This window comes from Rhinichthys klamathensis, unplaced genomic scaffold (assembly GCF_029890125.1).
Source record: "Rhinichthys klamathensis goyatoka isolate OS25496 unplaced genomic scaffold, OSU_Roscu_1.1 h1tg000281l_1, whole genome shotgun sequence".
NCBI classification, from domain to species: domain Eukaryota; kingdom Metazoa; phylum Chordata; class Actinopteri; order Cypriniformes; family Leuciscidae; genus Rhinichthys; species Rhinichthys klamathensis.
Genome location: NW_026606800.1, coordinates 7,230,991 through 7,375,169, shown reverse-complemented (window position 1 = coordinate 7,375,169; position 144,179 = coordinate 7,230,991). Strand labels below are relative to the sequence as shown.

The window sequence follows — 144,179 nt, the reverse complement described above, 5'->3', positions numbered from 1 at the left end:
AAAGTGTAAGTGTGTTAAGAAACAGTCATGAAAGCGTTCTCTCTTTAAGTACACTTTACTTCATTAATATTATTACAAGTAATTTAAAAAATATATATTTACTTTTAAGTTTTGAAGTAGCCTACACTACAAGCACATTCAATACAATTAAGTGCATTTCTTTTTGATTATTGAAGGTCTGGCCAATCATTGTTCTGCTGCTTTAGTAATACAACATTAAAAGCAACCAGTTTATAAAGGATTCTGTTGCATTACAACAATTAAATTCCTAGCTAGTTTCCTACAGTAATTTGTACATTAGTTGTGTAAACTTTTTCTATATTGTACCTTATTTCAGTGAGCAGGAAACTAAATGTAGCAAAATTGTGCTGCAGAGTTATTTTTAGTTAAACTTTTAGTTTGTTTTAAAATGAACATTTTTAATCTAAAATTCTGATTGTCACCATCGTTGAGTTAATGAGTTTGGTTTCCACTGTTTATATCTGTGTACTAAACACCTGTGATGGTAACCAAAGAGCTCACAATGACTTTTTATGAAAGATTATATGATTTCTGTTCTGTAACATATACTATTGGCACATATTTAGATTGCAGGTTATGATCAGACTAGAATCAATCCCTAAAATTAGATTATTTTATCCATGTAACACAGTGCAATCATTTGTGTTCCGTAACAGTATTACACAGACTGGGAGGAAAGTAATTGAATTAAAAGTAAATATGGTCCAAGTTCCCAGACAAAGTGAACACTAATCACCGTAATGGTCACTTTAAATGAAAAACGATTTAAGCTTTAATGCATTGGGATAAGGTTATTTTTGTACAGTAATTTGTTGTGTTTTAGCAGAAAATGACCTAGACTGGATTGATTTCACAGTAAATACAATATTCTATCCTACTGTAATTTTACTGAATACAATATTCTACTCTACTTAGTATAAGTATATATAGGCCTATATAATTAGTTAGGCTACATCTTGTAAAATCGTGGATATTTCTTTTTACAATTAAGTTGTAAGGCATCTGCTTTAAACCAATAGTCAGACAGGACAGTGAAATCATACCGGATAGATTGTGGTCAATATTGAAAACTCTGTGCTCTAATTATCCTCATCACCCTGCAGTGGGTTTGTTGTGCTTCTCTTTCTCTTTGGGAATTTTAATCGTCTCCCTGAGCAACTCTCTGAGCAGAGTGTAGGCTCCAACTTTCAAATCCTCTCAGACAGGAGCAGGACCTTGAGGTCTCAGTGAACGGATTACTGTTGTACTGATGTTGTGTTTCCGTGCATTATTGAACAAGGGCAAGGTCAGATGTGAAGTTTTTCTTCTTTTGTAGTTTTCATCTGTGAGGAAAAGACTCGAGCTTTCAAACCATGTGTTTGGTTTCTGGTCTGAAAAGGTGTGATAGCAGGAGGAGGTTGTCATTACACTCACACTGTAACGTTTACTTTTCTGAGATACTGTACTGTGTTTGCATTTTGCCTTGTGCACAAATGGAGTTTGAGTAATATTTAAAGCAAATATGTTTTCCTTTGTCAAAATGTATTTTGAGGTTTTAGTAGGAAAAAAGAACTGAAATGAATACATCATAATGAATTAATACAGAATAAGCATAATACTAATTGATACTATCGATCCCATTGAATATTCATCTCCAATAGAAAGACATGCAAATTGGAAAGGTTGTTTTAATGCAATAAGGTCTTACAGAATGTGGGAAGACCTAACCAGAGGCCCCCTGCAGTTTTTTTTTAAATTATTATTAAAAAAATTCTGGTGAAAGAAATACTAAAGGAGAAAATCCAAAATATTAAATTCACTGTTGAGGGAGGGGGGAAATGACAATTTTCACCCGAGATTTGGAGCCCAATTACAGCGGGGTATAAATAACATTAGAAAGATGGCAGCATCATTATTTTATTTTTACACAGATTGGTAGGTCTATTTGTAAAATCTGTTGACTTTAGCAATCTTTATTTCATTATATGCCAACGGTGACAGTTACAAAATGGGAAAAAGCACTTCTTGTGTTTTTTGCTCCAAGTTTGCATGCCTGTAACTCAAGAAGTATTAAAGATATGTTAATATTCTTTTAGATGGTTCTTAGCAAACCTTTTTTTGGCATCTTAATTTTAAAGGTCATATTCTACTTCAGTCCCAAAGATATGTAGCCTAGGTCTTAATGCAGCTCCATGAATAAATTGGTCAGTTGTACACATTTTTAGTGGTCGAAAACCAATTGTGGGTCACTTTGCATAGTGCATACAGCTGATATTTTTTTAACAACATATAATGATGAAACCTGAAATGTATCTCGTTTTTTTCTATTCAACACAATTGCATAGAACATACCTGTCTGAGTGCCTTAAAAAGGTTTGCAACTCTAAAACTCTAAAAGTATTACAGATATCCAAAAATCCTTCTAGATTATAATTCTTAATTAACTTTTCTTTTGGAATCTTCATTTTTTTAAGGGGTCCTTTATGGTTCAATCGCATAGATATGGGGATAATTTTTTACCCCTCCCCAAGTAATTTTTTTTTACCCCCCTGTAATTTGGCTCCTAATTTGTCATTTTAACCCCAGTTAACTCCAAATAGTAGATTTATCTGTCAATATACAACCATTACATTTTAATATTTTGACTTTCATCACTATTTATATCTGTCTGTCTTTAGAAAAAAATATTAACAAAATAAAAAATTTGAGCTGGGGAAGTTTCTGAAATTTGGTTTATTTGACATGGAATGACCCAAAAGCCTTAAATTAAATAGTTCAGGACTCTAAACCGAGTAGGCTACCATTTTCATTTAAATAAAAGCATAGCAAAATATGAACATCATGTGGCAATTGTCATCAATAACAAAACAATAGCAAAGATGAAAGATCCCATAATAAATTATATCAAAAGCCATGTTGAAGAACTCCAAACGCAAATAATGAACAGCAGATTTCTAATAAGGGGAATTTTCCAGTAAAACATGAAAGCTTCCACACCATACTTTCTTTTTGGAACATTTTGTAGTCTTTCCTTTTAAGATCTAAAGGTCCATCTAGGAGGCAATTACAGTGGCACGCTGAAATGTCCTAAAGCACTAAACTAAAAAAAGGATTTTAAAATCAATCCTAAATGAGAAGGTGCCAAGACATGGGTTATATTATATGCACTTACTCCACTTTTTTCCTAGGATTATCATTTTGTTCAAGGCAGCACTGTCTCTGGATAGTTTGAATAAAAGCTGCATTAACTTGCTCTAGTCAAGAAAATGGCATGACCTCAAATTTTAAATCTTGTAGTGTGAGCTAAGCCCTGGCATTTATGAGCTGCATTTATAGTTTCCAGGTTTATTTAATAATTACTCTTTTTTCCAATAGATCTAGATATATTTGTTGCTTTGCAAAATAATTTCTTAATTTGTCTTCAAAAAAATCCTAATTGAGCAAAAACTCAATCAGTTATGTTCTAAGATGTTATAGTCAGACTGGCTATAACATAGTCACTTGCTTGACTAGAGCAAGTTAACAGAAGAAAAATAATGATGTTCAGAGGCCTAAATATGGAACTGGAATCATATCAGTATGATAGACATAGAAAACAGGAGTAAATAAAAGGGCTCTGGGAAATAGAGCAAGTTCTATAAAAAGCAAAGTATCCTGAGAGATGACCATCAAATAATTGTTTGTGGGTTATTTTGTGTCTGCAGACTAAGGGAAACCTTGTTTTGCCATGAGCGCCCTGCCCAAATAATTCAGAGAATGTCAGAGAGCAATAAGGGAAGAGAGGGGGAGACGCTGACTCGTGTGCACGGTCTGTTTCTTTGACCCTGACAAACGCTGGATGATTGGCCCCTGGCCTCCACAGAGAAAGGGCTTTGCCATCTGGGCCTTTTTTATCCAGTGTTTACTTCAGACTCTGTAGTAGGTTTGGAGTAGGGCTGCAGCTATCGGTTATTTTAGTAAGCGAGTATTCTACCGATTATTCCATCGATTAATCGAGTATTCTGATAAAAAAAATGGGGTAATAAAAATAGATCCAAGTGAATAAAAGCCTTTAAAATGACTAACAATACAAATATATAATAGCAAGCAATAATAATTATAATTATCAAAGTAATCATATGGGTTTTATTGAACAACACTGTTAAAATACACCATGTAAAATAAATACATAAACTAATAAACATGTACATTACGTATAAAAACAAATGCCTGCAGAGGGCGCCAACGGCCTGGTGTTTGTTGTTGTTACACTACGCGCGGCATGATCAAACCCTTATGTCATATGTCAAACAACATTTAATTCCAATGTCACTTAATCTTTAATGTTTGGTCACTTCTGTTCGATAGAAATGCAACGGACGCTGTAATTTCTTGAACAAGAACATGTGCACATCAAAACATGCAAACTCAGAGCAAGGGTTTAAACCATAGACTGTAAAAAAAGGTTAAACTTTAAACTCTTATTTTGAAATCACGATGTGCAACAATTCGCATATTTAGAAACATATATATTCTCCTGTGTTGGTGTAGATTTACAAAATAAGTTTCGTTACAAATCTTGTGAAATGGCGCACACTGCATTCCCCAGATGAATATAAGAATCCGGCATCCTGGCCAAATTTGCCCAGTGGCCTCTGTCCATCATGGCCTCCTAATAATCCCCATATATATATATACACTGATTGGCTTCATCACTCGGTCTCCTCTCCACCAATAAGCTGGTGTGTGGTGAGCGTTCTGGCGCACTATGGCTGCCGTCGCATCATCCAAGTGGATGCTGCACATTGGTGGTGGTAACGAGGAGATTCCCCCTTCCATGTGAAGCGCTTTGAGTGCCTAGAAAAGCGCTATATAAATGTAATGAATTATTATTATTATAAGCAACCACACTCAAATCATGCAGAGATGGAGTTTTAGAAACCCGAGACGCGCTCCACGCATGTAAATGATAACACTGCAACTATGAAATACAAACCGCGTCCGACTTTTAGCTTTGCCAAACTGCATGTTATTGTTGGCAACCTAAACACACAGCACATGCAGAGACTGAGTTTGAGGGAGGCAGCGTTTACTGTGAACGTAGCTGAGGTACTGTTAAAATGTAATCTGCACGCATGTAAATAATTAATGCGTCGTGCTTCTCTGTGAAAAAAAAAAAAAAACCAGCGCATATATTTATTTAACTGAATCGCAGCCTTTGTGATTTCAAAATAGCACAATGCAATATTGTGATTTTAAATATCGCCCAGCCTTAGAAAACGGTGTAATAATTGTCGTCCGTGGAACGCACTTCAGGTATTTTGCTGGTTTTGGGTGGTTGAAAACTGTTTTTGTGGAAACATACTACATACACAAACTTCATAAACACCCCCCCCCCCCCCCCCATATTTTGTATAAATGCACATTTGTTCAGTCCATTTGTTTCCATTTTCCTTAATACCCATCTAAAAAAAGAGAGAGAGAGAATGATAATGATTTAAAATTTTATGGAGCATAGTCCATTAGAGAGTGTTGTCCATCTTTGTGAAAAACCCAGAGCCTCAGGACCTTCCGAAGCCCATAACTCAAGCACCCAAACAAGACCCAGAGATCAATGAGTGTCCAGCCAGTCAACCAATCAGCTTTCACCCTGCCAGCAATCAATATCTCATCATGATCCCAGAATATCTCCAGGATCTGGAAAACTGCCCTGCCACTGCGTCCCTTTCTATTTCAGTCATTCAGCAGCTCCATAGAATCTTATTTAATGAGCCGTATAGTCAGTGCTTTTAGTGGCTTCCAGTGCACAGCCTGAAAATAATACAAACACTACAGGCTTCCCGCAAACGCTATGTATAGTAAAGTACACTGAGATGATCAAATTATTGTTTGTGGGGATGGTGCAGAGCTGTCTTGTGAGTATTGACGTTTGCTGGTGTAATTTAAAGCTACATAGAAACAAGAATACTCGTGTGTGTCTTATTGCAATGCCCTATATTATTACTTCTTTTTTTGGAAATGTAGTTCCTTTATTTACTTGAAACAAAACAATAGTAGGCTACCCAGGGAAAAGAAAATGAATATGTCTGTTGCTCTGCTGGTGTTTAGAGATGCAACACTTTGCTTTTGACACATTACACCTTAGGGTTTGACACATTAACACCAAGGGTTGCTTTTTTATGTTATGCATAGGTATCATAAACTAACAATGAACAACAGTTCTTTTTACAGCATTGGTTAATCTGGCTTAAATTAATTTTTAAATAAAATAAAATACAATTGATTTGTATTTTCTACGTTTTATTTATAGCAGCTTGAAAGAACACATAGCCTATTGAAGGAGTAAACTATAGCCCAAAATCTCAAAACTGACCACTGCATGAAAAATCAATGTTTTTGCCTGCCGTGTCTCGCCTTAATTAATGCAACTTGCTAAAATGTATTTAGTAAAAGAGCATGTTATTATTATTATACTATGGATTGTTAATTCGTGATTTTGATGAATAAACTGTAAATGTAATGTTACTGAAAATGCTTTAATGCCATTTGGCTTATGTACCTAATAGGCCTATACTACCTAATTTTATAGACCTTCTCTCTAATGGTGGAGCTTAAATAAACCCTGTAATGGATCCTGAAGGCGAAATTAAACTAGAATTACAAACACCTTTCGTGAACCCGAGAGTTTAACAATCCAAACCAGTAGAGCAATAGATTAGGTTGAGCCAAAAAATAATTTGCAAGAATCAAGCTTTAAAGTAAAGAACAAATATTTTGCTTAGACTCATTGTGGGAACCATAGAAAGAACGGATGACTTGTGCTCACTGATATTTATTTGCACTCATTGTCTGTATTGTTTTAGCAGCACCCTGTTCTTTTGCAAAAAAGAAATTATGCAAATCAGGCAATGGTGCAAATATGCTCAAAAAGTTATTACTGAATACAGTTTGGATAGCGGGCGCTCTGCATATGTCATCTCCTTCATCGCTCTGATTGGTTTTAGGTCTATCCGCGACATCCGTTGGTGACGCCCCTCTGGAAATGATTTGTCTATGACGCTTTGCCAGACCATAACTCAGTTACAACTGAGAATGGTCTGGTTTTAACCAGGCTAAATATCCAGGGGCATCATCAAAACTCACTGCAGACAAATAAAAAAAACCCTCCTCTTTATATACAATTCAAAGACATAGACTTCAGATTGATGAGGAACATGCAGACACATTCAATCTTATAAGAGAGATCATTGATTAGTTACAGCCACATGAAAATTTACAGAAGATGTTATGTCTCTTAGGTTTATATTCTTGTAATTGGGCCATTTCTATACACGATGCACAAGGTATGTGTGTGTGTGCGTGCGTGTGTGCGCGCTCATTATTTGTACTCTGTCTTGATAAATTCTCTAAAATGCAGCCTCATTAAAAAAAAAAACTAAGTTCCTGCTCATCTCTCCTTTGATCCGCTTTTTGCTCCTTTCAACCCCCAATCTAAAAAATGACTGCAAATCTAAAGTAGGATCAAACAGTTCACTTTTAGACATATGAACAGGAGAAATTGTAATGCTCAATGTGGTGGCTATAGTAATAGAAGTCTTTCAGTAAAAAGAGCAGATCTTTTTTAATAGGGTTTGTTTGTGCATTAACTGGACCAGGCTGAGAAACATTTTTTTTAAGCTTGATTTGAGCCAAAGAAGCTACATTTATGATGGCAAATGTATTATTTATAAATTTTTTATATATATTGTCACAACCTGGCTCAAGGGTCATGACAAAAGAGGGAACGAGACAGCATAAATGGTCAAAAGTGATTTATTTAACAAAAGAGTAACTAAACATAACTACTTAAATGTGGAAAGTATAACTCTGTAACATAAATAAACTCAAAACAAGATGTGGCAGTCGAGATGATCAGGCCAGGGTTGACGTCTAGATTGCAGAGGGAAGAGAGTGTAGTTTGACCAAGTGGAGCTTTATCTCCCCTGGCTCATAGGTTCCAGGTGCACCCAATCAGCAATCACCTCAATAGAACAAAGATAATTAACAACCACACAGGTATCACTCCCACAGAGAGACCTCACTGGATCACACAGGGCCCGTCACAATATTTTTTAATTTGCATAAATGCTTACTGTCAGAAACAAATGCAAAAACTGTACCTTTAGCTTGTCACTGATAGCGCTAGATGCACCTTAGTACATCATCTAGCCTTTAAGGTGCAAAAAAAATTCTGACAGGGTTGACTTGAAAGAGGCTTTGATGACATGCAAGCCAATAAAACATGTATTTTTCACAGAATGCCTGCCCTCTCAGACCACAGATACTGCATCCACACATGCTCACATGAGGAGAGCGAGAGCAGAGTTCACGTTAACCTCCTCTGCCCTGGAGTGCTCAACATATAGCTCAGGTTTTTTTACATAGCACCTTAAAAAGTTCAGTGCTTCATGAATTGCCAGGGCAGAAATGAAATCATAGTAATAATTTTCCAAAACACACTGACCATGAACTCCATCATTTAACGCATGTAACGCATAATATAATATAACTTACCTGTAAATATTTTAATTTACAATTATCCTGAGCTGTGTAAAATTGACATATAATCCTATTAAAATAACATATTTTGGAGGAAAACTGTGATTGTGTGGAAAGCTTATTAATTAACATTCAATCTCCACACATTGCTGGCTTATTTCAGTGGGCTTTCCCATACCAAAGATTATCTACAGATATGTGATTGCTCAAGATTCAAAGGGAATGTATGCTCTTTCATTTGCATATCCTTAGCAGCAAAAACTGCGAGGCAAAGAGAGAACATTAGGACAGAGAAGAACAAAAAGACAAATCGCAGCTAGCCAAATGTAAAATGAGAATTATTGTAGGACTTGCAATAGCGCTCAGAGGGTATTGTCATCCCATAATAATGACCAGGGCCACGGCCGCACAGCTGTGGAATCGAATAGTGGGCTTTGCATAGATATTATTAGAGCTCTTCCTCAATACCATTTGGCTGTGATATTGCCAAGTGAATTGAACCCAGTCGCCTTTCACACAATAGCTGTGCTAAAATGCTATGATGCATTCCAGGTCATCTTTATGTGACAACGATGGAAACCGATCTTTAGTTATCGCATAATTTAAAAAAATAAAAGAAAATAAGATAAAATACTTGGCAAAAACATTTTATTATTCAGCATTTTATGTTGTTTTCCAATACAGAAGCAAAACTGGGGATAGTCTGTTGGAATTAGGAAATATAGTATATGTTGAGTTCTTTTTGTTCCTTATTTATTTTTTATGCATTTTGTTTAATTTAAAGAATTATTTAAAAATTAGTTTTATGCTTACGATTTGAGCAGTCAATTTTGGGTATTCTGTTAAAGACCTGATGATGAATTGAAACATTTCTACCTACAGTGTGTTTATATATTCATTTGTATTGCAATTTTGATGTTGATAAATGTTGAGAAGTACTTTATTCCACTCGAGCCAGAATCAAGTTGCAGCACTTTATTCCAATAAGAAGCTCATATATCCGTAGTTCCAAATGATTGATTTGTGCTTTGAAGGTCATGTTCTTTTCAACAGGGTAGCAGAGTGCTTTCCTTTATTAAAGTGTGAAAGGACTCTTTAAAGCTCAGATCGAGACGCTGAATATTCCTGTAGCTTTCAGTTATTCATGTAATTGTTGCAACTTTGTGTAAACAACATAATTGCAATGCAGTGATGGATTATGAGCATATTGTAATGCTTTAAGACTGTTACTGTTGTTCACAATTTTTACAAGTTAAAAAAAGTCACTTAAAGCAGATGTTTGCTGTTAAAATCCTTTTATTTTACAGCTTAATATGCAGGAAGCCCTGTGGCAATATCAAAACATTACTCATCACGCTTTGCTTGAGAATCTTTTAATCTGTTTAGTATTTAGTACTCAGTATTTAGGGTTTTCTGTCACAATGTATTGCTATACAAAAATGCAACAATAGTTCATCCAAAATAAAAATGACTGTGTGAGGAAAAAATTCAAGTTTTCAGAGTTTTAGTGTCATTACTTAATATAATGTTGAATATAATAATGCAATGGCGGAATATTTGTGGACCCTGATAATACCAAATGTCTTATGTTACCAGTAAAAAGTGACAGAGTGCAAAAGCATATTCGTCTAAAATAATTCTGTATTTTTTCAGCTTCAGAATCATGAATATTTTTATTCTGGTGTCACCAAGCCTTTTCATTTTCACCCCCAATGTAAGACCAAATTTAGCATTTTAATCAACAGTAATTTTTTTGTTAACCTTTTACCATATGTATTTGAGTATTGCACTAATATCGCATCGTGAGTTCAGTATCGTGATATCGAATCGTGACATGAAATCGTATTTTTTAGGAAACCTGTATTTGAGATGCTGTGTGATTGAAAAGAAGTATAGTATAGCTTATATTTTAGGGATGCATTTTGGTGATGTGACCTTTATGGGATATAATGTGTGAACTTGCCTGTGAACTTCACTTCAGTCTTCCATTTAATGAAAGAATTAACCTCCCTATTGACACCAGCCTCACAAAGTATCCTAATAGTCGCGTTAATGTTGTGGGAGCCATCCTAGTCATCCTGGGGTGCGTTTCCCGAAAGCATCGTTAGCCAACTATGGTCGCAAGTTCCGTCGTTACCAATAGAGTTCAATGGGATTTGCGACCAACTTGCGACCATAGTTGGCTAACGATGCTTTCGGGAAACGCACCCCTGGATAGTTGAATGGCATTTGACAGCCTCTCTTGGCATTTGAAATTACCATACATAACTGCAAGTGTTTTGTTGCCATGGCTACAGTGGATCATATAAGGGACTGCCCCTAGTTTGTCCTTGTGGAAGACTCCATATATGTCATGTTTAGTTCAAGGCTGTTGGTTGTGGGCTGATTGCATTGCCATTTGGTTGATAAATGCCACAGAATGGACAATGATTGGACATATTTTAATGCCATCAGAACAGCCATGCTGTTAGCATTTATAGGGCCAGAGAAATGCAAAACACAGATAAAATCATCTTTTTTTTCAGTGGAGTTATGTAGTTTTTATCTAAAATATTGCATGAGACACAAAAGGGTGCTAAAACACTTTTCAGCTCCTTTAAGAGTGGGCAGATATATATGTTCTTTAAAGGGCTCTGCTGACGTGTGTTGGCTGTAGGGAAAGAATCTGCATGTTTAATAATGAAACAAGGAATTTGACAGGCGAGATGGAGCGTTTGCATTTATGCTGCTAATATGGATTGAACCAGGCACCCTTAGAGTTTAAAAGATTGGCATAAGTTGGATTAATTCATCTTTTTATGGAGAAAGAGTTTTGTTACACTTGTCACCTCAGATGTGTTGTGTGAATTTTTAATGAATTCAGGACTGATTAATGATTCAAGTCTTTGAAATAAATAGCTCTTATTTAGCTTTGGAGGTCCACAAAAATCTTGCAATGAGATAAAAATGGCACAAGTGCGCTGACAGAATACATTTGGTCCTACACTGTAACAATGATAAGAGACTCGAGGCACCATTTGAGGTTGAAACCCTCTGGAGAATATTTAGGCTTCCTGTCGGAAAGGTCAGTTCTCTGAGGAGCTTACAAAATGAGTTACTGCAAAAGCTCTAAAAACTGTCAGCTTTTCCTCCAATAAATACAGAATATATACAGAGAGAGATACAGAGATATATATTGAGAGATGATCGTGCTTTTGCCGTTGCTACACCGGAAAAACAGGAAGGCTGTTCCAAAGTTATTACAACTGCTCCTACACTAACAAAGCTTAAAAATATATAAAAAATCACAATTGATTTATTGTGTACAATGTGTAGTTGTTGGTCTTGTTTTAGATTTATATTTGTAATCTGTTATTTTGTATATGATTTAGTTATTGATTGTCCTTTCACATTTTACAGCACATTGTTAAAATTAATTATAAAAATGATAAAATTATAAAAATTAATTATAAATTAATGGTTGTTAGTTATAAATTAATTGTCGCACATTATAAAAATGAATTGTTGTTTTTATAATGGTGTCAATTATAGTCTCAATGGTCTCAAACAGCAAAAAAGAAACACAATAGTGTTTTCACAACTTTCAAAAAGAGTAGTCAGAAGAGAGAAAGATAGCTATTTTATCGTCACTCCCACAGCCGCTGTATTAGAAACACCCTCACAGCAGCGTTAACTAGTTTTTTTTTAAATTTGATGCAAAGGTAATATAATACTAAGTATAGTGTTATAAATGTAAATAAAATAAAAAAATGAAAAGGATTTACGATGCTGATGACCGTTAAAAGGGTCCATCGACATACAGTAGTGTCAATTGAAGTTCCTTTAGTACATTTCTGAGGCACCCTGAAAAGGTGCCAGAGGTTCCTGCCACATGAGAAACTAAAATTGAGCTTTAAGTATCTTCTCATTTTTTACAGTGTACTTCTGTAATCATTTTAAGTCCAGAAAGCTCTTAAGTGATGAATGAACAGTCTCAGACTTGGCTTCTGCTCACAAAATTGATTGGCATTAAGTGTAAACCTCTGTCCTCCACATCCAGTATATTAAAAAAAGCTTTGAAAAGATAATCGGTGTCAGGGAGAGTTTCTGTGACAGAGTTGATGTTGTTGAGCTTCAGAACACGTTCCCACAGGAGACTTTTCTTACTGGACACTCATCTCGCCCAATATCTCCCAGCATGAATCTGAGATGGGAATGAGCTAAAAGTGAGCAATGAGCTGAAGGTTTAATGCTCTGCATGATGATGCGTATCCTCCAGGGCTGTGAAGATGAAGATTAACTGAGGGTGTTTTTCCTTGAGTCTGTGTAAGTGTGCCACAACTGTCACTCATCACCAGAAAGGGTAAGAACATTCGTGTACGGTACTACATATCCTTCTGAAGCACTAACTCACCAGTTTTGTTTCAGCACCCAGAAGTTCTTCTAGAGGAGAGGCTCAAAATTAACTAATAATATCATGTACCGTCATAGATGAGATTAAAAGAGGAACAGATTCTCTATTTGGATTTCTTTCCCGACTCCTTGCTATGGTAAAATGCTCTTACATCTGCCTGGATTTTAATCTACTCCATATTTATATATATATATATATGCACATCAAGTGCTCCTGCTTAATTACTGCAGTAAAAGGTAAAGCAAGAACCCCTTCTTTGGCCTCGCTGTGACAGATTTTTGGTCTCTCTGTCAGTCATGTTTGTTGCGAGGGGAGAGATGATGCTAATTATGAGCGTGATGTATCCACAGGATATTGCAGCCATGGTGCTTAGTTGGCGGTGTGGACAGGTGGCATCTCATGCATATTCAAGGGGCAGGCCTCGTTCCCTGACAGCACCGGTGTGACCGTGCAAGGGAAGTAAGCAAATGGTTCCAGAGAATGTAATGCATGGTCTGTTACCATAGCAATAGTCAGCCCACACTAGGTAATTTGATACAATTTTCCTGTGTGTGTGTGTGATATGTGGTCTAATATTCCACTCAGTCATCCTTGACTATCTTGCTCAGGAGCTTATGCTTATCAAATATACCCCTAATTCTCTAAGGCTCAAACCCCAACAAACCTGTTTTAGAAGTGATCACTGATTTATGAAAGAAGGACATAATCGAGTAATTTCACTAGAATGTAATAAAAATGATTCTGTATGTAACAAATTGTTTTTGCTTCAAGCTAAATCGAGTTTTTAAGAGATTTTTAAGGTTGATGAGCTGCCCACCATGATGAACCTGTGTTTTTATCTTCGTCCCCAGATGGTTGCTGGCATACAAAAAGAAAGAGCAGAAAGCATTGACTATGCAGCGTGCATCAACGATTTGACCCCAACCCACTGAGGTCAGCGAACAAGCCAATGCTTTCCTGCTCCGGCTGTTTCCCGATGCCAGAAATGTTCCATTTGCGTCGACTGCTTTAGAGAGAAACATTGCAGAACTCTGGGTTTAACAAACATGCTAACAGTGCATGCATGTTCAGTATTCAAATATAGGATGCACTTCCTTTATTAGGCAGAGTGGTATAGACAGAGAAGGGGCCCATAGGGGACAGCATTGTCCTCAGTTAGTTTTTCCTAGTGGTTAAAGGTGCTTTGTGGATTTTTTTTTTTACTGTACTAAAGCATACAAATATTATAAAATATTTGGAAACCATGCCAAGTTCACATACTAATTTCTCTAAAAAACAATGCTACAGCCAGTTATTCTACTCTGAAATGTACGTTCCGGAATGTCGGAATGTCTGTTTTTGTTTTGGTCTGTGGGATTCTGCCCACTGCCAATTTATTCACCCAATAGTATTTCGACACCCGGGGTTGCCGGTTGGCAGAAAATACAGCATATTGCAGCGATGGAAGCCAGCAAACAAACTGGGTCATAGATCGTAGATTCTACCCGACTTAAAAAGCCTCAGCATCCATCTAAAAATCTCTATGAACTGGGGCATATTACAGTTTTTTACAATAACTTTGTTACTATTTTCAGAACCTTGATGTCATTTTTCACAACTCTAGACACAAAACTCACAACCAATTATCAAAATGCACATTTTTCAAAACTCTAACCATTTTCTCAATTGTTTGGATACAATACACATAAAACTTAGATCATTTGTTCATTCAACAAAAATCACTTGTTCAATATGACACAACTTAACATCAAAGTACTACTATTTCAAAAGGCAATTCACACATTACATTTCAAATGAATGTCTATTCATTTCCTTACACTGATCTAACTATCAATTGATACAACTGCTCAAAATGATAAGTAACTGTTGCGTTACTCTTAATGCATAGTTGTATGGAAACAGACAAACAATCTTCCATGTTTACAGTAAATCATGAAAGTTTCAAGATAACGAGATTCATTGTCACCAATTAGCGTGGAGCATGAACCAATTAGACTACAATATCCATGGATGTAGCCTAATATTTTATATCATACTGTAATGCTTCATCAGACACTGTGTCTATGGTCCCAAATACTGTACCACCTTTTCAGACTATTTAAAGTATTGACAGTACTGCACTGTAGAGATGCAGGCCCTTGGAATTGCTTGTCCAATTCTGCCAACTCGTTACTGATGATTGAGGGCACATGGTGGAATAAGTATATAAAGAGTTGATTGGGATCCAATTGCAAGAGCATAGTGATACGTAACATGGAGCCAGCAGGTGATCCAGGTCACAATGGAGGTCAAGCAGTGGTGGGAGGAAGACGAGGAAGACGAGGAAGACGTGTTGGTCAAAGGAATGGTAGGGGACAGGCAGCCCTTCTGAGAGGTGGTCGTGGGCCTCGTTTGAGAGGTGTGGGGGAACGTGGTAGAGGACAAGGCCACGGACCAAGACAGCGGCAGCAACAGCATAGAGTGTCCAATGAAATTCGGGCAATAGTTGTAGACCATGTCATAAACCATGGCATGACAATGACTGAGGCGGCTACAATGATACAACCAAACCTGAGAAGGTCAACCGTGGCCTCAATAATCAGAACTTTCCGCAATGAGAACCGGTAAGTTATCAGCATGCACTAAACATTATGCTACTCTCAATTGTCAAATGACTGCATACCAATGTGTATCACAGAATAGGTGATGTGACCAAGTGTCTTCTTACTCTAATGTTCCCTGTAGAATTGTGACTAGGCCAAATAGTGGAGGCAGAGGCAAAATTCTAACTGACCAGCAAGAGCAGGCTGTGGTCGATTTGGTTCGGGCCAGAAATGATATTCGCCTTACAGAAATTCGCCAGCATATCTTGGACAATGAAGACATGTTCAACAATGTGGGATCCATAAGTTTGCCGACTATTGCACGCATACTGAAAAGGCACCAGGTATCTATAAAACAACTATACCATGTGCCTTTCGAAAGAAATGCAGACAGAGTGAAACAAATGAGGACTGAGTATGTTCAGGTAAGTTCAGTTTCAAGACGGCTGTTGTAAAAACATTCCCAAAAATTCTACATTGTACGGTAATCTCTAAATCTCTTTCCAAAATGTATTTTTAGAGGGTGATGGAGCTGGATGCTGATGACGACCATCACAAATTCATATATTTGGATGAGGCAGGTTTTAATCTGGCCAAGACAAGCAGGAGAGGTCGGAATTTCATTGGCCAGCGGGCAACCATCCAAGTACCTGGACAACGTGGGGCCAACATTACCATGTGTGCGGCTATATCAGAAGATGGTGTGGTGGGACGCAGACCTCATATTGGACCATATAATGCAGCTCTCCTTGTCACCTTTCTTGATGAGCTCGAACAGGTTTGTAGAGCTGAAGGTGTGACCTATGTCATTGTCTGGGACAATGTCAGGTTCCATCATGCTCATGTGGTGCAAGCATGGTTTCAGGCCCATGCACAATTTACCACCCTGTATTTACCCCCATACTCCCCCTTCCTTAACCCGATTGAGGAATTTTTCTCCGCATGGAGATGGAAGGTTCATGATAGGCACCCTCATGAACAAGTCACTCTTCTCCAGGCCATGGATGACGCCTGCAATGACATCACAGCAGACCAGTGTCAGGCCTGGATTCGCCATGCCCGAAGGTTTTTTCCAAGATGTTTGGCTAATGAAAACATCCATTGTGATGTAGATGAGAACCTGTGGCCAAATCCACAACACAGAGTTGATGACAATGTAGAAGTACAGTAATCACTGCTGTTTTATTTCTTACAGTGCAAGCAAGTTGAGGAACACTGCATTTGATGGTTTACAGTACTGTCTTTTCTCTTCTATTTCATTGCATTTGATGGTTTACAGTACTGTCTTTTCTTTTCTATTTCATAGCTAATTACTGTATTTTTGCTTTGATTAAAATAAACCAATGTTGTGATTGTACTGTAGTGTTTTGCATCAATATATTACAAACTTTGTTCAATGATTCCACTTTGTCTGTATTCTCTCTACTACTGCAGTACTTTACAGTAACAGAGGTATTTACTGTACATGTAGTACCATAATGAAACCTGTATCACCTATTTTGTTCTACAATAGTTAATGATTGTACGAACAATGACAGAGTGAAACTATCGGTTGCTTGTGTGTGGGTGATCTATAGTTGTGTTTCAATGGTATTTCACAGTAAATTTGTTTTTTGAACCAATGATTGTGCAAGTGCAAGATTTCTTTAAAGATGTGAATGCACAATGCAATGTTTTGAACATTAGACAACCTGTGTTACAAGTGATAACCGTTTTGAGTTTTGTGTCTAGAGTTTTGAAAAATGACATCAAGGTTCTGAAAATAGTAGCAAAGTGATTGTAAAAAACTGTAAAATGCAGATAAATCAACTCATCAAATTACAGTGTGCAAGTCCTCGTCGCTTTCCATTTTTAATTGTGATCGCTCCTGTTGCATGTCCGGTGTCCTCAATCTGGCAACCACATGAATTAAACAAAACAACTCTCCAATATTTTGAATTTGGACTGCAGTACCCATTTCAACCGCTAGCTATCAAATTTATATATTGCACGTTTAAATTCGGTGTTTTGTCCCCATCCCTTGCTACTTTTCCAATTTAGCTTAAAGACTTATTTTAATTTTTTAGTAAATAACTAAACTAAACTAAATATAAAGATCTGGGGCCTGTACCATGATGGTAGTTGAACAAACTCCGGGTTACAGGATTAGTTTTGAGTTGACAAAACCAAACCAATCCAACCAGGCTTTGTTGGTACCATGATGCTGATCATCAACTTTCTCTATCAACTCAGGCTTTTTAGAGTTTAGGATTTTAGATGTGACATTAGTAGCGAACAGCCAATCACATGCTGAGAAAGAGTGAAACTGCTATTCATTTCTCGCGAGAGAAGCAGCGCGATTCACTTCTCTCTTCTGCAGAATATTATGAGATAAAAAAAATATTAGGAATTTAAACAAATGTACACAGCAAGAACAAAATATCTGTCTATGAAAGAGGACAACTAAAAGAAAAAGTCTTGCAATATCAGTGCAAGTAAAAGTTGTGAAGTTAGTTTATACGGTTGATAAAGGTTTAGAGAGAATTGAACTTTTAAGCTCACATGTAGTCATTTTATAGCGTCATCTGTTGATTCTAAAGCCTATTTATATTACCTTTATATATTTATTCCTTTAAACTGTGCGTAAAAATAATTGATAAACTAAAATTGTACGTGTGATCAATTAATAATTCCATAAATAATATCTAAATCATACAAAATTATTATTCTAAATAAGTGTTACTAAAAGCCAGACGATTTTGTCTTTAAAAATCATTTGCTATGTAGTGACCTTTAATTTGGAGTAGAAACAGGTGGAGTGACTTTATCCTTTGCTCACAGCTGATTGGTCCAATTTCGGTTTGAGATCTCTTACCTGGAAGGAACATAACCTGCCCCGGACCAGGTTAGCCGTGTAGCGTAAGTTACTATGGCGATGAACACTTCTAAAAGCTGTAACAAATTAGCTCTATGAAATATTAATAATCAATAGTAACTTATGATTAATTATGAATATTTGGGTCAGTTGATTGGATTAACTTGATGTGGCTAAATTAATATTACAATCAATTAATCAGTTCGTCCAACGAACTCTTTTGATTATTCATTTATTCTAAGAAAAGGGTATCTGGGTATCTTCCATGGCCACAGAAAAATAATTATTTCTTAGCATGTACAGGGCTTTGAGCATGTAACAAGATCAATATTGTAAAAGAGACTTTGTTTGCAAGCAGTGAATCAGAACCAAATACATATTGTGCACAAGTTTTATTAACTAAATCACAAACTAAACTAAACAAACATACATACATAAATACATACATACATGTTTAGGTATAAGGGTGAATGATAGAATGGAACTGGAAGCCGGAAATGAAACTATGGAGGAGATTCATTTAACTGTGAAAAGAACCATCAGCGTATCTATTTTCAGAGCACTTCATTTAAATTGATACCTTGCATAGCTTTGTAGTGTGGAGACAATTCTTGAAGTTGTTGAAAATTGAAGTCGTTGATGGTTCCGTGAGTGTCAAATGTGGAAGTTGGTTGAAAGTTCTCTCTCTCTCCATGAGCGCAAGGCTGGTTGGGCGTCGAGGCCTGTTTGCCGGCCCTGGGCCGGAGAGGCCACGCAGAGCAAATGGTAGGAGTTGCGATGGACTTCTTCTGTGTTGAATGAAGATGTCGTGCCAAACTCCTGATGTTTTCCTTGATTTTGTTGTGGTTGAGAGAGAGTCCTCTCTCTCCTTAATGAGCACATGGCTTGTTGTGAGTCAAGGCCTGCTGCCCTGGGGTCTGGGTCCTGGTGCGGCCCGCAGGACAGCAACCCGCACGTAGGAGAGAAGGCCAAGAGAGAGGGAACGGGCTTCTGTGAATGCCCTTTTAAAGTCTGTGAAAGTTCCAACCCCTCCGGGTTTGCTTGACCAATGAGAAGGGTGGAGATTCAAGAGCGGGAAAGTTACTCTGTGGTTAATTTATGAGTCTTTGTCCTAAGCGTGCTCATTTGCATGTTCAGCTGGATTGGTCTCTGATGAAGACAACTAGGGAAGATTATTGTAATATTAATATGTTGGGCAGCTATCGGCATATCATGTACACAATCATTTCGATCTTCAAAGTACCAATTTATAGAGACCAAACGTGGTATAAGTGAGGTTACATTGACCCTTGGTTCTATAATAAAATACAACGTATCGAAGGGATAATAGTATCAACAGATAATAGTATTAACCCTTTCACATGTAAGTTTAAAATATTCTAACTGCCCCCCCCAGCATGAGTTTTTCAAGGCAACCGTTATTTAGAACCTGTCACTTTAATGTTTCCATGGTGACGCGTCATTTCTTGTCACATGACACAGCGCAATCACAACACAGAGCTGAATGAGTGATGATCTGCTTTTATGTCTTTTTTCCTTTTCTATTCAAAATATTCACAAATGTATTAGCTATAGCATGAAACACTGATATTCCGATTGTCAAATATGTGCAAGTGGATGTATTTTGTTAAACATCTTTATAACGATCGCGTTAGATGAGCTGTATGCGCGATGGGCGGTGCCATGTTAGTTTGTTTCACAGTTCAGAGAATCGGATCTGTTGTTTCTCACGAAATACATGAAAGTAAGTGGCCGGTGAACTAGGAGAAGAATTGGGTAAAATGTAAAGCTACAATGTGTATCTGATATGAATAAAACGTTTCGTCTTATTATAATGGAATTATTATTGTTGTCGTTTCCATAGACATCAGTGTCTATTTTACTAATTCAAAATCACTGTTTTGCTAGTACTTATGTGTATTTAAATGTCTGAAACCTAAAATAAACATTATGTGGTTTAAAATACTCAATAGTTGTGATTATGACAGCACTGAGTGCGTCCGTCTCTGGCTCAAGGCCAATTTATACTTCTGCGTCGGGTGCGCGCAGTAGTTACGGCGTAGCATACGCACAGACGCGTACCATACGCCGTACCCTTCGCCGTAACCTGGCGCGCACCTCCTCAAAAATGTAACTACACGTCGCGACGACGCGGACCGCAAGATCTGTGATTGGTCGGCTTGGTAGCATCGCGTTTCCTCCTATGCATTTCCGGCGTGTTCTTCTGCACCGCCCGCCATTTTTAAATTCTAAGTACAGCGAAACTGTTAAAAAACTAAAAATTTACCTTTTCCACCTCGATATGCTCCAACTCTAACATGATCTGCTCTCTTTCAGTCGCCATTGCTTGTAGTAACCTAAACTCAAAACAGCCGCGAGGAATCTTCTTCTTCTTGCCGCGAGGAATCTAAACACAGTGGAACATTAAAACCCTCCGCCGCCAACTAGCGTTTCGGCGCTGTACTGCAGAGCAACGCAGACCTAAACGCAGAAGTATAAATGCTCATGACGGCGTCGCCTACGTGCGTAGCCTACGCCGTACACTACGGCGTACACTCGACGCAGAAGTATAAATTGGCCTTCAGCGCCAGCCAACGCGCGAAAGCACGTTTGAATTTACCAGTTGATCAAGTGATGCACTGACCGTTCTAATCACACCGGTGTGATCGTACGCTCCAGGGACCAGCCAAGACTGATCACACCGGTGTGATCGTACGCGTGAAAGGGTTAAAGGACACAACATAAGACAGTAAAACATTCACAAAATGTTCTGGAATGCAGGTTAATTTCATGTTAATCAGTTCATCGATAAATGAATGCAGGAAAGTCTGTTTTAAAACCAACTTATCTGATCGTAGTCCTGGTAACGCAAAGACCGTTCTTGCACTGTTGGGGGATGTTGAGCTTTAAAGATTATTTGTTCACCATAACAAATAATTGTGTCTGATTGGTCTCAGTTGTTACAAAGCCAAGCCACTTTCATGGTGCCTAAAACCCAGGGTTGGTGCAAACTAAACTGAAACATACCTGGCTATCCATTTAAACCGGGTTCATGGTATAGGCCCCAGGGCTGGTAATTATAGATTGTAGTTCAAATAGGGCAAAGGGTGATACTCGCAATATCATCAGCGTGCAAACTTTTTGTTGCATCTGCCAATGGTAAATGAGTTTGTGAAAATATTAACTTAAAAAAAAAAAAAATTACTGGCAGTAACATGTTACAGTTTTTTTGGATTGCTTAAGCACGATTTTCAAAACAGGGCCCGTGTTTTCAAAACACTACACACAATTAGCCCAACCACACACCCAATTAGCAAAACACTACAGATCCTTTGCATAATTAAACACTCTTGTAAAAACTATACACTTCTGTTTAAAAACCACACTTACCACCATATGAAACACACACGTTTCACATTACTATACTCTGTTTGCACGAGTTACAATGGAGAGTATGGTGGAAGATATAGGACGGTGAAATATGGAGGTTGCTGAAACCAGTACTGAACCAGAGCAGAGCGGTGGAAAGACACATTGTCCCAGACAACAATGTATTGTATATGATCGATTTGATTTGCTGCTGCTATGTTGTGCAATTGGTCCAAGAATGTAAGTATGAGTGCTGTGTTGTAAGGGCCCATATGAGCATGGCGGTGGAGGACCCCATTCTGTGTAATGGCTGCACAGAGTGTTATATTACCCCCACGTTGCCCTGGGACATTGACTATAGCCCAGTGGCCAATGATGTTTCTTCCCCTCCTTCGTGTTCTCGTCAGGTTGAACCCAGCCTCATCTATGTAAATGAACTCGTGCTGGATCTCCTCTCCATCCATTCGTAAAACTCTCTGAAGAACAGTGTCAGGCAAAATTGTGTAGTTCAGTGTAGATCTAGTATACATATTACAGTACAGTAAAAGATTATGAGACAGTATGCAAGATCACACTGCTAAAGTGAATACATACCTCTGCATAATCATGCCGCAGTCGTTTCACCCTTTCGGAATTGGGCTCGAAAGGCACTCGATTTTTTTTTTAGGATGCGTGCCAGTGTTGATGTTGAGAACTGATGGATATCGTTGAAACTGGCGTGGTTATTGACAATGTTAGCTTGGAGATGATTGAGTGTTATAGCATTGTTGGCCAAAACCATGTTTACTATCTCCCTCTCTTGCTGTTCTGTGAACATAGGAGGCCATCCCCCTTGTCGTTCCTGACCCTCAATCCTATGTAGAAAAAAAACAAAACGGTATACAATAGTACAGTAATTTCACAGGAAAAGGTAACAGAAGTGCTGATAGTGCATAGAATACAGTACTGTAAGCAGTCACTGAAACCGTGCAGATGTTTTTGATATGATGATATTTTTACAATACCTATTTTCCAGTCGAAATGTTCTTATCACACTTGCCACTGTGTATCGGCTTAGATTTGGCTGTACTCGCAGTCCAGCCTCCCTCAGTGTCAGGCCGTGGTTGACAACATGGTCAACCAGTGTTGCGCGGATCTCATTTGTCAGATTCGGTCCTCTTTGAGCACCTTCTTGTCTTCCTCTTCCTCTACCTCCAGCATGGCCAGCATGGCCTCCTCCTCCTCCTCCTCCCTCCTCCTCCTCCTCCCTCCTCCTCCCTCCTCCTCCCTCCTCCTCCCTCCTCCTCCTCCTCCCTCCTCCTCCTCCTCCCTCCTCCTCCTCCCTCCTCCTCCTCCTCCCTCCTCCTCCTCCTCCCTCCTCCTCCTCCTCCTCCTCCTCCTCGTCTTACTCTTTCTCTGACTCTTTCCATTGTGGTTGAAGACCGATGAACTCACCTGCTGCTTTTTATAGTGCTTATACACCTGATTGGTGTGTCTACAATTAAGCAAACAAGTGTTTGCACACCTGATGACTGTGTTGAACCAATTGGTTGGACGGTGCGGTAATTTGACAGTCAGTGCTTTGGTATTGCAAGGAAGGTAAAAGTAAAAGTGACTTCATGATAGATTTTTGTGTGTAATGTATGTTAAGTGTGTTTAGTGTTTTGCAAATCACTGCGTGTAGAGTTTTGCAACAAGTGTGAGGTTGACAATGTGCTTATAGTTGTGCAAATATGGGCTGATGTTTTGCTTCTTGAGTAAGGTTTTGCTAATACAGGTCCTTCTCAAAAAATTAGCATATTGTGATAAAGTTCATTATTTTCCATAATGTAATGATAAAAATTAAACTTTCATATATTTTAGATTCATTGCACACCAACTGAAATATTTCAGGTCTTTTATTGTTTTAATACTGATGATTTTGGCATACAGCTCATGAAAACCCAAAATTCCTGTCTCAAAAAATTAGCATATCATGAAAAGGGTCTCTAAACGAGCTATTAACCTAATCATCTGAATCAACTGTGATAAAGTGTGGTGGTCTAGTGGTTACAGATGTGAGATTCTAAAACAGAGGTTGCTGGTTTGGTTCCTTGGATAGTTTACTCAGGAATAGGACAATTATTGAGATTGCATTCCTACACAACATTGTTTGTTGCAGTCGGACAATCAGACATTCAAAGCATTTGTTTTGCTGCATTGCAGTGCTCATTGCCTCCATGCCCATGACATGGAAGGGAGGGGAAATAATCTTACGCTTCAAGACTCTCTTTCAGTTCACAAAACAACCACAGCCCTCCAGAGCTGAAGCTCTCGCAGCTCACTGTAAGTCACTCATGATAAAAATTGCATAACTTTGTCACATCTACTGTGTGAACTGTTGATGTCAAGTTCCCTAAATTAATCTCGCTCTCTCACCCTAAGTAGAATTCCCTTTAAAATGAGGCTTTACATTAGCAAAATATATTAACCCTCAGAGGGTTAATATATAACACAATATTGAGTTAAGATATTTACATATTTAAATTCCTATCTTTTTACTAAGTATGTGTTAAAGCTACATACAACATTAATTTGCACTTCTAACAATTGTGTTGTATAACAACATATTGCCAGGAACGTGCACTGAACTGTTTTGGATCAAATTTAGCAAAAAAAGAAATGAAAAAGAAAGTATATCAAATTGCATAAATATAAGATGTTTTTAATGAATGTTGCAGGTGTTCCATAAAATGCAATTGTGGGCAGTATAGTGGTCAATGTTTTTTGTTTTGTTGTTGATGTAATTCACTCAAAAGAGCCTATTCAATAAATAATAGATAGATAAATATTCAAAATTATTTTAAGTGTTTTCTTATATACTGAAATGTATCTTTTTTTCCAAATGTATCTTTAAAAATAAATAAAAATAATATGCAGATAGAGTTTTATGACCAGTGGCTTCTTATAATGTATTCTTAACAATATATAAATATGTTCTTAACAATATATATATATATATAGTTAATATCAATAATTGGATATCTGAGGGTTAAAAATACATTTATACAAATATTAAAGATTATTTATGTATTCATTTAACTTACTATTATCTACGTCTAGGTTGCTGGGTTATAACCAGCTTAAACACAGATCACAAAGGTCGTATTTCTAGGCCATTTCATTTCAGATCCATCTTGTGCTGCTGACAGAAGAGTAAATCCTGAAGTCAGCGCTACACAGTGAAACAGGATTTGTGGGGAATTTGAATTACTTACAGATCAATATACATTCTCAGCAATCCCACCTGCCTTCAGGAATAAATACACCCGGTACACACCATGGCCTCAGAGACCCAACGTGCAAGTAGAAAACCACCAACTGGAGATGATTAATGTCCATAGATTTAAAAATATCAAAATTAGCGGTCAGTATCTGGTGTGACACCAGCTGCTTTAAGTATACTATACAGTGCATCTCATCTCCATGAACTACAGCAGAAACACATGGTTTGGCACTGCAAGGACAATCAGCTGTCCTTCGTGTCTCACTGTAGAATTATCTTAGGCGTCTTACATTTGGACATTGCAGTTTATTGCTCTGTTCACATCTGCAGTCCTCATGCAGCAGGACTATGGCATGTTCACGCAGGTGAGAGATCTATAGACATCTTTCTCCTGGTGTTTTTCAGAGTCAGTAGAAAGGTCTTTTAGTGTCCTAAGTTATTGTATGTGAACTTAATTGAACTTAAAGGTGCACTGTGTCATTTTGAGCTAAATCTAGGGGTGAGGTTGCGAATTGCAACCAACAGAAGTTACGGTGGCCGACAGGAAAAGATATCGTCGTCTGAGACAGCAGAGAGTAGGCAGTTAAGCAATGAGGTTTCTTTACTTATGTTTATTTGATTATTCAGTAAAACGACATGTTATTGCGAATATTATTTTTACTTGTTCATCGTGTCAGTGTTTTATTCGCTGACTTTAGCCAGCTTCTTTGCACGAAGAACAACATAGTGACGAAACGCGTTTGTCCGTTTAGGGCTACTGTAGAAACATTTAAATGTAAGTGGACCCGTGGTGTATGTAGATAGAAATGGCTCATTCTAAGGTAATACAAACATAACGGTTTATTATGTAAGGTCTTTATACGCCACTGAAAACATAGTTATGTGTATGATATTGCATCTCTGTCAACAGATCCTCCTAAATACAATGCACCTTTAAATCTACTGCATGTTAACTGTTAAAGTTAATATCAGAAAATAGACAGATTTTCACCTCCTTATCTGTAAAAGACCAGGGCTGCATTTCCCAAAAGCATTGTAAGTCTGAGTAGATCGTAGAACCATTAGCCCCAGTGGTCTCTACGATCACCTTAGCTCACAATGCTTTTGAGAAACGCAGCACCAGAGCTTTTTTTCTAGACATAGTTGCTAGGTCTTTGATGTTGATATGTTTAGCAATTTATATAATTTTGCCCACATCCTTTACAGTATTCATTCTCATAAATGAACATGCTCTTGTCTCAAAGCCAAATAAAAGCCGTTTTTATTTGACCCTCTGATGTATTCTTAGGCCTGACAACAAGGCAGTTTTTCATTTAATCAGTCTCGGTGCCTTTTATTAGATACAGCTAAAAATGTAACAGAGCAGGATGCATTAAAATGATCTATTACAATGTCTGATTGTTTTCAGAGAAATCCCTCCAGGTGGTTCAGCAGCTTAGAATTGCTTTCGAATCATTACTCCATCAATTTTTGATTGAATGAACGGTGTGTTTGAGAGGTGCTCCCCCTGGTAATGCCAGATGACACATCTGGGGTTTATGCGCAGAGCTGATATCATTCGCAGTTATTCACATGCTGCAAACAAATCAAACTTAAAATGAAAGAAATGCATGTAAAATAAAATGAGAATATATAAGCTTAAAATATAAAGGACGTTTAGTGCTGGTGATAGTTCATGTTTGTTGAAGGCATGGGTTAATGTCTCAGCCCTGAGGCCCATAGCCATAATTGACAGTTTTTTTTTTTAATGAGAAATGGCATGGACACATCTGGCTTATAGACACTCACATTAGCTATCCATTTCCTCTCTAAGAGAAAAGCCTGTACACATTCCTACAGAGAGGCTTGGCTATTGAGTGAAGACATTCATCACTCTCACCTATTTCAATATTCCACCAAACAGCAAAAACAAGAACACTGGCAAGTTACAAAGTACCTGTTATGGAAGTATTTTTACACTGTGTTCGTACATGTAATCCTAATTCAGCATTTAGAAGCTTCTGGGAAAATCTGTGGAACATTTTGCCTTTGGTAATTGCAGAGGTCTTGCAAAGTTGAAAATCTGTCATTTTCTGACTCCCACATATTGTGCATTAACAGCCTGTAGGTTGCACTCACAGAAGGTTTCATTAATACAAATTATGTTGTGTTATGAACCTCTTTTTTTAGCATTTAATAATTATTTTGTACAAAAACTCTAAACCACTCTCTTCCTCTCTGAGATCACTTTGCTTTGATTAAATTACTCATAATGTAGAATATCATAATAGTTGAAAGAGCCCAGAGAAGGTTAGGTTATTTTGGCCTCCATACAGCAGTGTTATTTTAGTAATATTTATATACTATTAAAGTTTTTATTAATATTTTGAATTATCTTTCATTTGTATTATTATTTATTTTTTTGGTTTCAATTTTAGCTTTTTACTCATTAGTTTATTTTATTCAATATTTCTAAGTTTTATTTTTGTTTTAGTTTTATTTCAATTAATTGCCAAGGCAATATTTCAAATTTTTCATTTGTTTTATTTCAATTAACAAAAAATATTTTTTGGGGTTTAGATTTATTCAGTTTTGTTTTATTTTAGTTATTTGCCAATTAAGGCGAAATTTCAAAATGTATTTTTTTTCTCCATAATATTTATATTTTATTTCAGCTTTTTTATGTTTTATAAAAAACAACGTTTTTAATAGTTTTAGTTGTAAAGGTAACTATAAAAATAACAATACTGTCTCAGATCATCGGTGCAACAAGCTGCAGTGACTGCAGTCAACACTTTCTCCCTCAATAAAGACTTGCTTGGAGCTTTTTTTCTCCAAATAGAAACCAACCAACTTCACTGATCTTCTATGCTGAATAACCACATTAAATAATTACTGGGCCTCATTATATCAGCAAATGAGAGACACAGAGAAGCATCTGCGTGGAGAACGGCTCATCATTTTTAAGAACTTCAAAAGGATGGGGTTACCTTCTGGCTCGGTGGGAAACTTTGATGTCTCCACGTCCCATCAGTGATGTGTCACTTTCATGATACAGACACAGTTCATTGATTTTTAGATAAACCAAATGAGACCATTAATGAAATCAGGGCGGCATACTCCCTGACATCTAGCAGGGGTTGCATCATTGAATATCACCAGCACACTGGCACTGTTATTCCTCTAATAATGAATGGGCTTTCTAAGTGAAAATGACATGAAATGCACCAGACTGTGTAATTTTAGGGTACATTATGCCTAAAACCTTGATCGCAAACCCAACAATGAAGCACGTATACATACTTGTCATTTGCATTGTCCCTTTTTTTTCAAATGTGAAGCAGCTATTATCATTAATAAGAGGGTTTGAATTGTATTTCCATAAGAACCGTCCAAAAGAGGCAATGGAGCTCTCCAACCCAGATGCAAATGATCTCAATTTGTTGAATGACATTATGCAAGCAGTTACCTTTCTGCAAATGTGAAGCAATCAAGAGACAAACCTTCACTGATGTTAAACCACTGTGTCTTGCAGTTGGCATGAAATTAATTGGTCCTTACTACTTAAATAGCATTGAAGTTTCATGTTCTTGCTCCTGTTTAATGAATGTTCTGCCAAATGCATTTGTTAGGCTTCTCTCCAATGATACACAACCACAGATGTATTTTCAATAGTTTGTGTAATCTATAAGCACTTAAAGCCAAAGTGAAGACCTGATTGTGACAGTTTTAAAGGGTTAGTTCACCTAAAAATGAAGATTCTGTCATTAATTACTCTCCCTTGTGTCGTTCCAAACCAGCAAAACCTTTGTTCATCTTCGGAACACAAATTAAGATATTTTTGATGAAATCCAAGAGGTTTCTGAACCATCCATAGGCAGCAACGTCATTGCAACTTTCAAGGCCCAGAAAGGTAGTAAAGAAATCGTTAAAATAGTCCATGTGACTACAGTGGTTCACTTTAATATTATGAAGTGACCAGAATACTTTTCGTGTGCAAAAAACAAACTAAAATGACTTTATTTAACAATTCTCTTCCATGTCAGTCTCATAAGCGGATCACATAGTAAACCCAGTGCAGCGCTTCTGGTTCTACGTCAGAATGCCGGCTCATTTTTGGCTGACGCTGTTCACGTGAGCACCACCACTACGTGTGAGGCTGACGCAGGAGCTGGCTAATGGTGAGCCGGCGTTCTGACGTAAAAGAGCTGTACTGTTTACACTACGTGATCAACTGCAAAACTGGACCAGTCAGCAGCTGAGAGTGGATGTTCTCTCCTGGTTCAGCACCAATGATTGTCACAATAAAAATCATTTTTATGAATTTCCCCCTCTGAATCATAATGTTGTGTAAGGATAGGGTCAGAGCTGTGGTCTTCTGATTCTGTTGATAAAGAAATGCAAATAGCTCTTCAAGTGCTTAAACAGTTTATGGTTGCTGAACGGCTGGTTCTGTGTTCTAAACTTACATCTTTGGTAAAGTCACTTTTTGGTGTTCAATCCCTATTTAAGCCTGAAAATAGATAAGAATAGAAACATAATAAAATAATAAGGGGATTTATTAGTGTCATGTTAAGGCAACGCGAAAGCGCATTAACCTTTTAGCGCTGCTTACTGAACATTTCTTTTCCAAACTGCTGCGATACAACAAACAACGCCATACAACGTTGCCAGATTCACATTAATCTGTTTCGGTAAAAACTTAACCTGCTTTTAGCACTTCTTACTGGACATTTTAATATGAAAGTGTCGTGCTAGAAGCAACGTAATATAATTTTGCAAAAATTTGTCGCCACTAGCACTTTTTTCAATGAGCCTGTATGGGATAGTTACATTTATAATGGAAAAATGAATGAAATGAGAAATAAATGGTAAATGTTATATATTATGTACCATAAGCATTTTACAAAAGAAACTAGTGGTAAACGAATTATAGTGACAGTCTGGAGCAACCTGAGATAAATTGGGTCTCAATAACCCTAAAGTTTATGGGTTTCCCTTTCTGTCAAAACTTTAACCTTTGACTTTAACCAATACACAAATAATACTCTCAATGGATGGTTGTTTTGCATTCAAAAGCTTTGTCCATTACTAATATTAAAAGCAACGTTTTGGACATCTTCAGTTTGTGTTTAATGAGGATGTTTTCAGGACTGTTTGTTCACTGTATTAGTAGCAATTTGTAAAAATGTAAATGAACTGTAAAAATCTCTTCTTTTCCTTTTATTAATTCAAATGCATTTCATTTTTTGTATTAATGTAGACCTGACCCGCATGGGTCGTTGTCCTCCGCCTCCACACCTGCTGGGTCTGGATTAGTCTGTGCCTCTCCACTAACGTCAAAACTCTCCACAGGCCTTAGGAGAATTCCATATGATGGATCGCCTCCGCTCTGCTTGAGTCAGCGGCCACCCTTGTGCCACCATGTTTTTTCCAGTAATAACAGAGCGTCATAATCGTCTACATGTTGAATTTTATTAAGGTAACCTGTAGTCTTAAGTCATGATTTCATGTGGTCTGCTTTACACAGTTGAATCCCATTTTGGAGCAAAATCCAACTTTAGCTAATTTTTTAATGTCAAATCTTAACCTCTCCAAACCATCGAGCCTTTGTTGTATCAGTGTTCTCTCTGTGACATCTTCACATTCACTAATCTTGCAACAGCTGTATTTGGAGACTATTACCCACTCGAGTGGCTGAATAGCAGGCGTCAGATTTGATCAAAGCTGACATATCGTCATCTTGATCTGATTTCTACCCTCAACAGGATTCAACGTGTATGAATCAAATTACTGTGAGGTCGTGTCGGTTGCCAATATGATAGTGTTAGTTTGCCATTGTCATATGACCAAGTTTGCACTGAATATCATTTGGCTGTAGCAATTAAAAACAGTGGAGTGACAAACTCTGAAATGTTTTTATGCCGTTATAAGAAATCTACCATAATAAAATATCATAACAATACCAGAACTAACTGTTGTATAAAACCCTGCAATTCATGAACCTTTCCTTTTGTGCCAACCATTGGCCGATTCCATTCAAAAGTTAACTCATGAATTGAAACGGAACCAATTCTGAATTTTGCATAGCCCTGCTTGCTGCAATTTCCATATTACTCTTCAGTCCTTATTAATGTCTTTGCTTCTCAATCCAAGGCTTAAGCATTTCTTTTCAAAACAACTAAACATTGCCTTTCTTTTTGGCAGCACTGTGCTTTTTCTCCCTGCCTGGGTGTGTATTCTGCTGTAGGATTAATATAAAAAAGACGTAATTTTGAGGCTGGCTGATCAGAAAGGTCTGGATAACCCCTTGATTCATTCCCACAGCTCAGATTCTGATTATAATAGACTAAATCCCCTCTTCATTCTTGCCATGACAAACCTTTGCACTTGCCAGGCTCTTCACTTGCACTGTAAGCTCTCAGCAGGAATTTTTCACAAGTGGAATCATGACTGATATGGAAGCTTTGAGATTTGCAGTGACCCAGCGGAGTTTGATGTGATTGACGAGAATGCTTTGGATGTCTGCATGTACTGATGTTCAAATGATGCACAAGGCCTATTTGTCTAGCTACTAGCAGAATGGAAGCGATTTGCACAGGGATTCTTTAGTAAACAGGCACTGCTCTTCATTTTCTGCCATGTGATACTGAATTTATTAGCATGGTGTTAGTAGTTTGCATTTTGCTTTAACACCCAGTAATATTCACTTGTATTTTATGAATTTTAAAGACAAGTAGGGCGATAAAATAACAGCACATTTTGGCAGGATGCAATGCATCAAAGAAAGTGATTTCAGTCTCTCTCGCTTTAATATAAAAATGTAAAACTACAAGAGGTGTAATAGAGTTATATGAGCATTCTGATTACACATAACTATCCATAAATTATTCATGAAATTTTGAAGACACCTCCATGGAAGTTAATGCATGAGTTTTGTGTACAAAACATTTGGTAACACTTTACAATAATGTTTCATTTGTTAACATTAGTAGTTAACATGAACTAACAATGAACAATACTTCTACAGCATTTATTAATCTTAGTTAATGTAAATCTCAGCATTTACTAACACACACATTTAAGATCAAAAGTTGCAGCTGTTAACATTAGTTAATGCATGTGAACTAATTTTAACATGAACATTTTTATTACCTAACATTATCAACAGTTATTAAATGTTGTAAATATAGTTTTCTTATTGGTAGATTATGTTAGTTAATCCATTAACTAATGTTAACTAATGATACCTTTATTGTAAAGTGTTACCAAACATTTGGCCAAAGATGGTCTCAAAACTGCCATTTTATTTCTGTCAGGCTTTCCATCATATAATAGCACACCACAGACCTAATTTTTCACTTTTCTCTTCTGACACTTTTATTCTCAGGTGGGTCACGAAACACTTTAGAATTGGTTAGTTTCAAAACAAGCTGCAGCTGAAAGAGTGGAAAGTCTGCAAATAACTTTAAAGGATAAACTGTCATGGGACACAACTGTCGAACCACAACAGTGTTGGTGCTTTAAGACCATATGCCACATATAATTTTAAAGAAACTGAGGGGCCGTTTACACAACACCGTTTTCTACTAAAAACTGAAAACTTTTTAAGTGCTTTTGGCCGTTCTTTTACACGACAATGCCGTTTTGGGGGCCTGAAGAATGTTATTGTAGGCTATATGTAGGGAATAATGGGGTTTGTTGTATAGGGGAATTACAGTTAGACCACATCAAGGATACAGAAACATTAGTACTTATAGTCATATGGATAATCAGTTCACACAGAGCACTGATACAAACTTCTACACATGATTCACTGTCATAGCTTAAAGGTAGGCAATTTCGGAGAGGCAAGCTTTGAAAACATGAGATCCCGCCTTCCCTTCAGAGCGTCTACAAAGCCAAGCCTCCTCCAAAACACATGATCGTAAACTATTTGCCTACCTTTAACATAAAGTGACCAACGGTGCAAAAAATCCTATAAAGAATTACACATGCTAAGTATGCATATGTGTTAGTGGATACATTATTGACCTTCATGACCTTAGACACAGTTGTCCTTACATGTCTCATACAGCTATCATAAGAATTAAGTTCAAACTGACAATTATCTTTCTACAAAATATGACTCTTGGTTAATTTGGTTGTATAAGCAAATTAACTACAAACCATGTAGGCATAGGACTACATATTTATTCTCTGGAAGCCTGGGCTAAGTGAGTAAACACTGTTACTGCATTCATGACATGGGTCAGACCCTCAGTCATCAGATAGGCTAAAAAATACAGACATTGCCTGTAACATAATTACCAGGTTAAGAAAACTATGATTTTCAATTCATTGTTGTAAATCCACCCCCTTCAGTTGGCACAATTTTCATTTTTTGTTAGATCTTTGTCTGTTTTACCAAATAACCTAAGCTTTCATTTGCACCAAATTGGAATTGGGTGGGTGTAGCTTCATTGGGAGTAAAACGTACTCGGTTACTAACGTAACCTCGGTTCTCTCTAGAAGAGGGAACGAGTACTGCGTAATATCTTACGCTAGGGGAAAACCTCTTTTCCACAAGATATTGAAGCCAAAAATTATCCTTAATTTTTAATTAATGTAAAACGCGTTGCGGCAGCATGCAAACATAGGCAAGGCGGCTCCTGTGCCTATTGGCTGTCCTGCGGCAACTCCAGCAGCCTATCGAGAGAGGCCCTTGTTGACGTCAGATCCAATGGGGGCGCTCCACGCCCACTACGTAACCTGCCGCCAAAGCGGGCGTGGCCTGGGCCTATAAATATAGCTCGATGGGCTGATATAATCTGGTTTTTCATCGCCGAAGCGAACCAGAGCGTGTTGAAGGCACGGCAAAGATACGCAGTACTCATTCCCTCTTCTAGAGAGAACCGAGGTTACGTTAGTAACCGAGTACGTTCTCTTATGAGAGGTTCTCTCGTACTACGTAATATCTTACGCTAGGGGAACACAGTGTAAAACGCCGTGCGTGCTGGGATCCAACACCAAAGTCCCAAAGGGCAGGTGCCCGGGGCTCAAATAGTGCATAATCACCAGGGACTCACAAAGAGTCTGAGAAGAGAGGCTAGAAGCGTCATTCCCAATAAGTTAGCGTCCTAAGGGAGCTAATCACATAAACAGTGTTCCACACAGTCAGGGTGAAATTGTTCGGCCTGAACTGTGTAACGGTATGGGTCTTACTTTTGCCCATGGAGTAATTTTATCGATCAGCGAGCGGTGCTCAAGCGGTTCTAGTATTCTGAGCCGAAGCAACGGGGCAGACAATACTGATTTTAGACCGAAAGTAGTTTAGCCTCTAAGGCGGGAACCTCTAGGTTATAAAACCTTATAAATGTAGACGGGGAGGCCCAGGCTGCCGCCATACAGATATCCTGCAAGGTAATCCCGCTAGACCAAGCCCACGACGAGGCCATGCCTCTTGTGGAGTGCGCTCTAACACCTAAAGGACACTTCAAGCCTTTAGACGTGTATGCCAGCGCTATGGCATCAACTATCCATCTGGATAGGCTCTGTTTCGATGCGGCTAGTCCCTTAGCACGTCCGCTGAACGAAATGAAGAGCTGCTCAGTTTGTCTGAAAACAGATGAGCGAGACACATAAGCTCTTAATGCCCTGACTGGGCAAAGGAAGCTCGCGTCCTTTTCCTCGTTGTAAATCAGCAGGGCAGACAGGGAAATAACCTGAGCCCTGAACGGTGTGTTGAGGGATTTAGGCACGTATCCGTGTCTTGGTTTGAGTATGAATTTCGAGTCATTTGGCCCAAATTCCATACACGTCGCGCTTACTGAGAGCGCTTGTGAATCCCCTATGCGCTTCACTGAAGCAAGAGCCATAAGAAACACTGTCTTGAATGACAGATGTTTCATGTCCGACAAATGGATTGCCTCGAACGGGGCACCTTTCATGGCTTCCAAAACGGTGGAAAGGTCCCACATGGTGACTGAGGGGGTGTCTGGGAGGATTCAGCCTCTTAGCTCCTTTAAGGAAGCAGATGACTAGATCGTTCTTACCCAGTGACTGGCCAGTCGCGGGTTTTGTAAACGCTGCTATGGCCGCCACATAAACTTTGAGCGTGGATGGGGTTCTGCCTTTATCCAGTAGCTCTTGAAGGAAGGAGAGAACTTCCGTAACCCCGCAGTCTAGGGGTGAAAAGCCTCGGGCTTTGCACCAGCCAGAAAACACAGAGCATTTTGAGGAATAGTCGTCTAGTAGACGCCGCTCTAGCCTGCGTGATCGTGTTTAACACTCCCTCCGGGAGGTTTGCGGGTACCCGTTGATGGCCCATGCGTGCAGGGACAACAGCTCTGGGCGAGGATGCAAAATCAAGCCCTTGGCCTGAGAGAGGAGGTCTTTCCTCGTTGGTATTGCCCATGGGGCAGTGCTTGTCAGCTGCATCAGAACTGGGAACCAAGCCTGGTTTTTCCAGAGCTGAGCCACAAGTAGTACTGAGCATCCGTTTTCCCTGATTCGTTCCAATACCTGAGGCAGGAGCGAGACGGGGGGGGAAAGCATAGAGTGGGCAGCGGGGCCAGACGTGGGCCAGTGCATCCCTGCTCTTGGAGAAAAACTTCGGACAGTGAGCGTTTTCTTGGGACGCAAACAGGTCTACCTGCGCTCTGCCGAATGTCTCCCACAGCAGTAGGACCGTCTGCGGGTGCAGAGACCATTCTCCTGCTGGAACATTGTTTCTGGACAGTCCCAAATTCAGGTGACCAGGCACATGTGCTGCTCTCAATGAGCGCAGATTGTGCTGAGACCAGGAGGCGTTCCGTCAGCCTGTAAAGGTTTCGGGACCTGACGCCACTCTGGCGATTTATGTAGGCCACCACTGACATGTTGTCTGAGCGGACCAAGACGTGGTGACCTTTTATTCGGGGACAAAAGCGCCTCAGCGCGTTGTCGACTGCCATCATTTCTAGACAGTTTATGTGCAGGAGCTTCTCCCGTTCTGACCACTGGCCAAAGAACGGTCTGCCCTCGAGCAGCGCTCCCCATCCCGAGGTGGAGGCATCCGTGGACACCACTTTCACACTCGAGGAAGTCCCCAGGTTTACACCTGACTGGTACCAGTCGATTGCTCTCCAAGGTTTCAGAGCTGTGATGCATTTCTGATCGACCTTCAGGCGAAACAGACCGGAGGCCCATGCCCGAGGTCGTACTCGCGCTTTTAGCCATAACTGCTGCGGGCGCATGCGAAGCAGACCCAACTGGAGAACTGATGATGCTGAGGCCATGAGACCCAGCATTTTCTGAAACCTTTTGAGCGGGACTATAGTGCCGCAGCGGAAGGATTTCGTGATGCGCTGAATGTTCAGTCTGCGCTCTGGCGACAGTCGCGCTGTCATAGACAGCTAGTTCAGGGACATGCCGAACGGTTGGACTGTATTGATATGCCTGGCCCTCGAAGGCGAATTTCAAGAATCGCCTGTGACGTGACGCTATTTGTATTTGGAAATACGTGTCCTTCAGATCTATTGACATAAACCAGTCCCCTTAGCAAATCTGCATGAGGATTTTCCTGGTTGTGAGCATTCTGAACTGGCGTTTCACAAACACTTTGTTCAGCTGTCTTAGATCTAGAATGGGTCTGAGACCCCCGTCTTTTTTCAGTACCAGAAAAGATCTGCTGTATAGGCCCCCTTCGCTCTGAGCTTGAGATAAAGGCTCTATTGCCCCTTTGCTCAATAGTTTCGCTATTTCAGCTCGAAGTAAATGGGCTACTTCGGTTTTTACTGTAGTTTCGACCCGCGCCGTGTAGCGGCGGGGACGTTGAGCGAACTGCAGCGAATAGCCTCTTTTTATAATGTTCAACACCCATTCTGATACCCCGGGAAGCTTTGCCCATGCATTTGCATGAATAGCTAGGGGTAGAATGAGATCTGGGCTCTGGCCGCAACATAGTGGCGACAGGAGAGCTTTGGTGTGCTGTAACGTAAACACTGTGCTTGCAGCGTTTGAGGCAGGGGGCGCGCCGATCGTGGCGAGCAGCCTGGTCGCGCTCGATTCCCTTATAGCAGTTTGCTGAGAGAGAGAGAGCGGGGCAAGCCCCGTGGGGCTTAACATGTCTGTGAGTGAATGTGGGCGCGGGACAGCAGGCACATTTACTGCACTGATAACACCGTCGGCCTGAGCTGACTGTATGTGTGTTGGTTTCGTTTTTACAGAAACCGTGGGACATGCAGTGTGTAGTGTTTTTGGGCACTGGGTTGTGGGCACATTCACTACATTTAATGCACAATCGACATGAGTGGATTTTATTTGTGCGAGCCCTGTACTGTGGCGGGCTGTGTTTGTGTGTAGAAATGAACACCGGGCTGTGAGCATTTTTATTGCACTCATAACACCATCAGCTGTGGCCGGAATACCAGAAATTACACTGCTTATGTGATTTATCTGGGTTGCCGTGGAAACGGCATTTGTGTGCAGGCAAGCGGGCCGTGGTACCGGCTTGTTTACTGCAAAATACACTGGAACAGTCGCATTTTCTGGAACTGAACGAGCGGAAAGTTTCGGTGAAAGTCTGGCCGTGGCGAGACTTAAACACCGTCGTTTTCCTAGGAGGGCTAGGAAGACTTTGAGGCCTCGGGCTTTATCTCAATCTTTTGCCGGGGCCCACGCGTCATTAATGCTGGAAGCGACGGCGGACGGCGGCCGTTGTCCGTCGGTGAGCGACTCGAGTGAAGCTGGTGAAGCTCGCGGGCGAACCGGTGAGCTTTCACGGGCTGGAGAAGGCTCGGGACCCGCTGAGTACGGCGCTTTTTATGATGCAGCACTATAGCGAGACGAAGTGCAGAGTCGGTGAAAAATGCCAGGCGAGTCCTCAGAGTCACCATGGCAATAGCTCGCAAGGATGGCAGCCGCCGTCAGCGAGTGCGAGAGCTGCATGATCCTTACCCAGGCAGGAAACGCAGATGAAATGGCGGTCCCCGTCGCTGAGTGTGGCTCGGCACGAGCCGCAGGAACGAGGCATCTTTAAAAAGACGCTGCTTTTAAAGAGATGAAAAATGAGATGAAAAATCTGATTATATCAGCCCATCGAGCTATATTTACAGGCCCAGGCTACGCCCGCTTTGGCGGGAGGTGACGTAGTGGGCACGAAGCGCCCCCATTGGATCTGACGTCACCAAGGGCCACTCTCGATAGGCTGCTGCAGTTGCCGCAGGACAGCCAATAGGCACGCGAGCCGCCTTGCCTATGTCTGCATGCTGCTGCAACGCGTTTTACATTAATTCAAAATTAAGGATAATTTTTGGCTTCAATATCTCGTGGAAAAGAGGTTTTCCCCTAGCGTAAGATATTACGCAGTTCGAGAGAACCTCTCGTAAGAGAACTGACACTTTTAATGCCTCATAATATAATTGTGTTACTGACTAAAGTTTTGTCACATCTAGGTAAAAGTAGCCTATATGCACAGTGAAACATTAATCATTTTCAAACTGAACACTACGCAACACATATGATACTTATTTTTATGATATATGATTAATTTTACAGTATTATAACACTATTTAAATCATTTAAATTAAGTTGACAAAAACAGGTAAGGCAAACTTTGTTTAGCCAATTTAGTAAAGGGTTGTTTACGCGAAATCAAAAAGCTGCTTTATTTGAAAATTGACCTCTCTGCGACATCGCTTATTGACAATCAGACAAAGCTTATTTTTTTACCCGCGAAATTTCGCAAATGTGACTGCCCTTTTACATTTACAATTCACAGGCCTAATACGAATTAGTCAAGTTGACGTTTGTGTATTCTTGTGATCATCATTTTTAAAAACGCACCCAAAGCCATTGTATAAGTCACACATAGCATAATTAACAAGATTCAAGAATGCTAAATAATAGAAACCACCAAGGAATGTGTGGATCTCGAAGACTTTCACATCTACTAGCTGACTTGCAGGTGCCATTTTCAATCATTGTTCTATTCGAGTTCGGTCAGAATTTGCACACACACACACACACACACACACACACACACACACACACACACACACACACCACAGAGCAGTGGACAAACACGAGATGGGTTGGTGTGGTGATGAACACAGACCGTCGCTGCCTGAGCTCTATTGTATCTCTATAGCGTTAGCGTAGTGTCACATCACCTCGAGCGCTGCGCGTGGACTGTCCTCGCTGCAGTAATCGCTGCGCCTCTCCTTTCACCCCAAAGAAACCTCACCGCAGCTGTCAGCAGATTAGTGAGCACTTCCATTGCGTTTACCTTTTACAGTCGCCCGAAGCAGGAATCGCCAGACCTTCTTTTGGCTCTCCTTTACGGTAAGCCCATCTATGACTATGTGTTTTCGCCGGAATAAGCAACCTTTAGAAAGTCGTTATGGATTGACGTGGCGATTGTTGAGCTGGCTCATTTAGGCTATCTGCAGCATTGCAATGCATTGATTCGTCACAGAGGATGTAATGTGCATGGTTTATGATATTTCAGAACACTTTTGCATAACTCCTCACCCTGGTAAACCACTTTCTTATGTTATAGGCTATAGCAAAATTTATATTAATCAGTGTCTGTTGATTTCACAAATGCCATGAGTTAAAACAACTAAAGGACACAGTAGTAAAGTTGAGGTAAAAAATGTGAACTTATGTCAAATAAAATGGACACTGGTTGACAATGGCCCCAGGTGTACATGTCTGAGACAGCTGTGTCATAGCTACAGTCATACTAGGGCTCTGTGAGAAATGTATTTGTCTGCACAGTTTGGTGAATGCATACCATTTTTCTTCTGGACAGTTAAAGAAAACCCCAAAGCCAACCGAGCATTAAAATTCAGAAAATGAATTTAAAATAAATTATTGATGTCCTACGGGGCAGTTTATCCTTTTGATAACCATAATTCTCCTATACTATTTGTTCTAAAATAACTAGTTTTTGTTTTGTTATGATGGATTCCCATTGTCATGACTTAGATTTGATTTCAAATTATGATAATGAAATTCCAACAAGATTACTTTAGGATTTTTGGACTAGGGGGGGGGTATCATAATACTGTGTTGTTGCTGTTTTTATAGATAAAAAAAAAGAAAAAAAAAAAGACTTTCCTCACTACTAAAACAGTTTCTTGTACACTGCAGGATCAATGCAGCTATAATGTACAAGGGCGATAAAAGCAAAGTGACATGTATTTCCTATAATCAGCTACCCACAATCTTACAGCCTCAAGGTGATGCTGTGAAATAATGAAATAAAGTAAATGTTTGTTATATAATGTGTCTTTCCAAATAAGCTGGATGTGCTAAATCACTTGGCTAGCTAAATTCACATGTGACATAATCTGTCAGGCTTGTGTGGATGTGAACACTGTTGTAATGAGTCGACTCAGGGTTTAAAACGCCTTTTGATCTCTGGACACGACTCAGTTTGCATAGTCATCATAACGCCTGCTAGTCAGTTCTTAGGTGACACGAATGCTTGTACAACATAACACAGCATCGTTGTGTTGATCATTCATAAAACAGCATTTTCTGTGGTACAAACAAGATGAGCTCAAGCACTATTTTAAATCAGAATATGGCGTGTGTTCTACCTCGTTGCTACTACTTTGAATACACCACTGCTAGTCTGTGTGTACGCCAAAGATCAGTTTCATCTATCTGCATTACAGCAGTGTCGCGTGAAAAGGGAAAATCATTTTAAAAGATCGATTCAACCTGAGCGTTATAGTCACAGGGGACAGAGTATTCTCTCTGGTCTCCTGTTGCAGCAGAAATAGCACTGATGCAGCCTAAATGGAAAATGGAGTGGACTATTGCTTTGTAGATAGACAGGCTCTTCGGTTCCTTTTATTGCCTGCAGTGACCAATTCTTTGCAACAGCATCAGTAGGTAGATCAGTGCTTCATGTACAGATGACGGACCTTATTGTTCAGACTTTTTTAATTCGCCTAGAATGATGCAACGAGTAGCAATATCTCATTTATGGATCTTATTATTATTTATACTGGGCAAATTAAATTCTAAAAGTTGAAGTCTTTTAAAGCTTTTGGAACTGAAACGAGTCTTAGTTTTGAGGACAACTTCTACAACCCTGAGACAAAAGATTCTCATGCAATTGTTAGAGGGCTCTTAAAAAGATTTAACAGTAGGAATTGGAAATAATTACTGCATTTGCAATTTCTCTATTTTTGATCATTGTGCCACATGGAGTTTATGGAAAGTAACCTCGAATTTGGACAGCTTAGACTGGTGAGTGTCTAAATTTAAAGGACAGTTCACCCATGAATGAATATTCATTTACTCACCCTCATGTTCCAGACCTGTATCACTTTCTTTCTTCGGTGTAGAAGATATTTTAAAGAATGTTAGTAATCAAACAGTTCCATTGTATGGACGAACACACACTAAATATCTTCTTAAATGTTCCACAGCAAAGAGAGAAAGTTATAGGGTTGGAACGACATGAGGGTGAGTAAATGATGACAGAATTTGCCATTTTGGGCCATCTATCCCTTTATTGAAACTATCCAGCCAAGAATGAACGTTCTGTCATCATTTACTCATGCCATTTCAAACCCATATGACTTCTTCTTTCATGAAGCTGCTCTTTTCTATACAGCGAAAATGGATTGTGACCAGGGGCTGTAAAACTCCAAAAAGGACAAACCCATATGATAGATTTGTGTGCGACTGAAATTTCAGAAGAAAGTCATATGGTGTTCACATGACATCAGGGTGAGTAAATGATGATTGAATTTTCATTTGCAAGCAGGAGAACAAACTTTTTTTTTTTTTGGAATTCCTATTAACCAATTATTGGATCATTTGAACCTTCAATTTTGCGGCTTGACAGAAATCATGTAAATCTTTGACAATGATGGGATCATCTCGAGGAGGATTCAACTAGGAACGATGCTGATTATCTAACTTGTTTGAAATCATAAATCACACTCACAAAGAGGGAACGAGCGGTACAACGATGCATTATCGCTGCTGATTCATAGTCAGTTTCAGGGCAGCTGTTTTTAGCACTCTTGAATCTGCTATGCTGTGCTTTTTCTCATGGGTGGATCCCTCATTAAGAATGGTATTCCCCAAGGAAAGTGGGCTTCCAATGCACTCTGCAGATCAGGGAGGGTTACGCTCCTGCCATTAAAAGCTCACCGACTCACAATCTGATGCTGTGCATGGGTTGGTGTTCTCATTTCTCATCTCATGGATAAACTGTAGTTTTGTAGTATTTTCTACATCCATGTCTTTAGAGAACAATCAAGATTTATGTCCTTTACTCAGCCATTTGCTCGAAAAATAAAATGCTGTTGTGTGGGAAACTAAATTAGCGCTCATTATCGTCAGCATCGCTGCTCGTTTGTCATTCTCAGACTGAAAATGAATTTTAATGAACTTTGAAGTGCAATGTTCTCATCTAGTATTTACGTGAGCCTCGATGAGTGTGATGAGAGCTCATCTCTATGATTTAGTAGTGGTGAACAAATTAAAAAGCGTCAGAATTACTCAGAATTTCATCCACAGCACTGCTGCCCTGCTTCTGTCTATCTCCGTCTGTCTCTCTGTGTTTTCATTGTATCCAATATTAATGTAGCAGAAGGAATCGGCTTTTTAGATTTGCAAAAAGAAGAAGAAGGAAATGTCACATTGAAGCTTAGGAAGTGATGACCTTTTGGTAATTATGCGAATGATGCTTTGTTTAATTATCTCATTTCCCTGACAGTTACGCACACATCTAGCCATCTAGGGGGAAAAGGGCTACGGGCCGCTCTTACAAGCAAATGTGTGCAGAATAAAATACTATACATCCTCTAAAGGCACAGGCAAATTTGTAAAAAATTATAATTATAAGCTGAAATTATGGATTTCAGTAACACTTTAGTTTAGGGTCCAATTCTCACTATTTAGTTGCTTATTAGCATGCATAGGATATTGGCTGTTTATTAGAACTTATAAAGCACATATTAATGCCTTATTCTGCGTGATATTCTAACATCCCTTAATCCTGCCCAATACCTAAACTTAACAACTACCTTACTAACTATAAATAAGCAGTAATTAGGAGTTTATTGAGGCAAAAGTTGTAGTTAGTTAACAGTGAGATTTTGACCCTAATCTGATAAAGGATGCTCTCATCCTTAGTGAGATATTATGCACTGACACAGTCTATTCTGTAACGTTTTCTAGGTTCTCTCTCACTTTCTCTAATGTGTTAACATCACCATGTTTTGACAAGATCTTTCAAGGAAAAAAAATCTGCAGCAAACATTTTCACTGGTGGTCTCAGACGTTTGGTCAGAGTGTGTTTGTTCCATTGATCTAAGCCTACTTTAAATGTATTCAGCCAGCATGAAATTATATAATCCACAATGAATCACTCAAGCCATCATATTTATTCAACTGCACGGCTTGCTTAGTCTTATTTTAGCCATGATATTAATTATGAAATGAGTATTTCCACCCATGTACATTTAGTATATTAGTGTGTGTGCGCTTAGCAAAATGACTTAATATCCCATTCAATTTGTATAGTCTCTCTCATCTACCATTCCAGCCGTATCCGACTCTATTCCATGCCATACGCGAGAGACCATGAATTTTCTTGGCAATGTTTTTGCCAAGGATAGGTTGCCAGGTCTTTTCCCAACTCTCCCCATTACATGGCCTTGGATTCACACACATGCATTCACACACATGCATTCACACCTACGGCTATTTTGGCATGTCCAATCCAACCAGAGCAACTGGAGGAAACCCACGCTGACACCGGGAAAACATGCAAACTCCACACAGAAAGGACTCCTGACTCAGCCGGGGCTTGAACCGGGGACCTTCTTGCTGTGACCCAGTGAGCCACCGTGCCGCCCTAGTTTGTACTTATATATATATATATATATATATAGCCTATATATAAAGAATTACCCCAGTGAGCAAGCCAAAGGCAACAATGGCAAGGAAAGACTCCAAAGTATGTTTGAAATGAAGAAGAAACCTTGGGAGGATCCAGACTCTTCTAGAAAAGACCACCTCCTTGTTCTGGCACTTATTGAAACTATTTTATGTTACATTCTATGAAACGTGCCTTTTAAGTTAGATTTTAATGGGGATTATGAAGGTGATCTTTTCTGAATTTTGTAAGGTTTTAAACATTCTGTCTTTCTATTTCAAATAAATGCTGTTATTTTGCAATATATATTCATCACAAAATCCTGAAAACAGTACCACTGTACTACACAAAAACATTAAGCAGCACAGCTGTTTTCAACATTGATAATAAGAAGAAATGTTTCTTGAGCACCAAATAAGCATATTAGAATGATTTTTATAGGATCATGTGACTGCTGAAAATTCTGCTTTGCCATAACAGGAATAAGTTACATTTTAAAATATATTAAATTATAAAACATAACACAGTATTACTGTTTTTACTGTATTTGATTAAATAAATGCAGCCTTGGTGAGCATAAGAGACTTCTTTCATTTTTACCAATCCCAACATTTTGAACGATATGTGAGGGACTTAAATGGCCTATAGTTTATGCAGTTAAAATGAATTACAGCTCAAAGTGAGATCACAGCTGTTTTTTTTCCTGCAGACACCATGGGGAAACAGAACAGCAAGCTGACCCCTGAGGTAATGGAGGACCTGGTGAAGAACACAGAATTTAATGAACACGAACTCAAACAGTGGTACAAAGGCTTCCTGAAGGATTGCCCAACTGGCCGACTCAACCTGGATGAGTTCCAGCAGCTGTATGTTAAGGTAGAGACCCCAGTCGCTCCCTAGTTGCTCTGTGATACATTTCTCTATGTGCCGGCTTTTTGTTGGTCTTGCTCCAGGCTGAAGAGTCATTGAGAAGTGCATCAGATGCGCCATGTGATTTACAAGCGAGTGGAAGAGCCCTCTGAGTCATTCAGTGGGATAGTCTGATGTATAACTGGCACCAAACTCAATTCAGATCTCATGGGCTACACTAGCTGGCTATTCATATGGGTGGCTTCTTTATGGCGTGTTAAGCACAAATAGTTGTTGTTGTGGCATGTTTTAGTAGTTTAGTCATTTAGATTTATGAGGTTATATATTTCAGTTTCGACTTTTTTTCAAGGAAACATTTTGCTGCACATAACACAATGTCTGCTGAGATTACCTACTGTACAACCTTGCAGCTCCAATTATAACATGACACTACCTCCTGCTTAATATGAATATGAATTATGTAAAGACTAAAGACATTATGCAAGATCATTTACATCATCTACTAACAGCCAGAGTAAATAACCACAGGTCTCACTGCTCTGCTCAGAAACCACAATGCTTTGAATTTGCTCGAAATGAAAAGAAAGAATGGAAACCTGCTGTAGGCCAAGCCTTTTAGTGATCAGGGATAGCGGTTTTCCGCAAAAGGCTATCAATGAGAGAGTTTTATTAAAATCCCAGGGAGAGGAAATGGATGACCTCGCTTTAGCAGGGCGCTGAGTTCCTGCGGACTGAGTGATTGTGTGTGTGTGTGTGTGTGTGTGTGTGTGGTAGGTTCAGGTATACCCTAAATTATGGGGGACAATGTCCCCACAAAGATCGCAATCCTTGTCCTTGTGGGGCCATTTTTTGGTCACCATGAGGAAAACAGCTTATAAATCATACAAAAATCTTTTTATTTCAAATAATTGCTGTTCTTTTGCTATTTCTATTCATTAAAAAATCCTGAAAAAAGTATCACAAAAATATTAAGCAGCACAGCTGTTTTCAACATTGATGATAATAAGAAACATTTCTTGAGCACCAAATCAGCATGTTTTAATGACTTCTAAAAGATCATGTGACTGCTGAAAATTCAGCTTTGCCATAACAGAAATAAATTACATTTTAAAGTATATTAAATTATAATTTTATTTTTTTGAAAACATTGATAAATGCGGCCTTGGTGAGCATAAGAGACTTCTTTCATCAGATTTTTTTAATCATTAAATCATTACATTTCAATACTGTATTACCATCAATTCAATTATAATAAAGAACAATAACATGATTTATATATATATACACTCACCGGCCACTTTATTAGGTACACCTGTCCAACTGCTCGTTAACACTTAATTTCTAAGCAGCCAATCACATGGCGGCAACTCAGTGTATTTAGGCATGTAGACATGGTCAAGACAATCTCCTGCAGTTCAAACCGAGCATCAGTATGGGGAAGAAAGGTGATTTGAGTGACTTTGAACGTGGCATGATTGTTGGTGCCAGAAGGGCTGGTCTGAGTATTTCAGAAACTGCTAATCTACTGGGATTTTCACGCACAACCATCTCTAGGGTTTACAGAGAATGGTCCGAAAAAGAAAAAACATCCAGTGAGCGGCAGTTCTGTGGGCGGAAATGCCTTGTTGATGCCAGAGGTCAGAGGAGAATGGCCAGACTGGTTCGAGCTGATAGAAGGGCAACAGTGACTGAAATAACCACTCGTTACAACCGAGGTATGCAGCAAAGCATTTGTGAAGCCACAACACGCACAACCTTGAGGCGGATGGGCTACAACAGCAGAAGACTCCACCGGGTACCACTCATCTCCACTACAAATAGGAAAAAGAGGCTACAATTTGCAAGAGCTCACCAAAATTGAACAGTTGAAGACTGGAAAAATGTTGCCTGGTCTGATGAGTCTCGATTTCTGTTGAGACATTCAGATGTTAGAGTCAGAATTTGGCGTAAACAGAATGAGAACATGGAACCATCATGCCTTGTTACCACTGTGCAGGCTGGTGGTGGTGGTGTAATGGTGTGGGGGATGTTTTCCTGGCACACTTTAGGCCCCTTAGTGCCAATTGGGCATCGTTTAAATGCCACGGCCTACCTGAGCATTGTTTCTGACCATGTCCATCCCTTTATGGCCACCATGTACCCATCCTCTGATGGCTACTTCCACCATGTCACAAAGCTCTAATCATTTCAAATTGGTTTCTTGAACATGACAATGAGTTCACTGTACTAAAATGGCCTCCACAGTCACCAGATCTCAACCCAATAGAGCATCTTTGGGATGTGGTGGAACGGGAGATTCGCATCATGGATGTGCAGCCGACAAATCTGCGGCAACTGTGTGATGCCATCATGTCAATATGGACCAAACTCCCTGAGGAATGCTTCCAGCACCTTTTTGAATCTATGCCACGAAGAATTGAGGCAGTTCTGAAGGCAAAAGGGGGTCCAACCCGTTACTAGCATGGGGTACCTAATAAAGTGGCCGGTGAGTGTATATATACAGGGGTTAAATTGGGATTTATTATGTGGGGGTGCTCTCTCTAGGGGGGTCGGGGGGCATGCCCCCCCGGGATTTTTTTTTTGAAAAATAAACCATTAAATAGCACTTTCTGGAGAGTTTTGTGCAAAGAAATGGAGAAATTGAGTATTACATGATATGTGAAAAACGGCAAGGTTAAGAGCATTTACTTTGCAACAGGTATTAGGACATTTAGCATTTACATTACTGTTAATCAGTCATCACTTGATTACACGTTGTATTACCTTGTTATGATATAGTGACCCATACAATGTCTCTGAAAGTTGGAGAATAAATGGTTGATTTAATTTTCATTAACCACAGAGCTTGGTAGCTAAAAGTAACTTAGTCTAGCAAGTCTTATATTTCTGTAATTCACACAGATCAAATACAAATATGCTGACTGAATAGATTGCTAGTTTATTTTAAGTAGCCAGCTAACGTTAAATTAGCAGTTCTCTTGGCAGTTTGCTGATAATCCGGTATCTGAAGTAAAATGCTCAAAACATCTCCTGAGAAAAATCACATGGTCAACCTAGTCCAGGTTATTTAATTTTGATTTAGTCTAAGGGGGCTTTCACACTGGCAGTTTAGTTCGGAACGGGGCGCGGTTCGCATGAAAAATCGCTAATGTGAACGCTGTCATGGGACCCGGGTGCGCACTGGGGTACCGAACCCGAGACTACCTGGAGGAGGTGGTCTGAGGTCGGTTGCTCCCGAACCGTGCCGCGGTTCGTGTGAATGTGAAAGCAGCACGGACTCGGGTGCGCACTGGTTCAGGAAGTAAACTAACCTGCGCATGCGTTTTAGCTTATTGTGATGTATTCAGTTAAATAAAACACTTGTAAGGGATGATAGTGTTGATGATTTTACCTTGGATACGAGCGAGAGTGAGCCTCCAGTGTATTCGTGCATTGCGCGTGAAATCAGGGCACCAAATTTGGAAATCCTCTGTCTCCTCAAAAGAGTCCGTTTGCAAGCAGCAGAAGGCCACCTTATGTGACACACGCACAGTAAACCTGTATTGTTCACTCAGCTGCGCATAATAGCAGCGAATTAATAAAAAAACACAATATTGCCCCACGTTCTGTTTTCTATCATGCGCCGTGCACGTTTGCGATGACGTAATATGCACGCAAACGCACTAGGGTTCGATAGAATCAAGTTGAGTGTGAAACCAGACCAACGCTGCGGGGGGAGCCGGGAACAAACGCGCTCGGTCTCGGAGCAAACGCAAACGAGCCCAGTGTAAAAGCCCCCTTATTTTCCTTACCTTGTCATTCAAGGCCAGGGCACTTTTTTGACATTTCTGGAACATCCACATCCCGCGCAACCACGGTCTCCCAGGAACATTCATTATTGCTGCGTACATTTATCCGTGTCAGATGCGCATGCGCGAGCGGTGCGCGATCATGGTCGACTGACAACGAGATTAAGCAGCTGAACAAAAATACGGCCGTGTTCCGATTGTTCTCATCTCAGCTCCGCCGAGACAAAATAGACATGCCATTTCAAAAATCTTTCATTTATTGTCAGAAATATGTTTTCAAAAGCATCACTTTCATCAAATTGTATGTGACATAATTTCCAGTAGGCAACTGACTGCAAACGAGCAGGCTTATGTGCCGGGGCTGAGCCCCGGAGAGCCCCGGCCCAATTTAATCACTGTATATATATATATATATATATATATATATACACTCACCTAAAGGATTATTAGGAACACCATACTAATACTGTGTTTGACCTCCTTTCGCCTTCAGAACTGCCTTAATTCTACGTGGCATTGATTCAACAAGGTGCTGAAAGCATTCTTTAGAAATGTTGGCCCATATTGATAGGATAGCATCTTGCATTTGATGGAGATTTGTGGGATGCACATCCAGGGCACGAAGCTCCCGTTCCACCACATCCCAAAGATGCTCTATTGGGTTGAGATCTGGTGACTGTGGGGGCCATTTTAGTACAGTGAACTCATTGTCATGTTCAAGAAACCAATTTGAAATGATTCGAGCTTTGTGACATGGTGCAATATCCTGCTGGAAGTAGCCATCAGAGGATGGGTACATGGTGGCCATAAAGGGATGGACATGGTCAGAAACAATGCTCAGGTAGGCCGTGGCATTTAAACGATGCCCAATTTGCACTAAGGGGCCTAAAGTGTGCCAAGAAAACATCCCCCACACCATTACACCACCACCACCAGCCTGCACAGTGGTAACAAGGCATGATGGATCCATGTTCTCATTCTGTTTACGGCAAATTCTCACTCTTCCATCTGAATGTCTCAACAGAAATCGAGACTCATCAGACCAGGCAACATTTTTCCAGTCTTCAACTGTCCAATTTTGGTGAGCTCTTGCAAATTGTAGCCTCTTTTTCCTATTTCTAGTGGAGATGAGTGGTACCCGGTGGGGTCTTCTGCTGTTGTAGCCCATCCGCCTCAAGGTTGTGTGTGTTGTGGCTTCACAAATGCTTTGCTGCATACCTCGGTTGTAACGAGTGGTTATTTCAGTCAAAGTTGCTCTTCTGTCAGCTTGAATCAGTCGGCCCATTCTCCTCTGACCTCTAGCATCAACAGGGCCGGATTATCCATAGACGGGATTGGGCGAGTGCCCTGGGGCACCAGCCAATAGGGGGGCACCAAATGATTAAGAGAATGACTAAACCTTTAAAATAGTTTTCATGTTTTGTATATATATTATTTTGCTGGAAGAGATGCAGATATAAAATGAACAGTTAATGATAACATGTATACAGAGAGAATATAAAATATGCAAATAAAGAATCGCCATTGGGTCAGGTGACAGTGTAGCCTATTTCTTCGAAATGAAGAAAAGACAGAGACATCGATCGGCATCACCAGCAGAAGCCACTAGCAGCGAAAAATGCCTCAACCGATAGGCTACTCAAGCAGCAGCTAATGTTGTGAGCAAAGGCGGTAGCCTAACACAAAGTCTAGAAAAAGTTGTTCTGCTAAAGGTAAGGCTTATTTACCATTATTTCTGGGCAAATAGGCTACTGTATGTGACGCTGTTGTCGATTTGAAATTTGGAACGGTTTTCTCTTTTAGCTGGTTGCTTAGTTAGAGATGCTTATTACATGCATAACTTTTGTTTCAATCGGACTGAATTCATTCCGATCGATGAATCTGAATGTTATGTTTACATGAACGCTAAACGTGATCGGGTTGATGTGCGCGTTTATACGCAAGCTTAAAATCGGAAGAGGTAACGTTAGTAGGCTATACTGTGCATATACCCATCTCCTACATTGGTTCTTTATTTGTTTTAAACAGCAGGCTTAATATTTATCCATATCTGGTCATAATTTGTGGACAATGAGCACATGAACCGTTGTTGTACCGTGTTGCTTATATTTATCAGTAAAATGCCCCTCCCTTCTCGCGCCCAAAACCAGTCGTCTCTGGGTGATAATCCGAAAAATGACTGGTGGGACATTGTCCTGCTCCACTTCACAGACGCTGAGTGAAAGGAGAATTTTAAAATGACGGGACACTTGATTATATGACACTTTATTCAACAGGAAGAACATTTCGAGCGCCATACGTCATTACGCTATTTCAACGTCATTGCACATACGCAGTCCTTTCAGTTTCGCTTTTTAATCCGAATAAAAAAAAGGAATAACCCACCCCTTTCAATCCGATCGAAATTTGATTCCGATCAAGCTCAATCGGATCAATAAAGGTTGAATAAAAGCTTTTCAGTTCGATTGAGCCGTCAATCCGATTACTAATGGATTTGGTTGCATTGTTTTGCTGCTGTGCGTCTCTGTGGTGCTGAATTTATCTGATTCTTGGGCTTGCTTATTTGGTATATGTTTTTTTTAGACATAAGGTTTTGCAAGTAGTCCTCATACATGCCATTTATGATGGAAATGAAGATATTTAGTATGACATGTTCATGTTGCACTAACATGTGAGTTGTATGGGGTGGGGGGCACTTAAAATGTGGTCACCCTAGGGCACTACACTGTGTTAATCCGGGCCTGAGCATCAACAAGGCATTTTCGCCCACAGGACTGCCGCATACTGGATGTTTTTCCCTTTTCACACCATTCTTTGTAAACCATAGAAATGGTTGTGCGTGAAAATCCCAGTAACTGAGCAGATTGTGAAAGACTCAGACCGGCCCGTCTGGCACCAACAACCATGCCACGCTCAAAATTGCTTAAATCACCTTTCTTTCCCATTCTGACATTCAGTTTGGAGTTCAGGAGATTGTCTTGACCAGGACCACACCCCTAAATGCATTGAAGCAACTTCCATGTGATTGGTTGATTAGATAATTGCATTAATGAGAAATTGAACAGGTGTTCCTAATAATCCTTTAGGTGAGTGTATATTTATATATGTATGTATAGTTACATACATGTATGTATATGTTGCTTATTGTTATTTAAATATGAATTTCTGAAAGTATAATATAACTGTTTTTTATGTACATGGATTTATATGGATTATCAGCATGAACCTATAACTGTGTGTGCTAGGCAAATGTTTTCTGATATTTTATTTAGAATGAATACTACTTTCTGACAAGCGTTTTTCCTTACCACTCGGTATTTAAATTTTCTCTCTACATCTATAGAAAAAAAATATTTTAGTACAAAGGCAATAATCTGAGCTCCTCGATATGGTATAGAGACAAAAATATGTGTCCAGAAATGAGCATGCTTTGTGTAGACCAAGCTTAGGAGGTTGGTGGCATTTTCTTTCGTTCTGTTTTTGTGGAAGCCATATGGTTGCTAAATTTAGCATCTTTTTTCAATGATTCATGCTTTTTCAATAATAAAATTGTTGCCAGACTAGACTGGGGATGGATCAGTCCTATGGAAAAACGAACCATTCTCTGAACTCACTCTGTTATCTGCAGACATTTGATACAGTTTGTAATATTCTTTGGGGTTAGATGGAGTAGATTGTGTAAGTCCAATTATTGCTAAGTAGTGCAGCCTAAACAAATAGATGTGATTATGAACTGGAATAAAATGATGTGGTCATATATATTGCTACCGGTGAAAGTATAGAAAACCACCCGCCAGTTGCTGGTAAAACAAGCATCAAAGGTTGTCCCGATATAGGAGTGACACGATATATGAACATTTACTAAACAAACTTTATCATTGTGCCTTTTGTGTTTATAATACTCTCTGCAGTACTTGATTCTGATTGGACAATTGTTGTATTTATTAAATGGTAAGACGGAAGAACCAGTATGTGACACAGAGCTGAATGAGAGGAAGCTCAATTGCAAATAATAATAATATATACACTAAAAAATACACATTAAAAAGTTTGGGGTCTATAAGATTAATACAGTAAAAATATTTGTACAATTTAAAATAACTGTTTTTTATTATAATTTAATAATTATAATTTAGATGTAGTGGACCTATTTTGATTTCAGAGATTATATGATAATTATAGATAATTTATACATTTATAATTATAAATATTTTAATGTTAACACATCATTATTTCATATCCCTATATTTTCTTATTCAGTAAGTACCTATGAAATAATGGGATAATGAGTCAGCCAGTCATTATTGAAAAATAATCCATTTAAGGGTGATATAAGACCCCTCCAACTTGTTTCGGGGTTTATCGGTTGACTGTACAGTTTTACTGTACATTATTCCTTAAGTGTAACAATTTAACAAACAATGGAATGAACATGGAGTCATGAAAATGGCTGGCTGGCTATTTAAAGAGACAATATGCGCAAAGTTCTCATTTCTATTTATAGCATTTTACTCAATACCTCAGTGGATATCTTTTCATTCTAGTGCCACACTAACTACAGTACATGGGAAAACGCTGTGCAACGCCTCTGTGATTAATCTGCCAATAGTATCCAGAGGTGATGGCTGTACATGGTGTCAGTAGTGATCCCGTTTGCTGCAGTTTCAGATGTTAATACTATAACAACAGTGATGAGGTGCAGTGTAATGGACTTTAGGTTTGTTTTGTGCTAAATGAAGCACTTGAATGGTGCGTGTTCAGTTCTAATTGCCAGTTGAAAAGATGAGATACACAGTGATGTGGGGTGGTTGGTTGGATACCAAACATTTGACAATAAATCTTTTGAATAGATGGGGGATGGGGGGATGCAAGGGACATTAGCTTTACCAGAGGATTCCAACGTGCTCCTGTTTGACACCAGTTTGTTACATCACCCTAAGCAGACAGCTCAGACCTCGATCGTGTGGCCAAACGGAGGGCTGTGGTGGATCGAACATCGGCCCAGATCTGATCTCACAGCACATGAATGTGGAATGATAGGATGACGTCTGGTTTGCGGCCCAGGGGTCTTATTTATAAAACTGTGCGTAGGATCCTTACTAAAAGTTTCTCAATCTTTTCCACTGGCCAAATGGTATTTTTAGTTGATTTATATTTTTAATGTAAACAGATAGACCTTGTTGTGCATTATTTGCACGAAAACATTTTCTCAGACAATCTGCTATTATCATGATAAGCAATTATCTCTATAGTTAAAACATTAAAACACAGACAGCATGCCAGAGGAAAAGTGTTCAAAAGCATCGCATTCACATCAAATATTTCTGTTTATTGAATATAAAAAATGTTGTAACTTCTCAGTAATGATTTCATGTAGTTTAAGTGTTTAACTCCATTAATGAGAATGGCATATTTAATCTAAATGTTTATATCAAAAGTAAAACATAGTTTAAATCATTATTTTATTTATTTAAAGTGTTATTGTGAACCTGCACTGTATTTATGATTAGGACTCATAATGAAGATTTAGGGTTTTACTTCATCTGCCGTTAGATAGGCTATATGCGTCACTTTCACTAAACGGCCCAACGCGCTCGCTGGAGTGGGCATTTAAGAAGAAATGGATATAGTGATAGACTTGGTGTGAGTAAAATTATATTTGTATTATCTTTCTGTATATGTATCATTTTCTTTAGATTGTAAATGTCTAAAAGTGACCAAAAAGACATTTAACTCCAGCCCACCATCGGTGTCGCCAAACTGCTCCGTCTCCAAAACGTTCGTACGCATGGGTCAGAATTTGCGTGCAGGTGCGCAAATTTTCCCGTCAAGTTTGTTTTTATAAATCACAATTATGCGTCGGAAGTGGCGTACACCTCTTTCAGGGCCTGTTTTGTGCGTACGCAACGGTTATAAACGAAGCCCCTGGTGTGGCAGGCATAAACAATGATGTGGCTAGACATCTTAACGTTAAATACTGGGCAAACGTAAAGATTCCTTCTTTTATTTGATGGATGAAAATGTGAAGGTTTCTTCATCACATGAATGTGTTAATCTTTTTTTATTTTTTTTTTTATTCAAACTTTTAAATCACCTATGTTAGTGTAAAGATAACACTTTACGATAAAGTTCCATTTGTTAATAATAGTTAACATGAACCAACAATGAAAAATACTTCTAAAGCATAGTTAATAGGTAATATGTACATTTCAACATTTACTAATAAAAAAATGTAAATTAAAATTGTATTTTTTTTTATGGACCATGAACTAACAATGAACAGTTGTATTTTTTATTAGCTAACGGTAACAAAGATTTTTGCATTAACCAATGGTACCTTACAGGGATGGAAATTAGCACCCGCCACCAGCCAAATGCGGGTGATTTTGTGTTGTGGCGGGTGAACTCGCTTCACCTACCGGCCACCGTGGCGGGTAAATAAAAATAGCATACTGTTTCACCCGGACGGCGGACACTTTTAGAGGAGGCACACCTTCAAACAAAATGTGGCGTTACATCGCAGGTAGTCTCAGCCTCAGACGTCACGCCCACGGAACGTTGGCTAAACGTCTGATGCATATGGTACACTTAACTGGAAACACTTCAGGAATGTCGAAGTCGTCATCTGATTGGTTGAATTTTATCGGATTTCCGGGGGGCGCGAGTGTCGCGTTTATTTTCGGTCTGCCGGGAAACAAAGCGCAGACGTGTGATTGCGGAAGAAAAGCTGTTCTGTTTACATGAGTGACAATGAGCATTTATCAAGATCAGCTAAACGTAGGATTCTCAAAAGTATGCGAGGTTCACGGCGTAGACTCTTTAAGAGATGTCCAGGAGTTTTGTTTGAGGCACTTAGTGGAGACAAAAAGAGATATTTTAGCCTGTTTGCCGACGGGATTTGGGAAGAGTATTATTTTCCAAGCCTGGCCGACCCAAGGGGGTAATCCATCGACCGGAAGTTGAAGCCGGCCGGGTGCCGCCATGTTGTAGCAGAACTTCACTTGCGTTAGCATTTCCATTGACTCCCATTCATTTTGGCGTCACTTTGACAGCGAATAACTTTACATCTGAGGCGTTTAAAGACTCCATTTGTACATTATTTATTTCTAAAGAAACACGACAATGTATAAATTGCTCCATTACCTTCTATGTTACACTATGGCCCCGTAGAAACAGTTTTAGTAAAAATAGGCTAACGATTGCGTCATAACCACTCGACTCTCTGTCGCGCTGTACAGAAATTACCGTACAGACAGGAGGAGAAGCTCGCAGGCAATCGGGGGGACGTCCCGTCAAGGGAGAAGCCCATAGATAATGAGTCCATAAAAGCAACGGAATACTTACTCCTGCTCACTCACGCCAAAGAACTCTTTGCTCAAGTTCCCCGTCTCTGCAAGATTAACGTTGGCAGTTTTCACGCACAGCTACTAGAAGAGTAACGTCTGTCAGACAGGTTGCTCACGTCATCAAGCTTAGTTTGAGTCGGTCTGAGTCTGCGCGTCAGGAACGGAAGTTCTCAAAAATCGCTAAAAGTGGGCTTCAACTGTCTCAACTGAGTTCCAATGAGATCGCTCTGTCCACTTCTTATACTGTCTATGGGCCGACCCTTTGTCAGCATTTATAAGGATTCCCAGCAGATCCAACTTTACTAGTTGTGTGTCCCCTCCTATCTATTACATAGCTGTCAACCCTCTCGTTTTTACCGGGTTTCTCGATCACGTATTTTAGCTCTTTTCCCGCTGTCTTCCCGTTTTATTATTTTCCCGTAAAATATCCCGTATTTTTACGCTCTGATTGTGTGAGACGTACATGCTCGGGCAGATTCGGCTTGAAGTCGTTCATCCTCGGATGCGGCGCCGCGCGCGCTGTTACAAAAAAAGCTGTGCACACAGCCAAGCGAAATGGGGTCTTGCCGGTCTTGCGCACCCAACGCGTAATCTTTGCCGAGCTCGTGCGGACGCGTCAAGTATAAACAATTATACTCCGTGTCAGCGCGCGCTTTGATCGGTAAAGGAGCACAGACCTCTCCCTAATCATCTCCAGCAGCCCCCGAAGCACCACGTATCGTTTCCCTCGTATTAGTATTTAAACATTCTCTGATAAAAAATGTTTAAAAAATGACACACTTTCTCTCATACACACACACACTGTCTCTTTCTCTCTCACTCATTTGTAGTTATAAACTCTTTAGACTTTTAATGATTAGTGCTTTATTTTTAAAGTTTGTGGTGGGTAAGAATCGTGTAAAAAAATTCCCTTATTTTGGGGATGGATTCCGGGAAATCTCCCTTATATTCAATGTTCAATGTTGACAGCTATGATCTATGGAAGATCAAGTGAAGTACCTGTGAAGGGGATATCAGCCGCGTTTGCGGGCAAACATGAAACAACAGACGCAACAGAGTGATTTCATTGTTAAGTCAATGCAAAGACGCGTTACGCGCGTAAAAAATTCCTGCGGCGCGAATGAGGTGTAGAGCGCGCCGTGGTAGATGCGAATACGCCTCATTCGCGCGGCAAGTTCGAGCGTCTGACGCGTTCCGCGCGCATGATTTTATTGAGTGCTTTTGTGCATTCACGCGTTTGACGCGAATTCGCGTCTGCCGCCCGAGTTGAAAAATCTGAACTTTAGCGTCAATTCGCGCCGCGTTAACCAATCAGGAGCCTAGCTGCTGTCACGTGGCGAAGTATCTGGATGCTTCAATAAATTATTTTGTACTAAATGCCTGATGTGGTAATGCACAACAAAGCAAATATTTTATCACATAAAACTTGATTTCAATGTATGAGACATATTCATTTTGTATTGAATGCTATTTATTCCATTTCATATCTAGATTATATTCAATATTATTCTAATGTAAAGGCAACCAACATACTATAGCTCATAAATCCGTGTCTGGAGAGTGTTGTGTGAGAGAAAAAAAAATCACAGGACAGGTTAATTACTTTTGGAGGCTGGCTCAATTTATCATCAAAACAAAAATAAATGACAGATTAGGTGGATGAGGCCGAGGGTGAGAGAAAGAGAAAATGTCAGTATTTCATTGAGACTTGAGATTAAATGAACTGCTTAAGTATTCTTGTAGTATTAATTTTCACATGCAGTTACACATTGTCGGTTAAAAACAAGAAAGTGGCTGGTAAAAACATTGAGTGGCTGGTAGATTTTGAAATCCACCAGCCACAGTGGCCGGTGGACAAAAAAGTTAATTTCCATCCCTGGTACCTTATTGTAAAGTGTTCCCAGAATTTTTTTTCTTCAAGGAAGTGGGTCAAATTTATTGTTTTATTTAATTTTAATTATTATTGTAATTCATTTTAAAATAACAATTATTACTTAAAATGAATTGTAATCAGTTTAACAACAACAAAACTGCTAGTAATTTGATGGGGATTTTTAAGTTGCTTTATGGTTGTCTGTCATTGTCCCTTTCCAGAGATCGAACACATGAAAACAAACACCGTCTGAGACAAGCAGGCACATCATTGAAGTTGACTCCAATTGTAGTCACTACCAGCAGATTTTCTAAAATTAGTGAATGATCTGGTACACTTTCATTTTCCCATGCTGAGCATGAAAAACATGCATAGGCTGCCTGAACCTGTTTTTCTTTGCAGTTGTTTTATATGTACAAAGAGACCAGAAAGATCAAAGCAGGCTTCGGGAGTTTCTAGTGTTTAATTTATAACACAATGAAGACATCACTTTAAATAGGATGTTACTTTATCTGTGTCATGGGAATTTTCCATTCCTTCTGGTGATTAATTAGATTATCTGTCAAATATACCACATACTGAGTACAGATCATTCATTCATGAGATCAAGGCTAACACACCAGAACAAGAGGAAATTTTGCTTTTTTATCATGGCATCATGCACCATGTGGACTGATTCATTGTTTTTGCTGCAAAAATCAGATGAAACCATCCAAAAGGATCCTATATGTCACAGTTGAGATTTGGCAGGTGATGCTGAACAGCAGTTCATGTGTGTTTAAGGACAGTAGCAGATGGGTTGAATCATCCCTTGTGTCGAGATGCAGTAATGAATGACCTACGTACTCTGGAATTATTGAAGTATCCATTTTGTCTAATGATAGCTTTGTGGAGAAGATGGAGGATCTCGGTGTCACACAAGGTTGTCTTTGTGAAGGAGACAAATTGCCTCCCTGCGATCAATAGGACGGCATCTTATTCCCCATCCACTGATCTTGTAAGATGACCTATCAGAGATAACAAGCCTTATAGTATGAAATTCCATTTTTAATATTTCTAGAATAATTATCACAAATCCTTGTTTTTGATAAGACAGTCTATCATTCATTTGCATTTATTCACATGTATGTATTTAATAATAATAATAATATTGCCTTTTTTTAAACTATTTAAGTGTTTTGGAATTACACTATCAAAAGAATATTTATTAGTCTCACAAAGCAGTGTATGACTTACACATGAAAAAGCAATCATAAGCTTTAATATTAGTGGATTGGTTTTTGCTTTATTTTAGATAATGACTGTACTTAATTCAATATCAAGAAAGTGATGCTCGAGTCATTGGCTGCGTCCGAAAACTTAGGCAACTGACTTGTTGCCTCACTGCCCTATCGTCTGCACACAAAGGTTCCTCACGATTTTGGACAGACTTCTGAGGCAGCGTAACGGTGTAATGATCGACACTACAGCAAAATAGATCAAGCTTTAGTAATAACTAAGCAAATATTCCATTATTTCAATAGTAATTTCCCGCTAGAAATGACATCAGAAGTGGAAAACATTGGTCAAAAACTTACATTTACACACAAACTGACCACCAATCGCAACTTTCAGACGGCATCTTTTTTTTTTTTTTGTTACAGAATGGGATGCACATGATTGTGAGATATCGAAGGCAGCGAAGGATACATCTATGCTGCCTTCAAAAATCTATCAGATGAAGGTATCTCAGGAGACAGGAAGTGAAGTGAAGCTAACATTGGATTTGGAATGGATGTCAGGATGCTAAAACCAACGATGATTTGATGGCTCCACAGTATAAACAGCTTCATTTGGGAGTGTTCTAGTTTGGTTGTGTTGTGTCTTTCGTTTTCAGTGTGCAGCCTGAGGTGTACTATTTGAAGACCAATTATGGGTATTTTATTTTATTTATTTTATTTTTGGGGAACGGGCTGGGACAAACAAACATACATTGCATCTATTGGAGGAACTGAAAGGCTAGCATATGTGTTTGTGTGTACCGCAGCCTTGCCCCATGTGACTTCCTGTGATGTGCGAGGGCAGGGTGGAAAATGCTCTGATGGGTCTCTTGATTAGCTGTGGGTCCCTACAGCAGCCCGGTGTTTCACTTCCCAATGTCACCTCAAGGTCTCCCGCCAGCAGAGAACTGTGCTTGCCTCTGATCTATGGTCAATCGGGACGGGTATGCGTTATACATCATTCAGAGGAGGGCTTTTGATTAGCCGGACACTTAAAGGGGGCTTGTACCACCCTGTTACTCTGCATGATTCCTATTTTATTTTAATCCGACATATTCACCTGGGGTTAAGTGCCTTGGTTAGGGGCACAGTGGCTCTCTCCAGTTCAAAGGTCACTCCCACTGGGGTCAGAATGTACAACCTTTCGATTACCAGCCCAGACCCTTAACCACTCCACTTTAACCACTCTGTAAAGGGCAAATGGAAGAGCAGAGTTAAATAAATATAGGGGTGCAAAAGTATATTGTGTCACAATATGTCACAATACAAAAAAAATGTGACTATGTATCATGTATAGTTCACCAAAAATGAAAGTTTAAAGTTACATTTTTGCATTAGATACGGTAGTGGCACATCAAATATGATAGACCCAGAAGGTCACACATTTGAGCTTCCATGTTCGTTAATTATTATTAATAATTTAAAAATAAAATAGATTTATATTATATATATTATAAAATAGATAAAATATTTAAAACATTTTTAAATGTATGTGCATGCATATATAGGCTATGTCTAAAATAACTGGCGTCACCATTGCCTTGTGCTTAGGGGAGAAGGAGCCAAACCTATTTAAGTACATGATGTAGTGCCAAATTTAGCATTTTAATGAATGGTACTTTTTGTTAACTGTTTATCATATGTCTTTGCTTCTATTTTGGCTTGGTTTAAAGTATCGTGAGATCAGTATTGTGTATTGAACCGAATCATTGCACTATTGTTACACCCCTAATAAACAGTCAACTCAATGTAAAGCAGGGACAACTCAAATAGTATTAGCAGTATGAATGTGAATTTGCTTGATTGTTTTCTTGATTTTATTTGTGAATGTTCACTAAAGCCGAACTGTTATGGGCTATGTGGGCCATTGATTCAACTCTCATTACAAATGCCAACCTTACTGAGTCCTCAGTTTTAAATTAAGTTTGATTGCACTGAAAAGAAAAGCAGTTCTCTGAAATGTCAGCAAATCTGTCATTTCCAGAAAATTAAGGAAATTGCATTGCTGCGGCACTGCATCCTTAGTGGCCTGCTTTAAATCAACCCTGACTGTTCATGAAAATAAATAAATGGTTTGTTCAGAATCTGATCCGAAGTGAACGGTTAGGAATAAAAAGTGTTTACGTAATGCTATTGGGGGCTGTTGTAGTAATGGAAGGGTTGTGCCAGCCAAGCTCAATTATCCCTTGGGCACATTGCCCATATAATTCAATCAGTAGTGCAGAGGGGAGGGTGATTATCCATGACCCGTGTTCGTGAAGTCAGCTCTGTTTGTGGCGCTAACCCTCCTTCTTAGGACATTACCTTAACCTAGTCCTGCTCCTTTGAGACCTTATTATCTTGTTGAAATGCATTGCACTTCAGAGGCCTAAGGGCTATCTGTAGCCGGTTTGATACACTGTATCATACAAATGGGAAGAATGTATTAGACTGAGACTGAGAGGTTAGTTTGGACTGGCTACAGCAAGCAGATACAGTAATCAAATGTTGTAGCTTGCAAAACTCACTGATAACGATGGATTTTGTAGTGCTTTTTTAATCTTTTGCGTCTGAAAGAATGTTTTTTTTTCTACAACTGTTTTGTCATTTGGTGCATTTTCTTTCTGTACTCTTAATGCTATAAAAAAAAGGTTAGGGGAAAAGCAGTGACGTTTTTCAGCAAGGACACCTTAAATTGATCAAAATTGACAGTGTATAATGTTACAAAAATTCTATTTCAAATAAATGCTCAAATAAAAAATTATTTAAAAAAAAAAAAAAAGTTCTTTTGATCTATTCATCGAAGAAGCCTAAAATAAGTATCCGAGTTTCCACATAAATTTTAAGCAGCACAGCTGTTTTAAAGATTGATAATAATAAGAAATGTTTCTTGAGCACCAAATCAGCATATTAGAATAATTCATTGCACTCTGTCTAACTGCCAGCCTAATTATTCAGGGCTTCCTTAAGACCAAATAGTCGACTAGTCGTTCGGGCAACCCAATATTGTTTCTTTGGATGACAGTGGATCTTTTGGCCATTGACAATGCAATTCTCAGTTGCATCACTTGCACACATCAAGCACACATCACTAATCACAGTGCAGCTGCAACAAACTGAGAAAATCCAGATCTGTAATATGATATGGCATGACATCATGACATTGCAACCTCCTCAAGCAATTCAAACATGGCTTTGAGAACCAAATGGAAAACTTTATAGACTGCAAAGAAAAAAAAGATAAGTCCTTTTAGGAGAAATGCAAACTGTTTATTTGATAATTTGCATGAAATATCCCTATGTAAATTATGTGCATTATTTCCTGGAAATGGCTAATTAGACATTTATTGCCAAAGCATGTCATTACTACTCAATCATTCCTAGGCTAGTGATTAGCAATTCAATAGGTATACACAGTTGATCTGAATTTGTTTTGTTTTTTATAACTCAAGTGTAAAAGCAGCCCAAACCCAGAACAACATGCCACCATCAGTTTACATAATGCATATCTGAGCTTAGCGATGCTCATTATCATGCTAATTTAAATGTAGTACAGATGGCGCACTGTCTTTTGCTGAATCAGAGAGTTCTTTAATTTCACTGATTTTCTCCACCGGAGGATGACATCATTTCGATGTGGCATTCACCTTCTGAACGCTTTCCTTGGCCTGTCATGAAGTAACTTGTGTATGTTGGGAGGAAAGGCAAGGTTGCATAAATTATAGGACATTGTTTATGCATGATTCATGCACTTGAAGAGAAGCACTTTGCTGTAAAGGAAGAAAAAGGCTTTTAAAATGTTCTTGTATGAGGAGTGGATGAGAACCAGTGATGTGTAATTAATTTTCTTGGTACATTTTTGTATTGTGAAGTACAATATTCTGTGACAAAATGGATAATTTTTAATCTTAAAAGGATAAGTGTGTTAGTTTCTGTTAAAAAGGTACGTTTTTGTTTTAGTTCTTTAATATTTTCAGGGAAGGATACATTTAGAGACAAAACTTTTTAGTGTGCTGTTATCCCAGTAATGTTTTATGATTTTTTTTTCTATTTAATTTGTGTAATGACTGACAACAATAAATAAGCCATTCTTAAGCTGACTTTGTCCTGAAGAAAACGTTACGGCCTGACATGTCAACCAACGACGTGATGACATTACAAGTGACAATGATGTGAGTTTGGGCCTGGACTACTAGGTAATTCAATTGTTTACTAAAACTATTAACAAATGTTTTTGTTGATTGAAAAATAAACTAAGATATTATATGAAAAACTTAAATTAAAATTAGAAATGTTACCTTGACAACTAACTGAAATAAAATAAGTTTAAGTGCTAAAATGATTAAAATAATAAAAACGACAAAAGCACATAAAACTGAACAAAAATGAAAACTGAAAAAAAATAAAAGCTTAATAAATGATAATATAATTGTCACAGTGTGGTTATCTCAGGCACAGACTGAAGACTCCGATTAAAGATGCAAACTCAAACTTTCATAATAACTCTCTGGAACAAGCTGACAGACGGGGAAAACACACATTAATGAAACGGAGACCGGACAAAGACTGAAAGCAAGGGTGCATCTTAAATAGCAAACAGAAACGAGGTAATTAATCAGACACAGCTGGGACAAATAAACTCATAATGACAGTAACCATAGAAACAAAGGAGTGGCGGGAAACAGAACAAATGAACACAGGAACTGATCAAAGATACAAACAGAAAGTCCAAACATGAACTGAAACGTGACAATAATAGTATAAATGAATAATACTAAAATTAGGACCAGATTTACTAAACAGGGCAAATTAGTGTGAGAGCGCAAAACCAAAAAAATCTACCAAGAGCAGCGTATATTAGCGTCTGTTTTAAAACATGCTTTTTTGGGTGGTAAATAATGTGCAAATACCAGTAAATTGACGAGCGCATACCTTAGTAAATCACCTTGCGTGATTCAGTTAAATACTCTCCTACCATAAATTTTGCTTCTGAAAGGGAAACTCCTACAAATGCATATGCAATAAGGTCAGCCGCAAAAATAATCGTGTCTACGCTTTTTTTTAGCGCTATTTTTTCACTGTGTGTCTTAGTAGATCCTGACAGTAGTTTTTTATGCGCCAAAAGGGGGTTTGCGCTGGCGCAAGCTGTTAGTAGATCTGGCCCATAGTGTTTTTTGTATTTAAAGGGTTAAGTTTTGGTGGTTATCATGGCAATGTGACCCTCTGCTGGTAGATGCCTTAATTACACCACTTGGAAAAAAGGCATTTCAAAATTAGATTAGCATTCTGATTAAATACAATTTTTGCAAGCAACATATCATCAATATTTCATTATAATATAGTAGATGTTTTTACCAGTGTCTAATTTCTTTTTATAGGGCTCTTATAACTGACTTATAGTGACTATCTCAGGATAGTCACTAGTAAAGGGTTTGAGACAGTGCACATTGCAGGTATCTATAAACGATACCTATAAAAGAGTAATTCTGATGAAGAATTAATCAGTTTAAATAAATAGAAGAACTCATTGGTTATCATGAAGTACTCAAAATGAGTGCTGCCACTGTCTTACAGCTGTTTCTCATAGTAGGCGTCTGATTATGTTGACCCGTGTTCAGGTACTGTATGTAATGTATGTGTGTTTTGTTGAGAGATATGGCAGTCTTCCAGCAGAGGCATTACCATCCACCACCCAGTTAGTATTATCACCACTGAGGTCAGACCTGCTGTAGAAGCCACTTCATTTGAACTGCACGCTGAGCCCTCAACAGCTGTCTCTCCGTTGCTCACTGTGGAGGTTTATATGTGTGATGACAGTGATGGCAGCTGGCATGGTGACTTAGATGTTGTAGGAATGTGCTTTTGGTGCATGTCTGATGGCAAGCAGCAGAATCTGAATTTGTATTTCTTGCCGAGAACATTTATACCCTGTAGTGCTGTCTTCTGGTCCAGTAACTGAGCTAGTAGAGTGTAGCTATCCCACACTCACGGGGAACACACTGATAAAGTCAAGACAAGAGTCATGATGGGTGAAGTAGTCAGTTAGTGAGGTTGATTAGTCAAAGATATTAAAATAGAAGAAAATGGCAAATACCGATAAGTCGTTAATTGTTTAGATTAGTCAAAAAGTGTGTATATTTAGATCAGTGTGTGTATATATAATTATACAGTAATTATACAATAAAAATATAGGCTACTTAAAAAGACTAATTCAATTTCATTGAATATAATCTTTATGGGATTTCTTTAGATTAGTCAAAACGTTTAAACAGATTTGGATTATATATAACAATATAGAATTATTACTGTTTAAAAAAAAAAAAAAGGGACTCCTGAATATAAAAGCATTTGTCAAATTAAGTTTATTAGACAAAAGAAACATGGTGAGTAATGCTTCATTCATTCCACTGTTGTTTGCGCCATCCTGGATGTTCAGGCATTACTTAATACATTTAATAGGTTCAGGTACTCTGATATCCTATGCTGCCCCTTGAGGAAATCCATGACTTTTACACTGTTAAATGGCCTGCATTAGGAGCAGCTTGACAGGGATGGTGTGTAGACTGTCTCAGACGTGGCTAAGGTTGGCATCAGTTTGTGCTCTGATTACACAGGCTTTTAGTGGCTGGACTCTCCGGGCTGTTTCTGTGGTCGTGCAGTTTGCCTCACACCCTTCATCAGTTTAATTCAACAGCTGTGTAAAGGCAGGCTGTCTCTCTCACCCTTGTATTCTCACCGGGAGTCTTTCTCACCTTCTCACTCATTTACATTTATTTAGTTAGCACGTCCATTCATCCAAAGCGACTTACACAATGTCTTTTCTACAGAGACAGTCAACCTGGGGAAGTTTGGGGTTAATTGTCTTACTTAGGGCTTGCTTATCTAGACTGGGACACTTAATATTCAACAATATTATTTTAGTACAATCTGTACTGTAAAAAAATGGTCTCACAGTTGTTATTATTTTGAAAAGGTCCTTCAGAGTTTTAAATTATGCATATGTATCCATACATTAAAGGGATAGTTCTCCCAAATATGAAGATTTGATCATCAATTACTCCTCATGTCATTCAAACCCCATAATTCATTATTTCTTCTGTGAAACACAGAAGGAGATGTTAGGAACATTTCTGAGCTGTTATGTTCTGAACAGCAAAAGTAGATGGATATTAATACTGTCAAGCTCAAAGTGTTCACTAACGTTCACTAATTAATGTTTTTGTAAGAGGTCTCTTATGCTCACCAAGGCAGCATTTATGTGATCAAAAATACAGGAAAAATTGTGAAATATTATAACAATTTAAAATAACTTTTCTATAAATTTTATAATGTAATGTAATGTAATGTAACTCCTGTCTGTGCAAAGCTTAATTTTTACCAGCCATTAGTCTAGTCTTCAGAATCACATGATTCTTCAGAAATCATTTTAATATGTTGATTTGGTGCTCAAGGAACATTTTAATATTAACAATACAAATGGTCAAACGGCTGTGCTGCTTAATTTATTTTTGGATTATTTGAGTTTAAATAAAAACATTTATTTAAAATAATATTTTGTACACTTTTTTATCAACTTAAAGCACCCTTGTTGAATAAAAATAGTAATTTCTTACTCTTACTGTCCTCAAACTTTTAAATAGTATGTGTATATTACACACAAATTGTATTTATTTTTACTTTTATGGTCCATTTTGGAACTTGGCAACTAGAATACCATCCACTTTTCTTATATGGACAGCCTGTTGAAAATTTCCTTTTGTTTCACAGAAGAAATAAAACAATACAGGCAAGGACATTAGAGCGAGTAAATGATGGCATAATTGTAATTTTAGTTTCCTTTAACACAACCAATCTACTATAAAATGACATTATAAAAACACAAGTAAGCTGGTATGTTATTCTGCATTGTCTTGAATATAGCAAATGATCTCCTTTATGTACTCATCAGAGAATAACAGATACTTGGATCTTGATCAGGTGGCATTCTCATGTGATAACAACACAACATCACCTGACAGATCTTATATACATTCGGAGATCTATTTCTACATTCGGATTGTGCTTGGATCCAAAACAAAGTGAAAAGAAGAATATTAATGTGATGTGAAATTCGAGAATTTCACACAGCCTTGCCCTAGATAGTTATATAAAAAAATCTCTGTTTTACATAAAACATTTCATAACCTGCCAGATTCGCACGGAAAAACGTATGTAGGGGGTCGCACAGCCCAGTAGCAGCTCTCCAGTTCTTCATGACTTGCACTTTGTTTGTTTTCTTTTGCTCTCCTCTACTTTGGTGAAGGACAAGGCCATATGGAGCAGAAGGGCCAGCCCCATGAGAGAATCATTTTGCATGTGTGCAGGGTACATCACAGTGTGCACTACTTCCTGTCTCAGCTCTCTCTTCTCCACACAGTGCCAGTCTGGCAGGGGCTTATGACCAGACCTGTACTTTCCCAGAGGCCTTCTGCTTTCTGGAGGAGTTAGACACTGTAAACTCTTTGATATATGTGGGCATGCTGCATCTTCACAGTGTGACGCTGTGTTGGATCACTTGATTTTTCTTTCTTTCTGATGAAATCAAAGACCACTGCGGTTTGTGTGTTGGTGTCTTGTGTTCAAGTATAAGTGTATCAGAAACATTGTATCGCATGCTAGAATTTTAGTTTGGGTTTGACTGCAAAAAATATAGTTTACTTAACTATTTTTGTCAGTGCTTAAATTTTTAGGTCAGTGTTTTTTTAATTTAAAAAAATATTATTCATATTTTCATAAAGACATTATTTAGTGTAGGCTATTTATCAAGCCATTTTCCTCAAGAGGACCATTGGCAGCTCCCCACAATGTAGGCAATTTCAAGTTTTGCTGTTGCGGGCACATTTGGTACACAATCACACACACTTTTCTCCCATTTGGTGCAAAATATGAGAATCTCATTTCCCAGTCTTTGAGCATGGCATCTGTTCCTAAGTGCTCAGAATTTATTATTAGCTTAGTTCAGCCCTGCCATCACACTCCAGTGATTCCATCGTTTAATATTTAGCAGGCAAATAACTCAAATGTGAGGTTAGGTAACGTTTAAAAAAAAACATTTACACTTCTCAAATATGGAGTGATACACTTGCAATTCTCACCTATTGCATTTGCTCAAAAAAGACCATAATGTATATTTGCATTTCCCTTTCGGGTTAGAAAACATCATATATTTGTTATCAGTGGTGCCTATAAATCTTAACTTTATATGATTGTCTGCATCTTGGCGCCAGCATGAAAACACTTTATCTCCCCTTGTCGCTCATTACATTGGAAATCAGTGGTGGTTTGGGCACTATAGGTGACAAATAGTGCTTTGGCTGGGAACGGGTGAATGTAATTTTTGCCCTCAGTCACTGAGAGGGTAACAATATTAGAAGGGGAATGATGCCCTTCTTCAAAGAGGAGCTGTGTGCTGCTTTTGTACCGACTGCACAGCTCACGTCCTTATTGCAGGCCTCTTCTGCAATGAGGCAAGCACTGCGCTGGGCATTGATGGCCTTAGTTAACACACATACTGTACACATACACTCACCCACCTACCACTAAGATCTCCTGCATACATAGTGCTATCTGTGAAGTTCCTGTTGTTTCAGCTTGATGCAACAAAATGACAGTTAAAGTCCCGCAGCACTAAAATGAAGCAGTTTTTTAATAGGAGAAAATATAAAGATGAGCATTTCTGACCAACAGAAATAACAGTATTGAGGTCATTCCTGTGATTCAGTAACTTTTCGACTCTGCTGCTTTTAAAAAATATATTTACTTCTGTAATTTAAAGGACATACGCTACCGTTCAAAATGTGGGGTCGGAAGGATCTTTTAATGTTTTTGAAAGAAGTATCTTATGCTCACCAAGGCTGGATTTATTTGGTCGAAAATACAGAAAAAGTCAAAAAATAATAATTCAGTTTAGAATAACTGTTTTCTATTTGAATATATTTTTTACAAATGTTATTTATTTCAGTGATGACAAAGCTGAATTTCTGCATGATCCTTCAGAAATAATTCTAATATGCTGATTTGGTGCTCAAGAAACATTTCTTATTATATTATCAATGTTGAAAACAGTTGTGCTGCTTAATATTTTTGTGGATATAAAATTTATCCGATCCCAAATAAGACTTTCAGGCAGTGGCGGATCTAGAAAATTTTACATGGGGGGGCAAAGGGGTGGCAAGAGGTCTTGGCAGGGTGGCAGGGGTAGACGGTGGGAATCCCTTACAAACACAAAAACACAGTAGTTAGTTTAATCATGCCCTTACACACTACAAAGGTTTTTAGGGTAACACTTTACTTGAAGGGGCGTGCATAAGACTAACATGACACCTTCATAATCATGACATGGCACATGTTATGAATATGAAGGAAGTTTTATGCATGTTTATAACAACTGTCATTAAGTGTCATTCGCTCAATTATGACATTTTTAATGCAAATATGACATTGTTTGAGATGTCTTTGTTATGACACCTTGACATAAACCTATACATCATAACCTGTCAGTGTCTTTGTCATGACAACTTGACATTACTAAGACAACACAACCTGTCATAAACAAGACATAGCAGATTAATTATCAAACTTAAGAAACCACTTTATGGGTTAACATTACATTAAACTGTCAGGTGGTTGGTTTTGACATTGGCTGTCATGAAGCCATTATAACTTTTTAATGACAAATTCAATTTGTACCACTGTAGTTGAGGTCACAAAAAATATTCATGACACAGTTATAATGGCCTCATGACAGCCAGTGTCAAAACCAACATGACAGTTTAACTTAATTTAATGTCAAGTTGTCATGACAAAGACACTGACAGGTTATGATGTATGGGTTTATGTCAAGATGTCATTACAAAGACATCTTAAACAATGTCATATTTGCATTCAAAATGTGATTATTGAGCGAAAGACACTTAATGACAGTTGTTATAAACATGCATAAACCCTACTTCACATTCATGCCATGTGTCATGTCATGATTATGAAGGTGTCATGTCAGTCTTATGCACACCCCTTCAAGTAAAGTGTTACCAAGTATAAAAAGCAAAATGAAAATATAAAAAAGACCAATAATTGTCTCCAAGGACTTTTAATGGTTAGGCTCCAGCTACTTTCTTCAACTACTCTTGCCTGCAAAAGTCAATATGTGAAAACCTCTGGTTATCCTTGTATTACATTACACTGTAGGGCCATGTAGCTAATAAGTAGCCTATATAACAAATATAAAATCAGACAGATTTATCACATACACACAGACCAGTTATGTTTAGAGTACTTAATATAATAATCCTAATTGTATTTGTTATTTCTCCAGTTGTAAGACTGGTTTCATTGCTGTGATACCTGAGAGGAATTGGATTTGCTTAGCTAATCAAATGATCGATCTCCTAACTGGCACTGTATTGTGTGTTGTAACGTAACGTCGGCGTAACGGCGACCATCAGTAAACGTTATGGATACAAACAATTTATATTTTTTATTAAGCTGTTCTTGTCTTTACTAAAATCAAAATTAGGCTAATCAAAGGGAAGAGTGCTCTTACAAATCACGAGGAAGCGATTTGACCGCTGATTTTGGCTAACGTAACAGACTCGCTGTTTTTGCTGATACTGAATCGTCTTTAGCATACAATAAATTCATTACAAATGTAACTTTAAGTTAAACGTGTGTTTAACTACACCTGGGGGAAACTCACTTCACCTTCAGAGGCTCGGGGGCAGCTCAGTCTCTCCAGTCGGGTTGCAGGGCCAGCGCACCGCAACAGACTCGCTGTGTGTGTAAACCAGACTGAGCGCGAACGCCGCTCTGGCTCTGCACTTTTGAATCAGGGACGTACTATTTGAGGGGCAGGGGGGAGGGGCTTTAATAAAAATTAAATTTTTCACTTTTGCTAAATGTATCGTTTAGTTCACTGTTTTGAGAAGCTTGCGGGTTGTTTTTACAAGTAGCCTATAGTTTTACTAAAGTTAGGGGGGCAGCTGGGGGGGCAAGGCTCTAGAGTGGGGGGGCACCTGCCCCCCCTTGCCCCCCTGTAGATCCGCCCCTGCTTTCAGGAATCTGCTTTGCTCAGGTTCAGGGACTTTCAGAGTTAGAATTGAGAGTTATCTTACTTGTCTTAAGGGGTTGCTTAAAATGATTGATTTTAATCCAGGCTTTTGTTATTTTAAAGGCATTTTTCAAAAGACTATCGAGATAGAAAGTGAATTTTAAGACAGAAAAAAAAAAAAAACATATTGTTTTGATTGGTAATCTAAGTATATTGATTATACATTGATTAATTGTATTGTCTTTCCTCTTTTGTAGTTTTTTCCTTATGGTGATGCCTCAAAGTTTGCGCAGCACGCTTTCAGGACCTTCGACAAGAATGGAGACGGCACCATCGACTTCAGAGAGTTCATCTGTGCCCTGTCCATCACATCACGAGGCAGCTTCGAACAGAAACTCAACTGGGCCTTTAACATGTACGACCTGGATGGAGACGGCAAAATCACACGAGTTGAGATGCTTGAGATCATTGAGGTACTCGATTCAGTCTGTTCTTCTGTTTACTTGCGTAAAGCAATGAAAGATAATCAAAACTAAATTAAAATTTAAGCCACATAAGAAAAGCTGTTTTATTTTATATCAGTGATTGTCAACCCCAAGGCCCCAACTGTCCACACCATTTTTCAAGACCCACTGACCTCTACAGTTTTCATGCTTTACTGGATAAGGATTTAAGATTTTTTTAAATATGTTTTACTCACAATTTCTATCGAATAAAATATTTAGGAGCTTGGCATAACTAGAAAAATGTATATTCTTTATAAAAATGTATAAAAACATTTAGATCATTTACATGATTTTTCCAAGTCTAGAAATGGACCATGAGAATGGATTTCACACTTTTAAAATTAGACTACCTCATATATCCAGGTTTTTCAAGACTGTGGGAATCTTGGTTATTCAAAGAAAAAAAAAGAAAAACATTTGTTGAGGGGGTTATTTCAAATACATGTCTTGATTTTAAATTGTTTCGGTATATTTTAATGCTCATTTTGGCTTAGAAACCATTGTTCTATGTCTATTTATTCCACGCTCTGAAATATAATTACGAATGCACGATATATCGGCCACCATATTGGTATTGGCTGATATATGTTCATTTTTAATCCTAGCGATATCTGCCCGATAAGAAAATGTGCCAATATATTAAAGCTGATAAATAATGGATTATGTCCATCAGCTGAGACACTTCAGATGTGCACTGTTCGCCATGATGGTTTTAAATTGCTTGAAATATAATTGGAATCACTTCAAAAAAGGAAAATACAGTTAAGTGCAACATGTGCAACACAAGTATGTAATATAGACTACATATAATTATAATGAGAACATTTGAATTGTGTGCTTGGGACATTGCTTTTAATGGTGGTGAGACTTTTGTATTTGTAATCAGGCTCTCAAAAATTATATAAAAATTCGGATTTAGGTTTCTCGGGCCAATATATTGGTTATCGGCTTTCAAATATAAAGAATTATCGGCTATCGGCCAAAAGGTTCATATTTTTAGGGTAGAAATTGTAGGTAAAAATATTTCTTAAATTCTTATCCTTAATTCTTATCCAGAAAATCATAAACAACTGGAAAATACATGGGGCTTTCAAATATTGTTGTGGACAATGAGGAGCCTAGGGCTGCGTCCGAAGTCGCATACTCTCTTGAGTAGGTACTTATTTTGAATAAACCGCAATTCTATTCTATATAGTATAAATGTGTGTTGCATGAATGTAATCTGGACATACTATATTCGCCATGTTGTCATTATCATGTGACCTACCAGTGTCAGTTACGTCGCTTCACTGCCATTCACAAATCCTCTCCCCTGGCCTCATGGGATAGTAAAGTGTCCATCGAATGCACACTTCAGAATCTCAGCGAAAGTGGGTCATCAGGGTACTTTTTGCCAACTCTTTTATGAGTACTGTGAATTCGGACACACTTCTTTTGTCTCGTACTGTTTTCCACCTACTATATAGTAGGGAAGTTATTTCGGATGCAGCTTAGGAGTCAAAAAGTTTGAGGACCACTGTTCTGTGGAGTGAGTCGCCCCCTCATGGTCAGAGAGAGAGAGAGAGAGAGAGAGAGAGAGTGGACAGGAAATGGAGGGGGATTGACTCTGACTTTCCAAAAGATTTGAATCTAAATTGTTCTGCTTTTCTCATTTCAAGGCAATCTATAAGATGGTGGGGACTGTTATCATGATGAAGATGAACGAGGACGGCCTGACGCCCGAGCAACGGGTCGACAAAATCTTCAGCAAGATGGATAAGAACAACGACGACCAGATCTCATTGGAAGAGTTTAAAGAAGCAGCAAAGGGTGACCCCTCCATTGTATTACTGCTGCAGTGTGACCTGCAAAAATGAGCGTCTCGGAAAAGAGCCAGGGACTGCACAAATGATTAATGTTCCATTCAGTTTGCAGCTATTTCCACTGATAAAAAAAGTTGCTTGGACTACCTTTCAATGAATCCGCTTCCTGTGTTTGAAACACTTGTTTGCATGAGAATGTTCTTTGCTAACAAATTTCACATACACACCAACACACAAATACTCTCTCACACACATACAATGCAAATTCATACACACAAACAGACCATGCCATGCACAAATAGAATTATATGAATATTAATATACATACATATTAAGTTGTCAAAATTAACTGCCAATATGTGAAGAGTGTGCAAAGTACCTTCTGAATCCACTGGAGCTTGTGCATCATTGATGTGCTGTATTAAATCAAGCTACTATTTATTGTACCGATGCTAGCTATGTGTACCATATACTGCATAATGTCAACCGAACTGATTCTTATGGTAATCGTAACTATTTTTTATTTATTTTTTTATTTATATTTTGCACCTTTAAAATTACATACAAATGACAATAATAATAATAAACAAAACATCAAATATATAAACAAAATAAGACCAATATTATCAATTTATATGATGTGCAGGAAGAGGCAAAACCCCCCAAAAGGGCTTAAACTATTAAACTTAAACTATTACGGATTTACCCACTCGTCTGGATGGACAAAAAGATAAGCTCATGTCCATCGAACTTTTCCCTTCAAATGCGCTTGTACTGTTGGTGAATATAAATGTAGTTTCTTTGCATGCCATTAGTTTTGCCTTAAGAATACTTCCCTCATTTGCATCCTGCATAAAGAATGATAACGAGCCTTATTTAAAAGAAAAAAAAAAACAGCTATTGAAATTTGAGTTGTGGCATAGAATTAGATGGATAATCTTCAAATGTGGTGCACTAGACATGCATTTGTGATGCATTGATGGGAAAAGGCTAGTATACTACACCTTTTATGTACATCACATGTGAGGGGGGTTAAATGTGGCCGAATGTAGTCAGTGAGAACAGTTCCACCACTGAGACCAAGCATTTATTCTTATGGTCGAAATATTATGCCATCAAAAATATCCCCATTATTAAACCTACAAGCTGTGCATTTTCAGAATGCACTTCAGAATGTGATCAAATGAAATAAATTGCATATCAGAGTGCAGATTAATGTGGGGCCCAGGCGTGGAATGAATTCGTGAAGATCATTTTTGAGTTGTGTCATTAGGTTTAAAGATGATTTTGCCTCAAACATGTATCTGTTGGAACTCCCAACTCGTTCTTGACAGCTGAAACCGTCCAAGATTGTATTTAATCATACTTTTTACACGCTGCTCTTAAGGGAGAACTCGTAACTGAGGGTTTTAAAGGTCAACCCTAATGTTATTACTTTTTAAATCCAGGCATTTGCACCAACTGCACATTTTGAGCACTGACTCGATTTCTAAATACGCACATTTCTGTGCTCCATTTGAAAGTACATTCTGCCAGTGTCAAGAGCTTTACACAAGCATAACCCTTGTCATTGTAATGTTTACCTACGTAGGCACCGCACCAAATTCATGCAATGGCAAACTTTTCCAATTTAAAAGTTATTTTGTACATGTAGCATGTATTGTGCCCCTGACGCCATGGCTGCACTAACTCCTTGTGTTGTGGTTTAAACTAATAAAAGAGTATATGGGATATTTTCTCAATGTCTGGGTTTGATTTGAAAGGGGTTTGGTTGTCAATATGTAGATACTGAAATGTATTACCTCACCTGCACTTACCATATAATTTGTTCAAGGGATAGATCACCCAAAAATGAAAATTCTGTCATCATTTACTCACTCTCAAGTTGTTCCAAACCTGTATGACTTTCTTTCTTTCTTCTGCTGAACACAAAATAATATATTTTGAAGATAGTTGGTAACCAAACAGTTGATGGCCCCATTGACTTCCATAGTATGGAGGAAAAAAAGCTATGGAAGGAAGTCAATTATCAATTTGGTTACCAACTTTCTTCAAAATATCTTCTTTTTTTGTGTGTGTTCAGCAGAAGAAAGAAATTAGCACAGGTTTGGAACAACTTGAGGGTGAGTAACTAACCGAATTTTCATTTTTGGGTGAACTATCCCTTTAATCAGCAGATATCGGGACTGATACGAGTAACTTTTATGCAATTTGGAGTCACTTTTGAATGTACTTGTGCTGTAATTTAAAGGAAAACATCTATGAAACGCTATCATTTTAATTAGAGAAAGTAAAAAATCTGAAAAACACCTGGGATAGTTCTTAACAAATTGTCAATTTTTCATGTCAGAAGTGCCTTTGGACATAGCATCAAGTCAAGTCACCTTTATTTATATAGCCTACAGATTGTTTCAAAGCAGCTTTACAGAGATAACAGGAAAATAATGTTGTAATAATATTGTTAAATATTAAATTAAATGTCCCCAACTACGCAAGCCAAAAGCCAATGGCGAAGAAAGGCGAAAAAGGCAACCAAAACTACATCAGGTGACAGAATGGAGAAAAAAAACCTTGGGAGAACCCTGGCTCAGTCGGGGGCCAGTTCTCCTCTGGCCAACGAACGAACAGTGTATGATTATGATTCAGGCAGCATTACAGGTCAGAAATCAGATTGGATCGGAATATTCACAATATTTATCCAATTCCATCTGGTTGGAGGTCGGAGTCATCACGCCGGTATGGAGACGAGTTTGTTGAGGTGTCCATGAGGCCTTCACAGGGCTGATGAGGCTGGCACTTCAGGGATGGTGGTCGTGTCCAGGCGCCAGGCCACTGATCTGGATACGGCCCGGCTCCGGCTGATTACAGTTAACCTCGGAATAAACAGAAAGACTAAAATTAGTGTAGATGCCATTCCTTTTATGATGTAGTAGCGAGTAGGCCTACATCAGGTGTTACAGGAAGTGTTCCCGGTTCCGGCTGACCTGATTTCAAATCAACCACAACCAATAAGTGAAATTATTATTTTGATATAATAAAAAAATGAATACAATTTCAAAAAGTTTATTATTTCACCCATTACATGATGGGGGCATGGAAATTCCTGCATAACAGAAATGGCCCATATCATTCTGGACCGCAAATCCAGTAAACTGTGATAACAGAAGAGGTCCGTTAGATGGCAGCAGAGTCTTGCATTCTAAATAGTATAGGCAAACAAAAAGTATAAATAAACAAATGCAAATATATACTTAAATGAAAAATTACTTAAAACAGGCCTAAGCTATAACTAAATAAGATAAAATAGATACCAAAAATTAAGCACAATATTACACCTCGACAAAATACTGCATTCTTTAACAAAATAAATGAAGATTTTTAAAGTTTAAAGATTTAATAGCTTGGATATATAGCCTATTGCTCGATATCTTTTTCAAAGACAATTAAAGGGCTTTTGATGACTGAATTTACTACAATGAATGTGATTTGTTAATGAGCAATAAAAGATAATGAAATAGCCTAGTAGTAAAGTTATGTTTTTTTTTTTGTTCACGTTATAGAAACCAAATAAAACAAACCCAAATAGACCAAAATATGTGTAATAGACCAAAGAGTGCCGTTTCAATGGGGGCAGCACAAAACGATCAACTGGTATCTAATAATATGATAATAAAGTTACATGACTAGAATCCATAGACATTAAAAGAAGGTAGAATCGCAGCTTGACGTCACTTCAAAGGAACCTGGCCGCAGCCTTCCCGGAAGAACGTCATCACACTGCGCGATCAAACCAACATAGCAAAGTGCGCAGCTACTTAGCTTGTGCTAGCTGTTACAGATTATAGATCAGTTGAGGACTTTTCTCGCAAAGTTTGAGTTTTTGTTTCCTTTAAACAGAACCAACCATGGCGATGCAAGCAGCTAAACGAGCGAATGTAAGTCCAGCTTTGGTTCAGATGGTCGTTATGTTGATAGGTTGGCCCTCAAATGGCTAATCCGCACGTTCAAGATGAATGTTTATTGTTTTTTAACTGGTATAAAAATGATCAATTACCTCAAGTAAGCGCTATTGCTAGTGTTATGATTTTATATATATATATATATATATATATATATATATATATATATATATATATATATATATATATATATATATATATATATATATATATTCGCTGCTTTTGTATTTATATTTGGGACATATTATTTAGGACTCGAATTCCTTCTTTTAGTACAGAAATGTGGTTAAAATATTTATCATGTTACGTCCATGTGGGAATTCATAAATTCAGTTTCATACTTAAATGTCATTCGAAGCACTTGAGGGTGTTCAAATTTTTTAAATGGTGGCGTGGTTTGGGTTTTAATGATATGAAACTATTATTTTCCATTCATGTTTATCTCAATGTTCCTCTTTGCTGATATGTTTCAGATTCGTTTACCTCCAGAGGTGAACAGGATATTGTATATACGTAACCTTCCGTACAAGATCACTGCAGAGGAGATGTATGACATCTTTGGAAAGTACGGGCCAATTCGTCAAATCAGAGTGTGAGTATCAGTTTATTTCTTACATTAGCATACCGATATGCTTGACAGACACTTTCATATAAAGTAACTAACTACTCATTGTGTGTCATTAATCACGTTTATATTTGTAAGTGCAGAAATTGATTGTTCTTTTGTTCTTTCAGTGGGAACACACCAGAAACGAGAGGAACAGCCTATGTTGTATATGAAGATATCTTTGATGCCAAAAATGCCTGTGATCACCTTTCTGGATTCAACGTCTGCAACAGATACTTAGTTGTATTGTACTATAATGCAAACAGGGTGAGTTTAATTGTTTTTGTCATTGATTCAATCACAGTGCTGGGTACTTACAAATTGTAGTCCATTACTGGATACAAATGACATAGACACGAAATGTACATGTAAATTACATTTCACATTTTTTAGGTAATATATTCTTGATTACTTTTGACCTAACTTGTTTATAACGATTCAAAACAATTAAAATAAAATACTAACAAAAAAAAAATTCTATTTGTTTATGCTGTGCGGCCTCTCAATTTTCCAATTAACACGTATTATAATCTAATTTGATTTTTGGAATCTGAATACATAATCTAGAAGATTACGATATAATCAGTTACTACCCAACACTTACAACTTGATGGTGTGAATTTCAAAAAAGTGTTCATGTTTCAATAATTGTTAAATTAGTAGTTCACCATTGAGGATACATAAATGACAATTAAGATCCTCATTCCTGTTTCAAACACTATATCTTTCTTCTGGAGAACACAACACAAAGATGGATATTATGGAAAATGGCCACAATTTGACATGTTATTAGCAATGAGAATGTGATAAAGTTGTTACCTTTGTTCCCCCCTCAAGGCTTTCCAAAAAATGGACACAAAGAAAAAGGAGGAGCAGCTGAAACTTCTCAAAGAGAAGTACGGGATAAACACAGACCCACCGAAATAGTCAACATCGTGTTTTTTTTATATTTCTGTTATTGTTGTTTTCCCTACCTTGCATCCATCTCCTTTTCCCTTCACCCCATTAAGTAATGATGTTTTTTTTTTTTAAATGTCAGTTGAACAGTGTTCATTACTTGTCATTACTAAGTCTTGTTATATATATTGACCCCATTTCTTTTTCTGTGAGTTCTGTTGATATCGAATAAATTGGCATTTATTCATCAGCATTTGTTTTATTAAATCAGTGATTTCCTTTTTTAATATAACTGTCTGGTGTCTTATTTGCACATTTTTATTAAACTAGTTTCACAGTTCCAGAGTTTAAAATCTAGTGTTTACAAATTAAAGTGAATATAATGACTTGATTGATTAACTCTTGGATTCACATTTCTCTGATTATCAATAAAATATTGCATATAACAACACAATGTATATTACTTTATTTGAAGATAATGCTTGTCATTTTTTTTTTTTTTTTCTAATTGCAAAATAAATAAATATTCAAATAATATAATTGCATATATGGCATTGGTTATGCAGTAACATTAAAGTTGCTTTAGAGATGAGATTGAGTAAAAAAACAACTACATTTTTGCTGCCTTAATGCAGCCCCCTATTTTTCGTCTTAAAAATATTTTGTATACTTTATTGTAATGTGTCAGAAATTAACCAATCTATCTGTTTAGTAATCCAGTATTATTATTCAATATATTGCGTTGGATTATTATTGGACAATTGTTGCTTCCGTTTTTAATGCACTTCCGTCTGACCATAAATGAGCCAATCAGCAGAACGCGCGTGAACGAGGCGCGAAAGCGACAGTCGTATCTAGTTACGTATCCTAATTTCTCCGTTTGAACCATAGACTGTAAAAAAGGTTTGAACATCGTTTGTAGAAATAGTACGCTTACCCTGATTTTTGTAGAACTGATTCTTAGCTGTTCGCTATAACTAATATAAGTATCACGTGGTGAAAATCCATTTTTCGGTTTGCGTGCCTTTAATCCGCCTCGACGGTTGATGAGAAGCCAAGATGTCGTCGGTCAACAGTGAAATAAAAGCGGAATCTACCCTAAAGTGGTGAGTGTTCGTAATAAGTGCTCGTTTTTTGTTGGGTATATATATTAAATGTGTGCGAATCAAAATGAGCGACATTTGTCGAGATTTTGTCCTATTTTTTTAGTCATTCGCACAACGTTGGGGAAAGTCACAACTCTGGATGGGTTAAACTTATTGAGTTAACGTTATTTAATCTAATTCACTTGTTGTGGGAGAGAGTTTTGTAAGTCATAACTTATATTTGAATGTAAAAGTGTTGATTTTTGTTATGCTAGAGGCGGAATCCAGTTAAGTTAACGTTAACTTTAGCTGCTAGCACTAGCTGCTAACGTTAAGTTACTCGTTTGCCAGTTTTTTTTTATTCGCGGTCTCTCTTGCAGACATGACGCTTTATTGACGATAACGTTACCGTATAGCGATGTAAAATGCTGATTTTCACTTAATTAATGATCCTATATAGAATGCCAATTCGTTTTATTTTACTTGTTTATTTCTTGTTTTGGTAACTGTCAATCAGAGGCTGCACCTGTTACAATCTCACAGATCTCACCTGTGAGAGGTCAGCTGACAGACTCCTTCCAAAAGCACATTTTCTAATTTCCTCGTGTTACTTTACTTTTATACTGTTAAATTGCTGTAGCTTCCAGCTGGTGTCTTGAGCTAAACTGAGGGGTTAATGCGGAAGGTTATGTATTGTCTCACTCTCAAATGTCAAGTTGTGTGGTCCGTAAAAAAATACAGTATGATGTGTTCTTAGATTAAACATCAGCTAAAGGCTTCTTCCAACTTGTATTTTAATATTACACTGTCTTGTGTTCTGTCCCCAACAGCTGTATTTAACATAACCTTGAGAATCAGTTGTCAAAAACCTTTACCTAGTGAACTGCTTGGCCTATTAAATGAACCGCATGAAATTAAACGGCCAATTTGAATTACTGTGCTGCTGCCAGATACAGGGGTAACGTTAGGCCGCTAACGTATGTATGTAACGTTAGGCTGTTAACGTATGTATTTAGTTTATTGAAATTGTTGGATGTGACTGCCCATAGAAAATTAGTTTTGAGACTTTGCAGTAACAGCCATGTGACATTTACTTACTCTAGGCTTGTAGATAAAGTAAATGTCACATGGCTGTTACTGCATTTTGCTAGTTGATGTGAGGTCATCCGAACAGTGTACGTTTTACAATGGTTTAGTAGACTTAACCATTGTAAAATGTACAATGTTCGGATGACCTCTTAACTAAATGTAACGGGCCTTTTCAGGGCTCCAGATGAACATTTGAGACCAGTGGCACCAGCACTATTAAAGGGCATATTGCAGGTTAGAGGACCCAACGAGTCAATGTATAGAAAAATAATGTAGGAACTAGATTTTCTTTAAAATATACTTATAAATACGCTACAGAAGCTTCTGGAGTAATTTTGTTTTTCAATTACAAGTTGCCTCTATTTAGGGCATGACTACCTATATCACACTATTTGATGCCATTGGTACAGTATAATGGCGCTTTTCCATTACCAGTACCAGCTCGACTCGGCTCGCTTTTCGCTCCGTTTTCCATTGCAGAAAGTACCGCCACAAATAGTACCCGGTCGTCATAGCGAAGCCTTTCGTTCCTCGTTGCCCCATTTTTTTTCTTTACCTGCAATATGCTCTTTAACCCTCTGGGGACCAGGGTGTTTTTGGGGCCCTTGGGATGTTTTGACATGCACTGACATTTGTGCTTTTTTCAGTTATTTATAAACATGTTAATGGCAAAGGTGTAAATTCACTCTATATAGCACAAACGGGGCTACCATGATATGTGAGCAACATGTATGTACATGTTTGTATTTTTAAGAGAATAATGTTTATGCGTGGTTATTGAAAAAGAATAAAAATGAAAGTTGCTGAAATAAGACCACAAAACACATATTGATTATTTCTTCACAAGACTTTTGAAAATTGTATCACATAGGCCTAGTCTAGAATATTTGCTCCAAAACTATGCGAGAATCATCCTGACTACTCATTCAGATAAGTCAATAAAGTCTTTTACATTTTTAATGATGTGTTTTGTTTGAGAAAGCTTTATGCGAGGAGTGGTGATATCTCATTAATATGTGTGGCATTCCACACCTGAGAAAGACAAAGACCCTCCCATAATGGCCCTACTAGGTGCTATCAGGCCATATCATTATCAGGAGCCTTGCACAAAGAATGAGGAGATTTAAAAAAGAATGGCTTTTAGATTGTTTGGATTTATTTACAACACACACACACTGCTTAGAATAAGTGAACACACCCATGCTAAAGTTGACTAAAAAGAGGAATAAAAAATCTTAATGCCTTAATTAAAAAAATGAGGAAAACTCCAACCTTTAGGGACATGAATAATGTCCTTGAATTCTTTGTGAATGAATAATGTATCGCAAATAATTAAATGTTCTTCTTTAAAATACAGGGTGCATACGTCTGGACACTTCTATCACACACCCTTCACCATATAGACATGGTTTTATTTCAGTTCAAAGTTAGAGTTGGAAACATCTTGAAAAGAAAATTGTCTTTTTCCATAAATGTCTTAGTTTGATCATACATATTTCAAAGTTGAGGATTCATTATTTTGATATAGCTTGCATTAGAACAAACACTTTAACATCTTAGTTGATTAGTTTATTGACAAAACATACTATATATTTAACATATGAGCAGAAACTCCTAACAAAAGCTTATTTGATGTCTATTTTAGAGTAAAAACTTTATCCAAAACTAGTTGAAATGTTGTCTTTTATTTAGTCTGTAACAGTGCGTATCTGTGCGTTCATTCATTCATTCATTAATTCATTCACACACACACACACAAACATGATTCACATTTAAACAGTATGCTATTTTTCCGTTTACAGACACTAACGTTATTCTATATCGCGATTAGAACAAAGCACTTGCATAAAACACTTACTTCTCAGCTGAATCTGTTGCTCATCCTCGAAGTGAAAATAAACCAGCACTTGTTCTGTGGTAAATGTCCCAGGATTGTTCCTCATATAGCTGTGCAAGACGACAGTAGATTAATCTGACACTAAATCTGACACTAAAAAATATAGTGTTTTCAGAGTTTATGGGCGTTAACACGTCTCAATGTGTTGCTTCACATATTTGCGTTTGAATAGCGCGTGCTCTCCGTGGGCGTGTCACATTACCAGAGATAATGAGCTGTGAGAAAGATAATTAGAACGGCTGACACGTCTCTCTTTTAATATAGATTACATAAACGGAGAATATTTATTTTAGTTTTGAATCGGATCATTTAAAAGTACAAACTCAAATGATTTAAAAGATATATTGCTTATGGCTGGGTGAATAGTATTAGCTGAGTTGTGTTGAAGATTAGAAACGTGCTCCAGAAAAAAAGTTCACGGTGACGGAGAGGCAGAACGCACACCCTGTGTATTTTCTTTATTTTACAAAAGCACAATATTTTATTTCGATTGTATGTGGGCACATAAAAAAGTAGACATTTAACAGGTTATTTTCTCATATTTCTTAACTCTATATGAACAGAAATTATGGTAGTACTTTAAGTCTATTTTTCTGCTATGTGAAAAAAAACAAGCAAAACGCGTCGGCGCGTTTCTGGTCCCCAGAGGGTTAAAGGTAACCTGGCCCTTGCCAGATGAATTTCGCTCCGCCTAGCTTCACTCACATCCATCTGGAACCGATCCATTGAAATGGCGTTTCAGAAGGCTGGGCCTTATCAAAAATCCTTGCATATGATTGGATAAGCCACTTGTCTGTCATCTTTATCGACGTGCTATTTCAACCACTCACACCGAAGCCAACCCGTGACGCTGAAGAATCCGGTCGGGAGAAGGCACTGATCTATATAACATCGTTTCCACCAACAAAAGCCTTAAGAGCCGTTCTCTGATGTTCTTTTAATGAAACAATATTAGGTAGATTGGACAACACGGATGAAATCAATGTTTACAGCATCAATGTTAACGCTTGTTTCCTCGATGCGAGCCGCCATTGTTGTCTGAATCAAAACAGTCTCACGGTCGCTTCTCCACTACGTCACATCTATGAAACTCCCGCCCTGCGTCCTGATTGGCTAAACCATAAAGTTGGTTGGAGAAATCACTCTCAATGGAAGAGGTTCCAGATGGATGTGAGTGAAGCTAGGCGGAGCGAAATTAGGTTCAGGTTAGGTTAAAGGCACACTATGCAGGAATTCCGTTTTTGTCAAACAGCGACCCCTAGAGTCGCTGTTGAGTACTTGTATTTAACGTTACTGTCGTAAATACCACTCACGCAGAGTGTCTCTGCACTCACGGCCTGATACCCCTTTGAAGCTGTTATATTAAGGTACAAATCTCGCATAGTGTGCCTTTAAATAAGAGATGTGTTTTTGAACTCAATCTGAGCGCTCTTGTCCGCTGCTATCAGTGTCATGGATACATAGTGTCTCTTGTGGTGGCGCGCGCGCAGTCGTCACTCGGACGCGCTCTTCAATCTATCGCCGTTGCGGAGACTCTCTATTCATTCCGGTGAAATCACAAAATAAAATGCACAAAAACTTAGAAAGATTTACTTACTAGTTAGGCTTGCTACGGTAGTCGGTTTTACCGGTGTTCAGGCGCAACACCGGTTTCATCACTTGTCCACCGCGACACCGAAAAAAAAAATATAGGCATATATTTATACATTTAACGCAATTACGCAGTATACGTTTTTTTTCTGTCACCCGTTGACTACCGTTGTATGATCACGCTCTTATTATTGTGAATGATATTAAGCGCGACAAGACTAAAGAGACCGCGCTGTCCTGCCTACACACACGCGCGCGCGCCCAACCCACAGAAAAGACGCGCGTCAGTATCGAGTTCTCTCTCGGGCTTGAACAAACCATAACTCACACAAATTATGCCAAAATGTCAGTTTTGTCGAGTGTCCTCATAAGAGCAGTCTTAAATGATTTAAATAAAGTCTTAAATTAACGTAGAGATTTGAGAGAAAATGGGACGCGTGTCGATCGAGTCTCTGTTCTTTGATTTACTTTAATGACAATTTAAGACCAGCTGCTGACAAAGGTAAGAGTGTAAATGACTCACTCAGACCCGGAGCCAGGAGGATTATTACACCGGTAGCCTAATAATCATGAATGCACACTGCTATCTTTAACACATCTCCGGCGAACGGCTTCTTCACGCAAAAGAAAAACTCTTCATGAAGCGCAGTGAAATTCAGCGACCTATGGCGTTTCCTGATGGATCGAGGTTGTTCGTTAACTTAATTTTATACGTGCAACTCACGTAGCCATATGACACTGACAATGTGCTGACAAACAGGACCGAGCAGGTAGGGGTGTGACGGTTATTATATAACCGTGAGACCGACGGTTATAGTTGAACACCGTCATTAGAACTCTATAACCGGCAAAATCGTGCTATTAAAATATTTTTTACAAACATTTTTTATCATAGAGAATGTTTAAATACTAATATCAGCTTACGAGGGAAACGGAGGCGGAGTTTAGTGGTGCGTCGGAGGCTGAGTGCTGGAGATGATTCGGGAGAGGTCTGTCCCCCTTTACCGATCAGAGCGTGCGCTGACACGGAGTAAAGCCTTGTTTATACTCGACGCGTCCGCACGAGCGCAAGGTGAAACATGACGCGTTGGGTGCGCAAGACCGGCAAGACTTCATTTCGCTTGGCTGTGTGCACGGCTTTTTTAACAGCGCGCGCGGCGCCGCGTCCGAGGATGACCGACTTCAAGCCGAATCTGCCCGAGCATGTATGTCTCACCGCACCGGCACGCAGTTTGCGCGTCTAAATTGCAAAGTTCATTTGTTAAGGTTTTGTTTACTGTGTGTAGGGATGCAGCGATTACCGAATTTCACAATTAACCGCGCTTTAAAACGTCACGGTTAATTAATCGTAAAGACTATGCTACACCAAGTGTTCTGCAAAGTACGGAACTTTTGCACCTAACACAAAACGAAAACAGTTACACCAGCGGTGCACCAGCTTAAAGTGCCGTGCTCGTCAACCACTATGGCAGAGGGACTAAGCAGCGACGCTCTATTTCCACCGAAAAAACACCTTAAGTGCGTGTTCACATATTGCGTCTTTTGCGCGCTCAAGTTCGTTATTTCAAATGTAGGCGCGCGCGGTATGCGCGCTCATAATGGAAGCGACGCGCTCGTTTTTTCCAAGCGCGTCCGCGCCGCATCTAGATGAAAACATCTCTACTTTTCAGAATGCCGCAAACGCACCGTAGGTCAAGTGACAAGAACTAACAGAGCAACGACAGACGCCTCCGGAGCGCAACCGCCCTAGCGCTTTGGAAAAAGGAGAACGCGGCGTGCAACTTTCAGCTTTCAGTGCAACGTAAAAAAAACAAGAAAAAACAGCGGAATGTTTTGGTTACGCAAGTCTGTGGAAAACCGAATGTGATGTGCTCTCAAGAGTTTCAGTGAACATTTAACTTAATAACCTATTGCTTTCTCCTGTCTGTGTTAAGTAAATGTTAGGCTTTGTAGTTTTAATATGCCCGGTGTAAAACACTAACATAAGATCATGTAGACTTCTAGGACTACCAATTAACTGCATTTCAGTTATTTATAACACTGCATGAGAGATGTTCTCAGTTACTTTCTATAATTTTTACTTAAACTTCAAACAAACATCAAATTATTTAAAAGTTATTTTAAATTTGTAATAATGTAAAAAAATAATGAGATTATAATAGATGATTTTCTAAAGGCACATGTAAAATTTGGATTAATAATTAAAAAAAGAGTATTAAAATAAGTACAATAATATTGGTGGATAACATTTGGACTATATTTGTTTTATTTTAAAAGAAATACATAGGCCTAATATTTAGCTTGCATTTAATTCAATAGAGCCAGCCCAATACTTTGTTTATTCTTATTTTCATTGGGATTTATTATCCCTTTATTTATGTTTTTAAGTCAAATACCAACAAGATATTGTTTTCATGTTATCAAGTTTTCTACCTCAGGTTGAAAATAAATTTAGAACAAACTAAAAACTTAATAATTTTGTGATCTATTTCAATCAAAGAGTCCTGCAGCCTTTGACTTAATTTGTTATTTTTAAAAGAAAAATGCTGGATGTTTACAAAGCACTTCTCTTTAATTCCAAAGGAAGAGATTGATTATTGTTTGCCATTTTATAATTTTGTACTGTGTTGTGGCAGCAATAAATAACACATTAAAATCTAGTGTTGAGTGTTCATGTGATATTATACATTAGTAGTGTTGTGAAATTAATTGATGCATAATAATCGTGATAATCGTTAAACCGTGATTATTTCTCAGACAATAATCGTACTTAGAAAATCTGTAATCGTTGCATATCTACGCGGCGCATATAATATACATGTATATGACATGCAACAGATTTTCTCTCAAATTTTTGCTTTCACTTTAGACATAACCAACTGTGTTTATGTAAACCTTGTGTGTATCTGACAGTATTAGCGCAATGAGACTCTAAAGATAACTTAGTCCAGTAACCAGGCGCTGTTTGACAGGCTTTTAGTTCCTGCGCTTCGGGTGTATGCGCTCAGAAAAGCGCACGTTAGAACAGCGCATCAGCACGCAAATGAAATTTTTAACCGGCAAGGCTTTAAAACACATGCAAATAATGAACTTTTGTGAATTGCAGTGTCCCGTATCTCTGCATTAACGTATGATGTGAATGTACGTCGCGTTGTTGAGACAGAGGCGCCAGAACGGCAACTGATAGAATGCACTGTAACACGATACTACGATATTTATTCGGATCGTGGAGACATCTTAATCGTCCATGATCAAAAATCGTGATATCGCTCACCCCTAATTTCTGATATAACTTGATCAGAAGGTACTCCTAATTTTTTTTAAACCCACCTACTGAACGCAACTGTCTCTGACTCAATTCAGTACATTCATAATCGGCCTTACAGTTGTTCAGTGTGTCCCCGGCTTGAGTCAACTCGGAGTTAGTTGAACCTCCTTTTTGAAATGGGCCCCAGATCTGTTACCAAGCAAACAACAACGCACAAGCAGCTGATGTGAAGTAAATGCTAGAGATTAAAATGGAGAAACAAAATAAATGTGCTTTTAATTGAAATGATACAGAAAGAGAAGTTTTGATTAGCTTGGTAGGAAAGGCAAACCTATCACTATATTTAGTGTGACTCCGTAATTTACGCGTTTTGTTGTCAAAGTGCAGCACATCTTTTGGGTTTTCAAAAAGTCTTTCTACCAAACATCACCGTTCTTCATCTTGTGTCATTAATAAATGTGCCACCATTCTCAGACAGGGCTATTGTTATGTGCTTTTTATAAGTTGGCTTTCAAATCATTTTAAAGTTAGGAGTGCGTTAAAGTTAAGACTAAAGTTAGGATTTCTTTGTTGAGTTAGGATGCTTCTGTAATACCCTTTTCCTATCTGTAGTTAAGATAAGATTATGCATTTAAGAAATGTCATTCTATAATAGCCTTTGTCCTAAATGATGTCCTTACTGAAATGGCCATGGTTACCAAACAGATAAGAGAGGGATGTGTTTTTTTAATTTTTTTATATAAGTTATGATCCTTGAATTTGGACTAGTATTAATACATTTCACTTTTCCCCTCTCTTTCTAGATACACCTAAATACCAGATTGAGTGAGTCACGACGGAAATCACAATGTGTTCTATACCGGGGCTCCCATCAACAGGTTCAAATGTACCTGTACTTATTACCAGAGTTAATCTGAATCCATCATGTGTTCTTGTAGAGTTTTGGGGAAATTTTGACCAAGACCGGAAATTTGCCTATCAGCAGCTGAAAAAGGAGATACAATACCCCAGAGAGAGTTTCTGTGAATCAGATGGAAACCCTGGTGACTTGTGCCTTGTACAAGTGTATGAAACATGGTATAGAGCCCGTATAGTTTCCAGAGACACTGAAGAGTACAGCGTGTTTTTAATTGATGAAGGCCGAACACTGTGTGCTACTGTTAACACTCTAGCCTGGGGAAAAAGTGACTTTTTCTATCTTCCCCCTGAAGTTGAATTCTGTGTTCTTGGCAATGTGTTACCACTGTCTCCTGAAAATAAATGGTCAGCAATGGCCTTCGAGTTCATGAAGACCTTCTGTGGTCGAAGAGTCAATGCTTCGGTTCAAGATGTTCTTGTGCCTCATCGAACATTCCTTCTTGACATTCCTTGTCTGTCCAGACAGATGTTTGAAATGGGCTTTGCAAAGAAATTGTACAGTGATCAGTTCAAGGAGTTTGTTGCAAGATCTTTACAGACCAACAATGGAACTGGAGAACCTCAGAGAATTTCTTCCATTAGGCCAAAACCAGTTGAGAGTATTGAGCAAATGGAGAAGCAGCAGGCCTACATGTACCCAGAGCTGCAAACTGATACTGTTGAGACTGTCATGGTCACAGAAGTAACAAGTCCATTTCGAATATTCTGTCAACTTAAGGTTTTCTCTCAGGAGCTGAAAAAGTTAACCGAACAGATAACTCAGCATTATGAGGGAAGAGTTGGCAGAAATTTTGCAAGACCTGAGAATTTGGGCAGACCGTGTGCATCAAGAGGAAGTGACGGCAAGTGGTATCGTTCAGTTCTGCAGCAGGTCATGTCTGCAAACAATGTGGTTGAGGTTTTGCAGGTGGATTATGGGAAGAAACAATTTGTACAAGTTGAGAATGTCAGGCATCTTCCCTCTGAATTCTTCAGGATGCCTGTCGTTACGTACGTGTGCTCCCTTCATGGAATAGTCGACAGAGGTGTTGGTTGGACAGCTTCACAGATTGATTATCTGAAATCACTCCTGCTCAACCGCACAGTGATTGCCAAGTTTCAGTATCAAAGCCTTTCTGAAGGTGTTCACTATGTCATGCTTTATGGAGAGGAGAACACAAACATCAACAAATTGTTTGAACTGAAACAGAAATGTTCACTGGACTCTGAAATGACTCTTGCAGATTTCGCTGTTCAGAAGAGCCCATCATCTCAAAACAGCAAGATTTTGGAGACAACAGAGATCTCACACATTGGTGAAACCTACTCTGACCTTAAAGGGAACAAACCAGTCTTTTTCACAGAAAGTCTCACACCTAACACTTCACATCTGGCTGTTGTGCAGCACGTTGACAGCCCTGGAAAGTTTTGGGTTCAAACTCAGAATTACGCTGATGAATTCGACCAGCTAATGAATGACCTTGGAAATCTGTACATTAATCCAACAAGCGATGAAGGATTGATAAGAAAGCCTGTTGTTGGTCTCCTCTGTGCAGCTAAAGCCCAAGATGGTGTGTTCTACAGAGCAGCTGTCTATAAGGTAATTGACAAGAAAGCAGAAGTTTACTTCCTCGACTACGGCAACACAGAACTTGTTGATTGTTTCAACCTTCGACAGTTGCCTCTGAGATTCCAGCAGCTGCCAGCTGTGGCGTTAAAGTGCTCCCTCCATGGCATTAAATCCAGACTGAAACACTGGGACGAGAGGGCTACGTTGTTCTTTTCAAAACTTGTCGAAGACAAAAAACTTGAATTGCACGTACAAGACAAGCATCAAGACACTCACATGGTTCAATTAGTGGACCCGAGTTTAGATGGAGAAAATGATGTAAATAAGTTGTTGTGCAATGCGAATTTTGCAGATAGTGAAAAGAGCATTGTGGATAATTCTGTTGTAAGATCTTGTGGTTTAAAAACCACACACACCTCTGGCATATTCCTGACAGACACTCGACCTCAGACGCCTTCCAGTTCTTCTGCTGTGGCGGAAAGTGCATCGGTTTTCAAGGAATACTTGTTTCCAATTGGAAGTTCACTAGAGGTAACCGTATCCTACATTGAGAGTCCAAATGACTTCTGGTGTCAAAAAGCACGAAATGCTGCATGCTTAGAAGTGCTAATGCAAGATATTCAGCGTTTCTATGCTCACAGTGAATTTCAGCCACCTTTGGAAGCAGCTTGTGTTGCTTGTCATCCTGAAACTGGGATATGGTACAGAGCCTTGGTCATTCAAAAGCACCAAACGCCTCATGTTGAGGTCTTGTTCGTTGACTATGGGCAGACAAAGAAAGTTGCCATTGAAGATCTTCGAAAGATCAGTCCAGCATTTTTGAAGATGAAAGGACAAGCCTTTCGATGTAGTTTATATAATCTGATCCACCCGGTTTCCCACTCAGCTTTAGACTGGAGCCCTGAAGCCACATTACAGTTTCAAGAGTTTGTTGACACTGCAGCATCCATGAACGTGCCTTTGAAATGCACCATTTTTGCTGTAATGTATGATTCCCAGAAAGTTGTGTTCAATGTGGTGGACTTGGAGACCCCATTCCAAAGTATTTGCAATCTCCTTGTCCAGAGGCGTCTAGCTGATCGTGCACCCTCTAAGAGAGCGCCTCTCCCACCCTTTCGCCTGGACACCTACTATTATTCAACACACGGAGTCAAGACTGGATGTGAAGAAGAAGTGAGTGTCACCTGTGTGAAAAGTGTCACTCAGTTCTTTTGCCATCTCGCCAGGAATTCAGATGAGATTGAGAAACTGGCAGGCAAGGTCAATTCCCTATGCCGTCAACTAGAGGTAACCAAGTGTCCTCAGACTTTTGGAACGGTTTGCTTTGCAAAATACACAGATGGACTTTGGTATAGAGGCCAGATAAAGTCTTCAAAACCGTCAGTGGTGATCAATTTTGTGGATTATGGCGACACATTGGAAGTTGAAAAATCAGACTTGCTGCCAGTTCCAATTGAAGCAGGAGAGATTATGTCCGTCCCAGTGCAGGCAATTGAATGTGGGCTGTCGGATATGCCAGAAAATGTGCCATGTGCAGTGGAAAATTGGTTTCAGAATTTTGCGGACAGCCATTGTTTCACTGCTTTGATTGTGGCAAAAGAACCTGCAGGAAAGCTTATGGTGGAACTTTATGAGGGAAAAACTAAAGTGAATGCACTGATCAGACAGAAGTTTCACAATGAAATCCATAGAATTGAACCAAGCTCACTCAAAGGATATAGTTCAAAGAACCGAAGTGCACAAGTTCAGGCAGAGAGCCTTAGAAAGGAAAGTTCCAGTGGTTTTAATAGAGATCGCACAGACCAAGTTCAACAATCCCGGGAAAGTCATGCAGCGCAACGAGGAAACGTTGAATCAAAACAGCCACGAAGCAAGTGGGGATTCCATACAGATGATAGACCAGAACCAACAAGAGATTTTGGGACAATCCATAATTCTCAGAAGCAAAATGAACCACAAAGAAAGTCCAATGATAGAGCTGATGTACCATGTGCATCTGACAAAACTGATGGTGTTAAACCAAAGTACCAGGCTCTTCTCAGAGAATCGTCGCTCCCAGTGAAATTAATAAAACCTGGTCTAGAAGCTGAGGTATTCATCTCTCATTGCAATAGCCCTTGTAGCTTCTTTGTTCAGTTTGCATCAGATGAGGATGACATTTACTCACTTGTAGAGAAGTTGAATGCTGACCAGTCAAGGTGCGCAAACATTGATTCTAGTCAGATTCGTGAGGGAAACATGGTCTGTGCAATGTTTCCTGATGATAACTCTTGGTACCGTGCAGCAGTACGAAAAAACACTGACAAAATTGACGTTGAATTTGTTGACTTTGGAAACACGGCTGTGATTTCTGCCTCAAAAATATGTCGTCTTGATCAATCATTTGCTTCGTTTCCTAGGTACAGCATCCACTGCTCTGTACATAAACTAAATGTTGACAGCGTAGACCAAGAAATTGCACCCAACTTCAAACAAGTAATTGATCAAAACATTGAAAAGGTCATGTGCACGTTCGTTAAAATGTCAGGGACCGTGTGGGAAGTGAAACTCAATGTTAATGGTGTAGTGCTGGGATCCACCTGCAGGCATGAAGTTGCACCAGCAGCTGAGCTTTTGACTACAGGTGTCAAGCATCAGATGTCTGATACCAAGGTCTGTACCCGTTACAAGGACCCTGACATATCAGCTGGTCAAATGATCAATGGATACCCCTCATTTATCAAGGGTCCTCAGCTTTTCTGGTGCCAATATGCGGAAATGGACAAACTTCAAGAGATTTCAGATGCTTTACAGAATGCTGGTAATGCATCAGATACAACTTTGAGTGAGGACTCTGTGCCAGCTGAAAGTGCTTGCATTGCTCTCTTCAATGAAGACAATTTGTGGTATCGAGCTAAAGTAACATCTAGGGACCTTGACACACTCTCCGTTACCTTCGTAGACTATGGAAATGAATCAAAAGTCAATCTGGGTGACATCAAAGCACTTCCACCCGAGCTATCAGATGTGCCCCCTCAGGCATTTAACTGCCAGCTTGAAGGTTTTGATCTTTCCGAGGGTTTCTGGGATAAGAAGGCAGAAGATGCTTTTTTTGATCTAGTTAATGACAAGCTTTTTAATATCACTGTTGAGAAAATGGGGGACTCTGAAACACCACACTTCGTCAAGCTGGATTGTAATGGTGTTTTCATCAATGATGCCATGAGAAGCTATTGGAAAAGTCAAAGTCCTGAAACTCCATCAGATGAACTCTTAAGTGAAGCAGAACTGGTGTCTGCCAATGACTTTGTGGCTGCTGAAGTTAATATTGACTCTGAAGTTACCCTTGATGCAGACACTGAGCTTGTTGACGAAAAAACGTGCACCTCAGTCCTTGAAATGCAACTTTCTGAACAAGAGGAGCTTGATTTGCTGAGAAATACAGAAGCTGGAAATGAAGCTCGAGATGGCCCACTTGAGATGACTACTGAAAATGTTGCCTCATCTGATACTTGGGGTATAGTGCCCTCTGAAACACAAAGCAACCTGGATATCACATGCATCACAGAAGATGAACCAGTTTCAGGTTCCACAAGTCCATCTGACACAACAAACCAGCATACCTTTGCTAAAGAGACAGATGTTGACCCGAATACCACATGCATCACAGAAGATGAACCAGTTTCAGGTTCCACAAGACCATCTGACACAACAAACCAGCATACCTTTGCTAAAGAGACAGATGTTGACCCGAATACCACATGCATCACAGAAGGTGAACCAGTTTCAGGTTCCACAAGTCCATCTGACACAACAAACCAGCATGCCTTTGCTAAAGAGACAGATGTTGACCTGGATACCACATGCATCACAGAAGATGAACCAGTTTCAGGTTCCACAAGTCCATCTGACACAACAAACCAGCATACCTTTGCTAAAGAGACAGATGTTGACCCAACACCTTTTCCTGTAGTTTTGCCACAGCAATCTGAGGGAGCAACATCTAGTATTTCCTCAGAGAATATAGAAAGCTTCTTGATGAATAACACTGATTCTCAATTATGCATTGTTGAGGAACCAGATTCACCATCATATGAGATCATTCAGTCAGGTAAGTCTGCATTTGACACATTTTGTGGTACAACTTTCAAAGATACTGTTCACTTTATGCAAGAGGTCTCCCTTCTTTAATTCTTTATATTTTATTTATATAATAATATATTTTTTAAAGACTTGGGCTATTTGAGGCGATCGACAGAGAAGAAGCCTGTTGGGTCAGATTGTGTGATCTGGTCTCATGTAAGGAGGAATTGGTGCACAGCACGAATTTTAAAAGTTTCTGAAGATGCTGCATTGGTGAGTGTATCTTTCTCTTTGAATTCACAATTGTTTGTTTTAAGAGCTGCCCTTGTTGTTTTTCTGGTAAAGAAACTTGTACTTTTTGTCTTGTCTAACTTCAAATTCATCTTCAGGTGATTTTTTTTTCCCCCTGTATTTTTCAGGTTTTGCTTGTGGAGCATGATTCTGAGGTGGTGGTAGATCCACTCAACATCTTTGAAATTCTGCCAGAGAAGCCATTGCAGGTGTGGAACACTAGAATCTACTTTTGCATTTGTGTGTAAAAAATTAGAAAGCATTTTTTACTCATCCAGTGTTTTTAATTGCAGACTTCAAGCATTGAAGCTGCAGTTCCAAGTGGTATGTATCATATCTAAATCTATTATATTTATTTTATCTTTTAACTGAAAAAATAGAGGGCACAATACTTATCATTCTCATTGTTCCCCACCAATGCCATAAAATGTGACAGCATTTTTTTCCCTCTCTTTATCTCTTCATTTGAATTAAATTGTAACTATTTAAGATCTAACCAAGGGAACATGTACCTCATTGAAGAACCGTGCTTCAAAGGTAAATGTATGTTTAATTGTGGTAAGTAGAATGTTTACAGCAGTTGGGAATAGAACAACATGTAGAAACCAATTGTATCTCTATATACATCAGGACGAAGATGCAGAATATGGAACTACAGTCGCTTTGGAGTCTGAAAAACCAAATGGTACGAGTTTATATACCTATTTACAGAATTATTGCATCACATACCACTAAGGAAATGACGAAAAAGCTATATACTTGCATTACTATTTTATACTATGGTGCAAAATTTAGTTCAAAATAGCATTTTTAATTATGTCAAGATGAAGAGGAAACGCTCATTGACCAAATGGATCCAGGTGATGAACTTGCAGACCAGGTACAGTGTGATGCTTTTTTTACCAATCAAAAGCAATTGAATGACAGTAATCAGATGGCTTAAAGTCTCAACATGTTCATGTAAATAAATGCAGCCTCAAGACAAGGGGTCTGTGTCCTGCTCCATTGTTTTGGTTGAAGATTCTGAGGGTAAGTGAGCTTGCTTGATATACCCATTTATTAAAAAGTATTGGTACTTCAGTTATTACGAAGTGCATAGTACACTTATTCTATGAATGTTCTATAGTTTGTATAATGTCTGTTTCTATAAAATAATTCTTAAAAGAGTTTGTTCACCCAAATATGAAAATTGTAATTTACTCAACTGCATGTTGTTCCAAACCCATAAGACTTTTGTTCGTCTTCAGAACACAAATGAAGATAGTTTTATTAAATCTGAGAGATTTCTGTATCTATTGACAGCTACGCAACTACCACTTTGACGCTTTAAAAAGTTCATAAAGCGATCATAAAACTAATCCATATGAATTGTAGGGGTGGGAATCTCTCGATTACGATTCAGAGGGCTGCGATTTGATGCTAAAGCGATTATCGATTATCTGAATCTTTTTGTGTGCCTGTGTGTGACTATAAATACTTTGCTTTAAAAGTACAAACTAATGACCCATAAAGAATTAACATACAATATATTTTATTAACATTGCAAATAACCAACAGGAAAATAAATGTGTGCCTGAACTAGCAGCATACTTGTAATGTTAGTAAATTAATAATATAACAACGACCGGTACAGCCGAGTGTTTTTCCTCCTCTGGGTGGAAACGTGTCATATGGCTTCATCATGTTTCTGAAATATTTTAGTTTTATTTTACAAAACTTACAAATAGTGTGGCTCTTGTCCAGCTCCTTTCCCCCTTCAACTTCATAGAAGAAAATGCGAAACACGAGAATTAGGGATGCACCGATACCATCTTTTTCAGAATCGATCCGATCCGATACCAAAAATTCGGAGTATCGACCAATACCGATCCGATACCAGCGCTTTTTCTTTCTTTTTTTTTACAATTAGAATTTCTATAACTCTGTGTTTAACACACAAAAGAGTGAATATCAGTTCAACACAATCTACTTAATACAGACAACTTCATTATAAAGAAAAACAACAAATAAAAAAAAAAATATCATCATAATCTGACAAAAATGCTATTATAAACTAGATTAGTGGATAATTCAGCAGTAAAATTTAGTCTAGAAAAAATTATGAGTGCACAATTATTGTATAAAATCTGAACATTTAGTGAAAAAAACATTTAGTGGGGAACAAATAAGAGACAATAAGTGTAAGACTAAATCTGGTAAAACGTTACACATTGCTCTTTGTATTGTTGTAAAATACATTCATGATAAACAAGATAACAAAAATCAGAAAGATAAATTATTTTAGATATAGCCTAGGCAACTAAAATTGAGACATGTTTTAAATGCACAGCTGTTTAATGAGGCAGCAACATATGATAGATAGGACAGAACAAGAAAGGCTATTAATAATCTTTCATTGCGTCACTGTATTATGATATGAAAGGCTCCAATACAGTGCTGCACACAGCGCTTATGCGCATCCCGAGCGCAGAATGATGCGCTTGAAGCAACATGGACTCGCAGCGCGTCGAGTCCGCATTGAAAAGTTCAAAGCACAAAGGAAATGCATATTGATGCGGAGTGTATTATACATTATCTATCTATGCAATAGTTTGAGTCTTTTCTTTTAACAGTTTTAAATGTCAGTTACTGTGCACGTGAAGAACAATTATAGTGCTCTGACTCTAACTCTAGTGTTGTGATCTAACCGACACCCGGTAGAAAGTAACATGATTAAGTTACAGCAATAAAGTCCAGCAAGATAAAATTGTTTTATGCGAAACCATAGACCTTTATCTACAGATCAAGTATAATAATAGTAACATTGAATCATCTTGGAGAGTTTCATCGTGTTGACTGTCGTAACCGAACGGGACCCGCTGTTAAATGATGAATGAAGAATGATTGATAGCCGCAACGGAGGGAAAAGTTTACGTGATCTTGAATTTAATGACTTAAATATTAATTTCTATCTCACATTATACTATATAATGGCTTCAGAACACTTGCACGAAAACTTTATGGTGCTTTGTTTTTGTGCCTTTTGTGGGGCTTAACAATAACACAGAATAGTATACGCACAATATCGGATTTGGATCGGCCTCGTCTGATCGATACCCGATCCGGCAAAAATGGCAGTATCGGAGCCGGTACCATCCCTAACGAGAATGAACCTCATTGGTTCCGTTTATCATAACTAATATGTGCGTTGATTGTTTATATGTGAATAAAAGCCTAAATTGAAACTGTTAATCATGATGCGATTGTGTCTCCTCAGAAAATTTGGACAAACCGCTCAATTCATATGAATTAGTTTTACGATCTCTTTATGAACTTTTTGATGTCAAAGTGGTAGTTCCGTAGCTGTCAATGGAGGGAAAGAAAGATCTTCATTTGTGTTCCAAAGATGAATGAAATCGTACGGGTTTGGAACGACATTAGGGTGAGTAAATGATTTTTGGGTGAATTATCCCTTTAAATCTATTAAATCTGCACTTTATTAAAAAATTGATATCTTTATATTGTAAGACATTGAAATATGAATATCTTTATATTGTAAGACATTGAAATATAACGTCATTGTGAAAAGTTTTGATGCGAGTATCTTAGATCTGAATGCATTTAAAGACTGTATTTCTTGTTTGTGTTTAGTTGAAGATGCATTGGGGGAAGGTGCACTTGTTCAAGTTCTGAGTGTAAGTACACATATTATACACATTCTGTCATTAATTACTTACCCTCGTGTCGTTCCAAACCCGCAAGACCTTCGTTCATCTTCGGAAAACAAATTAAGATCTTTTTGATGAAATCCGAGAGGTTTCTGAACGTTCTGAGGTTTGGAAGACAGCAACGGCATTTCAACTTTCAAGGCCCACAAAGGTAGTAAAGAAATCGTTAAAATAGTCCATGTGACTACAGTGGTTCAACCTTAATTTTATGAAGCGATGAGAATTCATTTTGTGCACAAAAATAACTTTATTTAACAATTTTTTCTCTTCTGTGTCAGATCTCCTATGCTATTCGCATTGTAACCGCAGTGTGACATGCGTGTGATGCTGATTTAGGAGCTGGCCAATAGTGAGCCTGCATTCTGACGTAGAACCTGGAAGAGCTGTACTGTTTACTGTACTGTTGTTTACACAAAGCATAGGAGATCTGACACCGAAGAGAAGAAATTGTTGAATGAAGTCTTTTTTTTTTTCTTTTCTTTTTTTTCGCTCAAGTATTCTCGCCGCTTCATAATATTAAGGTTGAACCCCTGTAGTCACATGGACTATTTTAACGATGTCTTTACTACTTTGCAATGACGTTGCTGTCTATGGAGGTTACACAAATTAAGATATTTTTGATATCAAAGATGAACGAAGGTCTTATGGGTTTGGACCGACATGAGGGTGAGTAATTAGGCCATCCTTAAAAATATTTTGGTTTGCAGTAACATGCAAAAAAAAAAAAAAAGCCACTAGATTTCAATGAAAGTGGATTTTCAGAGGGAAACAAATAAATTAAAATGACTAATCTCACCAGCGCCGCGCCGACCAATAAAACAGCGCGTTTGGCACCATTCGTTTACATTTGACCCATACTGTTACAAGCCCCCTTTCTGGTCTAGGGGCAGGAAAGGAGGGTAACAAAAAGTTGCAGGGAGAGAGTGAGAGATTTGACCCATAAACATCTGCTATTATTAACGGAAATCAGTGTGGTCAAATAGCTAGGCGCATTGTAGGAAACTATAGGCCGATTAAGTAGTCCTGACATATTATGGAATGGTCGATTTTCTTTTGTGCAATTTAGTACATTTCGGTATGGGATGTGCTGTTTTATTGGTCAGCGTGGCGCTGGTGAGATTAGTTCCCGCCGCTCTGACTATTGGCTGCCGCAAGCAAACACTTCTCCTGCGCTGTCGAGTCTGTCGCGCTCGCGCGTCTCAGTCCATTGAGCCACGCAGATTACAAGCAGAGCCGGACAGTAACGGAGTACATTTACTTGAGTACAGTACTTAAGTACAATTTTGAGGGATCTGTACTTTACTCGAGTATCATTTTTGGGGAGTACTCATGACTTTACTCAAGTACATTTGAGAGGCAAATATTGTACACTTTACTCCAATACATTTCTATCCATAACCGTGAGTACAGGAGTAAAAAAAAAAAAAAATCTCGGAAACCCTCAATTTGTTGTTTCCCTCTCAAACGTGATTGGATTGTGTAGGCGCCACTGATTGGGACAGCCTATCAGCAATCACTTTCAGCTTTCCGCCAAAGTCAACTCCATGGTCAGATTTTATATTACACATTAATGTAAGCCAAGCATTTGGTTTGATGTTCTTGAGTATGTGGTGTGTTTAACACAGTCAGGTTCAAATGTGGCAGTGGCGTAGCCACGAGGGATTTCTGATTTCTTAAAAAAAAAACTTTAGGAGGCAAAATATATTTTTACTGATTATGTGAATTACACTGCGCAAACCAAAGTAGGCTACTACCCAGCGAATGAAGAAGGGTTGGCGCTCAGTCTCCACAGTACATAAAATATTAATTTTGTTTTATTTTATTTTTCGGGTTTGCATTTATGAGGAAAAAACAATGTTATGGACGTGTTCTCCGTTACGGAAGTGAGCGCTCTGAAAGCGGCATAAAAAATGCTTTAAAACTTTCACAGAGACATCAAACAGAAAACACAAAACCTTTCTTTAACCTGAATTTCGTTTTGCATTAATTGTATCTTAATTTTAGTGCTGGGCAAGTTAACGCGTTATTATCGCGTTAACGCATTTATTAATTAATGCCGACAATTTTTTTATCGCGCGTTAACGCAGTTTTTTTTATTATTATTATTTTGAAAGTCCGTTGCTCACTGGCTCTGAATACACATAGGCCTACAGTCAAACCATGATCACAGGAGGGGTGGAATGTTGGTCAGCCAGCAAATAACCCACCCAAACAAGCAGTGGAGAGGTTTTGGCAGGTTCTCTCAGGTGAACAGAAAGGGAGACAGCGCTCCGCGAGTGAATGACAGGCGCTCTATGGATAGTAACCATGGCAACGGCTTCTGTGCGCTACGCAGCTGTAGCCTTTTTAACTTAAATTAAAATTAAACATAACTTTACCTGATAGGCCTGCGTTTAGTTTAGCGGGGATGCTCTGCCATGTGAATTCCCTCCTGTTGATGTCCTGATAACTATTTAGATTCTGGAAACTCACAAACAGCGAGCCGAGGATCAATCTCTCTTCCAATGATTTGTGCTGCGCGTCGTGTACAAAAAGTTAGACTATTCAACTTCGGCAACGCGCGGGCGCGTGCGTGAGGCGAGCATGACCGCAACAGTTTCACAGGAACGCACCCGCTTGTCGCTGCACCTGTGCTCGACCACTTCACCTCACTCTAGGCTGATTTACTTCTGCGTCGGACCTACGGCGTAGCCTCTACGCTATAGACTACGCGTTGGTTTTCATTTATATCTGCGTCGTTGTCCGCGTTGACGCGCAATTACACATGCAGAGGGAGAGTGTGAAACCCGGGGAGCGGTTCTAGCAATCACAGCGCTTGCGGTACGCGTAGAATTGACGTTACATTTTTGGAGAGATGCACGTCAGGGTACGCGCGCTACGCAGCTACGGCGTGAGTTTGACGCAGAAGTATAAATTGGGCTTTACCTCTGTTTAATGTAATCTTACGTGGGAAACCATGGCATGCCATGACCAAACCTAAGCTGCTATCAGAGAAGTAACGTTGGTCGACTTATATCTGTAGTAGTGATCATGACCCTTTGACTACATAGACTGTTTCTGCTGCTCCCTGATACAAAATACCTGTTCAGAAAAAAAACAAAAACAAGAAAACTGGACTCGTTTTAACAAGCTAGATAAAAGGTAATGCAGTGGCAAATAGCTTTGTTTAAATATTTGATTTGATTACATTTAATGTTTAAGTTGAGATTTACAAGAAATATTTTATTGATACTGTGTAAAGGGAATACTGCTGGTATAAAAGCACCTTATTTGTTTAAAGTTTTTGCAAACCACATGTTATTGAACTTTTGTAGCAGTACATTTAAATCAAAAGTGCGCAATACACTACTTTAGAATTCATTATTCAATTTTGCGCGTAACAATGCGATCAATCGCGATTAATCGCAAGAAAATCATCCGATTAATCGCGATAAAAATTTTTAATCGTTGCCCAGCACTACTTAATTTTAATAAATATTTCATCAACCAATTGCCTGGGTTTAATAAATAAGAAGAAAATAGCAGACGATAGATAAGAAACGGAGGCGCCGGCACGTGAACTGGATCTCGTCTCATAAATGAACCGAAACTCAGTGTATAAGGTAGCCTATTTGCCTCTCACAGATATGTCTACTTTTAAACAGAAAAATTCTAAACGAAAGAAAACAGACTACAGATTGCTCTCTGCTTATGTAATCCGTATGAAATGTGCATTTCTCTCTGGCGCGTTCACTACTGAAGATCGCGAGTCAGCATCGTCAACTTCATCTAGCCGACACTGACAAAGAAAACACTTGTTTATTAACATGTTTATTAATAAACAATTAAAATATCTCCTTGCTATATTTTACATATTCATAATCATTCCTTTTGCCGGTTCTTTGTGACAGCTTTTAGGTGCTTTATTGGCAGCGCCACCCTTACATGTGGTGTGTGTGTGTTGTCCCCGCATTTAAAGATGGGACCCCCAAAAAATTAAATTAAATTAAATCAAGATATTTTCATATTTTTACCATGTTGCTTTATTTTACTTTCAATTCCTTTTACATTCTCCCAAGGTATTAACATTAACATTTTTCATAACTCCATGTAGGACGTTTCTGTGCATAAATGTAAGCACTGTGGCAGTAGATTAGTAATGCAATATTTAGAAAATCTACTCTTGTACTCTTGATACTCAAGTACTTTAAAAAAAAAAGTACTTTAGTACTTTTACTTAAGTAGACATCTGAATGTAGTACTTTTACTTGTACTTGAGTAAAAGTACAGATACCCCTTGCTAAATTTTACTCAAGTAACAAAGCTCTGTACTCTGTCCGCCACTGATTACAAGTCAGCGCAGCGCGAACTCTGTAACACACCGCGCCGTTTCGTCCCCCTTTCGGTGTGTTTGGCTTCCCACACTTATGTGTGTTTGTTTGTCAGAGCCTGCAGTTGCTGTGTGACGTGCGTTCGCGGTGGGCATGTCATGACGAGCTGGACGCGCTCCGAGAAAAGGCCGTTAACATTGATTCCCTATTTGACCATTAAGAATTTCGAATAATGAGCGACTAAATGTAGGCTCATACAGAGGTATTTCACAAGCAGCCGCGCCGCAGCCATCATCACCGAGCGCGAACCATTGACAGTGAATGAAACGAAGCGAACGCACAGGCCATAGTGTGACATGCGTAAACCAATGGTGTAAAGTTTTAAACATAATCATAATAGATGACGCCACGGGTTTTTATTTAAAAGAAAGAACGTAGCCTACGCAATTTATATTCACAATACTTACTATAATAAATGTATATTATTTTATTGCATTTGTATTAGTTGTTTGAAGAGTAAAAAAAAAATCGGTCGGTCTTAATGCAAGTTCACAACCGGCAAGTCGGTCGGACTGAAAGGGAAAATAAATAAATAATTGGGTCGGTCCTAATTTGACAGGGTCGGTCGGGTTACGGCAAACAAGAATATTTTTAAGGATGGCCTTACTGACAGAATTTTCATTTTTGGGTGAACTAACCCTTTAATAAAAAATATTATTAACCCACTTAAGATAAAGGAATAGTTCACCCCAAAATAAAATTAATTTACTCGCCCTCAGGCCTTCCAAGATTTAGGTGACTTTCTTTCTTTCAGTAGAACAGTAAAGATTTTTAACTGAAACCGTGGTCCTTGGTGATTCATATAATTCAAGTCAACGGTTACCATCACTTTGATAGTGAAAAAAAAAACAAAAAAAACAATACCAGCAAAACAAAATTTATTGCTGGTGGCTCCTGACAATACATTTAGGTCTTACGAAGAGAAACGATGGGTCTGTGCAAGAAACTGAAAATGATTTACAACATTATTACCTGTAATCCACAGCTTCAGCAAACCTTCTTGAGCGCGTTCACGGCAGTCTGGAGCGTGAGCTTCCTGTCGTATAATGACAATCTGTCTATACAACACGTCTCTGCTGTAAACACAAACCACGTCAGCTTGTGAGTTTGCTCTCATGCCTACGTCATTATGCGACAGGTAGCTTACGCTCCAGACTGGATTACAGATAATGTTGTAAATAATGTTCAGTTTCTTGCACAGACCTATCGGTTTGCTTCATAAGACCATAATGTATCATCAGGAGCCACTGGTATTAATTTTCTTTTGCCTGTATAGGTTTTTTTTACTATCAAAGTGACGGTAGCCATTGACTTGCATTATATGAATCACTACTGAAGAAAGTCACCTACATCTGGGATGGCCTGAGGGTGAGTAAATTAACAGCAAATGTTTTTTTTTTTTGGTGTTCTATCCCTTTAAATATGTTTGTACTGCAGCCTGAACCGGATAACTCCCAAGATGACTTGAATACTTCAGCTGGAGAGCAAAGAGGTTACCCTTCATACTTCATATAAAACATACTTTAGTTTTATGTTTTGTTGTTTTTATCTGCATGGAAGAGTAGTTGACTTCCATTTTTTAAATGCGACTGTTTAGAAGACTGTGCCAAGATGATTACCGGAGTGGATTTACTGATGGATTTCCTTGATGTTGCTCCCCATGATAAGGTGTTTTGTCTTTTCTCTTGATTGTCTTTTTAAAGACCTACACCACCCAGTGGCTGAAAGTATTTCCCTCTCATATCATGTTTTTATAGGTACAGGATGCATGTGAGACTGAGCATGAAACGAATACCTTACCGGAGGCGTTTAATAGTATGTCATGTTTGAATTCCATATTCAATTAAAAATAGTTTAATGTAAAGCTCTTCTATTTTAACAAATATAGAATGGATGTGTAGCATTCTAACAAACAATGGATTTTTTTTTTTAGTAGATGTTACTGAAGATCTTATTGTTCTGACCAGTGATGATGGAGCAGAGTCTGACACAGCATCTGATGGCACGGTATTATAAGCTTACTGTTAATTCTTAAACCACAAACATATTTGTGGTATAACACTTTACAATAAGATTCATTAGTTAACATTAGTTAATGTATTAACTAACAATGAGCAATACGTTTGTTACCGTATTTATTAATCTTTAATGTTAGTTTATAAAAATACAGCCGTTCATTGTTTGTTCATGTTAGTGAACAAACAATTTGATTTTAATAACGTATTAGTAAATGTTGAAATTAATATGAACTAAGATTAATAAATGCTGAAGAAGTATTGTTCATTCTTAGTTCATGGTAACTAATGAACCTTATTGTAAAGTGTTACCTATTTGTTTTATTTTGAAATATTTCTTAATTTACTACTTAATTTTATTTTCTCCTTTACTTTGAACACTTCAGCTTCAGGGAGATGTGATGGTCACGGAAATCCATCCTGATGCTGAAGAATCTTCATGTTAGTAATTTAAGTATACATTTAAATGGAAGTGTCATAAAGAGTCCAAATGCTTTTCTTTGAAGTAATGAGACAATTTCTGGTTGAACTGAACTGATGGTAGTTTGCTTCACAGGCTTACAAGATAAGTCAAATGCATCTGATTGCACCAACTCAGAGGATCCACAAGTCACTCATCTGACCCTGAGAGTTGAGGACGCATCTGACGATGATGTCATTTTTGTTGGTGTTTTGCAAGAATCCCAGGCAGAAGTATGTGAGCCGGAGAGTGAAAAAGAAAAACAGAAACGTGACTAATGTAAACTTTGATGTCCCTTAAATAGTTGATTTTGTATGTGCATTTTTTTTTGTTAATCACATTTAAATTTGTATTAAGTGGTGTTGTCTACTTGTTACCTTAAACCGTATAGTAGCAACAGTAAGCACTGCTGCTTGTTCAGAGTTGATCTGTTGTTTTCACCTTCTATTACTGCTCACCGATTTCACTTTGCAGATATGAAGGCTGTTTTGTTTTTCCGTTTATTACACAGCCTTTCATTGTGTTCCTTATTGGATTCCTAAAACGATTTCTAAATTATACTTTGTACAAGGATTTTGTTATTTGTTCAGATGCTCTTAAAAGTTTACACTTGTGGTGAAAAAGCAATTTGCTGCATTTTGTGCTAACTGGTTGAAGTTTTCTTTAATAAATATGCACCTTTTGTGTGCAGCACTTATACGAACATATCTTAATGTTATTATTCAGACTTTTTGTATTGAAAAAAAAAAAAAACACATACCAAAGGTAAGATATGTTTAATAAACAAAATCACAAATACATAAGAAAAAATTGTGCATTTTTTGTGGCTGTACTGGAATCCAGTGAGAAATATTGAAATCCTACATAAGTTTTTAAATTTCTTACTGACCAGAGTAGTGTAAAAATTGATTTCAATAACTTACAAATCAGGAAATCACAGGTTTTAGTTACAGATCCAGAGTTGATTGTAGACTCTAAAAAGGTTATTTTCTATGATGTAAAATTCTCAATATAGGGCAACATATAAACGGGCTATGCTGAATACATTTCACAGTATGGTATTTATATTTGTAAATGGTTGTCTGCTAACTGCCTCCTTGTATTGCAGAATTCACTGAAAACATTTAATTGATATAAAAACCTCTGCTTTACATGGCTGTAAAAACATTAAGGCACATAACCGGTGTTACATCTATTGCACTGTTTTGCAATGTAGCTGGTAGAAATCCTGTAGTTTGTAGTTTTGCCCTGTTTAAAAAATACTAAATGTAATTTACGTAAGATCACGGTCTATCTAATCCATTGTGCAAATTCAATCGTACTCGTACACCGCATTCAATATTAAGTCTCTTATGTAATTTCCAAAATAGATGGGCCCTTTCTCATGTAACCTGATTCTGTTTCATGTGAATTTGCATTTACATTTGCATTGCACATTACAAAATCATTGTACTGATAAACATTTCATGTTACTCGATTACATAGATGATTGTGGTATAACAATATTGGTTCCTTGAATCAAGTTGTCATCTTTTCCATCAATTAAAGAATCCCACTTATTGAAGTCTCTGTCCAGAGCTGGAAAATAAAGTTAAAAATGAAATATTGCAAACAAGTTCACAGTATTAAGTACACTAAGCATGGGGTGAAAAATGCTCAAAAAGGCTGAATTGATTTGGTCACAAATAGTATATATATATATATATATAAAAAAAAAAAATTACTGTTTTCAGTGTAAAATGTTATTTATTCCTGCAATGTCTTTTTAATGACAATTTAATGCATCTCTGCATGCATTAATTTTTTTTTTCTAAAATCGTACCCCAAACTTCTAAACAGCAGTGCATTACAAACGATTTAACGGAATAGAAAGAGCTGAAACACTGAACCATTCATACTAAAAAAGGTAAATAACTCACTTAAGTGGCGTTGAAGAAAAGCCAAAGTTGCTTTGTTGGAAAGATCCATGGCTATATATGGATCAATCTCTCCTTTCAGCTTCAGGAGCCTTCCAATCCAGTTCCCAGTAAGAAATGTGAAATCTGGGAAGCTCTGATGAACTGTCCCCCTGCCAAAACATTGTAAAGCACAATTAAATGAAGCAAAAAAATATTTTGTGGAGGGGAATGAAAAATAATAATAATGAATTACTGACTTGATGGTTATCATTTTTCTGGGAATCATGGCAGAGTCCAGCTTCTTCATACGAATGATATTCCCAATCCACTGGAATTTTTCAGAGTTGATAAAAAAGATTGGCTGCTTCACTCCTGGGAAGATCTCCTCATCCAAGGGAAACATCCAGGAGTCCAGTGCCACGCCACATCTAAGAAGCAACATTGATGCGAGGATGATCATTTTGTTTTTTTTAATCTCTCTCTTCACAAGCTATATGGCACTATTAACATGTTATTATAATTAGATGTCCAGCAAGTAAATGTGTCTTTCATGGCTAATGAGTGTAATTTCTTTCTGAAAAATCACCTCTGAATTTAATGCAAATAATATTTTCATTAACTTTTTTTTCGTAAATGATTCTCTCTATAAGGGTATTTAGAGCGATAACAAGGTTTCAAATAGTGTGGGTGTATGAAAATGCTTTAAAAAAAACAGGAAACTAGCAGAAGTTTTCAGATATCAGTGTGGAGGATAAAATAAAGGCCAACCGCACAGACTGAAAGTATCGTTTCTCAAACAGCCTGCTAAATATGCTAATAATCTACCCTCAAGATCTTGTAACACAAAGTATGTCACGATACGTATTGGACACACTAGTCAGCACAAAACGTACTTGAATTTGACATCCTTGCACAAACATTCGATCACTGTCGCGCCTCCGAAGGAATGCCCCATAACCGCTATTCTACACAAGTCCATGGAATTCTGAAATGCAGAAAAGCTCATTACCATCACTTATTTACACTACTATAATAAATAAAGTCTTACGGAATATGATCAAGCTTTTCTTTGTTCTCACAAGTTTAAACTCATTAGTAATATTCACCTCCATTGTTGACAAATCGAAGCTGGACTGTAAGATGTTCTCGACAGACTTTCCTGAATTGATGTCAAAGAGAATATCCAAGGCTCTGATGCATTCATCTGCTCTTTGCTTTACCTGAAACATAAAGGACATTTGATTCATTTACATGGAACACAGACAGTTTCATCAATTGTGCACTAGCCAGGACCACAATATATTTCAGTAATTATTTACAAACAAGTACAATTGTCACTAATACAAATAATAATACATAACTATTATTGATGGGTTTTCAACACAAAAATCTAACATTTCGGGGGGGAAAAGCGGCAGCAAATTCAGTCGATTACGGCTACAAATATCAGACTAGGACTGATTAGCATAGGAAGACTATGTTTGAGATATCTGATGAGTATTGAGATTTTCCTCACTTGCTTGTTTCTTAGAGGAAACTCATTCTCCCCTGGTTTCAACGGCCTGTAGTACATCCAAACCTCCTCCAGATTATCAGACACAGGCTTGGCAATGTCACATGACGGATGCCTTTTTGTTCCCGGCTCAGTGTGTTCTCTGAAGTAAAATGTTGCAGAGGCAGATTCATCCCTGAAATTGAAAAGATATTTTAGTGAAAGTAAAACACACCAGGCCAAAGACAACACATGGTAAAATGGCCCCGTCACTAGCTGATTTTCAGTCATAGGCTTCATTTAGTAAAATATTCATTTTGTAAACATAAGTGATCTTGAGATTTTTAACAAGAGTGAGTGTTTTAGAGAAGCCAAAATCAAATTTCTAGTTTATAGTGAGGCTCAACACACTTCATACTCTTTATAAATAAATGTTTCCTAAAACTGCAATACTACAAAGCATTTCCATTGTTCCATTTTGATTTAATAGTTTACACTAGTTTGATTTCCGTCGCTGCTGTTAATCCTGTGTTATGTGTCAGTCCACCGGTAAACACTGTTAAGAATGTGATGACCTAGTTTATACTATTGTTTGCACACTCCTCACACTTTGACTATTACAACATACAAAACCTTTCAGGGCAAGGAACATTTCTGAACAGTAATTGTGACCATGTCAGTTTGTGGTTAGCGGATATCTCTTATCTCAACATACTGGTCCGTTGGAAAGCAAAAAAGCTTTTACATCTAATAACTGAAAGCAAGCACCTGTGCTCCACGGCTGCAACAATGAAGCCCTGCGACGCCAGTTCAACACATATGGCTGAATACAAAGTCCTGAACATACAACACACAAAAACACAGTGGGAATGTAAAATACTGCATCAATGGTCAGGTTTTTGTGCCTAAATTTTCAAACCAACCAAACCTGAAAGCTCCCAGTCCATGAGAAAAGATAATGACAGGATATTTCCCATCCGGTTTAAATGATGCACTCCAGGCTGCTGGGATTTTACAAGACCCTAATGTGAACAAACATGCATAAATGGCCATAGCGTGACAACAGTGGCAACCAATGTTTTAACCACATTTCTAAGTGTCAGGAAGTGGCATGGTGAGCTAACCATGTATCACAACAAAAACTACATTTTCAAAAGGCCCAGCACTGAATAGCCCATACAAAAAAAAAATTTTTACCAAAGAGGTAGTTGAAAATTCTTTCACTCAGTGTTCTGTTCATCTTCATAAAGTCTGCGAGGCCGTTGAAATACTCTCTGCACGGGACCCAGTCTGGCAGCTGAGGATTCTCGGATGCTTGGCACGGATAGTAGAGTCTCAAGAACGTATCCTTGAAAAAAATATATAGGCTATATATTAATCTGGTAATGACACACATACAATTCATGTACACACAATTCAAGTACACACTTACATGTACTGTGTGGCCCACCATCAGGTCTGTGCATCCCACATGGTGGGGTCCTTTTCCTGGCGGTATACTCATAGTATTGTGGCAACTTGAATTACCCATTGCGAAAACCAACCAGTTCAACTTTGGCATAAACTTTAAACCTGAAAAACAAGAACCATGTCTCAAGTTTTCATGTCACAGCATGAAATGTCATGACATTTTCAAACAAGCTTGCTGACTCAGTTCACACTGTTCTTGGTCCTTTTAGTTAACTCAGTGCTTGTGAATAACCACTTTTTGCTTTATTAGTCATATGGATACTGTCTTTTAGAGAAGTAATGTGAGTTCACTGTGCTTGTCAGTGTATTAGCTACTGCCCGCAAAATAGCAGCTTACATAAATAAAAAGAAAAGCAGCTAAAGCAATGGTCTGACACTTAAAGAAATATATTTTTTTTTTTTTTTATCAGTGACGTAATAGGACGTGGCTGTCAAAACAGTGAAACCAGTGACACAACCAGCTTGTTTACAGTTAACTTAGCATACTAGCCATTGCTATTGCGAAGTGCCGAACCACTTTTAAATCTAATTTGTAATGACTTACCCGACGTTGACTTTGACCATTCATATATCTTCTTGACCAGAGTCAGTTGAACAAGTCTGCCGACAAAATACATCGACGTTAACAGGGCTAACTTACATTAAGCGTCAGCTGAAGTCCAACAGGCGGAGCCTCATCCTGACCCCGACTCGACACGTCTGTAAATTGAGTCACAGACACAGATCATGCTGTTTTGGATCAGTTACTTTGTGAAAGTGGTTTTGAACAAATCTGTTAAGTGAATGATTCGTCGAGAGAACGATTCGCACTAAAAATGAAATGCCTGCGTTCCTGCCACAGTCTATGGTTCCTGCCTTTTACAGTATATGGTTCTTGCCCTAAAGACGGACTATAGCGTAAGCCAATAGCATTCGAGTGCGGGTTGTGACGCAGCATTTCATTGGCTGTACTTATTAAACGAACACGCCCCCTTCACTGAACAAATCTGTTCATTTCTAAGATTCATCAAATTAAGATTCTTTTTCAGAGCCTGAACAAGATTCGGACCGGCGAAACAGCTGGTTTGTGAAAAAACCCGCAATAAACTGGGAAATCCCGTCAATGAACAAATTAGTCACTTTTTCGGGAATGGAGATCTGTTGGGACAGGTTGGGACTGGCAGAGTCATACTGAACAAAAGCCAGTTTTTGTTCAGTATGTTCCATACTGTATGGAACAGTATGTTCAGTTTTTGTTCAGTATGTTCCATACTGTATGGAACAGTATATGTTCCATACAGTATGGAACAGTATGTTCCATACTGTCAGTGGCGGAGCCAGGATTTTTTCATAGGGGTGGCCAGGCAAGGGCCAGCAAACAGTCTGGGGTGGCATTTAAATCTTAATTATTTTAAGATAAAAATTAGTTTAAATAATGTATTGGACTGTTTTAGTGGCTTCCAACACAACTGAATACAGTTCATTTGTACTTAATTGTAATTGAGATAGTAGCCTATTAGGAATCATAGAATACTGAGTGAATTTGATCTTTTTTATTATTATTACCACCTCCAGGCATATTAATAAAGAGTACACACACACTATAGCTAAAGTTCAACTTGCTCAGTTAGCTTGGTTCTGGTTCTCAAAACCCCCAACATTGTTGCACCTTCATGGATGAGACATGCAGATAACTACTGTGGTTCGAAGATTATTTAACCTTCATTGAATTTGATATAATCAATTAACTCTTCAACTTTCTATATTAGTTGTCAAAATAAAGAATCTAAACCGTTCTATCATACCTAAATTAAAAAGGGGGGGAAACATCTCTTTTGAATCCCTATGTGCAAGAATGTGAACAAGGCGGAAGTAAACAGCACATAAATAGAATTACGAAATAGAAAGAGAATTACGTTGTTGTTTCTTTGACTGGACATATGCGACTCACTCAAAACGGTCTCGCAACCCCCCAGTTGAGGAACATCGAATAGGCTACTATGCTCCGATCACTGCTCAAGCTCATTCGGTATTTCCGCACTCGTTTGACTTGCGCCTGGCGCTGAGGTGAAGTTGGAGTGCGCGTCTGAAAAGTCTCACGTTTTTTGTGGTCTTAAAGCGACGGTTCTGTGTTTTAAAAACAAAATTCTTGTAAAAAATAAGAGCGAGACAGAAACAGCAGTTGTGAGAGGGGTGGCCAAAGGGGTGGCCAAGCTTAAGCCAAGGGTGGCCATGGCCACCCCTGGCCACCCCCTGGCTCCGCCACTGCATACTGTATGTTCCATACTGTTCAGTATTGTTTCATACTGTTCGTTCCGTTCATCATGCGAGTCAATTTCATGTAAAACGATGAAAGAAATTACAGTAAGGGCTAGCGCAAAATGCGGCATCGGCATCTCGAAGCGGCACTTCCGGTGGCATCTCCAGCGGCCCTCAGTGCATCGACTTTCCGGTGCAGCGAGATCTCCAGTAATCAATATTTTTTATTTTATTAACTGCATTTTAACTTAATAACATTATGTAGCTACCACAGAGTAGCATATATATCATGTGTAACTTAGCATATCCTTTGTAAATAAAGTTTTGAGTTTCTGATTCTCCATTACATCAGAGAGCTGCAACTGTTCTGAGTAGCCTATTGATACTAGCAGAGACTATTGATACTAGGGATGAGACGAAATATCGTTTGACAAAATATCGCGATACAAAACGTGACGAAACGCATCGAGGTCGAAAAATATAGGCTTGTTTGAGATGAGCAAAATCTGCGCAGAACCGATCACCGGTGATCAGCGCGAGATGCATGCCGGTTAGAAATGTGTCCGAGTGCGGTCCGCCTTGCTCTGGTGTCATGCCGACGTATGTCAAAAAACTCTCGCGACTGCAAGGTGCACGTGTCGGATTCTGCAGTCGCGCGCAGTTGCTCTCCACCGACTGCGCTGATCAAAAGCATGATGGGAAACGACTTGCTGACGGCACAGCTTAATGCTCATTGGTTTAAACAACCGTGATGTATTGTTCTCTTTTAAAATGTTTGATTTTAAAACTCTGACATCATGTTTTATGTGTATAAATTATGTGTGGATATTCCCAAACTCTCTGACAGTGCGATCTATGTGATGTAATTTTATTTTTTTAATAAAAACACATGTCTGTATTAAAGAAAAAAATATTGATAAACACGTAGGCCTATTTAAAATGGAATTAAATAAGTACTTTGGGTGTCTTGTTCATTATATTTTCATATAAAAGCAACAAAACTTAAATTACATCCAGTTTATTAGCAACACCATGCACGAGCGTGAATCCCGCGATATCCACCTTTGATCTCACAGGTGTCTGATCCACTGCGAGAAGCGAGATCTGTCCGGCTTGCCTGCGCTTTTTTCACTCCTCCCCTCACTGCAGCCGCCTACTCTCGCATACATTTCAGGCGAGGCAAGGCGCATCTCAAACAAGCCTAATGTATCGCGAAATAAAGATAGATGGCACTGCTGCATGATTTGCGTAGTACCGTAAAACTTCAAATAATAGCCGAGTCCCAAATAGACGCCTGTCTCTATACACGCCTGGTGTGGCTGCAGGTTTGGGTAAATAAAGGTCTGTCTCAAATAGAGGCCGGGTCTGTTTTTTAGTTTCGGGTTGTATTTAATCCTCTAAAACCGCCAGATTGTCCGCTTTTTGGCGGTAGCCAAAGCAAATTTTTTGTCCCTCCAAAGCCTTTTTTGATCGGTGAGTGATGTAGAATAGAATGACTGCTGCGCTTGACAGGGCGCGTTACGAGCAGAGAGAGAGAGCCCCGGCCGCGCGCGCGCACTCTCACGTCTTCAAACAACACGAGCGCTGTCTTGCTCTCTCTCCCTCGCGCATATTAATCAAAATCAATTGACGCGATAGTAAAAGGTCGGAAGACCGCAGTTTCACGTGGAGCATTTGGAGATTTTTAGAGATTAGAGACGGACCTATACAATTAATGACCAACATCTCAACACTAAATTATAAAGGCCTGTATCATATAGACGCCTGTCTCAAATACAAGCCGGTGCAGTTCGACGATTTGGGATAATAAAAGCCCGGGCTACTATTTGAAGTTTTTACGGTATATAAATAATTTAGTGTATTATGTGTGTGTGTGTATGTATATGGGGCAAACACACAGTCTATGGTGGCAGGCTGGCAGCACCATCTGCTGATCAAGCAGGGTAAAACTAAATGAAAAAAAAATTATATCCGGGGAACGGTGCGGTACGTCATCACGTCAAGACAGCGCATGTTGCAACAACAACAATGCAGTCTACACCGAGCTAACAAATATTAGCATAGCACCAACTGCCTTGCCCCCAAACAGCCGACCATGGAGTCAAATGAGGTTGAAATTGAGGACGCTCCGCCTGGATACAAGTCATATGTCTGGCAGTATTTTGGCTTTCTCATTAAAAAAGACCAAGACGGCAATAGAGTAACTGACAAGACTAAGACTGTGTGTAAGCTATGCCATGCTGTCATTCTGTAACTTACACCACATCCAACACACATCAAACATGAACCACCACCTTCAACGTACCATAAAAATGTTGTAAGTTACAAAAATAAATAAGTTGTTGTTAAACAGTAATATTTTTTTCTTTTTCTTTTTTGATATTGTATCGTGACGTACCGTATCGTGACCCTGGCATATCGAGGTGCATCGTATCGTGAGTTTAAGTGTATCGTCCCATCCCTAATTGATACAGGCTAGGTAACGTTATAGGTTTCCAGCAAGAAGTGTCAATCAATATCACTTAATGTTTCAGAAAATGCTGTTTATTAAATATTAATTTGAAATGTTATTAAATATGAATATAAACGGTTATTCCGTATACAGAAATGAGTTCCGTTAATACAGAATAGAGAAATGAGTTTCTGATGTGCTGCACAATTCTAAAATTAATTCAAATAAGCTGTAGGCCTACAAAGCTGAAATTGCGGCGGCATCTCCATCTCCAATTCCAGCGGCCATCAGTGCAGCGGCATCTCCAGCGGCCATCAGTGCAGCGGCATCTCCAGCGGCCATCAGTGCAACGGCATCTCCAGCGGCCATCAGCGGCCATCAGCGGCATCTCAGCCAGGGACTTTTCTCCGGCAGCAGAAGCCGCTGGACTTATATTTTGTTTTAATAGCCTATTTATTTTTACAATACATTCTTAAATGATTATCAAGTGATGCTAACATTTTTATGTATGTTTTGTGAATTGTTTGAGAACAACTAATTTACAAGCGATTAGTAATTGATTTAGTTGATTAATTAGTTATGAAACATGACTATAAACAACAGGACAAATGTGAGACCGAGAATAAAACACAAAGACAAACAGTAGATAAGTAGCCTATATGCTACATTTTAATGAGCAATACATGATGGGGCCTTTGGGAACAGAAGAATGAACAGGACGCCATATGGGTGACGTTACATATACATGAATCGTCTGCCCGATTCCTCGTCTCGTCTGCCTGGTTCCTCGTCCTCCCTGTTCCCAGTCTCTCTAGTTCGTCATCGTCTTCATTCAGATAAGACAACTCTCCATGTGATCTTCAACCAGTTACCGTTTATATTCATTTATCATTCACCCTGCTTAAAGGAGAACTCCGGCGCAAAATGACCCTTTGGTCTAATTACACATTGTTACCTAGTCAACCGTTATCTGAGATTTGTTTTCATGATTATCGAATGTAAATAGTTTTATCTCTAAAAACAGTTTAGCCTATTAAGCTAGTATAACGGTAGTATATTGGGCATAGATCAATGACAAATAAAAATCGCTTGTTAATACCACTAACAAGGCTCAAAATAGCCCCACACTAACACGGTAGCATAATGAGGGTCCCTACCTTCAAACCGAAGCATTGAGAACTTTGTCAGTGTCCAGACAGTTTAATTAGAAGATATTTTAAACATACAGTCAACTTCGTGTATACAGGCAGAAGCCATCTTTGAAATACAGCCTTTACCAGTCGATCTACGAACGCCGATCCAAGCCTGCTGTTCGCGCCTTCTTATACTGTCTATGGTTCGCGCTCACCTTATCATTCTCACCAGCGCACTTGGATCGGCGTTCGTAGATCGACTGGTAAAGGCTGTATTTCAAAGATGGCTTCTGCCTGTATACACGAAGTTGACTGTATGTTTAAAATATCTTCTTATTAAACTGTCTGTACACTTACAAAGTTCTCAATGCTTCGGTTTGAAGGTAGGGACCCTCATTATGCTACCGTGTTAGTGTGGGTCTATTTTCAGCCTTGTTAGTGGTATTAACAAGCGATTTTTATTTGTCATTGATCTATGCCCAATATACTACCGTTATACTAGCTTTATAGGCTAAACTGTTTTTAGAGATAAAACTATTTACATTCGATAATCATGAAAACAAATCTCAGATAACGGTTGACTAGGTAACAATGTGTAATTAGACCAAAGGTTCATTTTGCGCCGGAGTTCTCCTTTAATCCGTACTGTGCTCGTTCAATAAACCTATTTGTGAATTACCTGTTTGTGTCCTGACATTCTATGATAATGGCTTCCGTGCATTGGATGACATGCTGTGACAAGATTAATTACACAATCTATGATCCCAGTTAGGACGACCCTTTCAGGTAGATAAAACTGGCTGCTTGAGAATCAGCCAATCAGGAGCGTCAATGTGCTAGTGCCAACTTCGGCGCGCGGAAGGAGACAGTTTAAGTTCCGGTTTCGGCGCGCGGAAGGAGACAGTTTAAGTTCCGGTTTCGGCTCGCGGAAGAAGTTTCCATAGACAGTAAAAGAAGTTTCAGTTTCGAGAAAGTTTGGAAGAGATCTCTCTCTCTCAAGTTTGGAAGAGATCGCGGAGTCCTTTTGCTGTGTGGGGAGCGCTGGCGTCGAAAGACTATATATCTTTATTTATATAGATTATTTAAGAGAGCGTTGCTGACTGTACTGATTCACAAGTTCCTAGAATTGTGTGCGTGCAACTATCAAAACACACACACTACTAGCCTTTACATTTAAAGTTTTTCAATAAAACACCTAACGGAACAACTTGTCTGCATTCTAATCGATGCCCCCTGGTGGCCACAACCATTTAAAGACAAATTATAGTCAAAGTCAAACGTATACAGTCCTTTCCAATCACCAAAACAGTTATTTGTAAAAAAAAAATGTATATACATCCACATAATTTGTTTGAATGTATGGATTCAATGCATGTGAAATAATCTGCTAACAACTTTCAGTGTGAAGCTTAAAGTATCATAATTTAATATTAATTAATTAATTCAGATTTCAAATTTGTATTATTTATGAGCTGTATAGTTTCCAACATCAGGTGGTCAAATGTAGCCTGGTAATACCAGACTCTGCTACTTCACTTTGCTTCGTACACAGAGTCTGGGATAGCATAATAGAGAAGTGTTTTCTCTCTCGCTAGGGGGCGCGTACTGAAGTTTAAAATCATTGGTTACCCGTAAGCCAATCAGATAAGTTTGTTTATGACGTATGTTATGCGCCGACACAGCCATCGAACCACAGACATCATGCATCGAACTCAAATCTATGATCGAACTTCCACTGTAAACACTTGATTATGCGAGCGAAATACCCGAGTGAACATGGCTGTAAACGACTTTTTTGATCTGTGAGTGATGTAATAGAATGACTGCTGCGCTTGACAGGGCACAAACGAGCAGAGAGAGAGAGAGAGAGAGAGAGAGAGAGCCCCGGCCGCGCGCGCGCACTCCCACGTCTACAAACAACACGAGCGCTGTCTTACTGCAGTCAAGCCAGCCTCCACCTCGAAATGAGCGGTCAAACTAGCCGCCCCTATATTTCTCTATGCGCTTATACACTAGGTATTACGGTAAGACCGTCAACCATTCTGAAACCATTCAGTCAACCATTCTTCCAGCGAAGGCTATTTCAGTTAGTCAGTCAGTCCGTCCGTCCGTCCGTCCGTCCATCTATCTATCTATCTATCTATCTATCTATCTATCTATCTATCTATCTATCTATCTATCTATCTATCTATCTATCTATCTATCTATCTATCTATCTATCTATCTATCTATCTATCTATCTATCTATCTATCTATCTAATCTATCTGATGTTGTTTTACAAAATAAGAGCCCCCAAAACTCATGTATTAGGCCTACCTGTTGTCTCCATACATTCAGAAAATCATAAAAATAAAAGTCCTAATTTCCACAGACCAATTCCACCTCAGATGGAGAGGACACCTTCTCAACGTGTCCCCTGCAAAGTTTCAGGACATTCTGATGTTGTTTTACAAAATAAGAGCCCCCAAAACTCATATATTAGGCCTACCTATTGTCTCCATACATTCAGAAAATCATAAAAATAAAAGTCCTAATTTCCACAGACCAATTCCACCTCAGATGGAGAGGACACCTTCTCAAGGTGTCCCCTGCAAAGTTTCAGGACATTCTGATGTTGTTTTACAAAATAAGAGCCCCCAAAACTCATATATCACCTGTTGTCTGCATACATTCAGAAAATCATAAAAATAAAAGTCCTAATTTCCACAGACCAATTCCACCTCAGATGGAGAGGACACCTTCTCAAGGTGTCCCCTGCAAAGTTTCAGGACATTCTGATGTTGTTTTACAAAATAAGAGCCCCCAAAACTCATATATTAGGCCTACCTGTTGTCTCCATACATTCAGAAAATCGTAAAAATAAAAGTCCTAATTTCCACAGACCAATTCCACCTCAGATGGAGAGGACACCTTCTCAAGGTGTCCCCTGCAAAGTTTCAGGACATTCTGATGTTGTTTTACAAAATAAGAGCCCCCAAAACTCATAAATTAGGCCTACCTGTTGTCTCCATACATTCAGAAAATCATAAAAATAAAAGTCCTAATTTCCACAGACCAATTCCACCTCAGATGGAGAGGACACCTTCTCAACGTGTCCCCTGCAAAGTTTCAGGACATTCTGATGTTGTTTTACAAAATAAGAGCCCCCAAAACTCATATATCACCTGTTGTCTGCATACATTCAGAAAATCATAAAAATAAAAGTCCTAATTTCCACAGACCAATTCCACCTCAGATGGAGAGGACACCTTCTCAAGGTGTCCCCTGCAAAGTTTCAGGACATTCTGATGTTGTTTTACAAAATAAGAGCCCCCAAAACTCATATATCACCTGTTGTCTGCATACATTCAGAAAATCATAAAAATAAAAGTCCTAATTTCCACAGACCAATTCCACCTCAGATGGAGAGGACACCTTCTCAAGGTGTCCCCTGCAAAGTTTCAGGACATTCTGATGTTGTTTTACAAAATAAGAGCCCCCAAAACTCATATATTAGGCCTACCTGTTGTCTCCATACATTCAGAAAATCGTAAAAATAAAAGTCCTAATTTCCACAGACCAATTCCACCTCAGATGGAGAGGACACCTTCTCAAGGTGTCCCCTGCAAAGTTTCAGGACATTCTGATGTTGTTTTACAAAATAAGAGCCCCCAAAACTCATATATCACCTGTTGTCTGCATACATTCAGAAAATCATAAAAATAAAAGTCCTAATTTCCACAGACCAATTCCACCTCAGATGGAGAGGACACCTTCTCAAGGTGTCCCCTGCAAAGTTTCAGGACATTCTGATGTTGTTTTACAAAATAAGAGCCCCCAAAACTCATATATTAGGCCTACCTGTTGTCTCCATACATTCAGAAAATCGTAAAAATAAAAGTCCTAATTTCCACAGACCAATTCCACCTCAGATGGAGAGGACACCTTCTCAAGGTGTCCCCTGCAAAGTTTCAGGACATTCTGATGTTGTTTTACAAAATAAGAGCCCCCAAAACTCATAAATTAGGCCTACCTGTTGTCTCCATACATTCAGAAAATCATAAAAATAAAAGTCCTAATTTCCACAGACCAATTCCACCTCAGATGGAGAGGACACCTTCTCAACGTGTCCCCTGCAAAGTTTCAGGACATTCTGATGTTGTTTTACAAAATAAGAGCCCCCAAAACTCATATATCACCTGTTGTCTGCATACATTCAGAAAATCATAAAAATAAAAGTCCTAATTTCCACAGACCAATTCCACCTCAGATGGAGAGGACACCTTCTCAACGTGTCCCCTGCAAAGTTTCAGGACATTCTGATGTTGTTTTACAAAATAAGAGCCCCCAAAACTCATATATCACCTGTTGTCTGCATACATTCAGAAAATCATAAAAATAAAAGTCCTAATTTTCACAGACCAATTCCACCTCAGATGGAGAGGACACCTTCTCAAGGTGTCCCCTGCAAAGTTTCAGGACATTCTGATGTTGTTTTACAAAATAAGAGCCCCCAAAACTCATATATTAGGCCTACCTATTGTCTCCATTCATTCAGAAAATCATAAAAATAAAAGTCCTAATTTCCACAGACCAATTCCACCTCAGATGGAGAGGACACCTTCTCAACGTGTCCCCTGCAAAGTTTCAGGACATTCTGATGTTGTTTTACAAAATAAGAGCCCCCAAAACTCATATATTAGGCCTACCTGTTGTCTCCATACATTCAGAAAATCATAAAAATAAAAGTCCTAATTTCCACAGACCAATTCCACCTCAGATGGAGAGGACACCTTCTCAAGGTGTCCCCTGCAAAGTTTCAGGACATTCTGATGTTGTTTTACAAAATAAGAGCCCCCAAAACTCATATATTAGGCCTACCTATTGTCTCCATTCATTCAGAAAATCATAAAAATAAAAGTCCTAATTTCCACAGACCAATTCCACCTCAGATGGAGAGGACACATTCTCAACGTGTCCCCTGCAAAGTTTCAGGACATTCTGATGTTGTTTTACAAAATAAGAGCCCCCAAAACTCATATATTAGGCCTACCTGTTGTCTCCATACATTCAGAAAATCATAAAAATAAAAGTCCTAATTTCCACAGACCAATTCCACCTCAGATGGAGAGGACACCTTCTCAACGTGTCCCCTGCAAAGTTTCAGGACATTCTGATGTTGTTTTACAAAATAAGAGCCCCCAAAACTCATATATTAGGCCTACCTGTTGTCTCCATACATTCAGAAAATCATAAAAATAAAAGTCCTAATTTCCACAGACCAATTCCACCTCAGATGGAGAGGACACCTTCTCAAGGTGTCCCCTGCAAAGTTTCAGGACATTCTGATGTTGTTTTACAAAATAAGAGCCCCCAAAACTCATATATTAGGCCTACCTGTTGTCTCCATACATTCAGAAAATCATAAAAATAAAAGTCCTAATTTCCACAGACCAATTCCACCTCAGATGGAGAGGACACCTTCTCAACGTGTCCCCTGCAAAGTTTCAGGACATTCTGATGTTGTTTTACAAAATAAGAGCCCCCAAAACTCATATATTAGGCCTACCTGTTGTCTCCATACATTCAGAAAATCATAAAAATAAAAGTCCTAATTTCCACAGACCAATTCCACCTCAGATGGAAATTAGGACTTTTATTTTTATGATTTTCTGAATGTATGGAGACAACAGGTAGGCCTAATATATGAGTTTTGGGGGCTCTTATTTTGTAAAACAACATCAGAATGTCCTGAAACTTTGCAGGGGACACCTTGAGAAGGTGTCCTCTCCATCTGAGGTGGAATTGGTCTGTGGAAATTAGGACTTTTATTTTTATGATTTTCTGAATGAATGGAGACAATAGGTAGGCCTAATATATGAGTTTTGGGGGCTCTTATTTTGTAAAACAACATCAGAATGTCCTGAAACTTTGCAGGGGGCACGGTGAGAAGGTGTCCTCTCCATCTGAGGTGGAATTGGTCTGTGCAAATTAGGACTTTTATTTTTATGATTTTCTGAATGTATGCAGACAACAGGTGATATATGAGTTTTGGGGGCTCTTATTTTGTAAAACAACATCAGAATGTCCTGAAACTTTGCAGGGGACACGTTGAGAAGGTGTCCTCTCCATCTGAGGTGGAATTGGTCTGTGGAAATTAGGACTTTTATTTTTATGATTTTCTGAATGTATGGAGACAACAGGTAGGCCTAATATATGAGTTTTGGGGGCTCTTATTTTGTAAAACAACATCAGAATGTCCTGAAACTTTGCAGGGGACACCTTGAGAAGGTGTCCTCTCCATCTGAGGTGGAATTGGTCTGTGGAAATTAGGACTTTTATTTTTATGATTTTCTGAATGTATGCAGACAACAGGTGATATATGAGTTTTGGGGGCTCTTATTTTGTAAAACAACATCAGAATGTCCTGAAACTTTGCAGGGGACACCTTGAGAAGGTGTCCTCTCCATCTGAGGTGGAATTGGTCTGTGGAAATTAGGACTTTTATTTTTATGATTTTCTGAATGTATGGAGACAATAGGTAGGCCTAATATATGAGTTTTGGGGGCTCTTATTTTGTAAAACAACATCAGAATGTCCTGAAACTTTGCAGGGGACACGTTGAGAAGGTGTCCTCTCCATCTGAGGTGGAATTGGTCTGTGGAAATTAGGACTTTTATTTTTATGATTTTCTGAATGTATGGAGACAACAGGTAGGCCTAATACATGAGTTTTGGGGGCTCTTATTTTGTAAAACAACATCAGATAGATTAGATAGATAGATAGATAGATAGATAGATAGATAGATAGATAGATAGATAGATAGATAGATAGATAGATAGATAGATAGATAGATAGATAGATAGATAGATGGACGGACGGACGGACGGACGGACGGACTGACTGACTAACTGAAATAGCCTTCGCTGGAAGAATGGTTGACTGAATGGTTTCAGAATGGTTGACGGTCTTACCGTAATACCTAGTGTATAAGCGCATAGAGAAATATAGGGGCGGCTAGTTTGACCGCTCATTTCGAGGTGGAGGCTGGCTTGACTGCAGTGCTGTACTGCTCTCTCTCCCTCGCGCATATTCATAAAAATCAATCGACAAGATAGTAAGAGGTCGGAAGACCGCGGTTTCACGTGGAGCATTTGGAGATTTTTAGAGATTATAGACTCTAGGAACAACATCTCAATGAACAACATCTCAACTATAAAGGCCTGTCTCATATAAGTTAGACGCCTATCTCAAGTACAAGCCGGTGCAGTTCGACGATTTGGGCAAATAAAAGCCCGGGCTATTATTTGAAGTTGTACGGTATTTAAGACCTGGAAAAGAAAAGAGACACTGACCTGTCAAAAGGCTTCCCAGTTTCTCGCTGACGATCGGTAATAGTTGATAAATTAAACTTTTCCCAAAGGGAGTAGGGCCACAACATCACCTCCATTCAAAATGTTTAATACACACTCTTCGTGTTCGGGCTTCAGTTTGCTAATGCCGGGAATATTCTCCACAACAGAGCGAATTGCATCCGCGTCTCCATATCAGCGGTCGTTTTCGATTTCCCTGACCTAATCTTAAACACGGCGCTTACCGACTACGTCACGGCTTTCAGCCCGCCCTCTGTTCGTTGATTGGCCAGGCTGTTTTCAGGCCGGTGGAAAACAGAAAGATAGGCTGCTATCTCAGACTGACTACAGGAGCGAAATGAAATTAGCGGAAGTAGGAAGTCTGACGTAGTCAGGCTAGGTCAAATGGTCTTTAAACAGAAAAAGAATTGTGTTGGGTAAGAGCAACTATACCAGCCTGTGTCATGTGCCTCTGGCATCAATACCACATGCAAAGCAGTCTTTTATTTTTACTTAAATTGTTGCTTGTAAAGAAGTAATGCAGTTTGGATTCAAATTCAAATGATTAAAATACTATTAGAGATACAATTGTGTTATATTTTCACTGATGGCCGCTGGAGATGCCGCTCACTGGTGGCCGCTGGAGATGCCACCGGAAGTGCCGCTTCGAGATGCCGATGCCGCATTTTGCGCTTAATTAAGCCGACAATTTATGAAGGTGTAAAGGCTGTTAGTAGATTTGTACACAAATAAACAATGTTAATAAAGGATTTGTTTTGGTTCGTTAACGACTCGGTGTTTTTATTTCAGAACTATCCACAGTGGCGGACTTATACTGCCCCTGAATCCAAGTTCGTCATACTCCATGTATGAAACTAGGTAATACATCATTCACGTCTTTCTTAAATTAATTTAAATACTCCTATTTTGCGTTTAACAGTATTGTCTTGCCAACGTTTAACACGCTTTTAGCATTGATTTGACTATCTTCTTAAGTCATATTCTCCAGTATGGAAGTAAAATAATGACAAATGTTTTTGAAACAAAAAGCCTGTTGAATTGTACTACTTGAAAAAAATATGCATTGTATTAACCCTGCTTGTATTTTAATGCATTGTATTTTTAGGACTTGCATTTTTATGGGCTGAAATTTAGCATGGTTGAATATTTAGGCTGTGAATATTTCAATTCAAAACATTTCAAACACATTTTCATTAGTAAAATTTCAATAATCCATTTTCACCTTTCATATTTCACTTACAAAATATTCAAACTGATTAAAAATACAACCTATATTCAACAGGGGGGTTTCGGTCCATTGTATTTCGCTTTCAAATTCGCTTCCACAAATTCAGTGGTTCAAATTCGACAGTAAATTCAACGTTGACATCCAGGAGCTGCAGGAAAAGTAGTAGATTACCGAGCATAATCTCCATCTGCTGTTAGTCGACCTCACCAGCAGGGGGTGCAAGCGCGTGTGAGATCCGTGTCTCTGTCAGCAGCGGCTGGTCTTAAACGGACAGTAGCCAATGAAGCTTTCTGTCAGTAAAGTTAATCAAAGAACAAAGAACAAAGGGAACAGAGAAAATCACTCACTGCTCTTGACTAAAGAACTTTTGTAACTTTAATAACGATTAATCTGTATATATAATTAAAAATGTATGCAGTGCAAGCTGTTTGATAACTTTATTCAATTATTTCTGTATAGCCTATTTCCTATACCTGTTAGACAAATATTTAAATATTCTCTCTTTATGCTGTTTCTACATTAATTTGGAGATTAACTGTGAAATTATTACATTATAAAATATATTAAAAACGTACGATTTTTTAATGGCGATTAATCGTGATTAATCATAAAAAAAATGTGTGATTAAACCAAGCGGCAACATTCTAATCTGAAAAATGAAGCCTACCCGGAAGTGCGAAAAACTGCAATACATCGAAAATCCGCTAGAGGGAGGTCCCAAAAGGGAGCAAATATCCATAGACCTCATGTTAAAATGTCCGTTTTCACAGCATAAATTTATGTTTTTACAGGTTGGTCCCATGGACTTTTATTGTATTTTTCGATAGGTTCCGAGTGCCTGACAACTGTGAGGGGGTGAATTTTTTTCTAACTCGTTAGTTTAGATCGTATTTAGATAAAATGTATGACAAATAAGGGCGTGGTTAACTTTGATTGACAGCTTGATTGACAGCTGATAACGGGCTGCGTCGAGTAGAATTCCTGAAATTTGACGTCTTGGCCATGATCTGACACAACACATCATACCACCTCTGTAACCTTTCTGAACATTTGTATTGAAATATCGTACATAACATGGGTTGCTCTGCTATAAACTGCACTAACCGACACTGTAGGAGGACTTCGCTCCTTTTTTTCTGGTAAGTGATATTCCACTACTATTTATTTCACGTAGTTAGCACTATTTAGCATCAATGTTTGTGGGCAGTCGCACTGCAACAGTTAGCATTAAATCGCCTCAGATAAGTTAGCGTCCGAGGTACTTTACCTTATAACTGACGTTTGAAACACTGTAAATGCGTCTGCCAAATGAATAAATGTAACATAAGAATAGACTGATCTGCGAGCTAGTTGGTCGCACGTCAGAGGCGCCCGCGCCATTGGATGTGCAGTTGCCGCAGTACAGCCTATGAGCGAGCTATGCTGCTGCAAATGCGCTTTACATATAGGCTTCAATAAATCGAGGAAAAGGAGTTTCAACATAAGAATGATACTGGCTGTAAAAAGTAGCCTAGTCTGCCAGTCGAACTTGTAACGTCAGATAGCTGAGGCTGCTTGGCTGAAGAGGCGCGTCCACCCGATTGCACGTGAGCTTCTACATCTGTCTTTACGGTCAGTCTCAGTCTCACACAAAACCCGCCCTTTTACCCATATATGGATTGGCCAGAAAGTGGGCGGGGTTAGGATTTCCCAAGATTTCCAGTAGCACCTCAATACAGTACATGAGATCCACGTGGAGGAGTCGGATCAAGATCCAAGGGGTGGAGATGGGTAGGATTAGGGGTGGGTTTAGGGATTAGGGGTGGGTTTAGGGATCAGGGGGCGGAGATGGGTAGGTTTAGGTATATGTAAGGTGGGAGGAGTTGGATCTGGATCCGACTCCTCCCCGTGGATTTCATGTACTGCATTGAGAACATAGACAGTAAAAGAAATGGACACAGCGACCCCATAGACTTCAACGGAGAAAAGTAAAGTCAAATAGAAGCACTCACTTCCTGATTGCCAAGCGCACTGCGCATGCTCAAACTGAGCTTGAAGACGTAGTTGTGACGTGAGCAACCTGACTGACAGTTGTACGTCTTCTAGTAGCGGTGCCAAGAGGAATCTGAATCATTCCCTTCTGAATCTTGCAGAGCCGGAGATCGTGAGTATTAGCTGTTCATGAGCTCGCAGCAGGAGCAACTTTATGACTCTCTATGGGCTTCTCCCTTGACTTTATGCCTCCACGTCCCCCGATTGCACGTGAGCTTCTACATCTGTCTTTACGGTCATTTCTCTTCTATGCGACAGAGAGTCGCGTGTTATGACTCAATCGTTAGCCTATTTTTACAAAAACTGCTTCTACGGGGCCACAACGTAAGATACAAGGTAATGGAGCATTTTATACATTGTCGTGTTTCTTTAGAAATAAATAATGGACAAATGGAGTCTTTAAACGTCTCAGATGTAAAGTTATTCGCTGTCAAAGTGACGCAAAAATGAATGGGAGTCAATGGGATGCTAACAGCAGGTGAAGGCTTGTTAGCCAATGGCGGCGCCCGGGGAGACTTCAGTTTCCGGCTGGTGGATTATCCCCTTGATTGAGAACCATCTCAAGATTTCCCAAGATGGCGCCGCCCATACCCCCCATAAACGGCCTCAAAACCGTTCTTCAGAAAGTCTATGGGTGACGTCACAGACGCTTTGTCCATATTTTTTACAGTCCATGGATTAAACTAGTTAATTGCAATCGATAAAAATAAATAAAAAAGAAACATGAATAAGTCTTATTCATGTTTATTTTTATTGAATATTATGTATTTATTTATGTTAATATCTGCGCAATTCATGTGTATTTAGCCTGCCTCTGAACCCCCCCCCCCCCTCGTAGCCAGGAGACAATGCCCCAACAATGTTGTTACCCAAATGTTGACAGGTATGGTTGGGCTGCGTTTGGTTGCATAAGGTCTGTAAACAGTGAAACTACTCACTTACACTGCATTATGGGAGACGCGTGTCCTTTGGGTTATCACAAAACTACTGTCAGTAATGAGACTTCAAATCCATTGTTCCAATAAACATGGTCAAAGGCTAAAGTTCTCTTTATACAATTTAAGCGATGGCAATATCTCTTACCTCACATACTGTCAGTAAGTATGCTTTTACAGAGGCTGCTCATCTTTACAGTGCTGGCTGCGGCACTTCATGCTGTGAGTGATTTTCTGTATTTATAATTTACCCTTTATAACATTATACTTTAACAGGCTTTGGTCCCTATTGCATATGCAATTATCTGGATATCTACAGTGATTGCTATCTCTAAATGCATTGGGATTAACCATATTCCTGCCATGACTTTCAGATTCCAGTTTCGACTCGTATTCATGGTAAGATTAATGATTTTAATTAATTACTGTAAGTTATACATTTTTTTGATTTCATTCATCTAAATAAATGTACAACACTATATTTATTACAGAGGTTGAAGATGAACCAAATTTCAACCCTTTCATCAACCTTGGTAAATTGTTTTATACATTATATTACAAAAACACCGAGGCAACAAAGTTCCTTTTAATATTCAAAGAAATACTTTAGTTTGATTACTTTGCAAAATATTGCACAAATGCATTATTTTATTACTAAACAATTTAACTTGTTTGTCAGGAGCAAAAACCCGACTGATTGAGGGAGACATAGCCCTACCCGTAAGTGCATGTCATGTCATAATTGAGTTTTGTTGCACATGCTGAAATCTTCTTAATAATATCTATCACTATCTATTGTTGATTTAAAAAACTGTCTATTAAAACCTACATCCCTTTACAGCCTGGTCGAGTTGGTCTTATTAACACAACTTACAGATGGAAGTTCCCTATTCCATACATTCTATCTGACAGCCTGGGTAAGTGATATTCACTTGTTTTCCAAATCATTCAAAAACAAAAACTGACTAATTTGTGTTTTTATAATACTGATTTTCTTCATGGATAAATTCTCCCCATTTTACACAGACCTTAATGCAAAAGGTGCGGTCCATCAGGCATTTGAAATGTACCGTCTAAAGTCATGTGTTGATTTCAAACCCTATGAGGGAGAGAAGACATTTATCAAATTTGAGAAAAGAGATGTGTGCAGCCAAACATTGCAAATAATATTTCTGTTATAACATCCGCATATTTATGTTGAGCATGAGCACATCCACAGAATTTTACCACAAATTTAGATAATCTGGGCCTGATAAAAAATGTGTGTATGATAATAATAAGCTCTGCTAAATAAACAAAATAACAAACCATTGTAGCATTCTAATGATGGTGTTTAGCAAATGGGATTCCGCCATGAGACAACACTTATCGTACATTATAAAACAAAGTAAGTCACACTAACAGGACTTGTAATTGCGGTAGGTGCTGGTCCTATGTTGGAGATCTACAGAACGGGCAGGTGCTTTCTCTGGGGCCGGGCTGTGACCATAAGGCTGTGATTGAGCATGAACTCCTGCATGCCCTGGGCTTTTACCATACGCAGTCTCGCCAGGATCGAGATGACTATGTGAAGATCTGGCTAGATCAGGTCACTGAAGGTTAGTTCATTTGTTTTGCATTATTTCCTGTGTAGTTTAAAGGGGTCATATAATGCCATTTTTTTTTACAAGTTAATATGAATCTTTAGGGTCTAAATGAAAACTTTGTAATATACTTTTATTAAAAATTCTCATTAGTATTGTAAGAAAACACTAATTTTACCTGGTCAAAAACATCTCTGTTTTCAGCACGCCGTTTCAGTGCATATGACTTTAAATGATAATGAGCCCCGCTCACCCCGCCCCTCTGTTCTTTGGGGCGTTTTGATAATAATGATTATATAGATCAGTGGTTTTGACACAAAGCACGTGGAGTGTTGCCTTGACAACAGTTGAGGGTATATTTTGGAGAAAGAATGGCAGCGGGAGTCTCTGAGGACACATCTGTGCAACCATATCAGTTTGAACCGGAGTCGGACCCGGAACAAGATGACGGCCCGAAGAAGTTCGACAATTAAGGCTCGAACAGAACGTTTCTGAATGGTTGGTTAACGTAATGTCACTTTGATCTATCTTTGTATGTACTGGCAGGGTAGAGTAGTGAGATACGAACGCTGTGTGTATACTGATGTATAGGTTAGTTCATTGACAGATTGATGTTACAGTTAATGGTCATGAATTTTTTTTTATAATGGTTATTTAAACGTTACACTCACTTCTTCTGGAGGTGCAGCAGGGACACGAATAGTTGGTACCGATTCTTTTTTCAGGAGCAGCTTCTTAGCAAAACCAGCTTCATACTGACCCTCTTTATAAAGCAGTCTGGTGAGAAATGATTCGCGCAAACATGAAAGCATCGACTTTGCTCGTGGGGAATATTCCCTTCGAAAACAAAACTCAGCCACTGCGTCTTCAGCGGTTCGGATTTAGGAACATCAAAATGACTGTTGTGTTCGTTATTACACCCAAAAACAGAACACCACAATCGCTTAGACGCCATTCTGCTCCAGTGTATCAACAATAGCGGACTATGATGACAGCTCGCTCAGGGCAGGTCTGTGTTGAAACGCTGCTGTCAATCAACAATCGTGGGAGGGGCGTCCGATTTAGTGACATCACACGGTCGAACGGCTCAATTTGAGACAGAGGAAAACATATAAGGAGATTAAAACAAAAACACTGGATGGATTTTTATCTTTATATGATGGTTGTGTACAGGCACTGCCAACACACATTTCAGTACAATCAACTTGTAAAAGTGCATGTACCATTATATGACCCCTTTAATATTCATTACTTACTCTTACAATTTTGCATGTGGCTTTTATTTATAACATGATGTTTTTGTTTCTAGGCATGGAGCATAATTTCAACAAATATGATGACAGTTTTGTTACAGATCTAAATACACCATATGACTACGAGTCTGTCATGCATTATCGTCCATTTGCTTTCAACAAAGACCCCAGTATTCCTACCATCACAACCAACATCCCAGAGTTCTTCAACATCATAGGGCAATACCTGGACTTTAGTGAGATGGATGTTGTCAGACTGAATCGAATGTACAACTGCTGTAGGTTATCAATATTAATATAGAAATATGAATATGAATATGAAAAATGAAATATGAAAAATGTAAATATGAATGCATATATACATTTTTATCCCCAGCCTCTTCTCTTACCCTGCTGGACCAGTGCGCTTTTGAAAACATAAACATTTGTGGGATGGTACAGAGTTTGACTGACGATGCTGATTGGGTCCATCTTAAGAGCTCTCCTGGCTCCGAGGATCATACTCTCAATGGACTATGCAGAGGTTACAAAACTCCATTGCCTGAAATAGACATTTTCCATTGTGGCTGCAGTTTGGCCAATTTAAATAACTTTTTATTTTATTTATAGATTTAGGATATACTATGCACTTTGACACCTCCACTGGAAATGCAGAACAATCCGCTCTCCTTGAGTCCCGCATCTTATATCCTAAGAGGAAGCTGCAGTGCCTGCAGTTTTTCTACAAAATGACAGGGAGTGTAAAGGACAGGCTAGTGATTTGGGCCAAGATGGATGATGGAACAGGAACCGTGCGAAAACTAAAGAAACTGCATACAATCTGGGGTAATTGTTTTCCTTTTTGAACTATACTTAGACTCCTAAAAGAACCAGTGGAAACATTTCATTCTACTAAAGGCTCTTTAGATTTTTCAAATGTTCTTCCACTGAGAAAAAATGGTTCTTTTAAGAACTGTTCACTGAAAGACTCTGTGGTGAACCAAAGACCCCAATTTGTAGGTGTAAATTGCAGGAAAGCTTATAAAGATTGTAAAATAATTTTAAATCAACTTTTCATGTCCACACATTCATGTATTAATTTAGTGAGGGACTGTATAATAATCAGAATAATGTGCGTAATCATTATCCCTTAAATGATCCTTTATGTAATCCTTTATCATAAAATGAATGTGGTGATAACAAAAGGCTTATCTTACCCAGCTGACGAAGACGAAACATGGAAGATTGCTCATGTGCCATTGCAGATAGGAGCAAAATTCCGCTATGCATTCCAGGCAGTGAGAGGAGACCCTGCCAACTCTGGAGGAGGCATATTCATCGATGACATCAGCCTGACAGAGACCCACTGCCCAGCCGCTGTCTGGCGCATCCAGAACTTCTCGAGCATCCTGAAAACAGCCGACTACAACACCGTGCTGAACAGCCCTCGTTTCTACAGTCCTGAGGGTTACGCTTATGGGATTCAAGTACGCCCAATCTCTAGCTACTCCGATTACACAGGCAACTACACTGGTTTGTACTTCCATCTGGCCAGTGGTGACAATGACATTGTGATGCAGTGGCCTGCTGTGAACCGCCAGGCCACCATAGTGGTGATGGACCAGGATCCAGACATTAAGCTGAGGATGTCCTCTGCTCGTAGCCTCACCACTGACCTGACCACAGGTATGTGGTGATGGCTTCTATTGTGATATATATATATATATATATATATGTGTGAATATATACTGTATGTGATATAACATGTTCTTTTTGTTTTCCTGTTCTTTAGTCAATGGAGACCAACTAATATGGGACAATCCAAGAAAGTTTGGGACCTTTGACTCAAGCTGCCAGTGTTATCGAGGAGAGTCAGTGGGATGGAGGAGTTTCATAAAACACTACGACTTACGCAGACGGAATTACCTGAAAAATGATGACCTCATCATCTTTGTTGACTTTGAGGGTACGTTTACACTGAGTAACACATTCTGTCTTAGACATTAATAGTGTTACTGTCTAATAATTTGGTTTTGTGTGTCTTTTTAAAGACTTAACAAGCCTGATAAATAGTGAAGTTCCGGTTGCACCAAAGGTTTGAGGCCGATAAGTGTGTAAGTGAGCTCAGTTACCATAACTACAGCAGTTTTATTCTTTCAGAACAAAAGGACTTGCAATAAGCTTTAGTTTACACTTTATTTCGATAGTCCTCTTTAGAAATTCTACAAATAACTTTGCAACCACATGTCAACTAACTCTCATTAATGTGCAACTATACATCAACAGCAACAACATCAAAAACAAAAATTCATTAGATTAAAGTAGACTTTTAGGTCAGGGTTAGCAGAATAAGTTGAAATCTACTTGCAAAGTAACTTATAGTCAGTAGAATGTCTGTTGGGAGAGCATCAAAATAAAGTGTATTCAGCAGATATTAAGCAGACAATCTGCTAATACTCTAATAACTAGTTGACATGTAGTTGCAATGTATATATTATTCAGTAAAATTTCTAAAGTGGACTATCGAAATAAAGTGTTACCACTCCATTGTTACTCAAGTGTTATTGGTTTAACTACCTCTGCTTTTGATCTACCAATAACTAATAAAGAAATAATCAGTAGTTTGATAAATGACATACAGTATGATATGTTTGTGAAATTGTATGAGAGAATTGAACTTTTTATCTCTTGAAACAGGTGCCTGTCTGAAGAGAGAAAGCTGTGTGCATTGTGGAGAACGTCATCTAACACATCTTAAAATGGAATTATGATTACTACAAATATGTGTTTGATATACTCACTCTGTACTCTAACTTTTTAAACATTCCCAATGTCTGAAATGAAACTCTTTTACCAAACGTCGTATTAATGCAGCAGTCAATAATTGTGAATATCTTACACATTGCACTGGCATCTGAAGTGATACACCTGCATGCAGTTGAAACCTTGTTAGTTTTCTGTGTGCACTTTACTGTTAAAATGTAATAATATCTTAATCTTATCTGAAATCTGATATGACTGCATTGACCTATGTTGCAGTGCTGAGGTTATACTCCTCTTCATATATTGGCCTGCAGTAAACCTTTAACTCTATTCCTCTTATCTTTTATTTTGAGTTTGCAGATCGGATATCAAAAAGTCCTTTTACACATAAGCTTTTGTGCTTTAAAGTCACCAATGAAATTGCAACAACTTGTCCCACTTGCAACAACATCTCTTCTCTTCTCTTCTCTTCTCTTCTCTTCTCTTCTCTTCTCTTCTCTTCTCTTCTCTTCTCTTCTCTTCTCTTCTCTGATGGTGTGTTTAATGGAGCGAGGATCACTCACAGGACATCACAATAGCAAACCACAATGATCCAACAATGATTCACTCAGATACAGTATACATCACAATAGAGAAGAAAAGTCTATCGCAAATTCTGTTCCTTGCTGACTTTATTAAACAAAAAATGGGTCACCAAATATTAATTTCAATTCAGGAACATGTTGTGGCTTTAGTTACTTATTTTCTACTACATTTCAAGCATAATCAATGCGTGTTTTTCTAAGATTTCAGTTTTTAGTTTAGCCCATTAAATACAACATTGCTGCTAAAAAATGATCGAAATAAGTCTGAATCACATTTTTCTTTGCTCATCAGATGTTATGAGCGACACAATGTAAATATATCCATTTTGACAGATTGAATTCATAATACTGTTATCGTAAAGAAGGATAAAGATAAAAAAGATAAAGAAGAAAGAGATAAAGATAGATATAGAAGAGCTGATGCATGCAGTAAACAGACACTTCACAATACACATGACAGTCCATTAACCAACTGGTCCATCCACTTGTGTTACTTCACCTGGTAATTGTATGTGCTTCTCAGACCAAAGTTCTACTCCAACTCTGACTTTATTGGTATGTTTGTAAGTGCGCTAAACCCTGTTGTCGTCTCCTGGAGTTAACATGGACACGGTGTGGAGAAGCATTCTCTTCATAGTACTTCTCACGTTCAAGGTATTTTAAAATTTATTATTATTCATTTTTAAATATAAAAACGTCTTGACATTTTGAGTTATGGTAAAGTAAACACATCCAATGAAAATGTATTAATCTAATCTATAATCAATCTATCTTGCAGGTGCATGCCCTTCCAACACAATATGGTACAACATTTTAGACATTTTAAAGATCATGTTCAATTTGAATTTTATCTTAATAGAGCTTCTTACAAGCTTGCATGCTTTATTAAATATTAGTTAAGGATGCAGATGCAGGTGAATTACGGGAGGACATTCTTGAAATCAATTTAGGTCAGTAAAAATTAATTTGTAGAAAAGTAAACAGTTTGCCATACAAGCATAAGTGTTTTACATGCATGCGATACAATCTTATTATACATATATTTGTCAGTTCAATAAGAGAAAAACATCAATTTTAAAGTATCTGAATTTATCCATTTTCATTGAAACATTTCAGATTCCCAGAGAGATTTGTTTGAAGGAGATATTGCTGGAGATGTAAGTCTTTCTTTTTAAAACAAATGTCCATTGTCCAAATCTACTGCCTTTTATTTTTTTAATCTTATTTTATACACAATATTTTAATTCCTAAAACGAACTCTTATCTTAGCCACGAAGAAATGCAATATTAGATGAAAAATCAAGATGGGAGTTTCCCATTCCATACATACTCACAGATAGTTTGGGTGAGATTATTTATTATTTTCAAATGCAAAATCAACCAACTGATTCCAGGATGAGAATATTCATATAGCTTCACTTGTTTAGATCTTAATGCAAAAGGAGTGATCCTTCAAGCATTTGAAATGTATCGTCTCAAGTCTTGCGTGGACTTTAAGCCCTATGAAGGAGAGAGCACCTATATTTCTTTCACAAAGCTGGATGGGTAAGTAAAAATCAGCCTGGGCTGCTTTTCCCAAAAGCATTGTGAGCCTGCATCGATGCTTTTGGAAAATGCAGTTTTGTTTTTGTCATTGTTACAGATGTTGGTCATTTGTGGGAGATTTAAAGAGAGGGCAGAACGTCTCCATAGGGGACAGATGTGACACCAAGGCCATCGTAGAGCATGAACTTCTCCATGCACTGGGTTTCTACCATGAACAGTCTCGTTCTGACAGAGATGACTATGTTCAAATCTGGTGGGATGAAATTATTCCAGGTTATTTGCATCTATTTTTATTATAAAAGTGCATCATGAATCTCTTTTTTGTGCAAATTTGTGATTTGCAATGCAAAAATGGGGAAGGATGGGACAAATGTAATGCCTCTTTCCTTTTGTCATCCAAATTTGTTCAGGAAAGGAGCACAATTTCAATAAGTATGAGGATGATTTTATAACCGATTTGAACACGCCCTATGATTATGAGTCCATCATGCACTACAGGCCTCTGTCTTTCAACAAGGACCCTGATATTCCCACCATAACCCCTACCATCCCTGCCTTCAATAACGTAATAGGACAGCGCTTAGACTTCAGTGCTCTTGATCTGGAAAGACTGAATCGCATGTATGAATGCAGTAAGTTCTGATATAACAACTGCCTCAGGCTCTTACAAACAATGCTTGACCTATTTCGTGCATGAAAAAACATTCCATACTTGCAGTATTGCCATATCAACTTGGTTTCTTTCAGCTGCAACCCACACTCTTCTGGATCAATGTGCCTTTGAGCAGATCAACATTTGTGGAATGATTCAGTATGATGAAGATGATGCTGACTGGGTCCAGACTTTGAGCTCTACAGATGTAAAGGACCACACACTTGCAGGAAACTGCAGAGGTAATTTCAGTTGAACACTTTTGTTTATAGAATAAAGCATCGTCAGGGTTCAACAAAAATATATATTTTTTTATATAAAAAAATAAAATAAAAACGTACAAACTTTTTGAAAAAAATGTCTTAACATTTAAAGTGAGATGACGTGAAGGCCAAGTATGGTAACCCATTCTCTGAATTTAAACCCATAGTAGTGGAGCAGTGAGTAGTGAACACACACACACCCGAGCAGTGAGCATTGCTTCCCTTTGCTGTGGTGCCTGGGGAGCAATTGGGGGTTACTGTAGGTGCCTTGCTCAAGGGAACCTCAGTCATTTTCTGCCGGTGTGGAGAATCGAACCCGCAACCTTTGGGTTACTAGTCTGACTCTCTAACCATTAGGCCATGCATGAGTCATGACTGCCCCAAATTTGATGAAATTTGGTGGAAAAAAATGACTGATAAATTATTTTCTGTATTAGTAAACTAGTTAAAATTTCCTTATGTGACAACAATATTCAATTATATATAGCCATTGAATTCCATTTTGCATAAACAATGTTTTATTATTAGATGCAGGCTATTTTATGACGTTTGACACCGCTAACAAGGCTAAGGGACACACAGCTTTGTTGGAGTCACGGATTCTTTACCCCAAGAGAAACCAGCAGTGCCTCGAGTTCTTCTACAAGATGACTGGAGACTCTGGTGACCAGCTCATCATTTGGGTCAAAAGGGATGATGGAACTGGCACTGTTCACAAAGTCAAAAAAGTTCACACAATCACAGGTCAGTTATGGCCAAACGTTACTATATGTGCACTCACATATCTATTATATAGCAAATATCATCTGTCTGATTTTTTATTTATTTAGTCGTAAAATATAACTATATTAATTCCCAGCTCTAAACTGCTAAAAGCAACCGTAGAGCATGAAGATATTAAGATATTATAAACATTAACATCATGTTTTTGTATAAAGCTGCTTTGTGCAAACAACTGATTTGTCTTGACTACTGACAATTGACTCAAAATATCTCTTCTGATAGCCTACGATTATGTATTAGATATTGAATACTGTGCACCTCTTTGATTTCTTCAGGGGACGGGGATGAGTCATGGAAGATTGCACACGTCACTCTAAATGTTGAGGAAAAGTTCCGGTACTTCTTTCAGGGTATTGTTGGCTCCAACAAAACATCAGGAGGGATCTTTATAGATGACATTACTCTGACTGAGACATCATGCCCAAATACTGTCTGGAGGATTCAGAACTTCACCAGCCTCCTTAATACTATCCCACAGGGTGACAGAGTTCAGAGTGCTCGTTTTTACAACTCTGAGGGTTACGCTTATGGAATTAATGTGTATCCAAATGGCAGGAATAACTCCGCTGAAGAGTTTGTTGGGATCACTTTTCACCTCTTCGCTGGTGAGAATGATGCAGTATTAGAATGGCCTGCAGCGAATCGGCAGGTCACTATTACGGCTATGGATCAAAATCCAGACTCAAGACTTCATATGTCTAACAGCAGAAGCTTCACCACTGGTACGTCTGTCCGTCTGTCTGTCCGTCCGTCCGTCCGTCCGTCCGTCCGTCTGTCTGTCTGTCTATCTATCTATCTATCTATCTATCTATCTATCTATCTATCTATCTATCTATCTATCTATCTATCTATCTATCTATCTATCTATCTATCTATCTATCTATCTATCTATCTATCTATCTATCTATCGTTCAGTCCATCCATCCGTCTATCCATCTTCGATTTCACATTGCAGCAATCAAGGAATTTTGAATGATTTAATGACCCCCATTAATCACTCACGTAGATGCTGACATGCGGTGGAGTAAACCATCTACGTTTGGAGAATGGGACGAAAGCTGCTTTTGCTTCAGAGGTCCAGAGTTTGGTTGGGCCACTTTCATCTCACACGATCAGCTCCATAGGCGGGACTTCCTCAAGAACGATGACCTGATCATCACTGTTAATTTCGATGGTAATTTTGATCATGCAGAACTGTTCCACCCATCACTAGTGTGTTTACAGCTTTTGGAATAAATATGTTAATTGTTAAAAGTGTGTTTTACTTTAACAACCAGATTTGACACATCTTGTAAAATCTGAAGTTCCAACCAAGCTCCAACTCTCAAGCAACCCCCAGCCTGCAGAAGAAAGCTTTGAGAGCCCAAAAGTCCGGGTACCACGAGCGATCAGCGACCCATGTCAGCCAAACCCCTGCCGTAATGGAGGAGCTTGTGTCATACTTCAGGGGATGGCAACATGCAGGTTAGTGCAGATCTGACCGTCATCTCAGCGTGTTTAATTATAAAACCACAGTTTGTTGCTTAAGAATGAAAAAAATGCTTGTGTTTGCGTGGCTTATATGTCTTCTGCAGGTGTGTCTCTGGACAGGCCATTGCGTACACAGGAGACACTTGTGAGAAACAGCACTTTGATGGAGGAATTCTGGGAGTTTTGATCGGTGGTGCTGCAGGAACTGTAGCTCTTACTGTTGCCATTATAGCGGTGATCTACAGGCAGAACTAAACCTATTTCATCATATTTGACATCTGAATAACCACTCTGTGATAAGCAAAGTATTTTATTGATGAACCATCTTACAATAGTATGCCCAAGAACTTTTATTCATAATAAAACTTGTGTTATTAACAATCTCATCTCTCTTTTTTCCATATCCCTTTACATGAAAAAAGGAAATCGGTCTAACTAAAAAACATTATGTGTCAAGCTCAAGAAGAGTGCATAGATGTATTAAATTATCTTTGGTTCATCAGATATTTTGTCAGAATTACTAAATAGCAGAAAAAGATGTCATAGTTCCATATGTTTAGCAAAATAGAAGCAGAGCTAAAACTAATCAGATTACAACCAAGGTAAGTGACCACATTTTACATTGCATTTAAAGAGATATACATTTTCATAGGAGGTTTAGAACTGTTTTAAATTAAAGACAACAACAATCAGGGCATCGCTACATATATACAGCAGCACCTTATATTGTTCTTTTATAAACACAAACACGAACATCTATTATATTTTTTTGATTCTCTTGGTTTGTTCCTAAGTTTATGCAGTAAGTAAAAAGGGACGACCACAGCCTATACTTTGTTTCAAAGATGTTAAGTCTTTTAGGTCTTCACCAAACAGTTGTGCTTCCTCTTCTCTTTTTGTTTCTGCTGTGGGTTCAGAGGTGGATCAATGTCCTATAATGTTTTACATGCTCCTTCTGCAATACAAATCAGAAACTCTTTCATTAAAGAAAATTTTGTCTTCAAGTCATTTAGCTGCCTTTGAATTGATGAACTTTGCAACATTGACACTGTTATTGAATCAACATTTGAACTAAACTGAGCTGAATAATGACACTATTATCCTCCGTAGAGCTGCTTTACAGTTGAAATAGAAGTTGTTTCATAATTGATTAATTTTGCAACATTAACAGTGTTATTTTCCTGTAAAGCTGTTTTAAAACAATCTGTATAAAAAGCATAGGCCTATATAAATAGCCTATATTTAAAGTGTTACAATATATATATATATTAAATATACCTATATAAATAAAAGCGATTTGACTTAAATCTTCCTCACATAATAATTCCTGGTTTTAAAATCAAACAAGGAAAAAAATCTAAAACTTACCTTGTGTGCATCCATTTGTGTGGATCATTTATTTTGCGACGGATGTTGCTGTTGCTTGTTCTTTTCCAGATTTCTGAGGGTGGAGGTGGAGGTGGGGGGGGGGGGGGGGGGGGGGTTATTATAATGTAATATTTCATAATGTTATTTAAAATATTTGTATTTTAATTTAACATTGTATTTTGCAATTATTATTTGTATTATAATTGTTCACTCAAATTGATTTTTTTCTCCTAACTTTGCTGTGGCATGGCATTAAATTTTTTTTTAACATGGGTTCCCCAGAACTTACCCCCAGAACTTTTTTTAATATTTCATCTCGGACCTGTAGAAAAAAAAAAAAACAGGTAAGTGTTCTGTGGTCCTACCTAACATCTTTAATGTCAATTACAATGCATACCCTTTTTTCTGCAAAACATCCTGTCAACAAGATGAAGAAGCCCTAGAAGGTATAAATGATACAGAGGCATTAGGTATAAATGATTCAATATATAAGTCGTACTATTTAAACTGTTATAATTTTCGTGTAGAGACGGGAATACCTGCAGGGAGTTGACTATGGTGAACGCGTAATGCACTATGTATGTAATAAACTGTGTAAAGTCGTCCATCAGAAACACCAAAATCCCCAGAATCCAAGTCCCACCAAAAACAGGAGTGAGAAACATAATCACTTTGATTATGCTTTTTGCTGCATCTTTGTCCCCCTTTTTGTTGGTCTCAGCTCCAGACGGCTTTAAAACCGTTGCAATGACCACCACCATGGAAGCCAAGTTCACCAGCACTATGGTCCCAACTGGAAAGAGAAATGCGTGAATGGATCCCTGCATGGCTGACTGATAGGTAAGCCAGCATGTTTTCGAGCTGTAATACGGGATGTCAGTTGCTTGATCGTAGTACACGTATGTTACCGCCACAGTCACTGTTGGACAAACATAGCCAATGGTGAATCCGATGATCATGTAAATCTTTTTCCCAATGTGGCTGAAGACGAAAATGAGCTGGTGGACCAACATGACACTCAGACACAGCATCCAAAAGAACATCGCCAGGAAGAAGTAATGCTTAGCCACCACCAAAACAAGGCACGTGGTATCATTTAGGATTGATGGGAAAGAGGAAGCTAAGAAGCTGCAGTCGGCCAAAAGCAGACACAGAGAGATGTTGAGGAGTGAAGTGTGCCGGAAGTGAGAGAGGCTGGATTTAACTACGGCGCTCCAGACCAAACACTCGATGATGATATAGACGATGAGAGAGCATATGGAGACTCCCAGTCCGATGTATGTGAGCTGATCTAGAAAAGGCATGCTTACTGAATGCTTGGACATGAGCATGGAGAAGGAGGTGAGATGGTTGCATTCACAGTAGGCGGTGTTCCCGGGACCTTGAACGTAATCGCAACCTTCGTCTGACCATCTCTCCTCCGAGACGTTCCAAAACACACATTGCATCGTGGCACTGCCGCCCTCATCATTTGGAAAAGCCAGTCTGATGTTCACCGAAGGGTGAGTGCTGTTCACAACTGTGCTGGATACGACTATGCTAGGAAACAATGAGTCCTCATAACCCAATTTTGGCAAGCGGTTGGCCAAGCTCTGTAATCCTACTGTTTTCACCATTTCTGCTGTTGCGTTCAGCTCAACGTCCACGTTGAAAACGGTTTTGTTGCAAGTGGTGCCGCTTCGGCAGATCTGAAGCTGAATGTTTGAGGAGTTGTAGCCCTCACTGTTGTTTATTCTGATGCTGTTTACAAGGCCTTCTACGGATGACAGATATTGTGTGGCCAGTGAAGCGCTCTCTTCCTCATCTCCCCCATCCCAGGTTACGTTCAACATGCTGCTGGCTGATTCGATGAAATCCTTCAAAGAGAACAGATTTTCTACTGAAACAGCAAATATCTCAAAGCAACACATTCTCACTCTCAGCCCGTCACACATTGACACTTGGTCAGGAATTTTATTTACATTTTTTTTTTTTTTTTTTTCGCTATTTAGACATGTTTGAACACGTAACCAAACCCCACACCTAAACCTACCCATTTGTATATTATATGATAATAAAACACAGGATATAACAGGCATATACGACTACAAGCGCAATTTATTTAAAAACTACAAATATTCCAAGTGTTCCGAGGCCAAACGATTGATTTGTGTGAAGAAAAGACTCAAAAGCGATCACCGTCTCCATCTGCCGTAGATCATGCCATAGATTTTACAAATGCAAAGAATTATGCGTCTTAATCTGACGCATAAGGCAAACAACTGAAAGCAATGGAGTACCCTGTGGGTCGAAAAATGACGCTGAAGGGGTACCCTGTGCATTAAAAAGTTATGCAGAGGGGTTCTGACCAAGCATCAATATGTGACGAGTTGGGTGTGAGAACGTGTTGCTCAAAGCATACAAACTTTTTGATAATGTTACAGCCTGAGTTACATTTTAGACTTTAACATGATCAGAACCTGAAGATGTACAGTGCCTAGAATAAGTGAACACACCCATGCTAAAGTTGACTAAAAAGAGGAATAAAAAAATCATCTTTTGGAAATTGATCTTAATGCCTTAAAAAATGAGGAAAACTCCAAACTTTAAGGACAACAATTTTCTTTGTGAACGAATAATGTATCGTAAATAAATAAATGTTCTTCCTTAAAATACAGGGTGCATAAGTCAGGACACCCTATGTTAAATTCCCATAGAGGCAGACAGATTTTTATTTCAGTTTTTATTCCATGGATCCAGGATACTATGCATCCTGATAAAGTTCCCTGGGCCTTTGGAATTAAAATAGCCCCACATCATCACATACCCTTCACCATACCTAGAGATAGGGCACTTTCCATAAGATCATCTCTCAATGCAAATCAAACCAGCTATTAGGCTAACTGAAATAAAACCATGCCAATCTCTAGGTATGCTGAAGGGTATGTGATGATGTGGGCCGGGGCTATTTTAATTCCAAAGGCCAAGGGAACTTTATCAGGATGCATAGTATCCTGGATCCATAAAATAACTGGCCTTTAAAAATAAAAATCTGCCTGCTCTATGGGAATTTGACATAGGGGTGTCCTGACTTATGCACCCTGTATTTTAAAGCTGGAGTCCGCAGTGTTTCCTCTTTGTCGTCATCTCTGTTCGAAATCTTCAATTGCAGTCAGTCATTCGCGGAATTATCAACTTTACGTGAGTGAGTGACAGTTCTAGGCACTGTAGTAGCTCTCAATATGGGTACCTCAAATTTTCAAAATGTTATTTTATATTGAATATATGTAATGAAGTAAGAGATGATCTTATGGAAAGTGCCCTATCTCTAGGTATGGTGAAGGGTATGTGATGATGTGGTATCGTGCATCCCTAATTGAAAATATTTAACGGGTTCGCGTGAGGGAGGAGCAAAGCATTGCCATATTTGAAGCACATTTAGAGATGTGATTAAATAAATAGCTGTTTTGGGATAGTAATTTCACTGCTTAAGTCTGCGTGTGTGAGAATGTGTGTTCTCTTACGTGGGTTCTCTCGGATTGCGTAAGCTAGCTTACGCTGCGGGAAAGATTCATCTTTGCTGAGATATTGAAGCCAAAAATTATTTCATAATTTGTATCCATACACAACGCAGTTCCTCTGCGGCAGACCTAGAGCAGGCTAGCTAGCAGCTCATTGGTTCGCTCAGAGAGAACTGCTTAAGCCTATGGGAGAGCGGGGCTGAACCCGCTTCCAATGAGAGGCGCCCGCGCGCTCATTGCGTCATGGCCCGCCAGAATGGGCGTGGCCATGGTGTATATAACAGTCTCTCCCAGGCTTATATGTTGATTCATTTCATCTTCAGCAAGCTGCACGCTTCTGCTGTCCTGAGAAAAGCCGTCGCCGTCGAGAAGGCATCACTCTAGCGAGCTCCCGGACCCTGAAGAAGCCGGCCGTCTTCGCCACCTTCAGCCGCCCTGCAAGCTAGCGCCATCCGACGACTGTATCCTTCTCTATTATATCTAAAAGAGCCGAGCGTCTTTTTAAAGATGTCTCGTTTTTCCTGCGGCTCTTGCCGCGCTCGTCTCGAGGACGGAGACCGCCATGTCATCTGCGCTCTCTGCCTGGGACTCGAGCACGCAGAACTCGCCCTCGCGGATGGAGGATGCGACTTCTGTGAGAGCCTGCCGTTGTCGTCCCTGCGGGCACGACTTCTGGCAGCAAAATCCGCTCCCGCGCCGCCTTCCTCTTCGCCGCGTAAGAAAAAACGCCGCTCCCAGAGGAACAATGCCCCCAGCGGAACAATGCGGGCCGCCGCCACTGCCTCCCGCTTCCCGCTCTCCCTCCCCGCCCCTGCCGGACATACAGTTGCCGCCGAGTGGCCGCTCTGTCGCTTCCGATGACGCCGCGGAGGAGAAGGACTCCTGTTCACTGCTCGCTTCTGACAGTGAAGAATGGTCATCTCTCGGATCCACGAGAGAATCGGCGGGGATCCGCGCCGGGATAGAGGAGGAACTAATGCGCCTCCTCTCACAGGCCGTCGAACGCCTCGGTCTCGAGTGGTCTCCTCCACCCGAGCAGGCCCCGAACCGGATGGACGGCAGCTTTTTTCATCGGCGCTCGACCCCCGTGTGCAACCGGGCCGCTCCATTCCTGCCTGAACT

At 38.7% G+C, this 144,179-nt stretch overlaps 7 protein-coding genes across 9 annotated transcripts in view; 5 read left to right on the top strand and 2 right to left on the bottom strand.

Moving 5' to 3' along the window:
* The first annotated feature begins 38,979 nt into the window (after positions 1–38,979).
* vsnl1a (visinin-like 1a) lies at positions 38,980–73,474 on the top strand. Its single transcript, XM_056269096.1, has 4 exons — positions 38,980–39,242; positions 44,522–44,688; positions 71,270–71,485; positions 73,177–73,474. The coding sequence occupies exons 2-4, from the start codon at positions 44,527–44,529 to the stop codon at positions 73,372–73,374; spliced, it is 576 nt and encodes a 191-aa protein (XP_056125071.1). The 5' UTR covers positions 38,980–39,242; positions 44,522–44,526; the 3' UTR covers positions 73,375–73,474.
* A 3,611-nt stretch (positions 73,475–77,085) lies between these two features.
* On the top strand, positions 77,086–79,033 carry sf3b6 (splicing factor 3b, subunit 6). The gene is made up of 4 exons (XM_056269097.1): positions 77,086–77,255; positions 77,753–77,871; positions 78,015–78,153; positions 78,724–79,033. Exons 1-4 carry the CDS (start codon positions 77,226–77,228, stop codon positions 78,811–78,813), a joined length of 378 nt encoding a protein of 125 aa, XP_056125072.1. The 5' UTR covers positions 77,086–77,225; the 3' UTR covers positions 78,814–79,033.
* A 684-nt stretch (positions 79,034–79,717) lies between these two features.
* On the top strand, positions 79,718–105,711 carry tdrd6 (tudor domain containing 6). The gene is made up of 16 exons (XM_056269243.1): positions 79,718–79,889; positions 88,516–94,269; positions 94,390–94,514; positions 94,661–94,741; positions 94,826–94,856; positions 95,023–95,069; positions 95,163–95,217; positions 95,357–95,412; positions 95,507–95,561; positions 98,163–98,206; positions 104,047–104,101; positions 104,207–104,277; positions 104,367–104,424; positions 104,543–104,616; positions 105,011–105,065; positions 105,181–105,711. The coding sequence occupies exons 2-16, from the start codon at positions 88,560–88,562 to the stop codon at positions 105,360–105,362; spliced, it is 6,699 nt and encodes a 2,232-aa protein (XP_056125218.1). The 5' UTR covers positions 79,718–79,889; positions 88,516–88,559; the 3' UTR covers positions 105,363–105,711.
* A 707-nt stretch (positions 105,712–106,418) lies between these two features.
* On the bottom strand, positions 106,419–110,763 carry pla2g7 (phospholipase A2, group VII (platelet-activating factor acetylhydrolase, plasma)). Of its 2 annotated transcripts, none has more exons than XM_056269089.1 (11): positions 110,489–110,763; positions 109,907–110,046; positions 109,672–109,822; positions 109,403–109,496; positions 109,243–109,311; positions 108,499–108,670; positions 108,089–108,202; positions 107,876–107,967; positions 107,240–107,410; positions 107,004–107,152; positions 106,419–106,662 (listed from the first exon to the last, which is right to left on the bottom strand). In XM_056269089.1, the coding sequence occupies exons 1-11, from the start codon at positions 110,559–110,561 to the stop codon at positions 106,562–106,564; spliced, it is 1,326 nt and encodes a 441-aa protein (XP_056125064.1). In that variant the 5' UTR covers positions 110,562–110,763; the 3' UTR covers positions 106,419–106,561. The 2 variants fall into 2 exon arrangements, with proteins under 2 accessions (XP_056125064.1, XP_056125065.1); XM_056269090.1 differs by having other exon boundaries at positions 110,585–110,761.
* Positions 110,764–127,452: 16,689 nt separating this feature from the next.
* Positions 127,453–133,142, top strand: mep1a.1 (meprin A, alpha (PABA peptide hydrolase), tandem duplicate 1). Its single transcript, XM_056269088.1, has 14 exons — positions 127,453–127,536; positions 127,689–127,713; positions 127,806–127,847; positions 127,994–128,034; positions 128,156–128,231; positions 128,341–128,458; positions 128,737–128,912; positions 130,207–130,428; positions 130,527–130,673; positions 130,760–130,975; positions 131,351–131,815; positions 131,922–132,095; positions 132,181–132,243; positions 132,827–133,142. The coding sequence occupies exons 1-13, from the start codon at positions 127,483–127,485 to the stop codon at positions 132,228–132,230; spliced, it is 1,806 nt and encodes a 601-aa protein (XP_056125063.1). The 5' UTR covers positions 127,453–127,482; the 3' UTR covers positions 132,231–132,243; positions 132,827–133,142.
* An 851-nt stretch (positions 133,143–133,993) lies between these two features.
* Positions 133,994–138,494, top strand: mep1a.2 (meprin A, alpha (PABA peptide hydrolase), tandem duplicate 2). Of its 2 annotated transcripts, XM_056269084.1 has the most exons (14): positions 133,994–134,130; positions 134,255–134,279; positions 134,373–134,426; positions 134,593–134,633; positions 134,746–134,821; positions 134,904–135,021; positions 135,119–135,294; positions 135,432–135,653; positions 135,769–135,915; positions 136,465–136,680; positions 136,995–137,441; positions 137,726–137,893; positions 137,997–138,183; positions 138,294–138,494. In XM_056269084.1, the coding sequence occupies exons 1-14, from the start codon at positions 134,080–134,082 to the stop codon at positions 138,442–138,444; spliced, it is 2,079 nt and encodes a 692-aa protein (XP_056125059.1). In that variant the 5' UTR covers positions 133,994–134,079; the 3' UTR covers positions 138,445–138,494. The 2 variants fall into 2 exon arrangements, with proteins under 2 accessions (XP_056125059.1, XP_056125060.1); XM_056269085.1 differs by lacking the exons at positions 133,994–134,130; positions 134,255–134,279; positions 134,373–134,426; positions 134,746–134,821 and having other exon boundaries at positions 134,612–134,633.
* Positions 138,495–139,557: 1,063 nt separating this feature from the next.
* The window catches only part of adgrf3b (adhesion G protein-coupled receptor F3b), a 21,968-nt gene continuing 17,346 nt past the window's right edge, over positions 139,558–144,179 (bottom strand). The window contains exons 14-17 of the mRNA XM_056269080.1: positions 140,097–141,413; positions 139,955–139,996; positions 139,847–139,879; positions 139,558–139,630 (exon numbers count right to left, since the gene is read on the bottom strand). Coding sequence (XP_056125055.1) covers positions 139,586–139,630; positions 139,847–139,879; positions 139,955–139,996; positions 140,097–141,413 — 1,437 coding nt within the window. The 3' untranslated portion in view covers positions 139,558–139,585. The remainder of the gene's footprint in view (positions 139,631–139,846; positions 139,880–139,954; positions 139,997–140,096; positions 141,414–144,179) is intronic.

Coding starts and splice junctions, on each gene's coding strand:
- vsnl1a (XM_056269096.1), top strand. CDS start 44,527: ATGGGGAAACAGAACAGCAAGCTGACCCCTGAGGTAATGGAGGACCTG. Junction 44,689..71,269: donor TCCAGCAGCTGTATGTTAAG/GTAGAGACCCCA, acceptor CCTCTTTTGTAG/TTTTTTCCTTATGGTGATGC. Junction 71,486..73,176: donor AGATGCTTGAGATCATTGAG/GTACTCGATTCA, acceptor TCTCATTTCAAG/GCAATCTATAAGATGGTGGG.
- pla2g7 (XM_056269089.1), bottom strand. CDS start 110,561: ATGTATTTTGTCGGCAGACTTGTTCAACTGACTCTGGTCAAGAAGATA. Junction 109,312..109,402: donor CATGGACTGGGAGCTTTCAG/GTTTGGTTGGTT, acceptor TTGTATGTTCAG/GACTTTGTATTCAGCCATAT. Junction 107,411..107,875: donor TGCAAGGATGTCAAATTCAA/GTACGTTTTGTG, acceptor GTTGCTTCTTAG/ATGTGGCGTGGCACTGGACT.
- sf3b6 (XM_056269097.1), top strand. CDS start 77,226: ATGGCGATGCAAGCAGCTAAACGAGCGAAT. Junction 77,256..77,752: donor AAGCAGCTAAACGAGCGAAT/GTAAGTCCAGCT, acceptor GATATGTTTCAG/ATTCGTTTACCTCCAGAGGT. Junction 78,154..78,723: donor TGTACTATAATGCAAACAGG/GTGAGTTTAATT, acceptor TCCCCCCTCAAG/GCTTTCCAAAAAATGGACAC.
- mep1a.1 (XM_056269088.1), top strand. CDS start 127,483: ATGCTTTTACAGAGGCTGCTCATCTTTACAGTGCTGGCTGCGGCACTT. Junction 127,848..127,993: donor CAACCCTTTCATCAACCTTG/GTAAATTGTTTT, acceptor CTTGTTTGTCAG/GAGCAAAAACCCGACTGATT. Junction 128,459..128,736: donor AAATTTGAGAAAAGAGATGT/GTGCAGCCAAAC, acceptor TAATTGCGGTAG/GTGCTGGTCCTATGTTGGAG.
- tdrd6 (XM_056269243.1), top strand. CDS start 88,560: ATGTGTTCTATACCGGGGCTCCCATCAACAGGTTCAAATGTACCTGTA. Junction 98,207..104,046: donor CACTTGTTCAAGTTCTGAGT/GTAAGTACACAT, acceptor TTTGTACTGCAG/CCTGAACCGGATAACTCCCA. Junction 104,278..104,366: donor ATGTTGCTCCCCATGATAAG/GTGTTTTGTCTT, acceptor ATGTTTTTATAG/GTACAGGATGCATGTGAGAC.
- mep1a.2 (XM_056269084.1), top strand. CDS start 134,080: ATGGACACGGTGTGGAGAAGCATTCTCTTCATAGTACTTCTCACGTTC. Junction 134,131..134,254: donor TAGTACTTCTCACGTTCAAG/GTATTTTAAAAT, acceptor TCTATCTTGCAG/GTGCATGCCCTTCCAACACA. Junction 135,916..136,464: donor ACTTGCAGGAAACTGCAGAG/GTAATTTCAGTT, acceptor TTTTATTATTAG/ATGCAGGCTATTTTATGACG.